This window comes from Manacus candei, unplaced genomic scaffold, assembly GCF_025592945.1.
Source record: "Manacus candei isolate 608988 ecotype Guabito, Panama unplaced genomic scaffold, ASM2559294v1 h1tg000109l, whole genome shotgun sequence".
NCBI classification, from domain to species: Eukaryota; Metazoa; Chordata; class Aves; order Passeriformes; family Pipridae; genus Manacus; species Manacus candei.
Genome location: NW_026138157.1, coordinates 1,138,598 through 1,263,392, shown reverse-complemented (window position 1 = coordinate 1,263,392; position 124,795 = coordinate 1,138,598). Strand labels below are relative to the sequence as shown.

General features: G+C 43.2%; 2 protein-coding genes and 1 non-coding gene across 15 annotated transcripts; all 3 read left to right on the top strand.

Annotated features, from left to right (window-relative positions):
- The first annotated feature begins 8,439 nt into the window (after positions 1-8,439).
- EIF5 (eukaryotic translation initiation factor 5) lies at positions 8,440-15,884 on the top strand. Of its 2 annotated transcripts, none has more exons than XM_051769529.1 (12): positions 8,440-8,636; positions 8,807-8,999; positions 11,030-11,309; positions 11,543-11,624; positions 11,851-12,023; positions 12,325-12,436; positions 13,093-13,232; positions 13,605-13,763; positions 13,948-14,109; positions 14,332-14,496; positions 14,706-14,840; positions 15,485-15,884. In XM_051769529.1, exons 3-12 carry the CDS (start codon positions 11,238-11,240, stop codon positions 15,575-15,577), a joined length of 1,293 nt encoding a protein of 430 aa, XP_051625489.1. In that variant the 5' UTR covers positions 8,440-8,636; positions 8,807-8,999; positions 11,030-11,237; the 3' UTR covers positions 15,578-15,884. The 2 variants fall into 2 exon arrangements, with proteins under 2 accessions (XP_051625489.1, XP_051625490.1); XM_051769530.1 differs by lacking the exon at positions 8,440-8,636 and adding an exon at positions 10,293-10,489 and having other exon boundaries at positions 8,651-8,999.
- On the top strand, positions 12,769-12,892 carry LOC127461629 (small nucleolar RNA SNORA28). Its single transcript, XR_007900189.1, has one exon. It is a non-coding gene; the product is annotated as a small nucleolar RNA SNORA28 (small nucleolar RNA).
- A 30,189-nt stretch (positions 15,885-46,073) lies between the features above and the next one.
- Positions 46,074-106,646, top strand: MARK3 (microtubule affinity regulating kinase 3). Of its 12 annotated transcripts, none has more exons than XM_051769488.1 (20): positions 46,075-46,726; positions 54,937-54,975; positions 59,418-59,609; positions 65,417-65,470; positions 72,020-72,068; positions 72,775-72,840; positions 74,880-74,950; positions 80,391-80,447; positions 81,334-81,570; positions 81,663-81,782; positions 82,484-82,583; positions 82,836-82,948; positions 83,691-83,844; positions 85,375-85,592; positions 90,860-90,963; positions 95,689-95,853; positions 96,669-96,842; positions 99,213-99,239; positions 103,520-103,564; positions 105,691-106,646. In XM_051769488.1, exons 1-20 carry the CDS (start codon positions 46,676-46,678, stop codon positions 106,034-106,036), a joined length of 2,382 nt encoding a protein of 793 aa, XP_051625448.1. In that variant the 5' UTR covers positions 46,075-46,675; the 3' UTR covers positions 106,037-106,646. The 12 variants fall into 12 exon arrangements, with proteins under 12 accessions (XP_051625446.1, XP_051625448.1, XP_051625444.1 ...); XM_051769483.1 differs by having other exon boundaries at positions 46,077-46,726; positions 96,585-96,842; XM_051769486.1 differs by lacking the exon at positions 103,520-103,564 and having other exon boundaries at positions 46,074-46,726; positions 96,585-96,842.
- Positions 106,647-124,795: the final 18,149 nt, after the last annotated feature.

Genomic DNA, 124,795 nt, shown 5'->3' with positions numbered 1-124,795 from the left:
CTCTGGCTGGGGATGAGATACACACTGTGGTCCAACACATTCAAGGTCTTTCTAAGCACAATAAAGCAATGCCAAAAAACCAGAAAAATGTCATCAAGGCCATACAGTTGGATTTCTTGCATTTGTTCTGCATCTCTCTCAAATCAGGCAGGCATAATGCAGGGAGACAAAGAGGCCTTTCTCAGCAAGCAGCGTGGCGTGCACTGCTGGGTCACCTCAGGCGGCTGTCTGTCTGCCCAGTCCCCTTTACCCTGTTTTGATTGTAGCTGCATCCTTTCTGTATCAAGATGTGGATACTTAATGCACGCTCACCTCTGCCCCCAGCTACACACTGTTTCTGCTTAGCTAATGCTTTTCTTGGCAGGCTCAGCCAGGCAAGTCAGAGTTCAGCTTGCACCCCGGTCAGCTGAAGCACAGATGACTGGCTCCGGGAAATGCTGCAGAGACATGGCCAAAATGAACTGAAGTCACTTACAAGGAACTGCAAATTGCCCTGTGTTGGTACTCAGCCAGTTTGATTCTGGCCCATGACCGGGCATCCAGCCACAGCCAAAGGACAAATCAACAGGAGTTTCTGCTGGGACATATTATGAGGAGATTTTTCAAAGCAAGATTTAAGAACAGAATACTGTCTGTTCATGCCTTAGCAGCATGGAAGCACAATGACAGGCCCTCCGAAAACCTTTGAATACAGTTCGTGTAAGTGAGAAACGGACAAGATAAAAGACACAGAACAAGGGCTAAGACATACGGCTTTTCACAGCTCTGGCACAGCTCTCCCATCAAGTGATGCATGCCAAGCTTTCAAAAGTGCTCAGAGCAAATGGCTGAAGCTTAGTTGGTCCTGAGTAAAGGCTTACAAATTTGACTTCATTTTATCTGATATTTTATTTATCTGTTGAGAAGCAGTCATTAATTATCGCCCTATGAAAGAGACCACTGTGGGAAACCCATGATTAGTAACTCTCCTTTGTTTCATGTGTTCTTATTAGCAGGTGTTTTGGAAGAATATATTGCACAGCCTCTTGTGCAACAGCCCTGTGCAGAGTTCAGAGATGCAGGGAGACAGACCTCCCCAACACCGATCACGTAGGTTGGAATCACTACAGCAAACACAGCACTATTTGCAGACCTGGAGCACAAACAGGCAAAAATCAGGCAAATCTGCCACAACATTTTTCAGTGTGCAGAATGCAGTGGCTCAGGACTCTCTGCAGAGGAAGCAGTGGGACTCCCTCGCATCTAGGAGAGGAGGAATTTCAGGCTTCATCTGTGTGACTCAGCTGTTTACTGTAAGTCTCCGTGGGAGCAGCGGTGGCACTGAGATTCACAATTCACTATCAATAAAATAAAAAGAAGTTTTTTCTAGCTTGTGCTAGTAAGCATCCTCCAGAGCACAAAGACTCACAGAGACTTACCCTCACAGTAGACAGAATAAACTATCAAAACCCCTTGTCGCAGCATTCCTTGTCTCAGTGCACCAGGAAAAAAAAAGGCAAGCAGGGAAAATAAGAGCTTTCTTTAGCCACAGTAGACGCAACTAATCAAAAGAATTGGATATCTGCAAATTAAAAATAACTATTTATAAGCTATCTTTGAAGACAGAACTATTATATCTATATGGCCATAATCAGGGATAAGTGCACAGAGCCACTACCAGGAAAGATGCCTCAGAAGTCTCTGAGTTAAACTGGCACATTATCCACTGGTATAAAATACTGCATCTCCATGGACTTTAATGAGCTCACAGACATTTGCATATGACCTTCTAGATCCCACCTGCACCCACACACCCTCCCTAACTTCGTCTAGAACAGAGAATTCATCCATCACCTGGTCATCCATTAATCTGTCAAATGTGCAAACAATCAGAAATGAGAGGAGCTGTGTATTTATTATGCATTTCTGAATAAGTCATGCCAAATATCTAGGACAAACAATACATTAAGCCCTAAAGAACCCTCTGAAAGCTTTTTGCCCGCTGAAGGTAACAATGAAAAAGTAACATGATAGAAAGGGAACAGTAAATCATTCATGAGAATGATTAAAAACAAACTGTGGGTGAGGTGCAGCAAAACACTAAAAACAGCCAGCATATTCTTTGAGTATCTCATCTTTTAGAGGATCAAGTGGTTGTGAGGAACTTTTAGAAGTACTACTTTGTGTTCTTTACTGCAAAGAAGACATACCAGATATAAAATCCATGGAGAACTGTACGACCACAACTTACAGCTTATTCAGATGCCCCATGACTACATGAGGCACTGAAGCAAAAATGCTACTCTATTTGAAATTACTTGTGCAAACAAGGCTTAAGAAAAAGGCATGTTAAGGACACTGGTGAAATAAGTATAAATTAGACTCCCAAGTGCTGAATAATGCTTTGTACCAGTGAATCTCACATGCACACAATCATTTTGGAATCCTAAAATCAAGTTCTGAAAGAATTACAGCACCAAAATATTTACAGCTACCACATAATGTAATTCAGTTGTTGGTGCCATAGTTTCCTATATGAGTGTAGTAGCCACAAATCATGTCATCATTAACATCTCTGACATCAACTCTATGAAAAGGCTTGTTTCAAGAAAGCTTGTTTCCTAAGACTATCTCAAGTAAAAAGTTCAAAAACAATTAATGTGGATAAGATTTTTTTTCTTCAAATAACACCCTTGAGCTTCAAGGGAAAATTCAGCCTACATTATGCCTTTGAGCCTTCATTGGCACAACTGGGTGTCTTAGAACTTTTGAAAAAATGTTCTGAAAATAGTTCAAGGCAGTAAAATCCTTGTCAGAAAGTTCTGCCTTCAGTGTCTCCTGGGTCGTTCTCAAAAACAGAAGTCTACATTAGGTCAATAAAATCATGCTAGACTTTACAGTCAACACCATGCTTGACCTGGATTCATATTCAAGGATATTTTTAGCCTCATTTCTTAAACAAGTAAGATTCGTGCAATGGTGGAGTGTGTGTTCATGTGTGTGCGTGCACCTGCCTGTCTCTTCAGCCCCATTTACCTGTTCCTGAACCCACTAGATAATTCCAAATACAGTGACATTCATGGGTAGAGTGAGACATTATTAGTGCTTCTAGTCAGCTTTTTTAGGCATCAAAGAATCCCCACGGGTCAAAACCATACTTAATTTATTACACCACCCTTGGAAACCATGTGTGTTATCTGCTATTTTAACGTTGCTACTAGTCTATGTAATTCCCTAAGCATACATAACACTTGGCATGTGCAAACCATAGGACAAAGTTTCTGCCTCTATTTTCATATTTTAAGTACCACTCCCCCTGCTTTGTTTTTCAGTTTGGCAAATAATTTACTTTAGTAATATAAATATTTGAGCTGCAAACCACCAGAGCATTCAAAGACTTTGGCACTGCATCCCAGTCATGTATTATTTGCTTCATTACAAAAGGTAATCCCTGTGTTTTTATTAGGAAGCTCACACCAGCTGTTCTCGGGCTGATGGCAAAATATACCAAACAAGCAGCAAATTCTCAACCATGATGTACAAATTCAACATTACCCACTACAAGACCTGTAGTTCCCTGAAAAATACCTTCAATGTTGCAAGAGAGGCAACTCTTTAGGGATTTAAAATCAGACTTTGGAGGGAAAAAAACTATCTTTTCTGTAATGTGCTGTCTGTTTCCAAAAGCACAGCTCTGCCCTTCCAGGCAAGCAGCACCTTCAAAGGTTTTGTTTTGGAGAATACGAAGATTTTCCTTTGCCTTCAAACCAGCCTTTTCTTTTGCTTTCAGCACAAGCATCAGGGATACCTTCTCCTCTTCTAGATCTGCCAGCAGAAGCACAAACATTATGCCTGAATGGGCCTCAGTACTGCCTCCAAACGCCAGCCCTCCCAGCAATGCCCTTGTATTGTTCTAAAGCAAAGAAACTCCTCCGTGCTCGAATGAGTAGAACAGATGAGCTAAATATGCTATAACCAACAGCGCAGATCCCCAAAAACAAGCTCAACAGCCACACTTATGCTCACAGGAGAAGGGCTTTAAGAGCACTTAAGATCTTCAAGGTCTCCCCAGACTGGGAGGAAGTTTGGAGATAGGGTCTCAGTACCAGGGGCTACCACACCTTCCTCTTAGAAAAAGTAGAAAGCCAACAGGTAACTCTAATACCTCATTACTGTTTGTTACTACTTAAGAGTTCACATCTGCTGGGAAATCAATACTGATAATCACAGCACTGGTTGCCAGACAATCAGAAGCCAAAGAAAGAGGATGAAAGAGGATTAATCTGTGAAGGTGTTGGCAAAGCACATGACAGCTGCAGAGGACCTGAGCAATTTCTGTAATGAAATGGAAATGAAAGTGTAAATTGCTAAAACGGTGCTGGAAGAGAGATTTAACTCAATGCACAGGCAGATTCTGAAAGCCTGTGCTATGACACAGGCTATTCTGAAGCCTGGCTATGACAAGTAGCAGGGAAATGTAAATGCAGTGGGTACTAATGGGCATAATGAACAGGCAGGTAGCTTTGACAGCATGTTCTCAGCTGGAAGCTATATTCCCAGGGACTCCTTATCTTCCACATCCACTTCTTTCAGCAACCATATAAATGTAGCAGGCAGATTTGCCAACCACAAGCATGCGAGTGCTGCATAATGCTACTGGCTGCCAGTTAGGCCCGTAGCCAAAGCTGCTGTCTGGACAAACTAAGAAACCTGGCTTCCCTGATTCCTATCGCCAGCACACCCACCTACTGCTGAGACACACAGAGAAAAGACAGGTCTCCAAGGCAGGGACTTCGCTGCTATCAAATACTAGTTTATATTCTGCAGAGAAGTTGTTTGCCTCCCCTTGCTGAGGTGACTCCCTTACATAGGCAGACATACAGGGAGGGCAGAGGGAACCTCACTGTGCCTATTGAGGACAACAAGAGATTTGGAGCAGAGCTTGCCTCGTGCTGTCAGCTGACGCTGAGCACATTCAGGGCACTCACACCCAAACACTAGCTGGGAGATTTTAGCATTTCTGCATAGTTAAAGAAGCAATAAAAACAACTATCTTAAATAATAGCTACATGTGTGTCTAACATCATACACTTGCTCTCTTCTTTTTCTCTGTTTACTAACTCCTGAACTACTACTAATAGCTAACAAGAATGATGGTGTTATAGAGCATGGAAAGGAGAGCATTTCACAAAGTGAGTCTCCCCAGGATGACCAGTGAGGTGCTGAACAGCAGTGACTGTGGAGCTCCTGAACAGTAAAATCAGAATTAACCTCTGCCCTTGTGACTGATCAATGTCTAGTGTAAATCCCGATGGATTTTGGACCCACCCTTCCCCAAACGTTGCATATTCCAACCTGGCATGTAAATAATTAAACTTTCTCTACACATTGCCAAGATAGGAAGAAGAAAGGCTATTGCTATTCCACTTAACTATAGATAATCTTGACCCTCCTTCCATCTCCTGAAATTACTGAAATTACAGCCAAAACTGTGAAGATGGCACAACAAGGAATCCCTTACTCAGATGCTCAGGGTTCCTGCCTGCACTGAGCAAAACAAGAGCTCTGAACCAGCCCCTGGGAGATAACACATACAGCTTATAGCAGAGACAAAACATTCTCTAAGGCCAAGGTTACTGAATGGGTACTGAATTAGCCAGCCACGTCACTGAGAGAGGACAAACTCACGGAGTAAACCACAGACAGGACAAAAAGTTGCCAATCAGAGATACAAAGACATGTGATTACAACACCAATTTTTTTGGATTTTAAATATATTAAGATCTTTGATAGAATTTTATTTCGCTTCATTACCACAGGCACTGATTTTTTGTTATTTCTAATAAAAACTGACTAAGGCAACATAGAACAAACTTAGATTATTCAAGGCTGAATGGAGCAATAACAAAACATTTCTGTGATAAGCAAATGCACCCTAAGGTCCACTGTGGAAAACTTTCTATTCTCAAACATTAAACCACTTGCAAAACCTGATTTACTAACGCCATTTCAAACATCATGATTACAAAAGTATATCTAAAACCTGCTTAGTTTCTACCAAAAAAATGCAAAACACACAAGTGGTCTGTATTTTGAAGATCACACAAGCAATGTAAACTATGAACTTCAGGATTCATAAAACCATGATATTTTAAAGTGGGAAGAGAGAAAAGATTTTTCTGTCTTGTCCAAGCTATTAAATATTCAAATGAGCAAACTGCAAATATTAAGATTCAGTAAAAAATATTTGAGATCTGATATTTAATACTAATGAATTTTCTATTGAGAAAAAAAATCAACAACTAGGCAACAAGAAGTCATTAATCCACAATTTTAGTCTCGTTTGTATAATCCAGGAGAATGTTATATGACTTCACTTGGATGGAGCCTGCTTTTTGCAGAAGAAATACCATCTTAAAAGGTACCTCTTTAACTAAATTATGTCAATTTATATACTATATATATATTAAAAAAATCTTTATTTATGCTACTAATTGTAACTGTTCAGTTATTCATTACGTAAAATAGCACCAAATCCAGGGTCTCTTTTCCCTTTAGTAGCTCACTAAAGTGGTGTTGGCAGCAATAGGCTTTAACACTTGTAATTTATTAACCCCCTAGGTGTTGTAAAATCGAGCTAAAGCCACAGACAGGAGGCATTTAGCAAGTTATATGTGCAGCATATTTTCACAGCAAAGGATTTCCTGCTGTGCTTTTCTTGCCTCCCACTTTTTTATGACTTTTTTCCCCTCAAGATATTTTTGGAGATGCTTCAATATTCTGCCCTAACGCTCTTGCTCACATTTCAGAAAGTGTTGTGTGTTTATCAAGGAGATAAATAACATATCCTGAAGAATTTTTTAACTTTTTCAAATGCAGACATTGAAGTCCAAGACAAACTCGCAAGATGGACTCTGCATCCCTGGAAGTTTTCAAGGCCAGGCTGGATGGGGCTTTGAGCAACTTGGTCTAGTGGAAGGTGTCTCTGCCCATAGAGGGGGGATGGAATGGGATGATCTTTAAGGTCCCTCCCAACCCAAACTATTCTATGATGCTTTACAGGAGAGTGTCCTGGCTACGAAGACCAGCTATTCTGAACGCTGCAGCTGCCATCACGTAAGAGGGTCTTGTTAGAAAGCACTGTAACGAGGGCAGCTGCCATCACGTAAGAGGGTCTTGTTAGAAAGCACTGAGATGAGCACATTTTTCTCTGTTGCTCCAGCTGAGAGAACAAGATCTTTTATTGTTGTGTGCCACCAGAAGTGTCCAGAACGATAGCCCAGCTTTTATGATTTCTGTTTATCAGTCACTTTCATATTTGAATGCAGTTCTTCTACATATCAGACCAAAAATGTTCCAAGATGAACTTGAACAGGAGGGGTGTTTCCTGTGACCACATCGATGTGATATCAAAGCCAGCCAGGAAACCTATGCTTCAAAACTAACTTCAGGCAGGAAGAGATTCAGAGTATATAACATTATCTAATGTCACTACTAGTTTTATTGTTGCTCCCTCTCTTTTCCTCTGTACACCCACAGAGCCATCAAAAAGCTTTACAACATTATTCAGTAAGACAGTGACAGGAACCGAGGAGCATTGTTCTGCTGGGGAGTGTTTAAAGGGGTAAGAGAGCTGCTTCACCAATCAATTCATAAAGTCAGGAAAAAGTTCTTTGCCACTTGAACATTACTGACAATCTAAAATAACCAAAATATGTAGTTCTTGTGATACTGCAAGAGTGCAGATGGAAGAAGATGGGAAAGGGTAACAGGGAAGAAAGGACCAAAGTTTCCTGCTTTTTCCGTGAATGTAAATCCAAACATGCATTTCACCCAGGGTCCCAATTCAGCTACATAGGGCTGGCAACACTTTATATAAAGAATATCGTATGTGCATACGACACTTGTGTCATCCTCTGTGAGGCAGCCCAGGCACTCAAAGCCACCCATCGCCGAGTCTTTATGACACTGAAGTTAAATAACAGGCTCTTCCCTGCACCCTGAAAGCCGGATGTACAGGAAAAACACAACTTATTCAGAAGTTTAATTGCTTTAAATCATTTGTGACATAGTTACAGTGATGTCAAGCATTCGGTCACTGCCCTCCAGGCAGCCGGTCGCCTCCCCGGCAGGGAGGGCAGCCCTGAGGGGCAGCCGAGGACGGCGAAGTCTCTCGGCACACGGGGCAGTGCGGTGGGGCTAGAGGGGGCTCGGGGCCGCCTAGGAGCCCCCTCAGTCCTTCAGAGTCCCCTCAGCCTCTCGGAGCCCCCTCACAACGTCCACAGCCCCTCGGAGGCCCCGCAGAAACCCCCACGCCGCCCTGACCCTTCAGCCGCGGCCCCTCCACACTGACTCAGCCTACGCAGCTCCCGCCCCCCCCACCCGTCCAGCGCTCTCTCGCGAGACTCGGTCGCTGTAGACGCGATGTCCTTTGGGGCACTGGCAGGGGGGAGGGCGAAGGGGGCGGGAGGTGAAGCCAGGGCTGCCTTGATTGATGGCAGTCTTCGCCAATAGACGGTGGGAGCGGCGAGGTCCCGGCCAATAGCTCCGCTCCGAGGAGAGCGGGGAGCCAATGGTGGCGTCGGTGGGCGGGGCGCGCCGCTGGCTGATTGATCCCAGCTCTGGCGTTGTTCAGTCGGAGCGAGAACATTCTAGAGGTGAGTACGGGGCAGCCATTGCCGGGTCCCGTCCGCCGCCCCCTCCTGCCTCGGCTGCGCGCCGCCGCCGCCTCTCCCTCCCCCCTTTCCCTCTTCTCCCCCCTCCTCCTCCTCCCTCTCCCTCACAGGTGCCGCCGCTAATGATGCCCCTGATTGTGTCTTGCCCGCAGATTGCCCGGCGCCGCTCTCCCTGCTGATACCGCCAGCCCCAGGACGCCGGGACCCGGAGGCTGCGGCGTCCGCCTCCGCTTCCCTCTCCGCCTGGATATAAGCGCCCCCTCGGCCCTGTTCTCCTTGCACAATCGGCTTCGTCGCAGCCCGGGGCGAGCAGCGTTGGGTTTATGTCTTTATTGGACGAAAACGGTTAGTGTTAGTACTGGGGCAGGGCGGGCGAGGGCAGCGGGGTGAGGCTATGGGGAGCGGTTTGGGCTAGGCTGGGGCTTCGGCTTGTCGGTAAACGGCGGATAATGGGGAGAGGCTTTTGTGTAACGAAGTGTCCGGGACCTTGAGGAGAGGGGGGAGAGAAGCGACGGCGGGAGGGGAACAATTGAAAAAACAGAAAAAAACAAACTAAAACCGCTAGAGCTTCACTTGCCGGGTTTTTTGTTCGTTTGTTGGTTGGTTGGTTTTTCTTTTTGGTGAGGCTTCTTTGGGGTTTGTTTGTTTGCTTTTTTTCCCCCCCTTAGTTATTTATTTATTTTCGTGCCGCCGCCATGCGACGAGACAAGATGGCGGCGGCGGGGCCGCGCCTCCCGCGCTGTGGGGAGGGGGGGGGCGGTGGCGCAGCTCCCGCGCGCCGCGGGGGGGGGCGCTCGGCCCCCGCCCCCGGGGGGACACTCGGGGGGCGGCCCGGGGGGGGGGGTGTCCGTGTGATGGGCGCATGCGCGGCTGGGGGTGCTCCCCCCCCGCAATCTCTCGCAGCGCTGACTCAGTGCTTTAATTGCTGCATTTATGACTCATCACGAGCGGGGCGGGGACGCGGCGCTGTGCGGCAGGGAGTGGGTCTCGCCTTCCCGCTCTTTCCTCTGTGCAAGGCGTATGGGGGGAGGTGGTGCTTGGGATGAGGTGTCCTAAGGACCAGGAGAGGGAGCTTCAGCCTGCGGCAGACAAAAGCGGTAATCTGGAAGGAGGGGAAGCGCCGCGCTCGTTCTGGGTGCTCGGTCACCGATATAGCCACTGCCGCAAACGCGTGGTCAGGCTGCGCGGTGGTTCTTTTTAGATATCCCTGGGGAAGGAAACCTCGTGTTCGAAACAGAGTCCGCGGTGTACTTTTTGCTGAGGAAGGGTAAAACTGCGTCTGTGCTAATGTAGAACACAAGGCTTATACAAGTCTTAACTGCTTCTGTGTAAAGAATTTGTAAACCTGACCAGAGGGACTCGGATCATGTTGCATCATAGATGTGCTCTTACGTGTAAATACTAAGAAGGTTACTTTAATGTGTCAGCGCTTCTGCCATTAATGATAACATGATGACGTGTCAGAGTGGCCATGCTCTGTAGTCAGGGTTGCCTGTGTAGTCAGCCAATTGTGGCTTAAGTACTCTTAGATCTGATTATAGAGGCACACGTTAATTTAAATATGTAAATACTGCTGAAGGCAACATTAATAATAGGATTCATCCTCCTTCCCCTTCCTCCCCCTCCCCTTCCCACAAGAAAAAAAATCATCTGGAAAAGCTGCTGCACTGCTCTGTACCTCTGCATTGCTAGGCTTTCTACAGTGAAGCAACTTCTGTCAGACTTTATCAGGCTTATTGTTAAGTCAGAACTCAACAGAAGCTGCTATGAGAATCCATAAGTGAGAGGGAGAATTACGTAATTTTCAACTCTTTTCCACTCCGATCCAAAAACTGGTAAGCCATGTAAAAACTACGTTGGGCTACAGATTGCTGCTGCTTCACCTTACTGATATTTCTCAACATTGTGATAGACTTCTGTTTTTGTGATGGGTTCATGCTATGCTGTGGAATTTGAGTCTGACTTCCAGATATTTCTCCTGATTTCCTGTGCCCTGCCACATGACCCTTACGGTGCAAGATTCATGGGTCTCCATAATAAAACAAGAAGTGTGCCCTTGCTTACTGATTCCAGAACTCCTGCAGGAGTTAATTGTACAGAAAATAGTCTTAAGCTGTTCATTAGTTTTTGGATAGTAAGAGAGGGTGGAAAGCTTCGTAGGTATAGTTAAGGATAAATTCCTTAGCAGTACAATCCAATGTTGCTATTTTCAGTTCCATAGGTTGAAGAAAATTATAGCACAAAGAACATACTTTTTTTTTTTTTTACCCTATATTTCACCCTAAATATAATCCCTTGCATAGCTTTGTAGCAAGAGCGGATTGATATGTTTTAAGCTAAAATGAATTTTTTGTTCTGTTTCTTAATACTTGCAGAGCTGTTGCGCAGCCACTGGTACCTGTATTGGGGAAACATAGCATACAAGCAAGAACCTTACAGCCTCAGTGGCGAAAATTTTTTCATGTCAGAGACCGAGAACTCTTGCAGTCGTTTATGTCATCCCGTCTTCTCCAGACAGAAGATACCAAAAAACTGCAATCAAAGATCTCTTCATCTTATTGATAAAGCTACTAATAAGGCAAAATGTCTGTCAACGTCAACCGCAGTGTTTCAGATCAGTTCTATCGCTACAAAATGCCCCGTCTGATTGCCAAGGTAACTTCCTAAGCAGTAGTGGGAAGCACTCCACTTGGTCTCCCAAGAGGAGAAAGAGGTGTGAGAATATGGTAATACTTGGCCACTCAAAAGGTGGGGACAGTGTCTGCTTATTTCTGTCCAGACTAAGGAGCTGCAGTTCTCAGCAGAATTCTGGTGTAGTTAAATGGGGAATACAGACCGGGTTTGACTGTTGCAGTCACTTGACTTGGAATACTATTTGTTTTCTTTAGGTGGAGGGCAAAGGAAATGGAATAAAGACGGTTATAGTCAACATGGTTGACGTTGCAAAGGCGCTTAATCGGCCTCCAACGTGTAAGTAGTGTGGAGTGACACAGCATTTTTAATGCTTTTGTGTTTGAAGTGGTAGTGTTAATAGCTAATAAAGCATTAATACCATTCTTTAAAGATTGGTAGGAAAGAAACGTGATTATCTCAGGATGAAATAATGAACAGAAAGAAGCAATAGCGTATTTACTGGCTGTTTAAAAATCACATTGAAGATACAAGGGAGGTGGTGTTTCCTGTGCTTTCTCTACAGATCCTACCAAATTTTTTGGTTGTGAGCTGGGAGCACAGACCCAGTTTGATGTTAAGAATGACCGTTACATTGTCAATGGATCTCATGAGGCGAATAAGCTGCAAGACATGTTGGATGGATTCATTAAAAAATTTGTTCTCTGTCCTGAGTGTGAGAATCCTGAAACTGATCTGGTGAGTGCTCTCTTGTCTGTATTAATGGTGACACTATGGAAACACTTCATTACATGTTTGTGCAAGTGGTGCAAAGTTTAAAGCTGACTTGAATATGAAAAGAAAACCCAGTACACATGCTTACACTCTTTGGGAAAGTTTTTTAAATCTATAACAGTTAAAAACTGCTGAGCTAAATTGCTATTACTTAACTTCCTCTGCGTTAATCCTGTGGAGATGATAATGTAAAAGTCAGGTTTAGGCTTTAATGCGTAATTGTTTTGTAAATGAAATGTTAACTGAAGATTGTTCTCTCTTGCAGCATGTCAATCCTAAGAAACAAACTATAGGTAACTCTTGCAAAGCCTGTGGCTATCGAGGCATGCTTGACACAAACCATAAACTCTGCACGTTCATTCTCAAAAACCCACCTGGTAAGTGCCTTTCCTTACTTGCTGAGAGTAAAGAGAACTTGTGTATGAATGCTGTTAATGAAAAAGAAAAATAATTAGCTCACAGCTAGTTGAAGTGTAAAAAGGCTCCAGCCTACTCCTAGAGTATGTTTGGGGGTCAGGATGGAGGAGCTGTGCTCTGTCTTTTTCCTCATCGTACTGTGTCCTCCCAGGTAGAACTATTTGTGAAGAGCTGGATTTACCCGTGCAGGACAGCTTAGGAGGAGGAAAGGTAGTTAGCAGTAGCTCCTGGCAGTTCCTTAAAATCAGTGTGAAGTAAAAGAGTAGGAAGTAAAAAGAGTAATGTTCTGTGCAAGCAACACTCTGTAGTAAGCATCTGGTTGCCTGCTGCAATTTAAGCTTGCAAGAATAGAAAAGTCTAACCTATTCCAGGGGTCTCTGCTTTGTGAGGTCACCTGTTATATAGACTTGGACAATGTTGGTGAGAAATAAGACCATGACTGGAACCAGGTTTTTCCCTGCCAGACGTACATCTGCCCTGAGTGTATTTGGGGATTGGTACTACACATAACTTGCTGCTAATGAAAGCATCCAGACCCACATAGGGATTTGGCAGAGGTGCAGGGATTTTGTAGCCTGCTCTAGTTCATAGAACAAACATTAAAATTCACTTGCAGAAAGTGGTGACACTGGTACAGGAAAGAAAGAAAAGGAGAAGAAGAACAGAAAAGGCAAGGACAAAGAGAATGGTTCTGTGTCCAGCAATGAGACACTTCCACCCCCACCACCAGAGGAGATTACTCCTCCACAGGTTGTGGTAAGTAGAAGGGAAAGTGGGGAGATAAGGGTGTGGTGTCTTGTTCTCATTTAAAACTTAAAAATCACTGGCATTCCCTGCTGGTCAACATTGCACCAAAAGCTCTTACTGTCTCCAAAACTTAAATGTTGGAATATATATAGAGAGAGGTAAAACTGCACTTGAAGTAACCTTACAGAGGGTTATAAACTAATGTCTAGCTTCTAGTTTCCATTACTTCTTTCCCTTTTTCTGTGGTCTTTGACTTGCAAATTGTACTGTAAACCTTTCTTTAGGTTTGTAAAAATGCTCTCAAGTTGGTATCATTTCTACCCTTGCCTATTACTAAACCTGCAGTAAAACTAAATCTCTTGTTTTGCTTTTGTGTTTTAGGAGGAGGAGGATGATGATGACTGGGGTGAGGACACAACAGAAGAAGCCCAGAGGCGTAGAATGGATGAAATCAGTGACCATGCAAAGAACCTCACGCTTAGTGAAGACTTGGAAAGAACCGTGGAGGAGAGAGTCAACATACTGTTTGATTTTGTGAAGGTAACTATTCTCTGGTTGTTTCCTTTAGTGGTGTAAAGTGTTTGTAAGGAAACTAAAAGCAACATCTCTAAGCTTCTGTCAAAACACTGTTTCTGCCAGCAGTGGGAAGGGAAGGGTGCAAAGAGTGTTGGCCCAGACCTCAAGTGGCATTAAAATGTTTCTCTCTGTATTCGTTTCCCTGTAGAAAAAGAAGGAAGAAGGTGTCATTGATACTTCAGACAAAGACATTGTAGCAGAAGCAGAGAGACTGGATGTGAAGGCCATGGGCCCGCTAGTTCTCACTGAAGTCCTTTTTGACGAAAAGATTCGTGAACAAATAAGAAAATACAGACGTCACTTCCTTCGTGTAAGCAATTCCTTCTTCTGCACTCACTGTTCTGAGTGTTTTATAGCAATAGCTTGGTACTGTGAGGAAGAAGACTTACTGTAGTGTTTTGCTTTTAAACTGCTCCTTACCTAGGGAGAACTGCTGGGAAGGGATAGTATGAATTGCTGTAAACCTTGTAATTCAAGGTTCAAAGAATTCAAAAAGCTAATTGAATCCCTTTTGCATTTATCACAACTCTAGTTCTGCCACAACAACAAGAAAGCCCAGAGGTACCTTCTCCATGGCTTTGAGTGTGTGGTAGCCATGCATCAGTCTCAGCTTATTTCGAAAATACCACATATTTTGAAGGAAATGTATGATGCAGATCTTCTGGAAGAAGAAGTCATCCTTAGCTGGGCAGAAAAGGTAAAGGGTAGTGTTTTATGTACCTGAATGTAGTCTATTGCATCTGGCTCCTGTGTTCTGGTGTGATAGCTTGTGCTGAGAGAAACCTTTCCAAAAACGGGCTGTTCAAGGCAGTGAGTCAGTTTGGAGGTCCAGGTTGGGTTCTTGCTGTGTTTGGGTGTGATCTGGTGTAAACTCTTCAGCGTTCAACCAAAGTCTGTGTCTTTCAGGCCTCAAAGAAATACGTTTCAAAGGAGCTTGCCAAAGAAATCCGTGTCAAAGCAGAACCATTTATTAAATGGCTAAAGGAAGCTGAAGAAGAATCTTCCGGTAATGAAGAAGAGGATGAAGATGAAAATATAGAGGTAGGAAAGGCTGGTTCATTGTCAGCTCCAAGGCTGCATTGTTTAAGTCTTGTAACCTTTTCCTGGTGCAATTTGAAATGGCTTCCTTGGTGTATTACTGTGCCCGTTGGGAACTGGAGGAACACTCCATTCCTAGGGCTTGGTCAGAGCGTTCTTGCTACGCTACACTAAGTGTAAGAGCATTTGGATAGCCCAAGACTGTCACTCTGGAATGGTACAGTCTCTGGCACAGTAGCAGCTCATGTAGTAGAAGGTTGACGGGGGGTATCATGCAAAAAACTGCATGTTCTGAATGAGTTAGTGGGGGGATGTTTGTTAAAGCAGCTGATGAAAGAATAACTGACCATTTTCCTCACAGTTTAGGCCTAGATAAAGTCTGTTAGTTACACTCCAGGTGGCTGTGGCTGGAACAAGTTTTGCATGTGGATGATTTGGTTATTTTCCTGCCAGTACTGTACACTTCTCTTCTTGGGTATGAGATCCTGCTTCCTGCAGATGCACATGCACAGCTCTGCCTTACAAAGCAGCTTGTTAAGTGGGTCATGGCCGTGGACAGGAGGGTGGTTGGTGGGTGGGTGTTACAGTTAGTCCAGTGCTTAGTGTCAGTCGGTGCTGTAGTAAAAGCAAGTGTCTTGTCTCCACAGGTGGTGTACTCTTCAACTGCCAGTGTACCTAAAGTTGAAACTGTGAAGCCTGCAAACAATAAAGATGACGATATTGATATTGATGCCATTTAAAGTGATGCAACATAGCTTCCAGCATAGTAATGCAAACTTCTCTGCGTTTTCTGCCAGAAGTGTGATTTGTATGTGCACAAACTGAAATGGCTTAACATCCTGCTACTCTTTGTACTCTAAAATGTATCTTTTTACTGTGACTGGTCTTGTGTAACTAAGCCTAATACCAAGGAGTCAGCACGTCAGTGAACTGATCTAGTTTGCAACTGGCATGTTCTATTTTGTTTTTCTAACTTGTGTTGGACACATACTTGGAGCACATTTATACAGTTGTGGAAATAAAGGATTTGGTTTTGGTCAATCTTCATTTGTGACTCAACCCCCTTATTGCTTTTCCAAGTAAGTATTTACACAGCTCATTGAAATCTGCGAAGTTGAAGACTCTTGAATGAGACAGGAAAAAAAGCCTTAGCCTGGAGGCTGTTCCAGCACTGGAGATTTGAAACCTAAGCAAGAAGCAGGTGTTGAGTAATCTACAGTGTGTGGCTGCCAGCTTCTTAAAACAGAAGTCAGCTGTCTGCATTCTGATCCTTGCCTGCTTTTTCCTTAAAAAATATTTCCACTGGTGTTCACTGCAGAAGTTGGGTTTTGGTTTGGTAGGGTTTTTTCCTTCCCTGGAGTTTTCAGCAGCTCCAACTACAGGACTAGAGCTGTGGAGCTGGTACTGCTGGGGTTGGTGTCAGGGTCACTGCGGCACAGACATGTCCTGCTCTAGCGTGATTTGGGGAGGGGGTGAGATCTGGTGCCTTGGGTGCAGGAGTCCCCAAAGCTGACCTGCTTATCTCTGGAAGTGAGTGTCCTGAAGGCCAATGTTGAGGAATCAGATTCTTCGAGAAACAGGACAGAGAGAAACCTGGTCCACTGAAATCAGGAAACAAGTGTGACATGGTTTGTGACAGGTTTGGGCCTAAGAGTAAATCGGGGCAAGGTTTGTGTTGCCATTCACAGCTGTCTGCTCTGGAAAATCAGGAGTGGCAAGAGAGTGACTGGGTTTACTTTTTGTGGTCTCTCATAAGATTCACTGAGCAGTTTTGAGAGGTCAAGGCTCCAGTGCACAGAGCTGCTTTTTCTAGTCAAATCATTTTAGCTGAACTTCAGATCGGACAAAGGTGAAGATTGTGTTTGGATGGTTACATCGGGGTGGCTTGAGCTGCAGGTTCTGTTCTGTGGTGAGGGGTGTGAGTCTAGGAACTTGTACGTGGCCCTGGCAGTGAGCTGTCACCTGGCACTAGCACATGTGGCAAACAGTACTAGAAAGATAGGGTGAAACCATTTGAAAGTGCCCTTTCATTTAAGGTGGAGGTTTATTGCAATAGTACAAAACCACAATTACAGGTTTTATTCTTGGCTTCTTCTGTCTAAAAGAAAATCTGTTCACCACTATGTTTAAACTGGGTTTGCATTTCCAGGGTGTCAATTCTCATGCCTGTTGGAAACATGGAAGACGTATTACTAATCCCTGTCTGCCCTCTGAGGAATACACGGCTTCCTCCTCGTGCAGGCACACACCTCCTCCATGTAACTGTTGCAAGCACATCATGGCAAGTGTTTGCCTGCCAGGCTGGAAGGTAGAGATCTGAAAAAATCCCGGCTGAACACAGCATGTCTGTTAGAAAGCTGATGATTTTGCCTGGTACTGCTATAGAAAAGTCTATGGGCTGGGTTTTAGTCACATGGTAGTAGGGTGGGTTGGTGATGTGGGTATAAAACATCTCGAATTGTGCCTCCCTGATACCTGCTGCAGTGGGAGGTGGATGCTTGTATATTAGGCTTGTTTTATAGGTAGGGGTTTGAGTTATCTTTGCCTTTCTGAGCAGAGTTCTTCCTTTTGAGGGAATAATGGGAAGCCTTGCTCTTTCCTGGGAGTGTGTCACAGCCACCATGCTGGGAAAGGCTGTGGCTGTTACCTGACTGCCCCAGGGAGCTCTGCAGCGTGGGCAGAACCTCTCCTGCTCTCTGAGCCTGGCTCTGAGCTAGTCTAGGTCAGCTCAGCTCACTGACAGCATCAGTTGCTCTGTGCCGATGGTCTGCAGGTTGGCTTTGTGGATCCGGGTTGGTGCTGTCTCTAGGATGTGACTGGAAGGTTTCTGTCTGTCTGAGGTACCTGTTGTGTGGTGGCTGCTCCCAGCTGTGACACAGTGAGGTACCATTTCAGAGTGGTCAGTCCCATTTTAGAGCAGACTTGATCATAATTGTGGGCTGCCACCAGTGGGGATAATCTCTGGGTTGTTTTTTTTTTTTTTCCCAAGATGTAGAGACTAGCAAGACAGACCTGTTCCTTCCAGTAGGGAAACTAGGAAATAAATCCACCCAAAAATGTTTTTCATAGGATCAGTGAACTGGTGATGCCATAGCAAAGCTATATGATGATAGATTTGGAGTAAACATGGTGGGAGCGTGCAGGGACTGAAAGCATTCTTGTGCGTAGTAGGCCACAGGTGGATCAGATTAAGTGCATTACAAAGTGGTGCCCTAATTTCAGACACAGTGGAGGCTTCTAAGGGCACCAAGGCCACCACTATGAAATTCCTAGTGCTGAGTTACGCTTCTCACCCTGTTTTCACATGCACATTGCTATTTCTGTCTCAGATCATTAACTGATGATGCCACCAGCAAATAAAAATTGAGTATTTGTCTTGTATTTCTTTAGAGAAGGAAGAAGCCTGACTTAGAAGTTTCATGATCTTTTAAATGTATTTGCCACTGCTATCTGATTAAAAGTAACAAGTGCATCTTCAAAAGGCAGCTTGGATTTTAGATGCACTCTGCTCCAGGCTTCAAAGAGACTCCTGGTACCCAGAAAGGAAACAGCATTGGGTGATTTCCCTCACTTCGTGTTGTACAGTCTGTTTGAGAAGCTCAGTGTGAGTGCTGCCATTTGGCAGGTGGAGGATCTAGTGGCAGGTCCATTATCCTTGGCTTTACAAACCCTCATCTCCCTGCAGGACCCTGCAGTTCAGCAGCAGCTCCTCACACTGTCATCCAGTGTGCCAGGAGCTGCTCAGCTGACGGCTTTGCTCAGGACAGCACCATGAGTGGATGAAAGGGGCTCAGAGGCTTCAAATGGAGTTTGAAATCCTGACTGTTGTGCACATAAGAAGTAAAGTTGGCTGGTTTTACTTTTATCAGTGAAAGCCTAAAAGTTGTCATTAGGCCAGTTCTTCCCCAGCTGGATGTGGTAGGACGTGTATTATATAAAAGTATGCTCTTTGCTCCTGAGAGTGCACAGCTCAAGCTTGGAGCGAGGCACTGAGTAAAGATAAGGAAAAGGGATTTGAAGGCATTGCAACACGAAGAACAAATGTGCTGAATGCTTTTTGTTTCCCTCACTGTGGTAGCAGCTTCCCCCACCAGCATAACCACAATGTGATGCTCCCAGAGATGGACTCTGCAGGATCGCTTGTGTGAGGCATTACCATGAGTCTGTCATTCCTCTCTGCTAAGATCTTCCCATTCCTTGGGTTAAGAGGGTTGCCAGAAGATCCAAATCTCCACCCAAATCAAACAGCTCGGTTGATTTGTTGCTGTCCAGATGTACCACAGAGTTAAAAGAATTGATTTATAACTAATAAATAATGCTTAGCATGTGGGTGCATTCAGTTGTGCAAGTTCTGAACCTTAGTGTCTGAAAAGAAGAGGTGCCGCTGAAAAGTACTTAAGGTAGCAATCTGTAACGAAGCTGTGCTTTCATTTGTGGGCTGCTGCAGGGTAGTAATGAAGGTCACAGGAACTCTGGGCTCCCAGTGAAAGCAGTGAAGGGAAATGGCAAGGAGAGATGGAACAAAAGTAGCTGACCCACCAATTAGTCTTCCAACTGTTTTCTTCTCAAACTAATAACTCCAAAAAGCCTCAGAGGGCTTTTGCTGAGGATTGGCTCCTTGGCATTCGGTCACACCACTGAACCGTGAAGATGTGGATCAGAAAACCCAGAAGTGAAGACAACAAAAAGCAGCTTGAAAACAATGCTCTTTTAAGCCTTGTATGTGAAACACTGTTTGCGTGCTTAAATTTCAGCTTAAGGTTTATGAAGCTGTTGAAGCCACTGAGATTGCTTACGTGCTCGACAGGCTGCTGACATTGTCTGTGTTTTTCACTTCAAAGACGATCATCTTGCTGCCACGGAGGTGTCGGAGTTCGTCTTCGGACCTGGAATTGGAGAGGAGCTGTTCTGGGGCCACTGAGCAGCTTTCCCAGGATGTCACTTCCTTACCTAGTGCAGACCAGCACCAAGGTATCTCCACAGCTTCCTTAGAGCTGTTGCAGCTGACATCCATCAAGGACATGGCTCCAGCACTCAGGTGATGCTGCTTTTAATTCAGTAAAATTCTAAAACTCCTCAATTTTTTTCAGAGCAAAAGAAAAAAACATGTTCAGTGTTTTGGGTTAGGAACGCAAGAAACAGGTTCACCTCATCATTGTAAGTGTAACAGAGGGAACTGTTCTTCCTATTGTAATTAGTATCTGGCAAATCCAATAAATGATAAGCCATCTTTTCCTAATGTCAGTTTTTCTACTTGCACGTGCCCCAAAGATGTTGCTTGCTCAATGGCTGAGGCTCTTCAGTATTTTAGCCACAGCAAAAAACAGAGTCCTGTATTTCTGTGAGTGGGATGCCATTAGCTTCCAGTGCTGGCCATGCAGCTCACTTGTGAAGGGACAGGTCTAGGGTGAAGCCAGGAAGTCATGTCAGTAAGGCAAGGCTGGGATCAGCAAGGCAAGGCTGGGGTCAGCAAGGCAAGGCTGGGATCAGCAAGGCCCATGGTTGGGTGGGGGTGCACAAGCTTTGTGAGGGCCCCCACGAAAGTGCTGAGGTGGGGAGGCCCCAGACGGCTTCTCTCAGGGCTTTCTCACGCTGCTCCTTCCACACTGCTCAGCTCCAAGGTCACTTGGCTGCACCATATCAGAGCTGACCTTGAACACAGGCAGCCCCACACCTGTGAGGAGGGGTAAGAGGTTGCAGAGCCTATTCCTGCTCCCCAGGATGCTGACATTTTCTGAGGCTGGAGCTGGAGAGTGCTGTTTTTTCTAGTGGTAATCTCACCCCATTACCGTGGTGGTAGAGCTGTTTTCTGCACAGTGTTTTCTTTCTCAAGGGGGAAAGAGGTGACTCAAAGGAGAGCTTTGGTCCAAGAACCATAGCCACTTCAGCCATACATTGCCAGTAAGTGAAGTACCACCACCAGGAACAACTCAGCAGGAGGTTTGTGTGGGTGTTTTATTATTCTCTGTGAATTTTTGCTTGATACTGTTTTTTATATTTATCCGATATTAATAAAACCCAGATAACTGCACTGACGTCAATGGAGTTTGCCTTTGTATCTGTGCAATTAAGGTAGACATCTGACATCTTTAAAAGAAACATGAGGAAAGTATATTTCCCCCAGAGAATCCCATCCCCGTGTTGTCAGGGAATTGTTAATAAATTATTTATTAATTAATAGTCACTCTTATGGACAAAATCACAGGCGTACAATTGCAAACAGAGTAGTTCGCATAGGAAAAGACTAAATAAAGAAGAAAAATACTAAATGAAGAGACTAAAGGATTTTTCATATGGTCTCTGAGGCTGGGAAGTTTGGATTTTAAGGCTTCCACCTCCTGCTTCCTTTGTTCCTTCAGCATGTGCTCATATTCTCTATTGCAAGGCAGAAAAGCTGGTAGTCCCAGCTGAATGTGCTGTGGGGCTTGGGGTGGTTGGGAGTGGTGGGCAGGCACACTCAGGGGGGAAATGGGAAGCAGGATCACAGCTGCAATGACAGGAAAATACTGCTCTGTGTGGGGGAAGTAATAGGATTTTAAACAATCTTTTTTAGGTTCTTATTTATCAGCTGACAGGAGTTTAATACACGAGTTTGCATTCTCCATGCCTTCTCCATGAACAGGATTGGCTAGATTTTGGTTTCTGTTTCTTCTGCTGAAAGACTCCTGTGTAAGATCCAGAATGCAGAAGGGACAATTTTAAGGAAAAAAAAGTCCTTGACTATTGGGTGGACTGTTACTAAAATACAAAGAACCAGTTTAGACAAGATGAATGGTGTGGTAACTGCATCCACTGAGGCTGCTGTCAGGAGCATACCACCTCCAGAAGAGCAAAACACCTGCTTAGGTGGAGCGGTATGGAAAAATGGAAGGGAAACCCCTTTGTAAGGAAAGCAGGCTGGATCCTATCCAAGGGAGGTCCCTATGAACACCTTCACCTTGCAGCCAAATGGAGGTGCCAAAGTTTTTAGCAAGTAGCAAAACTTGCTGAAGTTGTTTCTGGGGATGAAAAAAACACCATAAAAACAGTAAATATGTAGGCAGAACTAACCGACTGTGTGTTCCTCGTGCTGACTAAAAATAAAGGGGATGGAGGGGTGATGAGTCCTCCTAATCAGCTTCTGGTCAATACTGATGCCAGAAGATGGGAGCAATGAATTTGACTTTGGCAAAAAAAAAAAAATGCCATAGGAAGCAAGAGCTGCTCATTAAGCCCCTGGAGCTGTGCAGATGGGTAACCAGCCTCAGTGAACCCCCTCACTCGTGTGGACCTGGAGGTGCTCTCAGTTTTGCATGGCCAGGTTTGGGGGCTTGGGTGAAACATCTGCTCTGGACCCATCCCTTGGGGAGGGCAGGAGAGAGACACAAAGGAGGTCAGGCTCAGCACCACAGGCATGGCTGGCTGCATCCTGCTCCAGGTCAGGGAGAGGGAAGCCAGGAAGCGGAGGTGGCTGTGACATGTGGGTGGTGAGGAGTGAGAGGTGATCAGTGAGGCCTTCCTGTTTGGTAACACCAACAGGCTTGTCCTGGGCAAGGGGGTGGTTTTATCTGAATCATCGAAGAGGAACTGAGTGTTCCCGGTGGGAGGAAAAGTGGGAGAGCAGGTACCTGTCTGTTGTGAGAGCCTTTCTGGGGGCGTTCAGGGATGTGCACTGAGGAACTGTAGAGCTTCACAAGCAAAAGCAATAACTGCTGCAATTTCTTTTTTTTTTTTTTTTACAGTCTTTTATGATATTGTCGTTGCCTTTGTTCCTTTTTTTTTTTCAGCACTGTGGGGTGGGACTGGGAGAAAGAAGCAGCAGTATCACTAATACCAGAAAACCTGTTCTGCAGGAAAACCTGCAGATGTGTGCAGGATGGGGAAGGAGCGGCTGCACTCATGACCCAACCTGTCCTGCACACAGCAGGCCGGAGGGTGATGGGGGATGACAGGCTCCTTCCTCTGTCCTCCCCCTTTCCCATGCACCCATTCTCAGCCCTGGATCAGAGAGGCCGGCTGCTGTTCAGGGCTGACTTGGTGTAACCTGCAAGGAGCTGCTGGAGGGGGGGTCCCCTCCTGGACTGCTCTCCCTTTCCTGCTCCGCGGGACTTGCTCTTCTTCAGTGTTAAAAATCCTCTGCCTTGGTGCAGGGCTGTTCAGCGGTGGGGGTTTGGTGTCTGTCACAGAGACGCCTGCAAGCTGTCAGAGGGCTGACATCGTGGAGAGGTCCGTGCCCTGCGGACCTTCTCTGGGCGTCAGACAAGCCGCCAGTGCTGGGAATTTTCCATGACCCACTTTTCCTCCCTGAATTCTGTTTCTTGACAGCAGCAAATACTCATTTCCCATGACCGTCCCCAGGCTTCAGGAGACATCGCAGCCGGGACTGGCCCCGCTCCCTCCAACGGGAGAACACACGTGCACGGCCCCTGGGACACAGCCCAGGCGGGCGATGGGAAGGGCAGAGGGGCAGGTTGTGACCCGCCACAAAGCTTCGATGCCACCTGTGACCCCGAGAACCCGCCACCCCCAGCCGAGGGGCAAGAACGGCTGCGGGGTCCCGGTGGGGAACTGCGGGATCGGGCTGGGGGAGCTGGAGCTGGGCACTGGATGAGTGCGGGGACCCGTTCGGGAATGAGGGGATCCCGGCAATGAGGAGGTCCCGGGAATGCGGGGTCCCGGGAATGCGGGATCCCGGCGAGGAACCCCAAAGTGGCCGCCGGGAGGAGCCCGTGCGCCGGCGGAGCCCGCCCGGCCCGGCCCGGAGCGGTCCCGAGGCGGGGATGGAGACGAGGGGAACGGGCGGGAGAGAAAAGCGGGGGGGGGGAAGATAAAAAAAAAAAAGCATAAAACAAAACCCCCCCAAAAAATAAAAGCAAAGGAAAAAAAAAGAAAATAAAAACTGAGGGCGGGAGAGGGAAGAAAGAGTTAAAAAAAGAAATAGATAAAAAGGGAAAAGAAGGGGAAAGGGAAGGAAAGGGAAGGAAAGGGAAGGGAAGGGAAGGGAAGGGAAGGGAAGGGAAGGGAAGGAAAGGAAAGGAAAGGAAAGGAAAGGAAAGGAAAGGAAAGGAAAGGAAAGGAAAGGAAAGGAAAGGAAAGGAAAGGAAAGGAAAGGAAAGGAAAGGAAAGGAAAGGAAAGGAAAGGAAAGGAAAGGAAAGGAAAGGAAAGGAAAGGAAAGGAGACAAAAAAAGGAAAAACCACCAAAACCCCCTCCCCTTTCTCCAATTTTCACACTCCTGAATACTGTCTGATACTGTCTGGCTACAGACCTAGCAAGATTGGTCTTCTCTCTTCCAACACCCACTGAGTTTGCGTTGCCTTTTGCATATTTTTTCAGGAATAAGTGTAAGATTTTCTGTGTTGAATGGAAAGGGGATTCCCAGCCCCAGCCTCACACCTGCCCAGATGGCAGCTTCCATGGGAAACAGGATCACATCTGCCCCTGCAGTGGGACCCCTGTGGCTCCAAGAGACCTTGGGGAGCCTTGGGACGGGGAGGTGGCACAGTGGCCACCTTGTCACCCTCCAACCTAAGGTGGCCCAGTCATTGCAGTGGTGGAGATGTCTCTCTAAAGGGAAACAGCAGGGAGCCGTGTGATAGGGCAGGGAGGTGAGAGTGGTGGCAAAAATGCTGTTCTGAAACTACTGTCAAGAAAATATTTGAGAGAGAGATGGAGAGCTGCAGTTGCCTCTCCTTCACACACAGTCCATAGGTATGTAGTAAACCCATGTTACACCCAGGGAGGACTTGCTTTTTTATATCCTCCAACCTGTGTCATCAGGACGTTCTTAAAACCCTTATCCATGTAATCTCAGTGCACTTTCTTTGAGGGCAAAATGATGCCCTTGGTGGTAGAGGAAATATTGAGGCCATACATAGCCTGCTTACCCTCAGCAGCACTTTTACCTGCAGGAACAACTACCTCAGCTCCACACCTCTGTGTTACCCGACTCCGTTCTCAGGTAACACATCTTTTGAATGAGCCATTTCACCAGCTGCACTCACCCAAATGTCATGTGAGGAGATCCTGCACACTCAGCCAGGTGCTGCTTTGGCCACACGGGTGCCTGCCCTGTCCTGCTGATGATCTTGAGTGTTCACCCTTCCTCCTCCAGCACGGGATGTGTGCTGGGAGGAAGAAGGTCCCCTCTGATGCACCAGTGACTCAGCAGGCAGCACCCTGCTGCTCCACAGTCTCCCCTCCATCTGCATTCCTGGTACCTGGGATGCTGTAATTAAACACCTCCGAAGAGCTATGTTAGCTCCCAGAGCCACAGGGAGCCCCGGGGAAAATAAAACTAATGGCAACACCATCCAGCTCCCGCCAAGCAGAGTGACAGGATGAATCGGAGAGTCTGTTTTTTGGTTTTCTTCATTTTCCTGTGATGTTCTTTTTCTGTGATCATGTCGCTCACAGCAAAACTTAAATGAAAAGCACAATGGCAACAGCATCAACCCTGCAGGAAGAGAGAGCTCCCTACATCATCCTGCCTGAAACTGCTCCTGAGAAGCAGGGTTGAGCATCTTGGCTTTGCCTGGGCAGTGAGGGGGGTGGTGCAGGGTGGTGGGATGGACTGATGGAGGCTGAGTTGTCCAAAATCTTGCTGCTGGCATCTGGCTGCATCCATGTAGCTCTGCCAGGCACAGTGGAGGGGTTGACCAAGCTGCTACCCAAAAAGCAGCTACAAAACATCAGCGGATGCAAATCCACTTTTCCTGATAAATGAAGATACCAGAGGAGTTTGAGTGTTTTTATAAAAGACTTTTTTCCCCCCAGTCTTTCTAACTTCTTGAAAGACAAGCGTAGACTGCTTGTGGGAAAGCTTTAAGGCTGCCACACAAGGGAACTTATGGTCTTGCAGGTGTCAGAGAAGCAAAAACCTGATTGTCTCACTCAGATTTGGGAAATTTTAACGCATTTTGAGATCCTCTTGCTTGACACCTGTAAGATCAGGTGCCTGGGGAAAGGATGCTTGGGCCCAAGTCTCTCCATGGGACCAGCTGGACACCAAAGGCAAAAAGATAGGTGAATCATCATCCTGGACCAGTGCTCCAGGACTCTCTGTCACACTCTGTCACACCACCCCAGGAGAGGCCAGCCAGACCATACAAATCTCAAGGTGGCCCTCATGTTTCTAAGAAGTAGATCTTTTTTTTTTTGCCAAAGGGTGAGTATGATGAGAGCTGGGTCTCTGCCTCCCTATTTTCTTGTTTGTCTCTGAAACATTAAACCCAGGTCAGGGCATTAAACTACCCTTTGTTCAGGCTTTCCCAGGCAGGTATTTCTCTGTGTTGGGCTGCTGACGGAGATGGCAGATTCCCCCTCCCTGCTTTTTCCCCCACCTCCCCAGTCTTTGATCCCAGCAGCTCTGGAAACTAAGCTTTGAAAATATAGTCATTTCATGGATGTGTTGATTAGGAAATGAAATTCCAAGAAGCAAATGACAACGCAGCTGCACTGCCTGACTCTGCAAGGCTGGAGCTCCCCACCAGGAAATGTATTCTCATATTTTTTTGACACATCCAGGGTGTTGTATCATTAATAAAAAATGCGGAGAGAACTTCTTAAGAGAAAATTACTTCCAAAGAAACTGCTTTTTTTTTTTTCCTAGTTTTTCCTGTGAATCTGTAGGCTTCCTTGAAGACAGCTCTGTTGTTTCTGATTTTTGCAAAGCAAAATGAAGCATAGGTTTACCCTGGAACGGTGTCTTCTGGGCATACAGAAAGACTCCAGGGATTTGTCTCCCCTAGCAAGCAGGCTGTTAATCAAGGTTTCCAGTTTCATAGGAAAATGGTTTTTATGGGGGACAGATGGAGGGATGTGGGCCTTCATGTTTAATTCTACAGAAAAACAACCCCAGCCTTGCAGTCCTGTCAGGACTGGATTCTGCCTAGTCCATCCACCTGGGATGGGGAGGGGTCTAATGTGGCTGCCTCCACAGCAGCTGCAATGCCACACAGGGCAAGTAAGTCTTTCTTATTTAAACACCCCAAAATCCATCTCTGAAAAACAACCTTTTCCCCTTCTCTTTTGCATTAATAGCACTGTGCTTTTTTTGAGTGCTCCTTGCACTATTCAATGTATATCAGCCCAGGGTGGGAGGGTGTTTTGGGACTGATTCATCTCATTTTTGGTGCTGAGGAAGCAGAGATTGCCCTCAGCAGGGAATAAGCTTGGGCAGTCTTGTACTCCAAGCTTAGGACAAGTGGGATGCCGAATGCACCCTGCTTGGCTAGTTCCCACTGCAGCAGCTGGAACCTGCCAGCCCTCTCTGGACAATACTCCGGTCCACATCAGGGAGAACAAAATTTGGAGGTAAGTTCTCATTTCTGGAAACTGCCATTTCCTTGGAGGCTTGATGTCTCGGCATCAACCTGAAGACATCTGTGGGGTGGGTCAGAGTCCTCTGTGCATTGCTGTGGGTGCATTGCTCCCTTGGGAATCAGGGAGCCCCAGCATGGCCCCAGCAGACCTCCTCACAGCTCAGAGTCATCACACCCAGCAGAGCCCCAGGCTGCTGTGCAGGCACTCACCTGTGCAAGGAAACAAACCCAGAAATGTTTGGCTGGTGGATGCAGACAAGGCGAGCTCAGCAGCTTAGCAGAGCGCCTTGGGAAAGCCCAGGACAGCCAACAAGGGTGAGGGTAGAAACCCAGATGATTTGGTTTCAAAGGAGGTTCAAAGAGCTTCTTGGGGCTCCTCAAGGCTCACAGAACTGCTGCAGGAGGGGAAAACCTGAAAGGGGCTATACCTGTATGGAGCAGCCATGGATGGGGCCGAGGGAGGGTTCAGACCTGCTGGAGGGTCACAGCTGCAGCAGTGGGTGTGACTCCATGGGTACCTTAATTTGCTTAATGTTTAAAGTTGAGTAGGAAGGTTGTTAAAGAAGGCTTGAAGAGAAGATGAGATATTTGGAAGAACCTTTCTTCAAGGTAGAAATACCTCTGTAGGAGGAAGATTTGCTGGAAAACTAGGCAAGTCTCTACCAAAGGAGCAATCAGTCTCTGGTTGGCACTGCAATGAGAAAATGATGTAAAGAGCCTCCCCATAAAAGGCAGATCACTTTTTCCTGGATGCAAGGAGGAAAGAAGAGCCAGGGAAGTGATTCAAAGAAAACCTGTCAAAGCAACAAGCCAGGAAAAGAAGCTTTACAGAAAGTGCTTTGAATGGCTGCACATGCTATGACAGGGGGATGTATCAGAGCCAGAGAGGTTAGAGCATGCAAGATGAGAGATGATGCTGGCCTAGACATGAAGGATCTTATCCTACTCTTCTATAGCCTACATGCCTAGAAATACCCAAGCAGACAGGGTCTGACTTCCAACCACTAGGAACAGAGGTAGACACCAACGGCCTTTATCCCTGTAGATCTTCTTTCCCCCCAGCAAACCATTTCTCTCCCGATGAGTTGCCCCTCTTCCCTGGGTGCTGTTTAAAAGTCACTCAAAAAAGCATTAAAAACACATCAGACCCTACATCTGTAGCTGGTTCTGTACAAGACACCCCCTTGGGAAGGGAGTTTTCCTGGTGACCGCAGGAAACCCATTTTGTGCTCCCCAGCCCCTGTGCTGCAGCAGCCCCTCTCCCTCCTACTGCTCCCGGGTGTGGAGGCACTCCTGCAACACCAGGGGCTCACACCCCCTGCACTGGGGGAGGATACAGGCATAAGTGTGGTGGGAGGTGGGGATGCAGTGTGGGCATAGGGTGAAAGAAGGCTGAGCAGCCCCAGCCATGACTGCATTCCCCTGTGGTATGAGGCTGCTCTGATCCCTCCAGCTGGTTTCTCTCACCCATTCCCATCCCCATCCTATCCCCATCTCCACAAAGAGCAGCTTGCAGGTGACATCCTTGACACCTCCAGCTGTCTCTCTGCACATCGCGGCTTTTCATCTCTGGCAGCTAATAGCAGAGCGCTGGGGGAAGGGAACATATGCCAGAGCAGCTCATCTAAGGCACCTTTTTACTAATCACATTACCTGCCCCCCTAGCAAGAGAGAGGGTTTGACATGTGGCCAGAGTGGTGACCAGAATTATCTCCCCTCTCTCCACGTTCCAGGGATGCTTTTGCCTCTGTGGGGGTGGCAGGAGACAGCTCCACAACAGAACGGGGATGGAGCACCTCTGTTTCGAGGGATACCACAGAAGGCACAGGCTGGAGGAAGCCAGGAGCATGTGTTTCTGCCAGAAGTCCATACAGGAGTATGCAGGGTAGGCAGCTGCTGTGCAGCGTGATGGTGCTGGAACAAAGGTAGAGGCTGAATTGACCTGCAGAAAGAACCACCTTCCATCAGTGCTGCCTGCAGGGTGTTTGCTGCAAGTAACAACAGAATCACAACAGCCTGGAGCAATTAGAGGGTATGAAGCTCGGGCTCAGTTCAGCTGCAGGGAATCTCTGTCCCTTCCTTCCAAAGGACACTGCTTGTATCCCTGAGGAGCTCTGGTGCTGTCCTTGTTAATGATGTATCCTGTTAATGGCTGACCCTACATAGTGAATGCAGGTGTCAGTGATGTGTGATTCACACAGCAGCAGCAAGGTGATGGCTTTGCTCTTCAGAGCAGAGAAGGTGTCCTGGTACCCTAGTCCTCTTCCAGAGGAGGGGAGTAGCTCAAGGGAATGTTAGAATCTGAGCTGCCATCATCTTCAGGTCCTGTTTACTCCCCATTGCTTCCTCCAGGAGCTCAACTGCATCCTATCACAGCTGTGATTTCAAATGGAGCCTGCCGCATGTCTGGAGCTGGTGTCCAGAGCCTGGCTGCAGGGATGTAGCAGTGACAGGCCCTGAAGAGAAGTGATGGGAGTTGGCTTTTTATGTCTGGGATTTCTGAAACCCCTGCCAAAGTGAATGCTCTCACCTTTACATGCTTGGAGCTCTCTGGGGACTGTGTCCCAGCAGACCAGTTATTACAGAGGGTTTTCCAGGGGCTGTCCCCTTCCCTGCTCTCCTTGCCACTACCCCATTCATTGGCCAGAGAGGAGGCACAGGCATGCACATGTTTCAGTATGTGTCTCTTTTCAATGCACTTATTTTTAGCTTGTTTTTGTGGCCTGTAGAGGATTCCACAGGAAATCCTGCAGCCATGGGATCATGAAAAGCTCAGGTTCCCGATTGTGTTACATACGTTAACAGAGATGTGATCTATACAGGGTTTTTTAAAAAGCAGCTATAAATACTTCCTCCAGCTGCACCAATATCTCCTCGTCCCTCTTCCCTCCACGGCACCTGTTGACACTCATGTACCCAGTTAAGATTAGCTGCCTCACAGGGAAGGGGAGTCACCCTGCCCTGCTGCAGCAGCACCTGGCCAGCCCGTTTCGAGACACGCCTTGGGCTGTCAAAATTTGCGCAACTCCGAAAGGCCAGTTCCACTGACAGGTCTGCTTGGCCCAGTGCGGGGCAAGAGATCCAGGAACCAGCTCCACGTGATGTGGTGGCACTTTGCCATCTGAGCCTCAGGCAGATCCAGCCTCCTGGCCAGGCAACCCCACCACTGGCAGGAGGTTGTCAGTCCTCAGCCCTGCTTCCTTCCTAAGCCCAGGCTGGCCCAGGAAGGAGGGATGCTCAGGGCTGGTGTGCACAAGCACATTTCTTTTTGCAGCCGTGGGGTGCGCTGCCAAGCGCATCATTTCCCTCCAGCTGTGGAAGCAGATGGCTCTTTTGCAGGACCCCTTCAGGCTCATCAGAATGAGAAATGCCTGCAGGGTTGGCCTGTGTTTGTGGAATATGGAGATATGCATGTGTGGATCTGGGTTCACAGCATGGAAGTGTGGGGGAGATGTTTGGGTTCTTTTGGCTAGAAGAGGGATTTTTCACCTGTGAGAGGTGGTTCTCCGTCTCCTCACTATCTTTGAGCATTGTGGGGGAAAGATGCTGCTCGGGGTGCCCCAGCCTGAGCTTGCACACTCCTGGAGGAAGCACCCACTGGGAACATATCCCATGCATTATATGATGCATGCAGCCTCCAAGCTCAATCCTGAAAAGCTCTTCCATGGAGAGAACACCCCAGCAAGGTGAGAGGGAGCTGTGCCAGGGGCCGGTCCCTTCTTCCCTGCAAAGATGCCAGCCCCTGATGGTGTCCACAGTGGACACTGCTCAGCAATGTCCAACTCTGAGCCGTGCCCCAGCTCTTCCCAGCCCATGTGTTGTCACTCCTGGCTGCTGGAGTCAGTCCCTGGCAGTGCTGGTTGCCTCCACAGCAGCCGAGCTCGCTGCTCCGCAGGAAGCCTCAGCCAGCCCGGGGAGCCTGAGCTGTACTGTAACAGTTGCAGGCAGCGCTCCCCTTCTGCGCTGGGAGGGAGCCGAGACTTCCTTAGCAGTTTGTTTATGCAGAAATTATCTGAATCATAATGAGAGATTCCTTCATTTGCCCCTTTCTCCCCTACACAAGAAGTGCCCTGTCCTGCTCTCCTGCCCCTCTCCCAGCCTCTATGAGTGGTCTGTTCACCTCCACCGACACAACTCAACCTTGGCAGGGACAGAACTTGGACCCAGGCTTTCCGCTCCCTTGGAGAGCTGGAATCATGATGCAAAATGCTGCATTTCTGCTGGTGGAGAAGTGTGACCAGCCCAGCAAGAGCTGTTCAGATACCTTGCATCTGTTTAGCCTGCCAGTTTCGGATCTGGCTGCTGATGGGAGCTGGCATCCTGCTGGTCCGGGTGCATGCCATAACCCTTCACACTCCTCTGGTCCTGGATTTGCCTGAAAATTCCATCCTGGAGCCAGAAGAGCCATCTGATTAAACTTTAGCTGAACTTGAAACATGAAACATCGTCTGCACCATGTGAGAAGATGCAGGAAATAGAAGATGCATTCAGTTCAAAGTTAAAGCAATCAGAAATTTACCCCATCACTTGGAAACTTCTGATCCCTGCCTACACTCTCCTAAACTACACCTCTGAGTATGCCACACTCCCAGGCTGGAAGCTGGATTGTGTCACATCCCTCTTTGCCAGTGTGCAGGATGGACCATGAGCTAAGTGAAGCCTTCTGCCCAGGTAGACCCTCCTGACTTCCTGACATGGGTCCTGTACAAGGGGTTTTCAGATGCATGTTTTCAGCCCTGGTGTTGCTGTACTCCAGTAGACCCAGCAGTTTGTACAGATGGGATGGCAGAAATCCAAGGAAAGGCTCATGATACCAGCTCAGAGAAGAGCACAGAGGGAGAAGTGGGATTACGCAGGCTCAGCTGATGAAGGAGAAGACGAAGTCCTGGGTCAGAAGCAGCGGATAGGGGGTTTGAAGGTAAATTCACTCTGTTTCTGGAGATCTCAAGTTCAGACCCAAAACAGCACAGTGAAGCCCGTCCTGCAGGAGCTGTTGTCACACACCACAGGACATGTCAGAGCTGCCCTGGTCCTACAGCTGCCCAGGACCTTCTGGATCTGGACAAAGTCTTGGCAGAAGGATCGAATGTAAGGAGGGGAGGCAAAGGAACGGCAGTATTTTCTTTCTTCTGCCCTGCTCCTCCCAGGCTGTCACTTTTGTCAGGGCTCCTGACAACCCTTTCAGATGAAGTGCACTCCAAAAATGTATGCTGGGGTTATGTAAGACTCCGGTACCTTTGGTGACTCACACGTCCTGTCCTAACACGCCGTTCCCCGCAGCCATTGTGTAACCTCACTGGGAAAGCACAGGGTGGCCAGGCCTGGGGATGGGGGGTGACATGGGGATGGGGAGCCACAGCCCTGGGTGTCTTCCCAGTGAATCCACTGAAGGATCATCCCATACTTCTTGCACTGGGAGAGGAAGGAGTTCTGCTGCAGTGTTGGTCCTGCAGCTGGAGGGATGACCAGGGAAATGAAAAATACAAGATTCATCAAGACTAGAAAATTTGTGGTTGGAATCCAAACCTATGGTTTTCCCTGTTGTGTGCTTGTAATGAAAGGGCTCATTGGTAGGAGGGCAGGAAAGGCGGTATCTTCTTCCCTTGGCCAGAGAGCCATCCTCTCCCAGTGAAGGAGCCTGAGTTTTCTCTTGTTTAAACGTGGAAACAGAATTTGTAACCAGCAGTGGAAATACTGGCTGTCCCTTTGACACAAAAGGAGGATCAGGCCTTTGAGGAGCTCCTGGAGCTTGCAGTGGATGTGTAGGCAGTGCAAGAGGCAGTGAGGGGTGCAAGCACCCAGGGGCAGTAGCATTTGGAGTGGGGGCAACATTCCTGGCAGTGGGATGGGAACAGAACAGTCCAAGGGTGTCAGGATGGATAAGCCCATGAGAGCAAATGGCATGTGGCTCAGTCTCAGTGCAAGAGGCTGCGAAGGTGAAGGGGTGTGCCTGTGTACTGGCGAGTGGTCTGCCCTGGGCTTCTTGCAGACAGGTCCAATCTGCCATGTTTTGGGACAGCATCCCAGCGGCACAGAGCACAGCAAGGGCCAGCAGAGCAGAGGGACCTCGTGCAGGCCTCATCTTCCTTCCTATTCAGAGTCTGCAGCTGCTGGAAGGACACAAGTCTCATCTGGGCAGCTGTACCTCGGCATTTTGTGTGGATGTGGTTTGGTTTGGTTTTTCACCCTGCCCATATTCTGTGCTTCAATGTGTGTGCAATGAATCAGGCTCAAACATCTCAGCCCCTCATGGCAGTGGAGTTGCTGTAGATGTGGGCATGCTGGAGGAAGACAAAAAAATTACCAAGTCAGCAGCAAATCTCTGTTTCTCTGAACTCACACTGCTGAGGAGGTTTGGACCTCATCCTGCCTTGCACGCGTGTCTCAAAATCAGAGGCAATGAACAGCATACTGCAGGTTTGGGAGCTGCCTTGTGACTTCAGGGCCAGCTCATCAGTTGGGACAAGTCAGGGTAGCTGTACTGAGGCAGTCCAGATGAGTAGATATTTTCCTGACATCTTGCCAGTCCTTGATTTCTGTCCAGGACTCCACACCTACCCCAGCCTACCTTCTGGTGCAAAAGTGCTGGGTTTGAATCATGCAAAGGATTTCAAGCCTGGCTCATTAGCTGAACTGAAAAATAGAGTTAATGAAACTCTTCTTGTTCAGCCAAGGATCTAGTTCCCACTGTTTTGTAGCTCTGCAACGGAGCGATAACATATTGGGACTGAGTCTTGGCTTCAGGACTCCACTTTTAGACTTGTATAAAATCACAGTAACACAGGCATCAGACTCATTATTTATGATACAGTTATAAATTATACAATTTTGCCCCCTCAGTCCATAGCTAGAAATCACCACTTCCCACATGCAGCATATGCAATGCTTTATTTTTAAAAAATAACTTCCATCTTTCTAAAGAGTAAAGGCAGAGCAAAAAGACAAATTAATGTGACCTATCATTAAGTTACAAAATGCTCACAAAATCATGCATGGATTCAACTTCCTCGGGAAAGAGGGCAACGGTAAGGAATTTCAGAGCCAGCACCTTGCCTGGTGGAAAGCAGAAGCTCCTGACTTCAGCAGGAATGTCTGTTCCCAAATGCAGAGCTGCTTCCCAGAACCGGCTCACCATGAACCCAGCACTGGTGGTGCTGAAGGACACTCATGAGAAGCAAGCCAACTATTTTCCCAGATTAATAAGGCAGAATGATCCACAAGTTGTGTTCTAATAGCCACCAGGAATCAAGCCTGCAGGAACATGCCCTGCCTTTGCCAGCCAGCCTTGCAGGCTGCTCGGGCACAGGATGTCTCTGCCGACTGGCAGCGCTTCCTGCTGTCACTATGGCCTGGCAGTTCTTACTGTAAAACCTGTTCCAGACTTATTTTGCCAGGCTCTAATCCCCCGGGCAGGCCTCGGATGTGCCAGCTGCCTGCCACGCCAGGAGATCTCGGTCAAGGTAGTTTGGCAAGGGGGAGGCTGTGAGATGACAAGGTTTGTCCCTGACCTTTCGAGAAAGCTCTGGGGTGAAGAGGTAAAGAGAAGAGATGTCGGTATCCTGGGGACAGAGGGGGAGAGTCTGAGATGGGGTGGGATGGAGGGGCAAGTTGGGATAAGGAGCTGGGGGAAAGGAAGGGATGGACCTCAGAGGACATGGGACAGAAGGAAAGGAGTCCCTCCTCCCCTTTAGGATGTGTACCCTGGATTGTGTCAGATGAACAACATATTCCCATCTGTGTTTCTCCTCCATCATCAGTTAAAACCTTCTGGTCCTATGTCTCACATCATTTGCCACATTGTGGATGGCAGCCTTCCACTGGGACAAATGCTTTGTTAGATCCCGTCACACTTCTACCTGGTGGCCTCTGCACTCGGGCTCTGCTGCTGTCCCCGTCACCAAGGCATGGTGGGCCTGCTGGGGACCTCCAGGGTGAGGTTTGCTGTAACCTGGGCGTGCCCCTGCAGAACTGAGTGTGTGTGCAAGTGACCTTCCGAGAGCTGAAGTTACGCAGCTCCAGGGTCAGGAGATGCCGAGCAAAGGCTGCCTCTGCAGGTTTCCCATTTCGCTGTTTCCTCAAGGCTCCCCACCCAGGCTTTTCTCCATGCACAACATGGACGGTTCCCACTGGCAGAACAACGCCTAAGCAACAATCCTGCTTGGAGAGATACCTGAGGCAGCCCTGCACAAGCCCTAAAGCAGCTTAGCTGCTGAGCTTAGGGGAAACCAGCCCGCCCTGCTGTGCTAATATTGCTCTTGGTAGAGGTACCTGCTCTAACCCAGCTAACCCAGCAAAGGGGATTCCTCTCCCACGCACAGCTCTGCTCCCGGGGCAGGTCCTCTACAAAGGGGCCTCTGGAAAGGCAGCATGCAGTGCTGTAATTAAAGCCTGGATCCTAATGTGCAAGTACAGGGAGGCCACATGCTGGCTGATCTTCTTTGTAGCTTGAATAGCGTTTCTTTAATGTAGGTGGGTTGTTTTTTTGGTTGGAGGTTTTTTTTCTGTGCGTGTGAGAAACATAAATAGGCCTTCATCTTTTATGCATTTTCTTGTGCCTTCCAGACCCAGAGCTCCTCTCCATCATTTGACATCGTTCCTTGTTTTGAAAGACGCACTTACTAGAAAAAGATATAAGGGTGTTTTCATTGCAGTACATCACATTCACATGCATAAAATATTAAAATCAATATAGCTGAACCCAAAAACAATGCAGCACTTTAGAAAATAGTATTAGTCTTTTCCCTAGGTGTTAGAGAATGCAATAAAGACATCCCAGAGCCCCATGGATTCCCAAGGGGAGCGTGTCACACTTAGAGACACTGGGAGGGTCTGTTATGAGGGGAGCAGAAGGATTCCTGCTATATGTATGCACACACAGAGGGATATAAATATATGTATGTGTGTGTGTGTCTGCTTACATACCATTTGTCAGCGTTGCCAAGGTGCATTGGCTGTGCCTACCCCACTCCACTGTCTCCAGAGGACAATGCATTTCCCAAGTCCTCTCCCAGTCTGTGTTGGGTCTTTTCAGAGAAGCCCTGAGATCCTGAAGTCCAAGGGCACAGTGTCGTGGAGGAGGCTATGGGACATGGCAGCAAATGGCAAAATGTAGCTCAGTGGAAACAACATGTTTTCCTCTAACAGGCAGGCCCATTAAAGGAGCCCTGTAATGTCCTCCAAGCATCCTTGCTCAGCTCACTGTGGTCAGACTTTGGCCCAGGTGAGCCCAGGCTGCAGGTGATGTCGCAGACCTTCAGCAGTGTCCCCTGGGAACTAGTGCCCTAGCAGGTCATCTGTCTTATATAAGAAGGCAGAATGAGTTTTCTTCTCTTAAAGGGCGTCCTAGAGGCTCAACTCCACAATAACTAAGCGCAATATTCACTGAAGCCAGGTAGTATCATGAAAAAACAACTCAGACCATTCAGGATCACAACCAGCATGGGACCTAATGTATCCTCTCAGTTCGCTCCTCCTTGTGAGAGGAGCAGATTTACTCAAAAGAAGAATTCTCCCAGATTTAGTGTCTGCATGTTTTTCCATCCGCTAGCTCTTTCCCCATCCCCATCCATGTGCTTTTCCAGTCTGTCAATTCTTCTTTCATGTCCACATACATGTTCCCTTTCTCCTCTCTCCCTGAGAAGACTCACACAGCCCACTCAGTCCCTCTTTCACTTCCCCTCCTGGGGCAAGGCATCAGGAACCAGCACTGCTCCCATCTCCCTGCTTCCTGGGATTGAAACCATATCATCTGCTAATGTAGACACACAGACACGCTTTCAGCAAAAGCCGTTTGAAAAACAGGAGCAAGCATTTACTGAACCTTTAAAAATCTGCAAAGTCCTCTCCATTCTGTTACCTTCCAGAGGGAGAAATCTTCCCTTTTTTCAATCTGCCCTTTTTTCTTTTTCTTTTTTCCCTTTCAAGTAATAGAAAAGTTTTATATTAATAATTATTGGTGGCTCCTTTTTGTGGGTATTTGATTCCATATTGCTGCTGGAAAAAAAAAGCATAAATTTAAAAGGTTCCCAAAGCATTCAACGTCATACACCCACATTCCTCGCCAATATTATCCTGCTTTTCAAAATGAGACAGAAAAATCTATAATCATTGTGAAAGTTTTAAAACAAATTTAAAGGGCCCACTCCTTGAAGTTCAGGTTGTTCAAGCTTCAGTAGCCACCAAAGAAAGTAAAACCAGAACCAACAGAAAATATGAAAATCCTTTCAAGGGCAGAAAATGTTAATGGGAGAAATGCTAAAGGTGTTAATAGTACCAATGCCATATTCAGCATCTCCTATAAATGGAGAAGGGAATGTTACTGTTGGCAACCCTAGGCAATGACAGGAAGTATTTATTAGCTCAACGGGATCCTATATTTGCAAGGGTAGATCCTGCCAGCAAGAATTATCACTCTGTTGACAGACTAGCTAAGGGGCCAGGGAGAAGGTAGGTGGCAAAGTGGGCATTCACTGAGGGCAGGGGATTGGTGCAGCGCCCCCGAAAAGCAGCATTCCCCAGGCCAGAGGGCTCCTCGGAGCCTCCACCGCTCCGAGCAGCTCTGTTCAAATGGCATTTTTATGAATGGTGAAAGGAGACTTTGGTTCAACAAGTCCCAGGAGAAGTAGCAGGCTAAAAGAGAGAAGGGCAAAAGGGAATAAAAGCAATGAATGGTGATTAGTGTCATATAGTTGCAGCTAGATGTTTGCCTGTAAATCATGTGATGCTGCATTACGTGTGAAAAGAAAACCAACCCAAGCTATTCAAAGGGAAACTCTGTGACACATGGAGAAAACTCTTCAGCTGTAGGCTGCAGGCTCAGTTTTCTCCACAGAGAATACCTGCAGCATGCATGGACTTCACTGCCAATGGGGACTGCTCATTTATTACGTTTATACAGCGCCAGGCACTTGAAGCAGGTCCTACAGAGCTCTGTGGTTCACACAGACCGCAGACCTAATCCCGAAAAGTTCATTGTCATCGGTGAGGAAGAGGCTAAGCTGTGACTGGCACTCTTGGCCAGGAAGAAGCAGAGTTGGTGCCCTGACTATTTTGGGACAAAGACATCCTGTTCCTCCAACGCCTGATCTGGGAGTACATCTTTCCCACCAGGAAGCGCCAGCCAGGCTGGCTGCAGGGGTAAGTCAGGGGGAACCTGACCCTCACCAGCAACTTCAGATACCTGCTCAGATAAATACAAATGCAGATGAATAAAGGACTTGAGTTTATTATTTGTGTGTGTTTGAAATTATGGAAGTCCTAATTGCTGCTTTTTTGATAATATTAAAACATTCCTTCTAAATAATTTTGCTCTTCTATGCATCTTGAAAAACTGTCCTTTGCTTAGATGATAAAATATGCCCTCTCTCTCCAAATGTGTTTTTATCTTCTTATGCGAGGTGAATCATAATCAGGATTGGGGCAACAGCATTAATCTGATATTTTTCCAGTTCAATTTGAAGCTATTGACCTTCTACCCTTTGTAGCCAAAATACTAAGCTGTGATATAAAAACTCAGGACAAACATGCAAACGAAATATTTCTTCACATGCTTTTGCAAATGTGGCTTATGACTGTAGAATTCTTTGTTCAATCCCCCCTTGTTTCAGTAGCACATATAATGTGGCTGACTTTGTCTGGGTAATTATCAAGGATGCCTTCAACACATAAGCATAACACTACAGCTGCGTGAGATATCCAGTAACTTTTTGGACAGTGGGAAGCTCCAAAGGAAAGCAGATGTTGGGAAAGGTTTTGGAAAAGGTAGAGAGAAGGATCTAAGTATTTATAGGCCTGTCTCCTGACACGAGTCCCAGCAGAATAATGGGATGACTCATGTGGATGTAGATTAACAAAGAATTAAGGGAAGAAAATATAATTAATGCCAATCGACAGGAGTTTATTGGAAGAAACCCTTTCAAACTGACTTGTTATCTTTCACCAAGGAGATTGTAAGGTTGAGTGATAAATGTAACAGAGTTGATGTAAAACAGACTTCTTTGAGGCCTTCAACTTGTTGCAGCAGGACATGCTGATTAAGAAACTGGAACAATACAAATCCAATGTGACACATATAAATTAGGTTGTCTACCTAATCATCCCTTAGACACCACTGTGGGGTTCCTGGAAGGGTGCTTGGGGCACTGTGAGCAGCAGGCACTGCTCCCTGGGTGCCACCCTGGGACCTTTGGCTCAGTGTCCCACTCCAACCATTTATTCAGCCCTCAGTCCTCTCACCCCTTCCCTTTCCTTGCTGGCAGACCTCAGCAATCAGTTGGTTTTGTTCTCAGAGTTCTTTTTTTCTCAGAGTTGGTCTTTTTCCCTCTAGCCCTTTCCCATCCTCAGATGGCTGATAGGTTGTGTGAATTTTCAAGGTGGTAATTACTCATCAACAATTTTCTAACATCAGAAAAACGCAATATGGTCCTGTAACCCTGCACAATCAGTTCTTCATCTTTACCAATTGATATTTTATCAAGAACTATAAAGACACTAAAGGATTACTGACAAAATTTTCAGGTGACACCAAGACGGAAGGAAAAGGTAGAAATTGAAAGGAGGTGTCACCAGTGCAGAGAAAACCAGTTTGCAAAATCGTGTTCAGGTGAACCGTACACATTTGAGTATGACCAAAGTTAAAAATCATACTTGTAGGAACAATAATAAATGGTAGTTTCGAGATAGGAGATATGCATGTACAGGGGAAGGGGCAGAGACACTGAAAAGGGCACACGAGACACAGCTGAACATGAGTTTCCAGAGTTCAGAGTTATAGTATCTGAGAGGGCTAAACAGATTCTTAGGCTGTGGCATCGGCAAAATAAGCTACGTCATGTCTGTATTTGGGTTTCATGTTATTACAGCTGGAAAACCATGTTCACATCTGGTATCCACAGCAGAAACCAATAGATAAGGCAGAGATGAATCACAGAAAACATGCACACTAGTGCTCTACAAATTGGAGTAGGATGCCTTTTGATGACAGATCCCAAGATTTCAGTCTCTTCAGTCTCTTAAAGAGATGGATGTGGGCTGAGTGAGTCCTGGCTGAGAGTAAAAGTCTGATCATCCAAGACACAAAAGCAGGAAAGATCCCATAGCTGGAAGATGTCATTAGCAGGCATATCCAGAGCAGAAGCAAACGTTTCCATAAGTGTGGGGAAACGATCACATGGACAGTCTTCTTGGATTGCTCACAGATCCTTGCCTCTGGCAATGTTTAAATGAAAGATACAATCTAAATCGAAGACAAGTTACTTCAGGGAAATCCACACACAGGGACTTAAGGGCTTGGTTTTGCCAAAGTTTTGGAGACCATATGAGCAACAACGTCGGTCTTCACCAAAAGTGCCTTCAGAGATTACTGAGGCTCAGCCCAAGTTTGGACCTTAACACACACTCTTGTATTAATTAAATGGATTTACACATGGATTTGGGTGTACACCGAGCTGCCTGTGCAGACACACTTGGAGGTCTCTGGAGAATACAGGACTCTTTTCAGAGAAGCTCAGGGAAGGTTATAACCAACAGGAATGGCACAAGGTGCAAATGGCTGTTAAAGGCAGGAGCTGACAGTTGCATGCCAGATGCTCTGGGGCTGGAGACAGAGAAGGAAGCTCTCTCTAACAACTCCTTGGCAAATGTTTCCAAGCAAAATCTAGCTTTCAGGGCTTATCATGGGCCCTGGGAGTTTCAACCAAGCTGTGTACTTTTCATTAATTAGCCTGTTGACAATTTTAGATGTTCCTTTTTTGAAAAAGTGTGGGCTACACTATCTTTAGATAACCTGTGCCCAAAATACCTGGAATTTATCTCACTGCTACGAAACAATTACTTCCCACTAACACTTGGGCACACCAATTATTAATTTGTACTTGAAAACACTGTGTGTGCTAGTCATCTATTCTTTTCTCATCATTGTGAATGGAGTCTTTGATTCAGTACCAACCACACAGGAAATGGTGTAGGAGCCACAGTAACATGCCTGACTTAAGATGGCAAAGACACTGCTTTGTTGGGGTCATGCACTAGTAGGAATGGAAGAGGCTTGCTATAAAACACCTATTTTAGCGTCCAACATAGGGAGTCAAATTCAGAGCTAGGAATACCACAACTGGCTCCTTGACCTTTGCACTGCCTTTGTAACCCACGTGGCATCAGGGTTATGGAAAGCTAAGGAGGTATTTTCAATTCTCTCACCTCTCTAAACAGTGACCTTGTGCCAACCCATGAGAGCAATGGTCTCACCCGGCTCTCCGGAGCGCTGTGATTCTGTCCCGGAGCTATGATCCATATAGGCATTTGCGTCAAATGGTGGTGGAATTAGTGCAGTTCAGGCACTTGATAGCGATCCCATCATGAAGGTTCACGTGTCATGCACCACACCATATGGCTCTGCAGGCAAAGCACAGCGTGCTTTGGCCTTACAGGCAAGGAATTAAATGAGGCGTGCAGCTCAGGAACCACCACTGCTCCCTCCTGTTTGCTCACGCCCCAGCCCAGAGCCTGAACCTCTCCCACACCTGAGCACTGCAGAACAGCTGCACTGCCACGGCCACTCTGCTGCCCCCGGGGACTTGCCCTTCTCCTGTGTGGATCATAGGAAGAAGTCAACATATCCAGAATCTTCTTCCACCTTTCAGATCTGGACATGAAGCTGAGGAGGAAGATCTTTTTTACTTTCCATTGTTTTCTCTGCCACCAACACTGCATTTCGCCCTGGCCTTGCAGCAAGTTGCACTTGGGGCTCATTATAATTGAGCATGGACTATTGATTCAGGTTGCAGACAGTAATCATTCCTTTTCTATCAATAGCTTTGTCACTGGCATTTTAAAAATCACAGACTTCTTCCTACCATAAAACACTGTTAAGATTAGGTATTCTCTGGAAGCTAAGATTTTTAAACCAAATACAAGTAATTATTTCAAACACAAGGAATTACTTCAGTTTTAAAGACAACACTGATGATGAAACAGTCCTGGAAATCTTTCACTGCACGGGATTACCTTAGAATAAGAAAAAAACCAAGGCATTGGAAGAAGAATGAATAATACTGGTTACTTCCCTGTGGATGTAACATATTTTAGGATGTCTTTTGCTTAAGGAAAAAAAGCAAAAATTCCATCAGGGCTAACAATTATCAGTCTAAACTGGAATTTTTGTGTAAACTAAAATGGTTTAATATCTGGGCAGAGTCTTAGATGGTAATTACTGTCATAGCTACAGTGTACAACAGGGCAGCTATAACAATTACATTAGCTGATTCTCTACTTGCCTCTACCAACTCATTTCTTTCAGTCCCCAGCCTTTAAGGTGAGATGAGAGGAATACAAATTCCTCAGTCAGTTCTGCATTTGTAATCCTTCTTCCAGAATTAAGACTCAAAACCCGTGCATATGAATACATTAAAATTAATCCTCAAGTTTTGTCCAGCAATTATAATCAATTCCAACGTGTTTTGCTCTGATCACAAATGTTGTTAAAGTTAGGGTCTACTCTGTCTGTGTAGTGCAGTGTTAAGAGGTTCTTTGTGGGGGTTTTAATGTCTGGAAGAAAAAAAATTCTAAACTCTTCACCATGATGATGTCGTTCTGTATCATATTGTTTTCTGTGTGTGGTGACAGCCAAAAGAGTGACACAAAAAAGGCACCTTAACCAGCAGATCTGCTTCCTGTATGTCTTTGAGTCATACTCTCCAACTTTACTGGCAAAAACAAGTTTTTTCTACTGTTAGCACTGTAGCCAGAAAAGCTCAAAGCGCAAATTGCAGCCTACTCCAGATAACATACAAACATTGTCATTTAAGTCCCCCTTATGAAATCACTGTCACTATCACAAGAACCAGAAAGCATAATATGATTATCAGACTGCTTTCTGAGTTTTCAGAACATTTAGATAGGGAAAAAGAAAATCACCTTCTGATTTGTGAATGCTGCTTAAGTAGTATCTGATAATATGCAGAATATTTATGGGCAACAAAGAAATAGGAAACCCATGCAATCAGCTTTTTTATTATGGCCCAATGAATACACTTTGAAATTAACTCATCTGTTTAAATGGGAGAAACAGAATATAACAACAAAGAAATATAGAAGAAAGCACCTGCTATGCTGTTTGTCATTCCCTGTGCAAGTTTTGCAACAGAAAAAACCCCAGAAAAAACAGCCTTAATCAATGTTTCCAGTTAATGGCAATAAAATAGCAAAATCAGCTACTGTTGTTTCTGTGGTCTCAAGCATTTATTCAAAAGTTCTTATTTCAAAATGACTTTGCCAATCAGAAACATGACTCTGAAAGACACACAGTCCTTCCCTACAACTCCCCTTCCTCTTGCACCCTTTCCCCAGCCCCTTTTAATTTGGACTGCAAGTATTAAATGCTGGCTTTATCAAGGGTGATAGCAGAACTCCTGCTGTACCAACAGGCCCAGCATTTTCACCTGACTATCCACCACTATACATTTCAGGTTTCACTGGAGTGACTACTGCTTCCATGGGGCAGCAATGCAAGTACGTAAAACACAATGCTCAGCTAAGTTTAACACCTCTTCATGCCTGTGCACAGAACTTCCACAGATCTGTTTTGCCAAGGCTCAGGACAGGCACACTCATAGGTGCAAACAACATTACAGAGCTCACATGCTGTGAATCACCCCCTGGCCCCAACACAGGCAGTTCAGCCTTCTCGTGCTGGCTGGAGTGCCCACGAGTGCAGGGTGAAAGCGCTGGGTAACAACCCAAGTAAACATCTACCTATTTTTTGCCGTTTTTCTGACTCCGCTGTATGTCAGTTACAATGTTTTACAAACACGTTGTAAAGAACACATTCTACTGGCAACAGAAAACGATGAAGCAGCAGCCCCACGGCAACACGGCAAAGGCAGAATCAGGAGATCTAGATATGGACAAATCCCACTCCCCACTGGGTCTTGCCTGCTTCCCAGGGAGAGCAACTCTACTACAAGTATGTATCATCTGAGCAAACAGGCACATGGATGTGCATGTACACACAGAAATACTGATCATTTGCACAAGAGGTGAGTCCTCAAATCCAAAATTCCAGTCATTAACACAGACCAAGGCATTAGCTCAACGTGAGAGCAAGGAAGGAAGACCTGCAGGTCAGGTGTTATGGAGAATTTTGTAGTCCTGACAATGAAGTAACAGACGTGCAACTTATTTCTTGGGTAGTGTTCAAAGGCTATCTTTCCATGCTTGTGTCTCTAAAAGCAAGGAAAATATTACCTACATCATAGGATGGATTTCAGGGCTAGGCTAGTAAATATTTATGAGAGCCATAAAGTTTATCAGATAAACTACGCTTTAGAAAGACAAAATGTTACTGCTAGGCTGCCAGATCCACAGAGATGCCAAGTTTCTACAAATCCCACCAGATCCAGCATTTTTTTTTCTACAGAGGTTCATATTTTCTCTGAAAAAAAAATCAGAAATAGATTTGCTTTTAAACCACCTACACACTGAATATACAGAAGTTATTTCTCTTTCTTATTTTTCATTCATAATTAGATCTACTCATGACTATAACAAGATCTTCCTTGTACACTTAAAAATGATTGTCCAAAGTAACTACTGGATATACAAAGGATGTTTTGACAGCCTAGGCTCCTCTACCAAGCAAGACAAGCATCACACTGGTACGAAAACACAGTGCTGGAACACTGCATAGGTACCTGATTGCACCAAGTGAGATCTGCCAACACCAGCCTCAGACCCCTGCCAGGTGTGGGCTCCCTTCTGTACCACACACCATCCTACGGGCTGGGAAACCCAAGAAAAGGGAGGACACTCTTTGGCAGATGACCTGAGGACTGAACCCTGCACACAGCTGTACAGCAGACACATTTCTGGAGTACCCATGTCATTGTCCCTGTCCCTGGCCATGAGCGGGCAGTGGGATCTGCCCCTTTCCCTGACTGGACTTCCACAGGGAGGGAGATGCTGCCATTTCTTCTGCCACTGCAGTTTCACCCCACTGTGCTTCCCAACACCTGAGCTCTCTGTCCTGCCTCACACTGTGCCTCCTCTCACATGGGGGTTCTGCAGCTCCCTGAGGGCCTGTTTATAGAATCATAGAATATTAAGGGGTTGGAACAGATATTAAAGTTCATCTAGTCCCAACCCTCGGCCATGGACAGGGACACCTTCCACTAGACCAGGTTGCTCAAGGCCTTATCCAGCCTGGCCTTGAACACTTCCAGCGATGGGGCATTCGCAACTTCCCTGGACAACCTGTTTCAGTGTCTCGCCACCCTCATGGTAAAGAACTTCTATTATCTAACCTAGGTTTCCCCTCTTTCAATTTGTACCCATTATTCTTTGTCCTATCACTACAGTTCCTGACAGAGTCCCTCTCAAGCTTCCCTGTGGGCTCCCTTCAGATACTGGAAGGTTGCTACGAGGTCCCCACACAACCTTCTCTTCTCCAGGCTGAACAGCCCCAGCTTCCTCAGCCTGTCTTCGTGGAGACGTGCTCCAGTCCTCTTATCAACTTCGTGGCCCCCTCTGGACTTGCTCCAACAGTTCCATGGCCTCCTTATGTTGGGGACACCAGAACCGTACGCAGCGGTCCGGGTGGGGTCTCACAAAGGCTAGGAGCGCTCTAAGCCGCGGGGGCTGCTCCGATCCCAGGAGGACGGCGGGGTCGGCACGGGGGATCAGGGGCCGCTCCCCGGGGAGGGCAGGGCCGATCCCCAGTGGGATCAGGGGCCGCTCCCCGGAGGGCGGCCGGCTCGGCACAGGCGGCAGGGGCCGATCGCCGGGAGGGCAGGGCCGGCCCCGGCCCCGCGGCCCCCGCACACGCCGGGCGGGGGGCGGGACCTTCCGGTTCATGTCGGCGCTGGGCTGGCGCGGAGGAGCCGCGCGGCCATCTTGGCTCGTCCGGGAGCGGCGGCGGCGGGGCGGGCGGGGGGCAGGCAGGGAAGGAGGGAGCGGCGGGCGGGCACCGACCCACCCGGCACCCACCCAGCGTCCGCAGCCCGCGGGGCGCCGGCCTTCTTGGAGCCTGGGGCGGGCGGCGATGCGAGCGGCGGCGCGGTGAAGCGGGGCCGCGGCGGGGGAAGGAGAGGGCAGCCCCCCGGGCGGCGGGCCTGCGCTAGCCGTGCCCCGGCGGCGGCGGCGGAGAGAAGCCGGGCTGTGCGGCGCCCCCGCTGCCGCCTCCTCCCCGCCCGCCCTGCGCTCACCCCCTCCCCCTCGGAGCCGCTCCCTCGCCGCCTCCCTTCCCTCGGCTCCATCCCTTTCCCCGGCTGCATCTCCTCCCCGCTGGATGAGGCACCCCCCTTCCCGCTGCTGACCCCCGCGGACCCCGGCTGTAGGATGAGCCCGCAGGACTCGGAGGGGGCGAGGCCGCTCCGCTCCCCGAGGAGGATCTAGTGGGGGGGCACCGACGCGACGCCGCCCCCCCGCCAGGCACCTTGTCCTTCATGGTGGCTCCCTGCGACCACCATCTCGGAGCAGACGCGCAGCCCGGGCCCCGTGTGTGTGTCTGTGCGCGCCGCCGCCGCGGCCGCCCGAGTGAGGGAAAATGTCCACTCGGACTCCATTGCCCACGGTGAACGAGCGCGACACCGAGAACGTGAGTACCGCGGCCGCGGGGGACCCTCTGCACCGCACCGCACCCCGCCCGGCCCCGCACCGCGCCCGCCCGCCCGCCCGGGGGGCATCGCCCCGCGGGGCGCTGTCACGAACCTCCCGCCGCCTGTGCGCTGCCCAGATCAACGATTTATTCGGAATCGATTATTTTTTAACCCTTTCCGCAGCGCGGTTCGCCTGTTCCGTGGCATTTGCGGGCATCCCTCCCCCCCCTCCCGCCTCAACCCCAGTGTCCCCTCTTTAATTCACTCTCCGCTATTCGAGTGTCTCCGGGTGGCGGGGATCGGGTTGGTTATGTCGGTAACGGGGATCGGCGGTGGGGAGCGGGGTCCTGGGGGGCTGCTGCCTTCTCCTCATGTGCAAACTTGCTGCTAAAGCAGCCGAATAAACCTCTGGTAAACAGATGGGAATAATTCAGCTCGGGTAGGGGTGGGCTAGGTGACCTAGATAATAGGCCTCTTCCCTGCTTAATTTGCAGGGTTCTCGGTGGTAATGACGCTGTTAGGCTAGTCACCTGTTCAGATGACATTAAAAGGTTTTCTTTATTGGAATTACCCTCCGCACAAGGGAGCCTTTTCCTTCCCTTCCCCCTCACCCCCTTTTTTTTTTTATTTTTTTACCTTGACAAAGCCAAGGTTTAGGACTTGACGCTTTATTTACAAGATTAAATCAGGCAATATATTAACGATCACAGAGGTCCTATGCTAAAGGAAGAATAAAAAAAAAAGTAGTCCTACCACATAAGCATATAGCCACAAACGAAGCTCAGTAAGGAGACTCCCTTTCTGCAGATAGGAACTGTATTTCTTCCAAGTTAAGACTTACTTGATCCTGGTGTATCCTGTCTAACCATTTTTTCTGCATAGGCTCTGACATGTCCCCAAATGATAAACAGAAGGGAGTTGTCACTCACTGTAGTCTAAAATGAGTAGATTGGTGAACTTTGTGTTCAGCTTTCTGTAAAGGCTATGTGATATTCTTTACAAGGCAGATGCTAAGCTTGACAGAGGAGGCTTTTTTTTTTTTTTTGGACAGGCTTTTATGTTTTGGACTGGCATAAAAGGTGGAAACTTTGGTTAAAGATCAGGAAAAACTGTTGGATTGTTCCAGACCATAAATAGTCCGAGAAAAGTGATGGTAGCCCCATTGTTTAAAACAAGACCAGACAAAGCATTAGAAAACATGCTGCATGGAACAATTACTGCATTACTAGGGATTTAGATTTTATTGACATAATAGGCACTTCTAACTTCTGTGATCTTTATTTGTTTTAGCATTACATGCAACCTGCAGGCTAAGGGCTGTATTGAGCAAAAAGCCAACTAAGCATATTTGGCTGTAAAATCTCAATGAGCTTCCTGTCTTGTGGAAGAAAATAATTAAAATATTATGTGGCCCTTCCTATGCCATGGGGAGAGTTGAAGTTGAAACATACTCTACAAAATACTATACAGAGTTTATTTAGATAATTGTTTTAGTCTGTAAGCAGACCTGACTGAGGTTTTCAAGCTCTGTGTGTGTGTGTGTGTGTGTGTGTAGGCCACACAGTAAATCATTTTAGAGAGCGTTCAGATGAGATTCCCCAGTTAATTCAAACTCTAGTGTGGATAATCTAATGGTGGAAAGACTTAATATGTGCTCGAGGAAACATAATTATTCACAAGCTGTGTGTTCTAGCACTTGAAGTTAGATTTTTACATGTCTTCCACTTAAGGCACCTTGTTCTCACTTCAAAATATTGGTCTAACACTTCTCTTTAGTAATCTTCATAATTTAACATCCATGGATTGTCTTGTTTGCAGATGAACTGCCTTAGGTTTAGGTTAAGGCATATTTTTCAAGTGCTGTAATCTGTGCTGGTGACCACAGAAATACCTGTAGGTAGTGATATTGACAGGGAGTGATTAATCCCAGTACTCACCAAATCCACTGAACCAAGGCCCCTAATACAATAGCATATCCCTCAGGAAGCTCTCTCAGATTATCGTGGGCATCAGCTATCTAGAAATTTTCTAAACCGTATGCTGTTCAGCCTTGCTTAAAACTAAGTTTAAATCTGACATTTAGTCTGTCTGAATTACCCCTACAGCTGGGAACAGGCCAGGTCTTTTTTGATATCAAATGCGATGATTTTGGTACTTAGCTAACTGTTCATCCACCCGAAATCCGAGCATGTTGTGTTGGCAGGTAAATTGAGCCCTTGGTTCTCTTTCACATAAGAGAAGTCTAATTGGTTAATATTCAGAGGACTCTTTGAAGAGGCTTAAGAGGTGCCAAGGTATTCAGCTAGCCTTTGGGCTATGGTTGTGGACCCCATTCTCTCTGCTTGGAAGGCTACCACTGCTGACAAAGGCTTGGCTGGTGTTGGATATGATTGAAGCATGCTGATCATAGCTTATCCGTGCCTATACTTGCAATTTTGAAAATGAAGTTAGCCTCCAGAATGACAGTGAGTGTAAATTATCATTGTCTGTGCTTGCAGTTAACCACGTTCAGCAGTTGGCAACTTCTGTTGAATAAGAAAGGTCTAATTGTCAGTACTTGATTTTTTTTTTTTTCTTTCTAAGGCTTTTTATCAAGACATGTACTGCTGAAGTGGAAATATTGTCACAGTGACTTTCCCCAAAAGCTACTCAGAGCTATCAAGCCTTTAGTGCCTTTGAGATTAAAGAATTTGGCTCCAAGTCACCTGGTTTTGAGAGGAAAGGCATCCCAGATGATCTGTGATCATAGGAACTTCACACTTGGACAGTTGGAAGCTGGCTGTTGGCCTGCGATGAGCTGGCTTCTCACCGCAGAGATAGAGCAGCTCCTCTGGAGCCATGTCTTGTGCAGCAGTGGCTGCCAGCTGCTTAGGGGCAGAAGTGCATGAGAGGATCAGATCTTTTCTGTCTTCCTCAGAAATATGTCCTGCATGTGAGAGGAAAAGCACGAGAGAGAGCAGAGACCTTCTTCATCCAAATCTGGGAGACAGGGTACATGCAGAAGAAGGACTTTAAATGACAGAAGAATGAGTAAACCTGTGCTACTAGTGATGAGAAGGAAGGGAGAGAAGATGGAGGAGAAGTGTGGAAACACAATGGGAAAGGAAAATAGATGGTGGAAAACAAAAGATAAGAAGAGACACAGAGGAATGTGCATGTGGCAGGATGGAGGACAACCAGTGACAAAGAAATAGGAGCAGAAGGAGCAAGATTGTGAGGAGTAGGACAACTATTCATTAAAAAAAATATTCAGAGAGTGGGAAGATGATAGCAAACTATAGATAGAAACAAGGAACTACAGGTTCTATGGAGGTTGGAAGATTTTTTTTTTTTTTTTTTAGGAGTGTGAAATAGAAAAGAAAAATCTTGGACTAAACATTTTAATTAAAACCTTCATGTTCATTGCACAGCTGTGTTTTTTGGGGGAAGAAAAGGTAACTACTTTGAATGTGTTAATTCTGCAGGCCAATCTGAATTAAAAATTTAGGTAATTTAAGGAAAAGCAAGACTAAAATATACTCTTATCTCCATGACTGTGCCTAATGTGAAAAATTTGCTATTGAAAAATGCCAGCATGATGGCAACTGTGCTTGCACAAGACTATACAAAAGGATTCTGTGTAGCAGAAGTATCATCTTTTTTTTTTTTTTAAATTTGAAAAGGTTTAGTAAAGGTGGCGTTAGGTACAAAAATGTAATTTTAAGATACTGTGAAGGTTAGTGCAGTATGTCTTGGTTTATTACCAATTAACTATGAAGTGCATTAGAGCATTTGCAGACAATATGCAAGCTTGCATTGTTCTATATATTATTTATCAGTCTTCTCCTATTACAAATAGATCTGTAATCGGAATGCTTTCTTCCATAGCATGAAATCCTGTGGGGTTTTTTAAAGAAGGGGCTGAGGAGGGAAGTGTCTCTGTGGCCAAAAGTTCTGATAGATTTTCTTCTGCAGGACCATCTGCATTCTTCCATATTTTTCACCAGTTGTAACAAATGTTCTGGTTTGAATTAAATCAAGTGAAGGTGGCAAAATAACTAGAAACAAAAAATATTTTAGGAATTCACCTGGGATGTGTTTTTTTTAGTTCCAACCTTTCACAGACCAGAAAAATGCTCTTTTTTTTTTTTTTTTTTTGTGTGCATTTCTTAGTGCCTAGTAGGCCTGGTACTGTGTTTGTACTCAAAAAATACCTAGTGGGGTTGTGTGACGTTTCGAGTCACTGGCTGCTAGTGTTTTCACATTTTAAAGTGGGCAGTTTCATTCTTTGGCTGCGCTAAACAGCCCGTGCTGAGGTGCTGAGGTGTTTAATGGCTTGGTTTCAGTCAGCTCGAGCTGATGGGAGGCTGATGGGGGCATCAGTCTCAGCTGCCTCTTCCCACCCGTTTGTGCCGGCACTAATTACTGTGGGGCTGCGTGACGGGTCTGGTCAGCTCTGATCTGACTGAAATAAACCCTTTAGAAAAGTGGGTTTATCCCCATTCTGTGTGGCTGCAAATAACTGACAGAGAGGAGGATGGGAGTGTCCAGTTCAGGTGGGGAGGGTTAGAAATGCTTCTTGCTATTTTTGTTTTGGTTTAAATTAAAGCAGTTGTGGCACAACTCGAGTTACCTTAGCCCTAGGGTGCTGTTCTACAACTACAGGCAGGTATACAAGTACAGTGATACATCTTTCACAAATTGTGGTATTTTGCTCCTGGAAAAATCTTTTTTTTTCCCTTCCCTTTTTCCCATTATTTCAGTAACTCAGAATAGCTAGGCTACAAGAGGTTGTTAAAAGTCAGACTTAGTTCATTAGCACCACTGAATGTGACTTTAATGGTGGCCTTAGAAGTAGCAATCTGAAAAACAGAACACAACTACAGAAATTATTGAAAGAAGATACACAAAAAGAAACACGGTATTTCCTAGCCCTTCTTACCCACTCACCTGGTATGCTTACCTGCTCAGTTCTCCATTTTAGTTCTAGTCAAAAGACATATTCATGTTGATGTAAGCGGACAGTTCCTGTTGACAACATGTCTCAGGTGACTCAAGTCAGAGGAATTCTAAGAGTGGAGGCATTTGTCTGCCCAGATCTCCATTTCATATGATATATAAGTAGCATGTGTCTGCAACTTCCTCTTCTTCTCAGTCAAGTAATGCTGCCTCATGGAAGTCAGCCAGATCAAAAAGGGAGGTCACCTTTTTTTTTTTTAGGCTCATGGCTTATCAAGGTTGGCTCTTCTTAGTGTGGAGATCATCTGCCACTAAAAATCTTTAGAAAATATGATAAATAGATGCTTACTACTCTTGAAATATAAACCTGAAAGATAGTGAGTGTACCTGTGTAGTGCTCCAGTCAGTCTCTTGGATGAAACCCTTAGGTTGAGACAAATTTTTGGCCCATAAAGAGCAGGTTGTTGAGTTCTCTGTGTGTGTATATATACACATATAAACAGAAATTGACTTTCAAATAAAATTCGTTCCTGCAGGGTTAAAGCCTGAACAAAGTTTTCTATCTTCAAGCTCAATGTAGTCTTTGAAAACCAACTGTGAGGGTTTGGGTTTGGTTTTTTGTTGGGTTTTGGTTGGTTTTTTTTGGGAGGGGGGTTGGGTTTTTTGTTGTTGTTTTTTTGTTTTGTTTAGGATGTAATTACTGACAGTGATGATTCTGGAAACAACTTAGTTGGCAGTATTATTGATGAAGAACAGAATATGGTTGGCTCTTCAGCTATTATTCCCCAGGCTGATGTCAATAAATATCCATTTTAATCAGCAGTAAAGAAACTTTTGGCTGGAAAGATATGATGAATGTCAGATCTTGATGTGAAGCAACAAAAGAGCTTTTAAAGAGCTTTTCTAACCAGCACCAGACTTATCTTTTTGATTATATAAGCAGGATTTCTTCACTGTTGTGTTGTTCAGTGCTAATCATGGAATTACAGATTCACTCTCTTTCATATGCTGTATAGAGTATGAACCAAATGATGTCGAACATGTCTCAGAGTCTGTAGTGGTTGTACATGGAAAGGGCCCTCTATGTCTGCAAAGGGGAACATCCTTCCTTCGCTGAAGGCTTAGTGCTTGGCTGTTGGCACTGTCCCACTCTGATCTTTGGGGCAGTGGGGCACTTGTCACTAGCAATTCCTGCTGCAGTTCCACCACTGGTCAGTGGCTGGAATTGTGAGTGTGGAAGTGTTGCTTTGGGTAGCAGTGCTCCCTCTGCCAGGTGGAAGTGTCCTGTGTCCATCCTGTCCATCTTCATCAGGCTGCTCGGTACGAGCTGGAGCTGTTGTGTCCTGAGTGCTACTCCTGGTTTTCTCCTTTATTTCGCCTTTCTCGCTGAAGTTTGGAAGAAGTAGGGATGTGTGTCAAAGAGGTATAGTTTATGTGTGCTAAAGACTATTTACTCTTCAGGTTCTCCCTTTAAACTGGTTGTTTGATAATATGACCTAATTAAACCAAACACTTGTTTTCACGAAGTGTCATACCAGTTACATTAATTAATACTATGATGGGCATGATAAAACCTTCCCCTTTGACAATGGAACATCTAAATTATTGTTTTCTTTCCCTTAACATCTATGTTATATTTCTGTTGTCTCCCTTGCTGAATTCTGACCCTTTCAGTTGTTCCACTCAATCATAGCATCCATAATGGTAGGGCTGTTGCCCACTTCAGTGATTAAGCCTGCCCTCATGGATTGGTAACTTTAGTGCCATGTCAGGTAGCACTTTTCTTTGTGGGAGAACATTTAAAATTTTGTGAGATGGAAGCCATGACTGTTTACCCTTAAGATTGATTATGTAGCAAGCTAGTCTAAAAACTGCCTTTTAATTATATGTGCTGGAACCAAATAATTGGTTATGCAGACATCATATGCATACTGGGTCTGACAAAATCCACCTTGCTCCATGTCCTGATTCGTGCCCCGGTCAGTGGTAGGAGGGAAGTAAAATCAGGACAAGTACAAGCCATCTTTTCCTTTTATGGGTTCCTGTTTTATCATCTAGGAAAATAATGCAGTATTTTATAGTATAGGTTGACTTAGGGATTCCCAGAGCAGTAACTGGTATATAAACAATTGTGGTTGAGTGTTTGCTGTGACACCTCTTGGTGGTTGCCAGAAATGTAAGTCTCTGTTTTGACTTTCCAGTAGAATTCCTTCATCAGCAGTCGCAGGATGCCCTGCTGTTCTGTTTCAGGGATATCTCTGCTCAAAAAGATGCTACCTCTGTGAATATCCTTAAGGCTACCTTTTTTCTCTTACAATGAGTAGTACTCAGCAATCTATGTGTTCTTAAAGACTTTAATGATAAATGGGAAGTAAAATTCAACATGTTGTTAGGAAGGGCTGTAGTGAAATTTTGTCTTTGCATCTTTAATTTAAAATATTTTTTAATTTTTAAAGAACTATGGTATGTTTTCCTGGTAAGATTTTCTAGAAATAAGAGTGTTGTTGGGGAGTGCACAGCCAGAAATTACCATGTATTTATATACTGTGTGCCCAGGCTAAGGTAATGAAGCAATTTAGTGTCTCAAATTTTCATCATGTCCTGGGATGCTAATATTATTAACACTGTAAAGTATAGGTTTTAAGTACAGTTTTTTCTTACTATAATTAAAAATGCTGAATTGAATGAGACTGTCGTGATTGTTACTAGTCTGACAGCTTTCCAAGAAATTTTATAATATCACTTTGTAGTATTTCATACAGAGGTGAGGTAACAGCTAAGGTAATAAGCATTCCTAGAGATTTTTTTAAGACTAAATTTTATTAGTTCATTTTGGCTGATGAGAAGGTAATTTCCACTATCGTATTAAAAATGCTTTAAAAAAAATAGTTGGTGCCATTTGTCTCCCCTGTTTTAGAAAGTGTTCCCTACTTTCTGTAAATAAACATGGATTTTTGCAGGTCTTGGATACTCTGATTTCTTACTGTTTTTCAGCTCTTCAAATGGATATCAGATTCTGTCTCTTTCAGGTTTTTCTCAACTGTTGGCATCTTCTTACGCAGTTCAAGAACTTTGATACTAGTCATCCTCTGCCCTGTGTGTTTCTAGTGCTCTGAACATTAAGATACCTGAAATCATGCAGATACTGGATAAACTTAACATCTACCGAAAAGATTTCGGTTGTCGACACCTTCATACGTCATTTGCTTTTTTACTTTTTTTCCTTTTCTTTTTCTTTCTCTTCATGCTAATCATTTTCTGGCTATGAAAGGATGTCGGCTCATCATTGGGGGAAGGCTTTTGCGAAAAGGTGGGTTCTGTGTTGTGTTCCAAATGTAGTTGGTCTTAGGTTCAATCCCTCCCTTGCAGTAAGGGCTCCCACAAATGCAGATGTTTTACTCCCGTTTCCTTCTGGCTTGAGTAATAACAGGGTGGAGTTGGGAGGCGGGGAGGAGAATGTTTTGTTTTTATGAGAAAGGTTGTCTTGTTGGCTTGAAAATGGATAGTGCAAGAAAAAAAAACACAAACCTTTAAAGTATTTCAAAGACCTTGAAATGAAACCTGATGCACTCCAAGATGTGGAAGAAAGTGCGGTCTTGTCGTAAGTGGATTTCAGGGGACTTTTCTCTTAAAAGAGGCGGTGACTGGGTAGCCTGAAGTTGCACAAAGTACCCAGTCTCCTTGATTTAGTCCTCCATCTACAGCATAATGGTCTTGCTTTATGTAAAGACAGATATTTTGGGAATCACTCAGCTGTGGTGAGTGTCATCAGCGAGTGTTATTCTTATGCAGAACACACCTCCGGGAGATACAGCTCACCTACCACAATCTATGGAAACTTATTACAAATAAACACATGCTTGTTTTAAATGTTATGTTTTTAAGACAAACCCCACGTCTTCTTGAAGCCATATAAATGTGAACTTGGGAAAGAAGCTGAAATTGAACAGAGTTTTTGGGAGTCAGTGTGGTGAGGGAGGCAAAATCGGCAGAGTTGAGAGTCTACCTGGGAAAAGACAAATGACCTGCATCTCAGCTTGGAGAGCAGAGGATGCTGTTACTATTTCTCCAGGCCGAGAGTGCCGCTGTTAATCTGTTTGCTGAGGAAACCACCTGGGGAAGTACCCGAGTACAGCCACATGCTAAACAAGCCAATGTGTGATTTGAAGTTTTCCTGGACCCACCTGTATTTTGCTTTGTGCCTACACCATTTAGCTTCCCATCTACCTGTCACAGCTTCTTGAAAATTATTTCGTTGGGAGAAACACACACATTCAGTTTTGAGTTTATGTTCTTCCTTCATTTCCATATGCAAAAGAAAAGCCATGTTGAAATGGAGAATCTGTTTTCTGTGGTTTTTAGAAAGCTTGGGTTCTGTTCAATATAGTAATATATCTGAAAGAAGTAGGACTTGCTGATAGATTTATTTATGTGAAGTGAAATAAAGTCCAAATTAGATACGGTTGCAAATGGCTGGATTTCTACAGGGTGAAACACAGCTATGAACAAGTCAGTTGGAGAGAACTGAACTGCTTGGGAACGCACAGCTTGATACTCAAAAACCACAGCTCAAAAAGGTCATATTCTTGAAAAGAAATAATCTGGGTTAGGGTGGAAATGCAAACCTCCATACAAGGAGACTGTGTTCAGTTTATCAGAGCTAGTCCAAATGAGTTCACAGCTGTTAATTCCACCCTTTGAGTGCAAAGCTAGGAAGCATGGAAAAGAAAAATGATAGGTCACAAGAAGTCATTTCTCAACAGAGGACAGTGAAGCTCTCAAGATGTATTAACTGGGTGGTTTACTATGTGGAATAGCCTTTGTTAGTATAACAATCTTTCTTTGACTTGATATTGTTTATATTAAGTAGGATATGAGTAAGATCAGTTCTGAATAACTTGCACACAGGTTCTCTGGGTTGGGAATATGTGCTACCTGATGCCCACATCTCAACTGCCTCGTGGGCTAGCTCGGGACTATTCAAGCACAAGACAGTGTAGATGTAGATACTCTGTTTCGAGAGTCAATTGTGTGGTTCAAAAGCAACCTATTTGTTGAATCTGTCTGCTGGAGAGCCTAAGCTAACAAGCCCTGCTGGGAGGCAGGCTGGCTCCTGCTGAAGTCAGCTCCTGCACCTGTGCCAAGTGCCCGGGTGTGGAAGGGCTTTAGTCTGAATAATTCTGATACACTCCTTTTTCTGACGAGTTATCAACTCAGTGTAGTGCAGTGTAAGTAGTACAGTTGTATTCCTGGGATGCTGTACTTGAACTGAAACGAGCCTTCCTCTAATATATCCAAGAAATACCCTCGTGGCCCCGTACGGAACATCACAGTCCGTGAGCAACACAGGCAACAATGCAGGAGGATGTTGGCATCTAGCATCAGCAGTTGCTGCTTTTTTCTAGCTGGTCTGAATAATTTGATACTAGAAGGTACGAAAGGAGCTGACAGGGAAGTTCTCTGCAATATGTGTTGCAAGGTTTGTTAGAAGTCAAAGTTTAGGGGAGTGTAGCGGATCGGCATGGCATTGCTAGTACACACAGGAGTGACTAAGATGGCCTGAACAACCAGCACCAGCCTGACATTAAGGACGTGCAAAATACTGAAATTGTTGATACAGGATTTCACTGGCTTTAGTAGTTCCTTCAGCTGGTGACTGCTCTTGTTCTTCCTCTCCTTGAGAATTACTGATTGATAAACACCCAATTGTTGTAGGTCTCAAAATATTATTGAGAACATTGAATTGTTATCAAGACTTGGAATTTTTACTGGATATTGTTACAGGTGTGCTTCTTGTTCTTGTGCCAGTTATTAGTGGTTGAGAAGGAATGTTTACTCTTGCTCCTGAAAACTAGGATACAGATTGCTAGAATATGAAATAGAGCAGGATGGGCAAATCATCAGGAGCATTTAATATCCTACATGAAAGGAAACTCTGTGTTTCACTTCAGGTAAATGTGCAGTCATGCATGTAAGGATCCAGGAATGAAAGTCATGTTGTGGTAAGGGAATAGGAAGCAAATAACTCCTAAAAAGAGTTAGGGTCAGTGTTGGGTGGTCAGTTACAGCTGGTTTTCTGCCAAGAGGGTTGGTTCTGTCCGTGTAAAATCAGTGGGGTGTTGAACAAAAAGTGCAGTCTCTGTGTTTAGTCCTAGTGCACCTACTGTAGGTATGGCATGTCCATCTCTAGCATAAGCTCCACAAAAATATATTTGAAAAACAGAGAGTTCTGAATGCAATTACAGGAAAAATTTCCTTGTCTTTAATCATTTTTACAGCAGCATGTTTAGGGAGCTCAATATACCTATCACTTATTAAAGTGAAGGGGTATTGTGGTCATAGAAAATAAGTACCTATATGGGAAGTACAAATCTGGTGGCAATGTAGCAGCCAGGGCAGTAAGGAAGCTAAAGCCAGATTGATACTAAAACTTTATATGCACCACAGTGTGTGTGTTTTTTAAAACAGTAACTGTTTAAACAGTTTTCCAAGAGTTGCTGTAGACTTCTATCAGTAGTACTTCTTGGATGAAATGAATGTGTTTTTAAAAGTAATTTGATCACAGCTGTTGCACTCAAGTTAACAAACCAAGGAACCTAAGATGCCAGAGTATATGGTCACAAGGTTACATCAGGTTATTAAATAGAGTGTGAACTTGCCAAGTGTCATGCAAGCATGGATTTGTTCATTTGTGCCTGTACCATGGTTGTTAGCTCTTGAGGTATGATCTCATCTTCGTGCTACAATGATTTTCAGACTAAATGTTTCTGTATGCCAGTTCCTTGGTTGTCCCCATTGGGTTTCAGCAAGAGGAGGAGTAGTAGAAGAGCAAGATCTGGGGTTTCTGGGTTGACTGTAAATTTATTGCATCATCTGCGGTGGAGGCAGGTATTTGCTCCACATTTGCAGGATGCTGAGCATTTCTAATACTTTAATTAGTGAGGTTGGTGTATAGGCCTCAACCATGATTTAAGAACATAAGGGGACCTGCTCTTTCATAAACAGGCTGTCAGGAAATGAAAAAATACTTTAATTTTAACCATGTGATTTAATGAATAAAGATTATTATAGGTATTATATATACCCATTTATTTCTGCAATTAATAGCTGTTCTGGGAAACTGAATGAAAGGCAGACAGTGTCTCAGATCACTGTAACTGGTTCTCAGCCTGTCAGTGTCTGAGATTTCTGTACATTAGGTCATATTTCTTTCCTTGTTCTACAGGCTATCCTGGGTATTTTCAGTCATGTGGTTTTGTAGGAACAAAAGTATAGTGCAAGAGGGGAAAAACCCCCCTTTTGTTATATTTTCAGTACTATTAAGTTACCCAATAAGGGTTAACATTTTGTGCTCTTCTTGGTTAAGCTTTTTTTGTGTTTCCTCTCCAAAGGCTTTCCTACACTAGTCAGAACAGTAGTGCAAATGGGAAATAATATCAAACACCTTCATGTTTCATAACTGATTTGGCCATCCATGTAAGTTCCTAAAAGTGCTCAACTGCTGCTGCAGTTTGGGTGATGCTCCACTTGGTCTTTACCAGGTGATGAAATGGATATTGTGTTATGAACTAGGAACCTCTTTATTGCCCCCATCAGAGCAAAGTTCAGCGTGAATCTGAAGTTTGAGCTGGATCATTTGAAGGTTCCTCCAGAGGCGTTGCTAATGCTTTTGAATGCTGTGTGCTTCTCATCGTTGGTGTGGTTTTTGTCTGTATTTCTCAGCCTTATTACCTGCGTATGTTCTTGTTGCAGCACACGTCCCATGGAGACGGACGGCAGGAAGTTTCCTCCCGAACTGGGCGCTCTGGAGCTCGCTGCAGGAACTCCATAGCCTCCTGCGCGGACGAGCAGCCGCACATTGGAAATTACAGACTCCTTAAAACCATTGGAAAGGGGAACTTTGCAAAAGTGAAACTGGCAAGGCACATCCTAACTGGCAGAGAGGTAAAGTGTTACGGGTGTAAACAGCAGTGAATTGCTGTAGGTGTGCAGGTTCTCTTAGAATTAAAATCATATTAAGTCTGTGAACATAGAGCACATTTTACTAGAGATAGTGCTGCTGATATAGAAAAAAAGTAGAAATTGAGAACTGTAATTTTTAGTAATGATTGCAAAACCATTTCTCTTGAAAATGGTGTCTTATATTTCTATTTTTCATAAGTCCCTGTTCAGCTGAATTGTGTTAAAGTTTGCTACTACTATTCTTGGCTACATCCTCCGTTTTCAAAAAAGAGATCGGTATACAGCAACTAAAAAAGCTTGCTGGAAAGACTGCCTCTTGGTGTCTCTGTACTGCACAGTGAAGGGCTATATTGAAGGGGAAGTCAGAAATGAGAACTAAATATCATCCTGATTACGGTGCAAGTAGCCCAAATGCAGTATTTTCTTGCCAAAGCAATGTGTCTCCCAGGGTTCTGCTGGTGTCTGTAGTGCTGGGCAGCTTTGGGAAGATGCTCCAGTTTGTTCAGAGACAGTTTGTGTCTCACTCAGTGTGTGTGGTACAGACAAGCTTTCTCTGGTATCTCCTCATAGTGTCTAACTCAGCTCCATAATTAGTTTCTGCATGTCATTGCAGTGTAATTAACCACTTGCACTTAATGGTGCTTCAGATTTGGTGAGCTATAGTCCTGTTTGCTTGTTACAAGAAGGTGTTTCTAGGTGCTGTTTTAATAATAGCAACTCTTAAGTACTAAAAGAGGGAGAAACACCTTGCTGACCTTTTCTTGCGAAACCTGTCTCGTGAAGTAAACGTTTACTGGTACCAGCAAGGACTTTTACAGAAAGCTGTGTGGCTGACTGCAGTGCTTTAAGGGAATTTCTCTCTTCTGAGCTAATATGGAGTTCAGTAGCACTAGGAAGAAAAGAGGGGCATGGTTTTGAAAGAGCTGTTGAGAGGGATTTTTTAATTTTTTTTTTGTAAGCTGACAGTTCCAATTGTCTTCTGATGTTAAAGTCAGTGTTCATTTGTAGAGAAAGCTTTTGGTTAATTGCTTTCCTTTTAAGTTCCCTCCTATTTCTACTGATACTTAAAATGGGACATGCTAGTACTTGGTTAGTATTTCTTTGCTGTTATTATAGGTATAGAACTTGGAGATAAGGTGTCATGTGACACACTTTGCAAAAACTGAAGTACATTTTCCTTTATATGCACGTAACTGTTGAATGAACTCTGGTTCGTTATTTTTGTTTGAAATTTCAGCATATAAATGTGACAGTGTAAAATTTTTGTCTGAATTTGGAAAGATTTGAGTACTAGTTTTCTTTAACTCTCATAGAATTGATGTCATTCAGTCAATTCAGAGCATAAATACTTTCCAGGATGTGGCCGTTGGTCCTGGTTACCTAGAATGAGTGTCATTCCTGAGAAGGGAACAATTAAGCTAGTTTTATAGGAATATCTTCAAGGTATTTTAAACTTTTTTTTTTTTCTTAAAAGGGAAATGAGTAAAGTTTGTCTTCTTGCTAGATGAACTGCACAATGTAGATAATAAATACATGTTTTAGATGTCTATGACCAGAATTGTTCACAATGTTCTGGATAGCAATTTCCCCAATGTCATTACTTCACCCTTGCCCTTACAGAAGTCTTTATCTGATCAATCCTTAGGTTGTGGTAACCTTTTTTATGGCTGTTAAATTGATGGGTTTTGCTTGTGATTAACACCACCTTGTACTTTGTTGAATCTCGCTTTCATTGCTAACTCATCTCCAAGGTTGTTTAAATCAGTTTTCCATTGTATTTGATGGTGCCTCTTAACTCCTTCAGCAGACTTAATCATTATGGTTTGACATCCTGTGCCAAGGCCACTGATACAGATATTAAACAAGATTGGTCCCAAGTCTTGCCCTTGAAAAACTCTTACTCATTTATTTCCAACCTGATATCTCTTTAGCCATCTTTTTAGGAAAAAAAAAGCTCTGTGCCCTTTTCAGCTTATCTAGTTCAAAAATTTCCATGCATGCTCCTAGATGAGGCTTTACAATAGTCCAGGTAGTCATATCTTGTGGTTTTCCATAGGGCACAATTAACTATAGGAAAATATGTTGCATTTAACCCTTCTGTCTGTTTCCCTGGTTTTTTCCTGGTAAATTTGAGCTCAAGAATTTTTACAGGAAATTGGAGAAAAAAAAGTTGTCTGATCATTTCTAAATATTGCTCTGCCATTTTCTTGGTAGATGGTAGAAATCTGTGCTGCAAGAATGCGTGGTTTGTTTTTTTTTCCTTAGACTTTCTACTCTTAAGAATTCCAGTGTGGCCTTAGCCAGAGGACACTCATCTTCCTGAATTTGTGATTTCCTGCTTTACACACTCATTCCTGCTGCCTGTCCTGTCTTTGTTCCTTTTCTTTTTTCCATCTTACATACCAAAATCTACAGAGTGATTAGTTTTGGGAGTCACACTTTAATGATTTTTCATCTCTGCTGTCTCCTTGCTGTATTCGAACCCCACTTATCTTCTCCTTGTTATTTGTGTGGCTTTGTTCTTAATGTTCTTTTAAGTGTCCAACTCAGTTTCACTTTATGGCAATTCCTTCTTTATATCTTTGCATTGATTAACTTCCAAGTCTTGAAGCAGATCAGCACTTTTCTGTCACTCCTCGGAGGAGGAGATGTTTGTTCAAGCATTCTTCTAGGGTAGTTGCTCATCTCCTTGCATCTGGAGTCCTTCCCTGTGAATTTTCCTGTTGCTTGAGGTGCAGATTTCATGTTTCCAGCTGGAGTAGGTTCCAGGACTCTTTTCCATTTCCATCTTCAGTGTGTCTGCAGGATGCATGATGAGAGCTCAGCCTCAAATTACAGAAAGGGAGAAATGTTGAGCCCTTCAGGGGATGATCAGAACATCAGCCTAACTTGAGGGGGTTGAATTGTCCTGCAAGGAGTGTGTGGCCTTCAGCTCAGTACAGAGCTTCACTGCACTAGAACTGGTGTTTGGAAACACTCTCCTTTGAGATCCTCTGCCTGGGATAGTGTTATTTGTAGTCTGTCTGCCCTTTCCAAACCACGAATCTTCGTTGTCAATCTGCTTTTGTTCACTCTTTGACTGTAATCCATGTATTTTCTGTTGTAGTTTTATCAAAGGGTGTTTCCTCTGACAAGTTTCCCATACTTGCCAAAATTAATCTAAAAGATAAAACTACCTTTTGCTGTTACTGAGTGGCCAAAATTATTATGGATCCTTCTGTTCATTAAAGACATGTGTTCAGTTAATAGCCAGGGAGTTGAAGTTTCCCAGTGAGGCAGAATTCTTTCAGGATCCAAGTCTGACTCCAAGGAATCTATTGTCATCTTCTTTCCGTTCTTCTCTTGGAAAAAGTGAAATTTGAGAGGGGGAAAACATTCTGAATGGTAGCAGTGTTCCCAACTTCTGATTGCTTTAACTCCCTCATTCAAATCATGTAGGAGGAATTTTTTTAGTTGTGTTATTGTGAATGGTGAAAGCAAAGTTAATTTTAATTCTACTAACAATTTCACGCAGAATATCATGGCTAATGCAGCAGTGTAATAGTGTAGGTGGACTTGCATTCCTCCAGTGTTGGCCATAGCACACAGTATTTGAAACTGTTCCAGATTCACGTCATGTAAAGAGAGAAAAGTTTCTACTTTGGAAGGCACTTTGATGTTTTATTAACTGTGCTTAGTACAATGGAGGATTTTCTTCCTCTGGCTCATCAGAGCTATTCTTGAGGGCACGCTCCCATTGCCTGTGGTTTGGAGACCTTATCAAGGCACCTGAAGTTGCTCCCTGTTCTGATGATGGATTCAAGCTCTCAGAGTCCATGTTAACACATTGTACTCTTAGTGTTCATATGGATAGGAATTCTCTAAACTCACCCTGCCTTTAAGGCTATAATTAGTGCAGTGAACAGGCCTGAGAATCTGTCTTTTGGAAAACTGAGGTGTGTACCTTCCCTATATCTCCAGGGCTGAATTTGTTTGACAGTGTCAGAGACCTCTTCTGATCGTCTGGCACCAGTGCAGAACGAGGGAGGTGAGATGGTTATGCAGAAACCCACTACCTTAAGACTTCGTGGGTTGAAATTCAGAGTTTATATCTTTTAAGATTGACCAGAATGGTACAGCCCAGAACACAAATGAACTTTTTCTGAGTGGAATGCACTTAACAAGTGAACAGCTATCTTCTGTGACATGGGTAGTCTTGGGACACAAGGTCACTTTCAGATAACATTATCTGCTGTTGACAAAAGTAGGGGTCACTCAACATCCAGCATGGATTTATAAGAGATTGCAGGAAGTTAATAACTTTGAACTATTGTCAGAAAGTTAACAACAGGCATAAAAGTAGAGATAAAAATCTTTCATGGTTTCATACACAACTACTAATATAAAAATACCTATTGCTTAATGTGTTTCTCTCCTGTGTTTGTATTTTTGAAGTGATTTCTCAAGGTTTGCAATGGAATTTTGCCTCAGGAAACAGTGATCTTTAATATCAGTAGCCTGCCTTAGAAGAAAATACTCCCCAAAGTAAAAGTATTCTGAGGTGGCTACTTGGCTATGTCTCTTCATATGTTACATCTAGAAGGACCCAAAATAAGTCTTGAATATCAGTTTCAGAAAACATCATATGCATTATATAATTCCATGATGCACCCAAGAGTTGAACACTGTTCCCCTCTTACCCTCTCCATCATGATGATCCATCCCTGTGTTTTTGCACTTGAATGTAGGGATATGGATTTGCTTTGATGTAAGATATTCTTTATTCCATATGGTGCTGATCCCAAGTTAATGAGGAGCAAAGATAGCATGAAGCAACTCAGGGAAATGGGAGCTGTGGCTTGGGAAGGAGCAGCATGTACTGTTTGAGCCAAAAATTGAAGGGGAGTTGGAAGCCCTTGCTTTGCACCAGTGAGGTATTATAATCAGCTGAGTTGCAGCATCTTGCTTCTTTGAGAGGCACCATCTCCTTGGCTTCTGTGGAGCTTCTTCTGGAATGTGTAGTCTTTAATTTAGAAAGGAAAAATACCAATTGGCATGTAATTCTAGAAAGATTCCCATTTCCTGTTCTAACTCATCCAGTATCCAAATTGCATTGCACTGAAATTTCTGTTGCCTATTCATTACTTCAAATCTTCAGGTTCTGACTAGTTACCATGGTACTGAATTTCTATTTTGCTTATTTTGTGACATTTTTATTTTGTTCTTTAATATTTCTATGCAGTATTTACTGAAAAAGATGAGAACCAGTAAAGGAAAGAACTTGCCCAAATTGTTGTACTACAGCCAGTGGGTTTTTTTATTTTTTTTCATATCCATCAGGAAGCAAATTGACACAAATATTTAGTGAATTTCCAAAGATGAGCTTAGTTCCTGCCAAATTTGTGTGGAATTGCTTTAAATTTGCTCAGAAATCTCTTGTTTTTGGAAACTGCCAGTGCCCAGTCACTACTGTGTAATCTGTTGTGTAATTATACTGTGTAAATATTATCTGTAGGCACACTGCTCTCTATAGGGGCACTATCTGGTGTTGGAGCTTCCACTGTCATAACTGTGATGGACTTAATGTCAAGTGAAAGACTCAGTGAACTTCTCTTCTTAATATGCTTAAAATACCAGGGTTTTTCCTCTCTCCTGTTTTTAGTTTAAATACAAGTAGATAATTTGCCGAAGGAACTTAAATGTTTTCTATGTAATTTTCATGTTTTACATTTCTGTTACTGGATTTGAGCATGTTGTAATAGTGTGTTGTTGTTCCTATGGAAAATACTGATAACAAACTCTTCTTTTAGGTTGCCATAAAAATAATTGACAAAACGCAGCTGAACCCAACTAGTCTACAAAAGGTATGTTTTTGCATTTTATCTTTCAACTGTATTTTAACTTGTTTCTCCTCACCACCTCCTTCCATTAACCCTGAATGCCTGTACTGGAGAATCTGAAGCATTGCATACCTTGCACACATCTGAACTACTGTATTTAATAACTAGTTTTGTAACAGATATTTTTGACAGCCCTGCAGTTGTTCAAGCTGAACTTGTACAGAGCTGTAAACTGAGAAAACAGTGGTATTAGCCACTTCCTTTGTCTCCCAAGCTTAGCTGACTCTGTAGAGAGGATGTTTTTGGTTTGGTGTCGTGCCCCCATGTCTCCTTCATGCCGGTCACTTTGTTAAACTTAGAAAGGCAAAGCTTATGTTCTGTCCTCTTAAGCTGGCCTTGAAAATACTGCCTGTGGACTGAAGGCCAGGCTTCAGTCTGTGCTTTTCACGTGATTTGCTGCAGGAGAGGTGATGCAGTTTTATGAAACAAATTGGGGCATGACTATTTGGTTTCTTCCCTCCAGCTTTGAATGTTTAATGTGCTGTTACAGTTGTGTTGCCTTATCTGTTTTAGTACAGAGCGATAAACCCTGCTCTTTCATCAAGCAAGCCAGTCTGGTTTGGAGTGTGTGCAGGAAGTAGATTTAAATGTTACTTTTACGTGGGACTTTTCTAACTTTGTCCTTTTAAGTACTGCAGTCAAAGGCTTTTTGTTTACTTTTGAGTAGTTTGATAAAAAAACTCCTTGCAATATTTCTGTTTGAACAAGAGAATACCCATAACTGAAGTAGTGTAACTAGAGTAAATTGGAGAATATACCCATTTGTATTTTATGCAAATACTAAAAAGATCAGGTGACTAGATATTTTTATCAAGATTAATGGTGCAGAAGTAAATTGGAAAAACAAACAAGTTCTTTTATGGTTTAGTTGAGAGGCAAACAATAACCTATAGAAGAAAGGGTCCGTGTTCCAAGCAGGTAGCAACTTCCTACTGACTCTGTAGGCTGAATAAAAGTGGATAATGTGGTTCCAGTTTTCTTAGAATTTTTCTCTGTTTAACACCTGAGGTTGTTGGTGGTTTTTGGGTAAGCAGGGTGGAAATAAAATGCAAATTAGGTAATATGATGGATTAGATAAAGTTGATCTGTGTGTCGGATCTGCACAACTTGGAATACCTGAAAAAGTTGTTAAATGCTTGAAGCACTTGAAAGATAAAAAAAAGCTGTGTGATACCAAGGGGAGGTGTCAGCACGTGGGAAGAAGGGTCAGAGAGAAGTAGAGAGGCCTTGTTTACAGGCAAAGATGTAAAATCATAATTGTTCAAATGCCGTTATTTGAGGTTGGGTTGTAACGTGAGTTTGATCTCATATCAGGGTACAATGCAAACCTTTTTACAAATCAGAGGTGTTCAGCTGGTAAAGCTACAGGCTGGAAGTGTGCATGATGGTCCTTTGATTCCTGGGTTTCAGCTAGCTCTATCCACTCATGTCTCTCTAATGTTGTAATTTAATTTTTACTTACAACTTATAAAATTATGATTATAAAATGTGATTTGTAATTTGATCTTGTCAACCACTGGGTTTCTTAACTGGGAGTCTGGAAGAACAGTACAAAATAGCAGGGTAGAAGTCCGGTCAGATCTGTGGAGTGAGGTTCGTAACATGTTCTCTCTAAGTTCATTTATTACACGAGCACAGAAAAAGCTTCAGATATGTCAGAGTTCTCAGTTCAGTGCCACAGCCTGGGCGCGTTTGGAGCCAACTGCACACGCGACCTGTGGATGCAGGGGAGGCTGAGAGGGAAGTGCTTCTGACCTTGCACTTCTGGAGGGAGCGATAAAATATTTGAGGTATGGTGGGGAGGGAAGGGCTGTGCCGACAGGAGGGTGTGGTGTGCAGTGTCTCAGCTGCGGTGTAGCTGCATACCCAAGTCATCCTTAGGTGGGGAGACAAATGGTGATTAAGGCTGCCAGTTCTGATTGCTTTGTGTTACATCTTCCACATCGATACTTCAGCTGCCAGGAAGAAGTTAACCTTGTTAAGGACTTGCTTTGCTTTCCGGAGCAGTAATTCCTGGTATGCCCTCGCTGCAGCCCTGACAGCTCGATACTCAGTAGCAGCTCTTCAGAAGGGTCGGGTTTCTGTCTGCTGCTGAGGAAGTCTGTGGCAGCCACATGCAGCCACTCTTTACTGTTGTTTTAGGACCTAATTGCTGCTCTGCTACTCTTGCTTAGTGAAGAGGAAACTGTAACCGGTACTTCCCTGCTTTGAAAGAAAAGGGAATTCTTAGAGCTTTTTTCCCATGCTGGGGGTGTTAGTCATAACCACTGTTCTCCACAAATGCACTTGTGTACCCAGTTGCAGTGAATATCGGTCTCACTGGAAACAAATGCTGATGATACAGTAGTTCACTTCCTCCTAGCCAAAAAAATTGTTTGGTTTTTTCTCTTTTGAATTAGCAATGCCATTATATGCAAGGGGTTTTTTTACCAAGCCCGTATAGTAGCACTAAATCACTTCCCATGTTCCTCTTTTAGAACTTGGCTCCTCAGCCAAATATTTTTGTTCATTATGTGCAGATGTTTTGCCACTTGTTTGGGCCATATTTTTTGTTGAAGCATTTTAGAGTTCTTATACGTCAATTTTAACGTGGACCGTGCCCTTTCTGACTCTCGGTCAGTCAGTGTTTTAAAAACTGCAAGAAAAGGATGAGAATTTAAAATGCTCAGGCTTTTCTGTTTATAACGAGTATCCTTTTCTGTTTTCAATGAGTATCCTTTTCTGTTTTCAAGTTATGGTTAGTTGGGGCAAACAAATTTTGTAAATTTTGTGATTTTGTATTGTCTAAAGGCTTTTTGCTTGAGGCTTTTCATTATATGTAGGGCATATTTCAGTGAAGCAGTTACCAGGAGAAGCCTAATACACAGATCAAACTTGGGCTAGCTTGGGACAACATCTTGTGAAAAGCCTTTCCTCTGGGGAGAAGGCAGCCAGGGGAGTTTGGTGCTCTGCAGCTGACAACTGTACTGAGTTGCTTTTTAGCAAACTTTTTCCACATTTTTAAAATATTTTGCTACTGAAAGCCTTGCAGTAGCTGTTGCAGGAACACTTCTGATCTGTCTTTTGCTGTGTTCAAAGAAAGTTGGCCTAAGAGAACCAGCTTCCATTGCTGGCTTGTTGGGCTTTTTTTATTCAGTTTGTTGGCAGCAGCATTAATTAAATGCGATTCTTTCCCTGTATCTGACATGGCTTACAGTCAAAGGACCGGACCACAACAAAGCTGAAAGCCATTTGTTTGGCAGACAAGGATGTTTGTCTTTGCCTGGAAACATTTGTAGAGCTCCTGTTGACGGAAAATGAGCTGTTCAGCAAGCTGGGAGTAGTTTTTAATCTCTGTATTAGAAATTAAACTGATGAGAACTGGTTTCTGGTTTTTGTCTGCCTTTATAGTCTCATTAGGACAAGTAAGTTCTTAAAACTAAGAAAATAATTTTCTGTATTGAGAACCTTCATGTTACATCTTCTGATATTATACCTTGTTCTGTGTTCCTGTGGCAGGGAACCCCAGAGATGTGAGGTTTTATCATACCTGGCTTCTGCAGTGGATTTTACTGTGTGGTGATAGTTACTACTTCATTTGCTATAAGTTGATTCATATAGTATTTGGGGGGAGTGAAATCTATGAAATCTCTATTCAGCACACTGTGTGAAAGTTGTATGATGTTTTACATCATATTCCTCTATCAGAAGTAGACTATAATACATAACAGAATGTCAGGCATTTGCAGATGTCCCTGTGGAAGTTGCTATCTGTGTCAAAATGCTACATATAACAGTTAAACTGACAAACAGTGCGCAATCTGAAGTGCATTTATCTAACTAAAATTATAAAAATAAAAATACTTCAGAATAGGATACAACCGCCACCGTATTCTTTTATTAATTTCCTCTGAGACAAAAATAGTCTTTTATTAAGAGAGCTTATTTCTAGTCACCCACTTCAACAAATGGCTCATAATGTAGAATGTGGTTTTTAACACGCTGCATTTCGGTTAGTAATGCAGAGTAGTTGTCTTGTGGACCAATGTTTTGATGAGTCTGATCCATAGCCTTTATCTTGAGTATTGGGGGTGGGAGGTATCAGATATCAATTTAGAATGAATTAAACAAAGTGTCTTCAAAACTGCAAAAACTCATCACAGGCTTTCAGTTATATAAGCTGTGATTAAAAGTGTTAATGGAGAATTCAGAATACATTATACACCAGTTCAGCTGAACTGAATGAAAAACAAGAAAAAAATAGCTATAGATTAAACTGCTTTTAAGTTTCTGATGATCAGTAGAAAGATGATGTAGTCTGCCTTCTTTGATTACATATGAAAAAGCCCCAGAAATAACATAGTTCAAAAAAAGAAAAGAAGGCAATTTTACCTCTCTGGAGGATAAAGAAAACATGCATGTGTAGGTTTTGAAACTATTTTGTATGGCCAATAATTTACTTGATCAGTCAACCTCGGTTGCATTTAAGCAGCTTGATTTATTTGAAACCTTGCATTTTCTTTTGATAAAAGTCCCAAAGGCACAAGGATTTTGTTTTGTTCACTCTTGGGTTGGTTTTTGTTTGTTTCCAATGTTTTACTTCTTTTTTTATTTTGCTTTTATTGAGTAAATACACTTACAGATTTGAGTTGCTGGTAATCCATGTAGACATATTAAATGTCTTCACTTTATCTGAAATCTGACCTGAGGCATATCTTGCAGCAGCACTTTTTCTTCCTTACTGTTAATGACAATGCCACTATCCTTTATTTACAAAACTCCTGGGTTTTTTCCCACGTCTGCATTCCACTGGAGGTGTGGACTTATGTTCTGCTTCAGTCTCTTTACATTAAGTTCAAAATGATCTTTTAGCTTACTAGTATTCCTGTAGAAATTAGTGTTGGATTTCTTGTAAAACCTCTTGATTACTCCTACTTTTTGAAGCATGCTGTTAGAAAATAACTGATGCTTAAGAACATCAACCCTCTGGAGCCTTGGGCTGGCATGGAGGGAGCTGTAGAGGGAGAACAGCTACACGCTCGACTGCCATATAGTGTGCTGCATAAAAAGAGAATTCTTTGGCTTTCTGAATACTGTAGTATTTGTGCTTCAAGTTTTTTGTAATAATATTTTATCTTGGAACTACTTTTAATTCATCTGCTATTAACTAGCTTCAGTAAAAACCATGCTTTACATTGCAATAACAACACCTGCAGCATTTTTAGTATTACAGTTGCAAGTTTATGTGTATCTTAAAATAGTCTTTTGCAGAAGAGTTTTAAGAGGTGCAAATAATTAACAACTGATCAGTAATAGACTTTGCCTTCATTTGTAGTTTTAAGTCTCATTCCCCTATTATCATTCAGTTGCAGGAGGACAGAGTTTACTCTGTGACAGGCAAAGTTGAAATCTTCAGAAATAATTAATTACTCAAGCAAAACCCTCTAAACATGGCCATTGGCATGGTGGGGAGGGACAGACACAGGGCATAGGACATGACAAGATCCTTACAATCAGTGTGCTGTCTCTGGATTCAGGACAGTGGGTGTAATGTCATGCTGCAGCTTGAAATGGGCAGCTGTCCCTCACCACCCATCCTGCCAAAATAGATATGCTGGGGTGGGCTAGAGAGTGCTTTTATGTGGGGGAGTTGTGTGTCTTATGAGATTTTTCTGTTAAATTAATTCCTAGACCTTGTGAGTCAGTCTGGGTTAACACCAGTGCTTGCATAAAGGGAAGAAGCACGATGGGGTCAGGAAAACACCGTTTGTGTTCTGCCCTATTAATTTTGGCAAGTACGTTCATCGCGTTGCACTGGCCAGGCGGGCTCGGAGACTGGATGTCTGGCAGTGAGTCAGAGGAGCTGTGCTGGCAGACCCAGGACTAGATGCTGCTGGCCCTCAGTCGCCTTGCAGGAATGCTTCTGAAGGGCTGAGGGGTGGCCTTGTCTTCCCATCTCTCCTTAAAACTTGCTCCTTGCTGGTGTACTCAGATAACACACTTTTTGTGTGATATAAGCAGCTGGTGTTGCACCGGTGAGCTGCTGTGGCAGCACAGCAGTTCTTTGGCTTTAATGAAGTATTGAAGAATGCTGAATTTATACTAGTAGTGTACTGCAGTGGTCTTGTAAAGATGTTCAGGTGGGAGTTCACAAAACTTTGGAACCTGTTTCCAAGTGAAGGATCTGTGAGATGTACTGGTCAGCAAGCAACTCAACTGCATGGGCTCACAATGGTCTTGTGGCCCCAAAAGTCCACAAACCACAGAGCTAAGGTCACTTCTTTCCTGAGCTGTCTGGACCCCTTTGTGGGTATTTTCAAGTTTTTGAGGGCTGATTTGTTTAGGAGGGGTGTTAAAAGAAGCATACACTTAACTCTTCCCTCCAGTAAGAGCTTCTTTCATGGACTTCATTGAAATGCTAATAACGTTTGCCCTTTGTGTTTAAATAACTGTATCAAAATCATCAGTCTTCAGGAAAAATGGCTGTTTGTTACCGATTTCACTAACTTACTTCATGTTTTATGTTTATTTCAGCTCTTTAGAGAAGTAAGAATAATGAAGATCTTAAATCATCCAAATATAGGTACCTTGTTTCTTTCACGTAATTTCCAATTGGAGAAATTTTTGCTTTTTCATTGTTAAAATCGTTGTGGTATGAGTTTAAAAGATTATTTTGCGTTAGGGTATCTGTAAAATAGCAGTAATAAATACTGTTCCAGAACTGTGTGTTTACAAAAAAAACCCCAACAAACATTTTGGTCCCTTTGCACAAAACTGTTGCATAGCTAACTGATAATTTTGCTCCTTTTGAGTATAATACTGACTTCTACTGAATTCAGGCTCTCATTAAAAATAAGTACATACACCAAAATCAAGAAGTGGTCAAGAATTTGCTCGAGATTGTACATTTAAATGATGTAGTGTTGTTATAGGACTGTCAGCAAACTGACTGATAACTGATTTGTCACCATGTATGCCAGTTCAGTGCATAGAAGTGGCTATTGTTGATGCTCAAATATGTGGAAGTTCTGCTTACTTTAGTTGCTTTCCCATGTAGCAGAAGCAAAGTATTGTTTCTTGAGAATATGTTGTTCTGTATGAGTTGACAAAATGTTTTATAGTACTTTCTGTCTAGGAATGTTTGACAGAAATAGCTTCTTTAAAGAGTCTGATATTGTCCAGTAGCAAGCAAATAGTTTGGGGTATTTTTCTGTGACAGAATTATCTGTGGGGCTAACATAATATTTATGCAGCTAGTTAACTGGTAAATAAATGTCTTTCTTTTCTAGTGAAGCTATTTGAAGTCATTGAAACTGAAAAAACTCTCTATTTAATAATGGAATATGCAAGTGGGGGTAAGTACCTCTGCTGTGGTGACACATGTAAGCAAATTGCCAAGTAAGGGAAGTACTTGTTTTCTTTAAAGTTTTGCTTGCTTTTTCAGCATATCTTATCAAAGCAGTGTAAGATATTAAGGAAAATATTTAATATTCTTTGGGACTTCTTTGGTCAATATAAATATAACTTATAAAACCAACTTCTAAACTTATTACTACTTAGTAACAATTTCTTTTTTTTTCACAACTCAAATTTAATGGGAGTCTTTTTTTTTCGGACGTCAGTTGTTTTCAGGGAAAATCAGCATTGAATTCAGATTCTGACATTGGATTACATGAAGTTTAATGAATTACTACAAATAAAACCAGATTCTCTACCTGCCTATGTTTTCTTCTGGTAGTTCCCTAACTGGTCAGCCAAGATTAGCCTAAACAGGAGCAGAGTGGGTATAATACCATTAAAATATTGTCTAGTACAGGTGTTTGGGGAAGCATCTCTGTGCTGTTTGGTGGTTCTAGACTTAGAAGTGAAGTCCTATTGCCATCTAGTGATTATCTTCTAGGAGGTAGAAAGGCCAGTGGTTCTCTAAAGCAGTGAAGATCTTTCTTGGGATGATAAGGGAGAGATACATACTGTGCTGGTCTAAAAGGCCAAGAGCAGTACCTTTTGATGTACCAGGCTATGCAAGACAGAAATGGCTGGTAATCTCAATGGCAGGCTTCAGTTCCCCATATTTTCTCTTTATCAAGGTACAGGTCATCATGATGCACATGAACTCTGCCTGCAGGATGAGAGAAACTATTGCTACAGCTGCAACACTTCACATAAATTGGGGATAATTCTTTCTCTGCTGTGTTTTTCCCTGAATTATGAAGAAGTGTTCAGGTTTGCTGCTTCAAGGTTTTTTAAGAAACAGCTGTGATATACAACTGAGAGTTATCTGAGTTGAGTATTAAATAAACACCACAGGGAAGTAAGGCTATTTTGTAGGAAATCCTGACATTCCCTCAGATGGCTCAGTTGTTGCTTTTCTTTCTGCATGACTGCAGTTTTTTTTATTGCAATTTGGTGGAGTTGCTTCTTGTAAAAAATAAATGTGAAGTTACTCATCTCTTCCCGTGTGAGGTGGCTGTCTACAAAATAATGTTTTCTTGCTTAGTAGAGAATATTTAAATATTTGATCCACTTCTAAAATTCTTACGATTTTTGCATATTAGTGAGGAATTTTTAAAACTGCCTATTAGTCTGTGTTTGTAGATCTTATGTACAAGAGCGTTGGCTTTTGGTGATGAAAATCTCCCATGCTTTCACAAAGAGTCAGTACTTCATGGGCCAGTTGTCCTCAGCTAAAGCTCAAACACTGTAGTCTATATTGGTGTGCTGAAAAATGACTGCATGGATTAAAGGGGGGAAAAAAACCAAAACACAGCAGATCTTTAGTAAACTTTAGTTATCCACAGCCATACAACAGTGGGTTTGTTCCAGAGTAGTCCTTCTCAGTGTATTTTACAGGTCTGATGGTTGTGTGATGGATTATGTCAGTGTGTCCTGGTATGCTCATTATTGTGACCTTCCTTGTGAGTATCTCTTCCAAGCCTAGGTTAAAGCTGAGATTTCTGATTTTTTTTAGAACAATTTTATATGTAAGCACAAATTAAAATTCTAGTGTTGGTATGATGGTATTTACAAATATCGTCAGATGTTCTAATATTTGAAGCTTTTTTTTTCCTGTGGGTCAAAAGAAACCCTTGTGAGAAAGTCTGTGAAGGAGTACATGTCATCTTTGTTTACAAAACAGAAGTATGCTGCTCAGTTTCTGTCCTAAGTAATTGGAAGGAAATGGTTTCCTTTGTCTATATCCAGTCACTCATTACTTTCTTGTAAAAGAGATGATGGTGTAGTAAATTGCACAGCAGTTGTGCCTTGTTCTCTTAAGCTATCCTGTAATCATAAACTTGAAGTATAATCGTTCCAGTGAAGCTGCTGTGGGGAACTGCTGGAGAGGAATTTCTGCATTCTGAAATTGGCATTAATGTATCTCATTATTGAATTGTAGGGGAAGTGTTTGACTATCTGGTTGCACATGGAAGAATGAAGGAAAAGGAGGCTAGAGCTAAATTTAGACAGGTATGTATAACATTCCTATATGTCAGCTTTCCCCCCGCCCCTGTTTTTGCTGAAATGAGTAAAACAGCTGTCCTTCGTGTTTGACTTACAGCAGTGTGCAGCATGTTGGGGACTTGTAGCTCTGAGGGAGAAAAAACTTAGGTGTCAGTAGTACTTTGAAGGAGTTAGTAGTCCATTTAGTGGTGCTGGTTTCCTTAGTGCTGGGTGCCAGGGTGTCCAGGAGTGCCAGAACACAGAGACTGCTTGATCTGGAAGCGTATTCCATTCCAAAATGCATTTCCTCTGGGTTGATTTTGTATGTCCTTAACCCAGCAGGTTTGTAGCATTTTGGAAGTTATTCAAATGTAACAGGCTACAAACAGGCCAGTTTCAAAACACAGACGGTGCAAGTAACAGGGGTCTGGTCACATCCATCTGCTAGCATGAGAAGATGCTGTTGAGTAGTTGTTCTGAAAAGTCATGGAGAAGTAATTTTCTAGGCTTGTTAGTTAAGTTTTCTTTATGATGGATAAACTAGCCCTGCCAAGATGTTGGAATTTCATTGATCTGTAAAAAGCATTTCCATTCCACAGGAAAGCAGTACTGAACATAACCAGATATTTTTGCATAACTACTTAAAATCCAAATGTTTGCTCTCGTAGCATCTAGAGTTTCATTTGCAGATCTGACAGGTCTGGTACACTTGTTTTCTGCTCGTGTGCAGAATTTGTCTGTTATTTCCATCCCTTTGGTCACTTGGATAACCTAGGTAATAATGTGAAAAGCAGAAAGTATCAAAATTATGCTCCAACTTAATGGCACATTAAAATAATAAGTAGAGACAAAAGTGTTATTGAACTCTAGGAGTTTTGAACTGGTGAATTGTGTCAACCAGTTTCCCTGTTGGAAGGGGAGGCTTGGATGGCTTCACTTCCTAAGTGTAACCATACATAGAAGAAATTTGATATGAGACTTCCAGGAAATTAATTAATGACTTTCACAAAAATGCTTTGTAAAGAAAATTTCTACACTTCTCTAACGTGGTTAGTGTGACTGAAAAGAACAAACTAGGAACTAGGAAACTGTGCCACAACTGTTTTGCTCCCTCTGTCTCACATAGTAAGAGTTGTGTGAAAGCAATATAAGCAATAAGCTTAAAAGTAGCAATGCAAGTAAAAAAACCCAAATGTATTAACCCAACGTAAGGAGGCATTTCTATGAAATCCATGTTCCTTTGTTTTCTCTCCTCTCCTTATATCTTGTATTTACCCTTTTTAATCTTTTGGGGGAAAAAGCCCCACCAAAATCACCACCACCAAACAAACAAAACAACCCAAAAGCAGCTGTAGACTTCATATCCCCAGAAGTAATTTTTGATTACTGGAGTTACAGAGCTTGATAGTAAGGAAAACTTTTCTTCCTCTTTAACAAAGTCTTGCATGTCTTTTTAAAGCTGCTTCCTTCCCTTTTGCATTCTGGCAGATAGAGAACTTTCCTTTGAGATGGAGGGCTTCTGGTATGTGTTTCTGTGCTGTGTTGGAGTAGATGCTATAGGATGTGGAGCAGTCGTTCCCACTTCAACCATCTCTTCTAAATCCCAGACTGTTGCCTTTCTCTTTGTAGTGACTTGAAGAGCTTCAGAGTAACATGAGAGGATTGACTGTTCTCTCTGACATGTGAATATTGAAAATTTCTACTGATACAGTTCTCTGCTCTTGGTCCTCAGTTTCTTTTATCAGGAGCTGTGTGGAAAAAGATCTTGCAGTAATTACATTGAAATTGCATGTTTGTTCACCGAATACCTATTTTTTTCTAATAATTTGACTCCCCTTTAAATGAAAACTTACAGAAACAGGTCAAACATGTTTTACAGGTACGCTTAGTGCTTAATTTTATGGGATAATGTGAGTAGTACAGGATATATGTAGCTTCATTTTTCAAAAAGAAATGTGAAGGGAAAGAATTTAAAAGGGAGTTACCTACTGAGCTAGGTATTTGTCCCATCAAGAGTTGATTTTTTTTTTTTTTGTATTTCAGATACTCAGCTTGATTTTTATTTTTTTTTTGTGGTGTGTTTTTTTTACTTCAGTAGAATAAATGCTGTTTGTAAAGATATATAGATGCCTTCACTTGTATGCACTGAAATACACAGAAGTATGTTTCCAGTTTTTTCTTATAAGTCTCCTGGCACAGGCAGCTGTGCTCTGTCGTCCCTCAGCAGCTGACTTTCTGGCTGCTGAGCTCAAGCAGTTTTAGAGGACCTTGATCTCAAAGATGGGAGGTTCTTGAGAGCTTCAAAAGCCTCAGTTCCTGGGAAAAGAAGAGAGAACCCTAGAAATGAGCTGAGGAGAGAAATTGTAGCACGAGCTGATTATGCTTTGCTAGAGGGAAGAGCATTCGTGTAGGATGAAAGTCAGGTAACTTTGATCAGAGCTTGGCATTTATTAGATGCTGAAACTCAGGCTGAGGGACAGTGTCAAAGGAAACTAGATCTTACTGGGTTCACGGGTCATAAAACTATTCATTTCACCTTACTGTAGTCCTGGAATAGCTTCCTATCGCTTTTAGCCATTGTTGGAGGAAGAATGCACTCTGCAGACCTTTTATCTGATGCAGTGCAGCTGTTCTCTGTTAGATAGAGACTTATGACATAATAGGCATTTATTTTTTTTTGAATTTGTTAACTGGTTTAACAGACGGTGGCTCTTTTCAAACTGAAGAAACAGTTGTGCCCTGGTTTTGAGTTTAGTTCTTACAATAGGTTGTATTATATCTTGTTTTCAGATCAGGTTTCTTCTTTCAGTAGATGTGATTTCTGGATCAAACACTTGTGTTTTGTCTGAAAAGACACTTCCTCTCTAGCAGGCAAAGAGCAGAATTCAGCAATTCTCTTTTCTTTGCTTGTTAAAAAAATATAATTTTTAGTCATTTTGTTAAATATAGTAAGGTTTTTAGCAGGAAAAAGAATGATGTAAAAGACGGTAATCACATTATTCCAGTCGCACTTGACAAGGAACACAGGAGAAATTACAGCTCTAAAAATACAACTATGCTGTATAGTTCTCCATTTCAAACTCCTTCTGTGTAACCATGTGTGAGAAATTCAAATCCAGAATGTTTTGCATTCTTAATGTTACCTTGTTCTTCCCCCTTACAGGCTTTCAAGCAGTTCTGGTTCAATCTAATCCTTTTTCCAGAAAAGTCTGATGCAGGGCAGGGGATCTCCTTAAATTCATGTGTATTAATTCCCTCTCTTTTCTACAACCAATTAGATCTGGCCTTCTACAGTCTTCCCACTGTTTTCCTGCAGAAGTAGTTTAGAATTCTTAATGCTGGTAGATGTTAGGACAGATCTTGGAAAATAAAATATCCACAAAATACATCTTATATGTTCCAGTAAAGAAACAGAATACTCCTGGCAGTGTGGAAGGGACCTTGAGAGGTCATTTATCTATCCTTTTGTCATTTAATCCTTAAAAAAGATGGTTTCTCTGCCTAGAGGTAACTTGTTCTAACTTGTTCTTTAAAACCTATGTTTATACAGATTTTTGAAATGCCTCCTAAGAAATGTATTTCAGTGCTCCAGTTGTTACCTCTAGCAAAAACCTCAGATGTTTCTTCTCCTCTTCTCACCTGCCAACTGTCAGAAAATTCCTCACACTCAAGTGGGTGGGAAGTGAGGGACTGTCAATGGAAACAGTGATGGAAGGTGGAAGAAAAGAGAGTCAGTCTGATGGCAGCCATGCTTTGTGCTGTTTTTCATTCAGTTATGACTGCTGTTCTTCAATTATTAATGTCATACACATTGCCTTATTTCGCTTCCATGTGGATTGGACTCCCTTCTGCAGTCTCTGTGCCATCCTGTTGCAGTGCAGGGTAGTTCAAAAGCCTCTCCAAAGGAGGCTACTGATTGATCATCTGCTCAACCTTCCGCTCTTAGGCAGTCACAATGAAAGCAGTTCAGGAGTAAGTGGTATAGTGCTGTGTCTCTGCAGTCCTGAATAAAGCTTGAGGTGTTTGTCATGCTGTCAGCCTCGGGAGCCTCTGCAGAGTGAGCTTGTGACTGGTGCTGAGGTAACGGTAGCAGAGAGGAAAGGAAAGGAAAGGAAACCAAAAGGATGGTACAAGCTGTGACGTGGGAGCACTTTGGCAATTTCAGTATCGGTAAAAAGCTGAACTTGGGGTCTGAAAGAGGGAACCAGTACATAAAGAAACAAGCAAAACCAGAATGAAAGCATAGGGAATGGAAATAGTACTTCAGCTTTTCATAGACTGCTTGGTTTCTAAGGTGGCATTGTGCACACGTGTGATGCAGTAATACAGGGCACAAACATCCTACTGGTGGTTATGTTTCAAATACAAAATATACTGGCACATCAGTTCTTTGGCTTACCAAGAACCTTATTTTCATCTACTCTGAATACTGAGGGAAGAGAACCTTTGTTCCTTAGCAGTACAGGAGGATCCTTACACTAAGCTGGGTGATGTGATCATGAGTTAGTTTTTTAACAGTAGTGCTATGTCATCTTTCTGTATTGAAAATCTTCTTAATCTTGTATGGAGGCTGAAGATACTTTTTTTTTTGAACATAGTTATTATTTTTGTGTGCAGTTCCACTTATTTTAAGAAATCATAACATCTGCCTCAATTCTGACCATGTATACACAGCAAATAAAATGCATTTGACTGCATTTGTGATAATGTAAGAATAATACTTTATCCAAGTTTTCCATACGTGCAGAGTTCTGCAGCAATGCTTATGACTGAAGAAGCAATGTACTATGACACTGCACTGTGTAAAAAGCTTATATAGTTTGGTATATAAAGCAGGAAAAACTTAATGATATTCAGAAATTATGCTGGAAGAAATGATCCCATTACACTTGAGAGACATAGAGAGTTTTTTCCATTGGACTTGCTACTCTTTTGTAATATACAAAATGCAATAAACCATATGCACTTAGACAGCAGATCTCTGTCAGATGTGTGGTTGCTTCTCACTGCTTAAGTTTTGACAAACAGGCTGTTTCCCAGTAGTTTTTCCAGTAGCTAAAGCCCACTTCTTACCTTTTTCTCTCTGTGTTGTGGCATGAAAAATCACCTTCGGAGAAGGTCTGGAAAACATCAGTCTAGGGGGAAAGCTTTTATAGCTGTATACAGTATTGGAATGGAAATACTTCAGTAACCTTTCTGAAAGTCATTGCTTCTACTGGTCTATAATTAGCCACACAGGAAAAACAAAATCCTCGTTCAAGTATAGGAGAAAACAAATAGATCAAATAACAAACACCCAAGTTATTTAGCAGCTTTTCCCCAAATATGCTGGCCACTGTAGTAGTTGGTTACACAGCTCTGAGTGAATAAGTGTATGTCAACTTCAGTAGTCAATGTTGAAATCTTTTATTATATGTCATGTTTCTTTGAGATGACACTTACATAATTTGACTTGTTTTCTATCCAGATAGTATCTGCAGTGCAGTATTGCCATCAAAAGCATATTGTTCATAGAGATCTCAAGGTGAGTAAGAAAAAGTGTGTGCAGTGTATGTGTGTCAGCTTCTGTATCTGTGTGTGTGGTCTTTATTGTGCCAATAAAATGTAGTGTATACTAAGCTTTCTGATTTATTAATTTATTTGTTTGCACGTGTTTAGCAAGTTTTGAGAACTATTTACAGTTTAGAACCATTTCAAATGAAGAGGATTTATAAGGCTTTTAAATACAGAAATTTAATGGCTGCTGAAAGATAACCTGTCACCTTGTGGTCACATTCAGATCTGATCCAGGTCAGTGTTAGCTCAGAAATCTTTTTTTTTTTTTTAAAAAAGTAGTTTGATAGAAATATGACAAGTTTTAGTCTCAAACAGAATGAATTACCAGTAGTGATGATGAAACTGAAGTAGGGCTTCTTTGTAGCTTGGTACAAAATGTCATATGTCTTCTTTAAACTGTGCCTTTTTACTTGTTACAAGCTTTGTAACTTAAAAAAAAAAAGAAAAAAGACCAGAAACCAACACCAAAAAAAAAGAACACTTTAAAAAAGTTTAAAGGTTATGTTTATTACCAAACTATTGCAGGATTGCCACATGCCATAAAGCACAGATAGTGAGACTATATTTTGGTTTCATCTGAATAGACCAAAATGTAAGATGCATTTCTGTGGAGAAAACAAATAAATGGTAATAAGTTTTCAGGTAGCATAACAACTCCTATAGTTTGAAGCCATTTTACAGAGATTTTTAAAATAGGGGATATGCAAATGATAGACTGAAGCATATCTAAACACCTTGCAAGGAAGGGAATGTTAATAGATATTTCAGCTTCTTGCCTTTTAAGAATAAGAAAAAACAATAGCATTCTGAATCAAGTATTTTATTCGTCTTACAAAGCATTCTTTCTCTTCCAGGCTGAAAATCTATTGCTAGATGCAGATATGAACATTAAAATAGCTGACTTTGGTTTTAGCAATGAGTTTACAGTCGGAAATAAACTGGACACCTTTTGTGGCAGCCCACCATATGCTGCTCCAGAGCTCTTTCAAGGGAAGAAATATGATGGACCTGAAGTAGATGTTTGGAGTTTAGGTGTTATTCTTTATACTCTCGTGAGTGGATCTCTTCCCTTCGATGGACAGAACTTAAAGGTGCTTTTTTTGTAGAATATGCTGGGCATGATTATCTAATAGTTTAAGTGATTTGCTGCTTACAACTTACTGTTTGTTCTTCTGTTACTAAGGAACTTAGAGAAAGAGTGCTAAGGGGGAAATACAGGATTCCTTTCTACATGTCCACAGACTGTGAAAACCTCCTCAAACGTTTCCTGGTGCTAAACCCAACAAAAAGAGGCACTCTAGAGGTAATGGCACAAATAAGGTACATCAGAAAGCTAGACATCCTATTTTGCAAACTGTATTTTTGAGCTGCAGCTTATTGCCTTACTGTTCCGAATAGTGTGTTTGGAGTGGGTGCTGGAGGTGTGATGGTTGACTAAGGCACATGACTCCCTTTAAAGGCGTTGTTTACTGGGGTTATAAGACACCTGACACCACAGTTACTTTAAAAATGAACGTGTCGCTACACTTCCTATGTTATATATTTCCTGATGATTACCTTGTGGATTCCTGCATTAATGGATGATCCACCAGGACATTTTCCTTGTTTTTCCACATTTTCAAATGCAAACTGGAGGTATTGGCTGCTGTGGTTGCCTTTTCCCTGCCTTTTGTACCATCATGGAGGAGAAAACGAGTCTCGTTTTGGCCTTCCATGGACCTGTTAGACTTGTCAAAGTTGTCACACTGCTCCTGGTCTGTGCTACAGGCTTTTGGCTTTCAACTGTGGGCTAAAATACATCTAACTGGGAAGCAGCTTGGCTTGATGTGTGTCGTTGATTCTCCTCACTGGAGCCAAGCAAAACTGAGTAGGTGCTGGGAATGTTCTGGAAAAGAAAAACTAGAAAAGACCTTAGTCTTTGGTAGATGGGGGAGTTATTCTTCCCACAGCTTATTTTCTTTGCTGGTAAGTGTATTGTGCTAACAAAATCTTTTTCTTTCATAGCAAATCATGAAGGACAGGTGGATCAATGCAGGGCATGAGGAGGATGAACTTAAACCTTTTGTTGAACCAGAACTAGACATCTCGGACCAGAAAAGAATAGGTAACCAAGTACTTTCCAGAGTCTGATATTGTTTGCCTCATGCAGGAGGGGACTTTTTCTCCTCCATCACTCTATTTGTTTGCCACTTGGAAAAAGTAACTAGTCTTTTAATACTATTATTTCATCAGGTTTATTTTCTCAAACTGAATAATTTTGTTTTAATTCTTTAAATGTTCCATGCTTTCTCTTGAACACTCAGCCAGCCTGAATGCCAGAGTTTCTGTTACTTAGAGAATGTGTATTTGTTTTTAGATATTATGGTAGGAATGGGATATTCTCAAGAAGAAATTCAAGAATCCCTTAGTAAAATGAAGTATGATGAAATAACAGCTACATACTTACTGCTAGGAAGGAAGTCGTCAGAGGTAAGTACCAGTCTAAAAATTGCAAAGAAACAAATTGAAGGTGTCCTTAGCAAAGTCAGAAGCAAAAATTAAGTCGGTAACTATAGGCATTGCGTTCCTGCATAAAAGTCCATTACACTTTAAGTCACATTATTCTAATCATCAGCAGTCCAAATGATGCTGTGTTTGTTCTCACCCTGATCTTGAGTCAGTAAACTCTTGCCTTTAGGCTCCCCAAAACTGCCCTGTTTGCTCAGCAGTTACTCCTCTGAAGGATTTTGTTGCAGGTACTGTTCTGTCTAGTCTAGGAGCTTAAGTGTGAACATGCCAGCTCTAACTGTTTTAAGAGAGCCAAGGAGCAGGATGATCAACCTGAAAAAGTTCTTACACTGTAGTTTACCTTTCCATATGATGCTGAGAGGGCTTGGCACCAGTAAGTTGCTCTTGGTTCCTCTGTTGGAGGAGTTGGTGTGTATCCTCTTTTTGTGTTAAAATCTTGGAGAACTCTGACGAAAGAGTACTGAAAATGCAGATGGATTTTCTTTATCTGGTATCCTTTGAGGAGCTGCAAATGCCACTGAATTTTACCTAAGACAGTTGCATAACAACCTAAGAGAAGGTGGAGCCTCTAAGTAACTATCTGTGCCCCCTGAGTTTTCCATGTAACAGGGCTATCCTCCCTGTTCCTGCTCCCATAATGTGATAGATGTTTTTATTCGTTTCATTTGAACTCCTTGTTTCAATATTCTCATTTTTATTGTAGTTGGATGCAAGTGATTCAAGCTCCAGCAGCAATCTTTCACTTGCCAAAGTTAGGCCAAGTAGTGATCTTAATAATAGCACTGGACAATCTCCTCATCACAAAGTTCAGAGAAGCATATCTTCTACCCAGAAGCAGCGGCGGTACAGTGATCACGGTGAGCATTTCTCATTTTCAGTGTAGCAGAATACTGTGACTTCCAGCTCTGCTGGGTTTCTGGATTTGTCTCCATCCCCCAAGTGTAAGGAGGATGACTACAGTGTAGTTCACAGCGTGGTGGTTAAATAGTTCACTAAATAACTAATTTTTTTCTAACTGGTTTTGTTATATAGCCTTCAGAAGCAGCTTCTAGAGGAATGCTGAATACACCAACTTAATTCCCTTATTCTGCCTTGTGTTGTCCCTTACATTCCTGACCGTGCTGGGAAAGTCTTGTTACACAAATTGAAGAGAATGTTGCAACCCCCTTTTTCATGAAAAGCACAGCACTCCTCCCCCATGCTCTTGTATGTCTGTTCAGCTTTTGTTTTCTTTTGACACTAGTAGGTCAGCTTGTGTCTAAAACTTGAAGAAATGTCAGTTTGCCAATATTTCTTGTTTCCTGTTTCCTGAGGGTAGTGTCACTTGATTGTCCTGCAGGAATTAAATTTGTTAAGAACAATGACTCAGACAAACTTACAGTTCTTCTGCTTAATGAGAGTGTAGTCTAGTAGAATAGGGTTTTCTAAATATCTTAAACATCTTCCTGCTCAGATACTTAACTCATAAAAGGAGTCTCAGTTTAGGTCTGTTTTGAAATACCTTGTGTGCATTCAGAGGTTACTTTCCTTGGGGAGTCTTCTGGGATGACAGTTACTGTGGGTTTTGATGCTTTTAAAGCAAGTTTTAGTTACATATATTTAAATATGTATTTATATGTATTTTTTATGTCTGTGTATATACATACACTTTTTGATTAACTCTTGTTAAAACCCTAATTACAAAGTTGATGTAACTTGATGTATCCTCTTCAGAGGTGTAATTGAGGTGTCAGAAAACACAATCCTGACAGCCCCACAGGCTTTTCCCCTTGTCCAGGAATCTATTAAAGCAAGAGGGAGCTTGGGACTATTGAAAGGGCTGCCTCATTCCATTCTCAGGTGTGCTGGAGCAGTTTTCTGTTCCTGGCAAAGCCAAGGAGGCTGGTTGGGAACTGCTGCCACTTCTGGGACATTCCGAGAGCACAGTTCAACAGCCATTAGTGGTGGTCCAGGGTGATGTCACCAGGTACCTGTCTCAGGAACCCTGTTTTATCAGAAATTGGCTTGAACAGCATGTACCAGCTTTGTGCTAATGAAGGATAGTGTGGTTTGAATGAGTCAGTTACTTGTTAAGTGTCTTTAAGATGACTCTAAAGGGTTTTTCCTAGAAAGCCAAACCATGAAATTGGTAATTCTGTCATGAAATTCATAATTCTTTCATGGAAATCAAGTAGTATCTTCATCTGGAAAGGTTTTTATTTTTCACTATTTTACTGTCTCCTGAAATACATTTATTTCAGTAATTTAAATAATTACCTTCTTGCAACTCTGATTCCCAGTGTTAACTATGTTGATTCTCATGTGTGAATACATTTCCACTGCGGTGAAAAATACTGGAGTTCTGAGGAGAAAAATCCTTTTCCTGTTTCTTTTGTTTGTTTTTTAAGCTGGACCATCCATCCCCTCAGTAGTGGCATATCCCAAAAGAAGCCAGACTAGTACTACAGACAGTGACCTCAAAGAGGAAGGAATTCAGTCAAGAAAATCCAGCAGTAGTGCAGTTGCAGGAAGAGGAATTGCACCAGCTAGTCCAATGCTTGGAAATGCCAGCAATCCCAATAAAGCTGATATTCCTGAACGTAAGAAAAGTTCGGCTGTTCCTAGTGTAAGTAGAAACGTTTATTTATCAAAACCATGCATTTTTTGAGGGGTAAAAAACCTGTGATTTATCAGTGGTGCAGATCTTACTTTCCATTCACCAAGAGTAAACATAGGTACTCATACTGTTGCATTTTTTCTCCCCTGCGGTTAGTCAGCTACTCAAGCTACCTCATAGTAGTCTTGAAGTAGTCAATATTCATAATTAGCACTAGTAGCTCTTAGTGACAGACATCATTTGGGTATTGAAAAGAAAAGTAGTTACATTACTCCTGATATCACCAGCTACTCTTTTGTGGCCTCTCTACAGAAGAGTGAAATCTTCTGTACAGAGATTTTCTTACCCTGTTTTATAGTTTCAGGTGTATAAGGAGCCACCTAATCTTTGTAAGCAAGGAAGTCATAGTTATGTATATTAAGATTATCAAAGAAATGTAGTTCTAAAAACTGTTCAGAGGTGCATTTCAGCCTGTATTCAAAAGCAGTATACTTGGGTTTTGTCCTTGTGGGCTTCCCCTGCCTGCCTCTAAACCACAAGAAGAAAGACACACTAAGGTGCAAAACTAATGAATGTACATGGTCGAGCAGTAGGCAGAGTGCCAAAAGAAAGAAGATCCTTTGTTCAGCTTGGCTTTAGATTGTGTACTTTCTGGTCTCTCCATCTGAGGCAAGGTTAGAAATCTGTTTTCACATAATAAAACTTGAATCTTGTAACATTTAATTTCTAAAAATTTAGGATTTTGTACTGAAAAACTTCCTTCTTTTCAGAAGAAAAGCTTCCCAGTCCTTTATTCAGGTTTTGGTGATTTTTTTTTTTTAAACTTATCCCACAAAACTCTCATGTTTGGTCATAATACTCATCACCAATACTTAGAACAGATGAGAGCAGAACCTCCTGAGCTCACAGCTTTTTGACAGTCTGAAGCAAAAGAAATAAAATAAGACTTGTTTCACTTTATTGGCTCTGTATTGTCAGTTGGCTCAGTGGCTAACAGTGACTTGGCTCGAGACTTTCAGCCCAAGAGATTCTTTGGAAAAACACATCTACTGTAGCAGCTGTTATTCATAAATGTGAAAAAGAACTTGGGATTTTGGGGGACCCTTTTCTGATTGTTGTGGTCCCCTGCACTTTTCCTTCATTCTTGATCAGTCCAGAAACCATTCAGATTTGGTTTTTTTCTTACATGATAGTTCTTAGCTACTGAATCTCAAAATTGTGGGATAATCAAATCACTTTTGTCCTACCACTTCGTGCAATGTGGTGCCTTTTTCAGAAGCTTTGTGTCCCGGTTATGACTTATTTTACATTCAGTATCTTTTCATCTGCTATTCTATGATGCTCCCAAATCCTGGAGATTTATTCCAGTAGTCTTATTCCAAATTTCTTAACTACTCTACCTGAAATAATTTTTGAGCTCATAACCATAGGATACTTCTCTGACTTGGTGTGCAGCTGATCCAACTGATCTTTTACAAGCAGTGATACAAGATGGTGAACATGGAATGAGACTTATGATGTCACTTAATAATTAGTGTTTAAAATTGTCTCTGTTTATAGCTCTTCATGTCAGACAGTGCAAACTCTTTTTTTTTTTTTTCCCCCTGCTGGAGATGAGTCTTTGGCTTTCTGCTGTGAGGGATGAAGGGAGGCACTGACTTTTTACACAGTTCCTGCAACTGATTAGGAAGTTTTACTTCTTACAGCACTGGCATGCATCTAGACGGAAAAAAAGGTTATTGGAGTTACCATATTGTCCTGAAGTTGAAAAATGTTTGAGGTGAAGAGAGTTTGTATTCTTACTGAGCACTGAAGTCCTAAAATCTGCAATATGGTGGAAAAACACTGAAAAGACACAAAAAGACTTTATAAAAACAATTATTACTTCAAGAGAACAGCAGAAGCAGCAGAACCAGTCCTTGCTGGAGACCCTTAGTCAGTTTTGTGCTGCTCTTGTTAAATAACAAAGCTTATAAGTATGCACTTAAGGTTAAGAACTGTGCTTGTAGAACAGATAGTTAAGTCTGGGGTTGAAGTAAGGGGCTCCAGGCTGTACTTCTAAAGTTGACAGAGCATTTAAACTCTTGTAAACTAAGTAGTTCTGCAAGCTGAACAAGTGCACACCAAAAATCTTCAAGCTTATTGGGCAAATACGAAATTAAAAACAAAAACCTGCTACAAAGGTTGCATAATTAGCAGCAAGTAGTAACTCCTTGTTAAAATAACTCCTTGTTTATTACTCACAGCTTTGGATTTTTCCTCAGTGTTGTAATATGGCTGCCACAGAACCCTTAGTACAGGTTTAAGAAAACTGGAAGAGGAGAATAGGTGGTACATTTGGAAAATGATTTAGGACCAAATACGATACTGATGCTCTTAAGTAAATGGAGTGGGTCACTGTTGTAAGTCAGAAGCTGGGTTTTTTTGAAAGTTTTTCATCAGTCCTCGCCTTGGTGTCTCTTAATGGGAAAACAGCCTGCCTAAGCAGTGCACACAAGACTCTCTCTAGGAAAAGAGGAGGACTCTGTACCACAAACTCATCCTTTGTGCTGTGATTGGGCCTTGTGCATATGCTCACAAGTCTCAACATGTGCTTTTGCAGTGTCAGCACCTCCTGCAAAGAAGGCAGACAGTGCCATGAGGATGAACTTAGGCAGCTAACCCTGACCCTAGGGGTTGTCATTCCATCAGGGAGCAGGGTGCTGTTGATACCAGTTTCCTGTGCTGTGCAGCTGTGCCATTTAGTCATGTCCAGAGATTAGCAGTCTGAAGATTGGCTGAACAAAAAAAGTCGCAGCTGAAGGGCTTCCTTGATGAATCATGAAAGGTCATATGCTGAAAACTGTAAAGGCCCTGATACCAAGACTGTTCTTGCTAAAACTGAAATTCGAAACCTAGGAAGGCTTCAATCTCCCAACCTCTGAAATCTGAGCCAAACAGGAAAAAAATGTATACTGATCCTTCCATCTTCGCCTTTTAGAATGAGCAGAAGTTCGTCCTTACAGTCCTCCAATTTCAAATATGAAAACCAAACCTTGTCCACTCACAGACCTGGAAAAGCATAGTCTTTAAGGTTTGGTCCAGCACAGAGATTACTGTCTTGTCTTTCCAGATGTGCAACATCACAGTGCATTGTAATGTTATGTGGTGTCAAGGGAAACAAATACTTAATGTTCAAAGGGAGCTAGTGGAAAGAAGGAAACCACCCTTTATTGTGTGTTTCTCCCACCAGAAAACCACTGTTGGATATTCCAGGTGCTCAATTCTCTGATATGTTAAGGAACACAAAACAAAATGATCTGCAAATCCTAATATGCAATACTTCACTGTACCATTGGTTTGCAAGGCCTCCACTAAGTATCTTGCACAGCATGACCTCCCAAGATCATATAAACAAAACTTCACCTTAGGTGCACAACTTTCATTGCTACCAAGTTTGGTAAAGAGAGGAGAGTTTGCAAAGTGACAAATGTCAGAAGGAAGCAGAAGAATCAATGGTGGTTTTTAAAAAATTAATAAACATATATGAAGACAAGGGAATAGACAAGGAATAAAGTACAAGGAAAGGGCCAGGAGGACTTATGATGCTTGGCACATGCCTTTCCCTAAGGAACATCCAGTGAAGAATACTTGAGAACCCTTCAGATAGCTACATCCATCTTATGATTTAATTAATAGTTCTGCTAATCTAAAGTACTGTTGATATTCTTTGTACTTTTTAACACCAGGAGGCTGCACACTTCTCTGTTGCATTTTAATTTGTACATTTACATAAAAAGATGTATAACAAACAGGTCAGCAGTCTCTTAGACAAGATGGCTTCATTGTTAAATCTGCAGCTCAGAGATTCTGTTGCTTGAGACTCCTTGGATAGCGAATATTTTGCCTTAAGGCACTGGAGGAACTTATACTGGTTATTGAGAATACTCCACTTTAACAGTTCTGTTTCAGGTTCGGAAACAAAAAAGGTTTGGCTACTCCCCTTTTGTGCTTGAACTAGTTTTTCCTTTCTTTTTTTTTTTTCAATCCTTCTTCCCATGACTCTCTCCTGTGACCATTTATGCGAAACCTTTTCTTAATGCTATTTTTAAAATCCGCTGAATTTCCCTTGTCTGTCAATAGCATAATTCTTCAATGAACTCCAAAAGGTTAGTTGAGCATGAAGTCCCCTGCCTGACTCTTGGTGGCCATCCTTACTCAACATGTGCTTATCCAGGTGCTGACCAGTCATTCCCTTAAGCTGGCCTCCTCCAAGACTTTCCCCAGCAGTGATGTTTAAAGTTAATAGCCTATTTTGCTTCCTGCTTTGCCCCGTGATCCTTTTCTTTAAGGAAAACTTTTAAAGGTTTTTTTCCACTTTCCAACCATATGCAGTTTCCTCTGTTTTGTTCTTGGGGTGGGGAGAAAAAAATACAAGGCTTGCCAGCTTTTACTTCCTCTACAACCCGGGGGTGCATGTTTGTCTGGACCACCATGCTTTTCCTACAGTAATTGCATCTAACTCTTTATAATTCTGTTATCTGTGAATTGCCTATAGCTTCTCAGTCGTTCCTGGAAAATTGACCGCCAACTTGGGCATATCTCCACCCTCTTTCTCTGTAAAGACAGAGGCAAAGTAATTCTATTTCTTTTCTCCCCTCTTAAGTAAGGTCTGTAGTTTAAGTTCCCCTGGTTCTCTTGTCCTCAGTGTATTATGCTTGTATTTAAATGTATATTTTTAAAAATGTCTTACTGAAATTCTCTGCAACTTGTCTCTTACTCTTCCCTGTTTTTAAAACTTGTCTAGTGTTTTATAGTATCTTAATAATTAAAAGTCCGTGTTTACCTTCCCACTGAATTTTACCACATTTGTTTGTTAAGTCTTTGCTTTTCCTATCTTGTTTAAGGGTTATGATTTTAACTTAATGGAAAATTCTGCAAGCTACAAGCGGTAAAGTATTTCAAAAATAGGCTATAAAGATACAGGCTATCCAGATGTAGATGAATGCTGTATATGTTGAGAATTTGTAATTCAAAACATTGGTACTTAAAAAACCTTAAGCAGTATTAATTTTGAGCCATCAATATGAAATACAAGAACAACTTGTTTTGAGTTATTTTTTCTGATTGCATTATTCCTTAAAAATAGTAGATGGTGTTTGTATATTAATTTATTTAGTCATTGTCATTTTTATAACTGTATAGAACTAGCATTAAGTAAAAACAGCCTTTGATTATATGTAGACTTAACCCCAGAATTTTGTAGGGAATAACAAACCTGTGTTTTTTAATTGTAGAATAATACTGCCCCTGGAGCAATGACACGGCGCAACACATATGTTTGTAGTGAAAGAACCACTGCTGATAGGCATTCAGTGATACAAAATGGCAAGGAGAACAGGTATATGAAATGTCTTCCTCTGGTGTATGTCCCTTGTCTTCACATTTCCAAAAAAATTGTAATGCTAATTTAGAAATCAGTAATATTCTAATGTAATTCTTAATGAAAGGTGAGTACAGATCTTTGGTTATGGAGCACCTGTAAGTATGTTGGGGTTTGGGATTTTTTCCTATACTTGATTTGTATACTCTTTTTAATTAGAATGTAAGAGGAAATTTCTATTTTCTGGTTAAATACATGAAATATTTGTAACAGCCTTCATCTTAAAGCTGTTGTGAACTCTGGTGGCCAAACAACATAGGCTTGCAGAATAAGCTTGTTTAGTGTCAGACCACAAAGTCCTTCTCTCTTGAGCCGTTCTTTTTTTACATTTCACTCTAAACTGTGTTTCATTAGGATTATTGTGAATACCATTTTTGCTATAAAGTCTCAGAGGGAAGGTACATTTTTTCTGAGCAAAGATGAAACAGTGATAGGCAATTTATCTTGGACCGATAGCATTCCTTACTCATACTCTGATAGTCTAATTGCTTCCCAGTATTTATAGAACTCATCTTGAGGAGGGAAGCAACTATCTCTGTATTCTGAGTGAAAACATTAGAGAAATAATGAGTTTCTTCATATTTTCCTGAATGAAAACCTGATTAGAGCACGCAATGGAATTGGAGTTAACCACTTCGTGTGTTGGCACCATAGTCACATCTCATGCCATCCTGTGAAGACTGAGAAGACCTGTCAGAAATAATATAATAGTGAATGTAGATATTAGGTATAGGGTGACAGTTGGGAAGAATACCACCAAATTTCCTGGCTGGCAGAGGTATTTTAAGTTCTAACCCTTCTTCTCAGGATTTTGCTGTCGTCAAATGCTGGTAACAGTTAAGGAGTTGACCATTGCCAGGAGAGTGTCCGGATAGCTGATACTTAATAAAAATGCTTAAGCTTGGAGGAATGTGTACCCCTCTCCTACTCTTCCCAATTTTCTCCACCCCTTCCTAATTTTATGATATATTGCAAAGAGTGGAAGGAAAATACCTATTTTCTAGCTTGTGTTGAAGTTGAAAGATCAGCCGTTTTCTGCACAAAATTTTTCCCCCTCCTTTTGGCAGTTTATAAGGTAGAGTGGTGAAGTTGTGATGTTGAGTGGAAAGTCTGTCTGTCCCCTGTTTGATTCCTGGAGCCTAGGGATAAAGAACATGATTTTGACCCTGTCTCTTCCTCCTAGCTTTCTGCAAATGGAAAGTGATTAAGAAAAAAGTCAAGTATAAGTTTGAAGACTGCCAAAAGTCTAGTTGGCCAGCTGGGCCTGCAGTCAACTGTATTGTGAAGTGCAGCACAGCTATTTGGTACTGTCTCTTAGTGTGTCTGTCCCAGCCTTCATTGGTTACTCCTTGTTAATGTTACCAAGTTTGCTTAGATTAAAGTTCACTATCCTTTCTTTGGTTTGATATGATAATAGCTTTTTTTCTTTACAAATGCTCTTTGAAAAATGAATCTTTCTGTCCAAAAGAGTTTTGATCATTTTTTATTACCTGATTTCTTGGTTTAATATAATATTTGTTCATCCTTAAACTAATATCTTTTCAATATCTTGTCCACAATTTCTTTATTACATTTTTTAAAGTTACTAGGTACTGTTTACTAGGAATGCTTGAGATTCAGATGTTCCCCTAATTAAGGAGTAACTTCATACTCATAAGGAGCTGTCTTTTGAATTTTTTTTCCCCAACTTTGAGTTTCTCAGCAAACTGATGTCTTTCTGGTCTGTCACAGGTGGACATTAATCTCAAAGTTAACACTGAGTAGCACTTGGCAATTATATCAGTAGTATTTTATATCCATAATTGGTTATCCTTGTGTAACTTACCTTTTATTGTCAATATATTTAAAGATCATTTGCTTTTCCTACAAACTATAGCCTTATTTGGGTCATTTGAAATGTCTGAGAATTTATACATATATGTATTTTTATATATTCGTTGTCAGGTAAAAAGTAATTTATAGCTTTTATCATGTATGTTTGATTACTACATTCAGTACTCTTCATAAAGGGTTAAAAAGAGAAAAGGTAATGGTAATACATTGCTAATTGTATTACAGTTGGAGACTTGTCGTCTGAAATGCTTTAGTACTAAACTGCATGTTCCTTTTGGCACAGTTTCAGAATTACTGTGATTTGGCACAGAATTCACAACTTATGTCTGAATATGTTTTGTTGCTGTAACTGGGTAAAGCATTGACTGGTCACATGAAATGCAGAGGCCTTTAATGCAGGCTAAATCAACATGGCTATTGATGGGACTGGCTCTTCAGAATGAACCTGTAATGTTATTGTACTCTCAGCTTGACAGAAACTAACTTTAGAAACTTGTTCTTTTTTTCTTTTGTGAAGCAAGATCTGAAGTAGAACCTGGCCTTTGTAAAAATCCAAGGTGTCGTTAAAAATAATATCTGTGCTTTTGAAATGTCTATTGGTGGCAAATGTTGCAGGCAGGAGTAATTCCTATAAATGATTTCTTACAGATTGGATTTTAGATTTTCCATAGCCAGATACTGACTGTGACCCAGTCAAAACTTGGAGACTTACCCTAAAAGGCAAGATACACATGCTTAAAGTCTCTATTTTTTCTATAGAGAAAGTATTAAAATGCTGCTTGTTCTGTTTTTATTTTGCACATTGTATTCTGAGAAGGCACTATTTCTGAAAGTATGGAAACTCTGAAGAATCAATAGTCAGCTGGTACATTTGATGTTGGAGAAAGTAGTCTTGAAGACACCATGCCAGACTGGGAGAAGCAACGAGTTTTTAAGTCTCACATCTCTCCTTTAACACATTGTGTGGCTGACACAGTCATTCTGCTGGAGATGATTCTTTTGGCTTTCCTCCAAAGCCTGAGCATTAATTAACGCACTTGGGGACTCATGAAACACTCTTCATAATGATAGGCAATTGCTTTAAATCATTTGTAACACAAATGATTTACAACAGCTTCAGATTTTTAATAAGCCTTGGCACTAATTGGTGATTGTTAGCTTACTGTTCCTGTGTTCCCAGGCCAGTAATCCAAGGAAGCTGATTTCTAGAAAAGCATCAGAGGAAAAGATAGAAATGTTTTAATATGTGCTCTGGTCCCTTATTGATACCTTTAGATGTCACATCTTTGGAGGCAGGTGCCTAAATAAAACTTGGGTCTAATGTGTTGTAAAACTAGAATCTTTCTTTTCTATCTTTTGCAGCAAATAGAGAGGAAAGGAGTTAGGAGTTCTTGAGAGGCTAATGACCAATTATTTGGGGATTACTTGACTTCAGTGTATTAGTTTTGAGACAAATGTTCATTTTCTTACCATTTCTTAATACCCTGAGGTAATTTAAATGCTGGGCTGTGTCGAAGGCTTCATTGTAAGCAGTGCTTGTAGTTGGCATCCTGATGGATTTAGCATTGCAAAAAGATGCATGCATGACTCACATGAAGTTTTCTAGATCCTGAGAAGTTAAAAACAAACCAAAACCAAGTATATTTTGCTAACCATCGTAGTCAGCCGTTCAGAAGTCTGAGCTGTGTGGTGTTTTGTACTAGTGCTTTGGGAGCTAAGCCTGAGAAGTGGGTCAGCTGACACTTGTAGCTGGACTAGCATTTGCCTCTGCAAAGTCTGCCATACCACAGTTAGATAAGGGGACTCGAGTTTCAGTGCGTGTAACCATGAAGTAACTTGGAAGTGAACATGCAGTGTCATGAAACTGTCACTGACAATTACTGACTTCTTAACCTTGAGCAATATTTCTGAATTACAGTTGCCTTACTTTTAAAGCAAACTTCAGATGAATTACATATGGTGGTGTAGTCTGAAAGGCCCAAAACATCTTGTGGCCTCTCACTTTTCTCCTATCCTTACCATTGCTTGACAATGTGAAGGCTGCAAAGATTATTTTGGGCCGAAGAAAGAAAAATATTTCATGCTCCTATTTTATCATATTGTACAGTTGGCAGCTTACTGGCCATTCTGCTAAGACAGTGCTGTATATATCTTCCCTCAAAGCCTGAATGGTAATTTGGAAATTTACTGTTTGTGGCCAAGCAATATGAGGTGCTTTTCAACAGTCATATCTCTTTCTTCAGGGAACAACAGGTGTATTCATTGCCTACTGCGTGTACAGGTTGATGATTACTAGTAGCCTTTTCCATTTGGCCTCTCTGGAGTTGTTAAAGATCATTATATTTTTGGTTTCAGTTGTGCCTGTGAAGTCCCTCAGTTATCAGATGTTGATTTGACAGCTTGCCCAACTTACACTAATTTCTTTTTAACACGGATACATTCTGAAAACAAAGGATTTCACTGCAGTAATGGAGCTAACATCAGTCTTTTGGAAAGTGCATTTGGTGGGGGTTTTAATGCATTGTTTACTGTTAAGACCAATACAAGTCACATCAGTGCTCTGGCACAGAATTCTGAGTTACTCAGGTTCTGTACATCAAGGAGGGAGGGTATCACTGCAAACTAATGCTAATGGTAAGAGCATGGTCACTTCATAGATGTCAAGTGCTTTTTAAGGGAAGTGTAGGGTAGTTACTGCTGTTTACGTAGAAGAGGGCTGTTAGAGTTCGTGTTCTTTGATAAACCAGTTAATAGAAGGAAAAGTTTGCTTTTTTTTTTCTATGCAGTAGTTTGTTGTTGGTCCATCATGCTCTTCTTTCTGCCTCTGCCTGAACCCAAACCCCCTCGCAGCCTGACAGAAATGTTCGCTTACGCAGCTAGCCCTGCTTCAGTTTGTACCACATCCTTCTCCAGTGTTCGGCTGCGACATCAGAAGTCGATGTCCATGTCAGCCTCTGTGCACACGAAGATGATGTTGCCTCCAATAGACAATGGCGCAGATAACTTCAGGCCTATGTAAGAACCTGAAATCGTTGTGAAACTAACTTATACCCACTGCTTCTTAACTTTGTGCTGTGGAATTTTAGTCCTAGATTGTTCTAGTATATATCGCCCACAAGATGTGTGTTTCCTCATTTTTTTAGTCTTGTTTACATTTGTCTTGTGGTGTGTCAGGCTGTCTGTGACATAATCCTGCAATAGTGAACCTTAATTTTTTTCCTATTGTTAGGAGTATTGGACATTCCCTATTGTCAAAGTTTGTGGGAGACTTTAACTGTGTATCCTGAAGGACTTCGCTACTTGGAGCGGTTTGCTTGTAGAGAATTTTGTGTAGGATACTTTCAAATTAGCAAGACTTTCAAAGATGTATGTATATATAGAATGTGGAGGGAGAGACATTAAAGTTACCTATTGCTTCTCTTTCCTGGGAGGAAACTTTTCTGGTCTATTCTTTTATCAGTCTTCTCAGTGAAACATTGTATGCCTGGTTGATCTGGTCTTTTCCAGGATACTCCTGTTGCACTTTTCTGCCTATGTGGGTTTCTGTTTCGGCAGCCTTTTAATCCTAACTTCTTACAAGTTTTGATTCCATACAGTGCTGTAATAATGTTGGTATTTCCAACCCTGGCCTATATAAAAGTGTCTGCTTATGCTTTACTGTAGAACGTAGTGTTTTGTGTCTCCTGCTGAACCCGTAGTGCTTCCGTAAAGACGTTCTAGCATTGTTTTTTTGTTTTCTGCTCTAGCACTATTCCTGATCAAAGAACTCCCGTTGCTTCAACTCACAGCATTAGCAGTGCAACCACACCTGATCGTATTCGTTTCCCCAGAGGAACGGCCAGTCGGAGCACATTCCATGGCCAGCTCCGAGAGCGACGCACCGCGACCTACAACGGGCCACCTGCCTCCCCCAGTCTGTCCCATGAGGCAACACCACTCTCACAGACTCGGACCAGGGGCTCCACTAATCTATTTAGTAAACTAACTTCAAAACTAACAAGAAGGTAAGCCTCTTAAAACAGCAGTGCAACATTTCCTTTTTTTTTCCCCCTCTTTGTTTTTATAGTAGAAATACATAGTAGCTCATTGCTTAGGTGGTTTTGTCCACATTCTCTGATTAGTGGCTTAATTTCTGCAACTTAAAATGCACTTGCTTATGATTTTTTTGTAGTTCTTTTTTGGTTACAGAAGCCATTTGTTTTTAGCAGTTGAATCAAATGGGATTAAAACAGTTTGATCTACACTGTTTCTTCTGTGCTCTTCAACCTCATGTCATGAATGCTGCAGAGATGAAACATTTCAGCTCAGTTGAAAAGCTGCTCACTGACTGTGTGGTCCATCAGTAGATGGCATAAACTAGGATCCCAGTCTCAGTGTTTAAATGTAGTGTTGGAAGCTCAGACTGTGTTTCCCAGTCGCTCTGTCAGTGTTTCCAGAATAACCTTGCCAGCAGCACACAAACAGAAATATTACAGGTGAAAGGGTAGGAGCAGGGGACAAAAGCTTCTACTGGCAGTAGTGCTATCATAGACCATCTTAAAATTGGCAGTACTAGGATTTCAGTCTAGGCAGGAGTCTGGTCAAACCTTGAAAACCTATTCCTATTTTGACCTTTAGTTCATGTGCAGATTCTGGGGTTGGTGTAAAGGTGTTTTGGTCTAGCCAAAGCCTAGCTTAAGCAGGTGTTGCCCCTACACTAACAGTTTTTATTCTAATTGGACTTCTAATTTCAAATCCATGTATGATTTAAATTGATTCCTACAAACCCAAAATTGAAACCCACCTTTTTTCCTTCTGTATTTAAAACCCACCAGTTCACATACTTCAGACCACTCTGATATCTAGAACTTGTGTTTGTAGAATTGAGGGCTTGTTTGTCTTTGCTTTAAGATAATCACCAAGATTTTGTACCCTCCTCATCATATGAAGTTTTTTGGACAATATTATTCTGATCTTGGCCTACTAGCTTTTGTTTTAGGCTTATACCACATCACCACCAAACCATTTTCTTCCTGTGTGTTTTATGACTGTAGTTGACTCCCTCTCAGTACTCTTTTTGTAGTCTCCCTATTTGTAGTCTACTATTTGTAGTAATGCTAAGCCAAACTCCAGTTTTTCAGAATTGGCTGATTTCAATTTAGAGAGTAAATTTCTTTAAAAATTTAGAAATTGTTTCTGTGAAGAACAAAAACATGACAGTCTAGTAAATGTTTTAATCTGTTCAGTTCTCTGCCAGGTATCACTTCCCTGTGAAATACTATGCTGTAGAAGTTGGGTTTGGGTTTTTTCCCCTTCTTTTTCTGCTGAGAGAGAGAAATAGAAGCTTAATTTGAATATCTTTAATAGTTAAGTCATCTGCTTTATATCAAGTGAAGTCTTAATCAGACACATCCTTTTGGCACTTCTTTCCTTCTGTAGTTTTGTTTGTAATATCCTTACTTAATTTTCCATTTGACATTCCAAATGTGGACGCTCAAACTGTGAACATGCAAACTTTTCACTCAGTTGTTTAGTCAGCATTCAAACTTCTATCATTACCTCTGAGTTTCAGCTTTTGCAGTGCAGTGTGGTTTCCTTGAAGAAGTTTTTCCACACGACTTTTGACAGTAGTTTAAATTCCATCTGCACTTGATTAAATAACATGCAGTTTTAACACAATAGCACTGTTAGGGATGGTTAGTTTGCACTTGGAGGACCTCCTGCAGCTGGGGCTCTGTTATACTTGGTGCTGTACAAACTACTAAGGAGGTGGATAGTGCCATCAAAGGACAGGGTTATGTTTCTTCTCTTTAAATAATTTTTTAAGCATTAAAACTTGTTAGTTTACTCTAGCGTTCTCTATGGGAAATCAAAATTCTTTTGATTATGAACTACTTATGTACTGGTGTAGGCAGTTGTTACAGCTTGTGCCACTAAATTAGCTAAATATTTAAAGCAGTTTTGGGCACAACATGGCTGACCTGATGTTATAAAGGAAGGAAGAAACCTAACTCTGAGGATGATCAAGATATAATTATTTAGAGTTACTGATTTTTGTTTCTATGGGAAATATATGAAGAAAATCCAAACATATTTTTATGTGACCTTGCAGATTTTGAGTTTTAAAGTGTTTTGACACTAGTACGTACTTTCATAATACATAAATTCATAATAAGTACTGGTGACATATTTCCCTGAAAAATTTGAAAGTAGCAGTGCCAGGAGTTTGACTCTTCAGACCCTAAATCATCTGCCTAATCTGAGAATGTATTGAAATGTAATTTAATTGTGCATTTAAAATGAGATCTTTTTGCATGCTTCACTCTAAATGCCTTTTTCAATTTATTTTGTACAACATTTTTTGTTAATCATTATTTTGGCTTAATTTCTTTTAGAAACATGTCATTCAGGTTTATCAAAAGGTAGGATTTATTTATATTTAAAAAAAAGTGGCTCCTGCAATTAACAACAGATTTGGCTTTTCTAGCCTTGGTTTTCTGAAAACTAAATTTCCTGCTGAGAACTAAATACTTTCTTTCTTCAGAGGAAAGCATAGAATAAATCCATTAACTCATGATGATACTTAAGAATCTGTGGCACCTGTATAACAAGATGCTAAGCATGCCTTGTGAATTCTTCTTTCTTTGATAGAGTTGGTAGTGCCAAAGTAATTCTGTTCTCTGTACTAATACACTTAGCATGCTTATGTTTGAAGAATGAGGTGTTTGATAACAATGATGAAAGTATAAACAAAACATAAGGTTACAACCAAATAAAGGTAAGTGATGTTAAATTTACATTATGTCTTTGTTTTATGATATTTAAGAAGAAAAAGATTTGTTGTCTGCAGCTGATACAATAGAAAGCAAACTGAGCACAGTTGTGAATTGTGTGTGGAAGACTGAATGAAGATGCAATGGCTGTGTATTTGTTTTAAAATGAGATGCATTTGCTGAAGTGAATTGCAGCTGAAGTGCAAAGAGAGCACTTCAGTTCTAAACAAAAAATGCGTTTATGCAGATTTATTAAAAGTGAAAAGCCCAAAAGCCTGAATCACATTTCAAGCCCAAAGGATTTAATTTAGTTTTGCAATTTGGGAATGAATCAGGCTGCTATATATCTTGTTAATCCATTATGATTCATGAAAGTCAGTTACACAATTTTGCTGTTCAGGTAAATTTTCCAGTGGAAGTTTGTGATAACCTGTTTAGTTGTATCATATTTTGGAGCTTCTTAAAGGGTGGTACTTCCAATTTCCTAGTACTGAGGGAGATGGGGCCAAAAACCAAACATCTGTTTTAACTTTCAAAATACAGAGCTATGCATGTGACTGTAATTTGAAGTTTGTCAAGGAAATCCTTAGATTAGAGTGAGGCCTGAGAGGTGTAAATTACTGCCTAAATTTGGATTTTTAATGTACAGTCCAAGGCTAAAGGTACCCTATTTGATTAAATGAGTAAATTCCATACCATGGTAAATAATCAGTGCTCTTCCAAACATGACTGTGTTTAAAGTTGGTTGGGTTGGTTGGCATTGTCACAGCTGACTTGAGAAAAACAACTGTTAGTTAAGGAAAGGAACCATCCAACACAGCACACAGATGAAACTGAGCAGTGGCAATGGTTTTAAGTCATCGTGCATCATGAGCTGTGGGGTGCAGACCACTTTGTTAGAGGGAGCTTTTGTCTCTCTCTGTAGTCACATTGCTTTTAAAATAAAGGATTGTGATCTGTGCAACTCTCCACAACTGGATGCATCTAAGTTTGTTACAGTACTGCTCCGAAGAAAAGTGGGAAATGCTAATATGAGTACAGTTTTGAACTAGAAGGTTACTGTTCAAATTTGAGACTTAATTTTTCGATAACTTAAAAAAAATTTCCTTTGACTGGAGGCCAGGAGTCTTAGACCGGTGCAGAAATAGCTGCTACAGCTTCCACGAATATGTCTTTGAATAAGAGATTTGCCAAGTCTTACACCACCTACACAGGACCAGACTGTGCTTTTTAAATTCTGTTTTAAGTGGGCATGGTGTCCCTCCATACCTGATCTGTATGTAGGTACAAAAACTGAAAATTTGGGGGGGGTTGCCAATTTTTTTCTTGCTGTATGTGCTATGAATCTTACCTAAGATCACTGCATTTGATAGTGAAAGAACTACTGTAACCAAGTAGCACATAATACCACAACATCAGTTCCAGGAAACTGAATAAAAGTAGATAATCAGTCACTTGTTGTTAAACTGAGTTTTATTATTGTACTCAGTACACAGATACATATATATATATATGTATGTATATGTATGTATGTATATCTTGTACTATGCACTGTCATTGCCAATCTGCATATTGTGGAAGTCTAACTTTTTTTCTAACAGCAAAAGTGACTCAGTGTTCTGGATTTTATTGCACCATCATTTCTCCGTTTCCATGAACTGATCTTATTTTATCATCTTGCACTTTTTGTTGGTTTTCCATAGACAGTTTTCTTTGTATTTATTTGGATTTTTAAAACTGAGTATACAAAGATGTAAAGAACAGGAAACACAGCATAACTCAGGACAGATGTGTGGAACCAGTCTGATTTGTGAAAGCCTTTCAAAACCATAAGGGAGATAATGTGTAGGTATTGCGTGACAAATGAGAACATAACTTGCTCGTGTATTTGTTCCATTCTTGAGACCAAAAGAGCATCTTGGTCCATAAAATCAATTTATGTAAAAACACAAGCAAAAGCAGAAAATTTACAACACAAACTAACACAGATGTGAAGGCTGTATTAGCAGTGAGGAGGCCTCAGGGCTGCATCTCGCAGACGCACAGAAACAATAGTGGCAGCACAGTAAGTGTCTGTTCCCAAAGCACCAGTGCTGGGCAGTACAACTGGACTGTAACTGTGTCCATGGTGAAGGAAGGAGAGGCTGGCACAGCTCTCCAAAGCTTGGCATCATCCAGAGCTCATACTTGAGGATGCATGTCACTGAATGCAGTTGCTCGTGCTCAGTGAATGGAACACTGATGCATGGAAAAACTGAACAAAGTCAGGATTTTCTGAGAGGCTTCCATGAAAGGGTGTTTATTATTTCAAAGTGGCAGGTATATTATAAATAATGACCTTTCTTAGGTTTAGAGTACAGTGGTTCACAAACCACAAAGTTTGACTTAATTTCAACCTGAAAAGGGTGTCAGAACATCATTAGGGAATTTTCCTTACAGACTTCTCTGGACAGATTCCAGTAACAGCAAGACTATTCATTGTTGGGGAAACTGGTTGTGCTCCCATTTTCTACAGCCTTCAGCAAGTTTCAAAACAAAACCCAAAAAGCCCACAAAAATCCATAAATGTTTGCACCTCTTATAGGAACAGAGGAGGCTCTTTAAAGATCAAGTACTCTCCGTTTTCCAGTTGAGCAGTGTTTTTTAACTTGATTGCTTTGCCCAGTAAAACAATCATTTGAAAGGTGTGGGTCTGTTCAGTTGGTATATGTCATGGTTCTTTCCTACCTACCCCTTTTCCTGTCCTGTAGAGTTGTTGTAGAGGGTGACTTCTTGGGTAAACAGACAAGAAAAATCTTTTTTCACCTTCCCATGAAAATAGCTACAATAGCTGCCCACGTGGAAGCTCTAGAATTAGCCAAGGACTTACCAGTTGTCAGTCATCTTACAAGGGTGATCCCTCACTGCAGCCCTCAAAAGGAAGGAAAGGAAGAAATTAAGCCTTGTAACACCCCACACACCCTGATAAAAATACCACTGTGCATCAAAAAATAAGTTTACTGTCTTAGATTCCTATCCCTAGACACCTGTCAGCCAAACTGCTGTAATAATTTGCATTATTCAGGGAAGCCAAGTATTACCTTAGATAGTCTTGATAAGAGCATTGTACAGGCAGCATCCTTCTGAGCAGAATTGACACTGATATGTCAAACTATGCGACTGCAATAATGGGAAGGTAGAGGGAGGCAATTTTCCCCTCAATTCTTTTTAATCCTGGGCATTTAAATTATGGTAGCTTTAAGCAATGCAAGAAGACAGAAAGCTTAAGCTTGCTCTTGGGTGTGGAAGATGCATCAGTGTGGGAATTAATAAGATGGAGTTACCACAACTTGAGAAATCTTGGATTTATGTCTTAAATTTTTGTTAAAATATATATGCATCTTCTTTTCAATTAAGTTATTTTGGTATTGTTTAAACACCTCAGATCTGATGTGCATGCAAATACAAACGATGATCAGACTTGTCTGTAAATAGGGGGTTTTTTTCAAATAGATATTTTATTCCCAGATAAAACTTTTAAATATCATTAGCCTGAAAATAATTGGGAGTTATTTCTTTTTAGGAGTTACTTACGGAGTAATACAATCACTTCAGTATGCTTTGTAACTTTAGTTTCACATTTTCTGCTTTTAGAACCTCAACTTTATTCAGTGAGTTCTGCAGATTTAATATATAAACATACACTGTTAAAATTAGTAATAGTAGTTTTAAAAACTGTAGTTTATAGACTCCCATTTGGTTTGACAAGATGTTATATTCTGAGTTTGACCTAACCTACAAAGTTCTTTACATCTTTGTTGATTTGTATTTTAACACACCTTTTGTATGATTGCAGTATCTTTTAGCAACTACTCAGCTATTGTATACTGTAGTGTAAGATTTGTCTTCTCTTTCCCACTTCCTTTTGCTTCTGCATTCTTTTCAATGAGGCTCCCGACTGAATATGAGAGGAACGGGAGATTTGAGGGCTCAAGGTGAGGGTAAAATTTTTGTTTAAAATGTTACTTAGGTGAGTTTGAACCTTTCTCCCCTTGATTATGTGGCATAGTGGCTTCAGGCAGCAGCTTGTGTTTCGTGTAAGTCATTGAAACTAAACAAAGCATTTCTGTCTGCAAAACAGCTATTAAAGCACAGACCGACTTGGTTCTGAACTTTCATCTTTCCTGTTTCCTTTTCCCATGTGTGGGTTGTTTGGGTTTTTTTGCGTTTTAGTCATTGTGATTTGCTGTTGTCGTGTAGATGTCTAGATAAGTGGTCTCTAGTGAGGCTGCAAATGTGTGGAATAACCACTGAAAGGTGGCAAGATATTTCTCATCTCCAAAATCACAGATAGTTACATATTTTTCATGTTATACTCTTTGTCCAAAATCAGCATATCAAAAAATACTAGAAATTATTGAACTTGTGCTGGTTTTGCCAACTGTTTTCAAGTAGAAAAAGCTTTCAAAAATAAAAGTAGCATTGAATAAAAGTTGGGTTTTCCCCTGGCCCCTTACAACCTTATTAAGTTAAAACCTTAAAACAAAATACTCTTTAATTTGCTTGATGAATTTTATAATATCTGGCAAATCACATAGCTGGATTTGACAGCATAGTCCTATGACTCTCAGAGTCACTGGAAGTCTTTCAATAGAAGAAAAAATACGAAAGAGGTTATCTTTAAGAAATATATGTATTTAGTTGTGGCCTTGCTATCACTTTTTAACTTTTTCATAATTGCCTGCTTAATGGTATTAAAAGAAAAACATTGTGTAACCAGAAATTCATTGCCAACTGTTTTAAAGAGCAGCTTGCCTTAATATTGTAAATTGAACTCGGAGGCTCAACATGAGATTTCAACTGCATGGTTTGGGGTCAATTAGGTTAACTATTTTCAGGAAATAGTTAAGTATGACAGTGTATTTAAATTTAAAGAGGCAACTGACAGTGTACAAATATTCACAGAGCAAATCTGTTTTTTCCCTGGAGGTCTAGATGTAGTTCCTTATTCTTTAGCTGCGTGACCACTGATTTTAATTAAAGTAGAAGAATGATTGCAAACTAGAAATTTCTGGAACGTTTCTTTCCTTTGTCCTGTATAACTTTACTTATCCTTACCAAAGGAAAAGCTTTTTTATTTAAAAAAAAAAAAAAGTTGCAGACTTGGGAAGCACAGGCTCAATATTTTGTACTTCATCGTAAAACTGTCACCATCTTTACAAACAACATCGAGGAGGTGACTTCCAACTCTTCTTCCTGCACTTCAGCCTCAGAGGCACTTCACTGCAGAGCTTGTAGCCACAAAAGATTTCATCACTTTACCTCTGTCAGTCGTTGGTATTTAACAAATTACTGACCAACTTCAGATAAAGCATCTCCTTGCTGTTGAAGGCAACCCCAGTATCCTGCAGTGCCTGGATCTCTGGGGATCATCTCAAATACACCACCACAGGAAGGCCACAGTGTAACTGAACCAGTCCAAATCTGGGGGTGCATAGTGACCCTGGGGCAGCAGGTGGGTGCCTCTGGTCCTGCTGTCCTTCTTCCTGCTTCCAGCCAACTACTGTGGGACTCTGGGCCTTTGCAGCGCTTGGTCTCCAAGCTGCTGCACAGGAGGAGGTGCAGAGGAACCCCCATCACTTTTCTGCATGGGGTCATCCTGGTGTGTATAAGTGGGCACCTCCCATGGACTGGCACTCCCTGAGCACCCTTTTGTCACAAGTAGCTGCTGTTTGAATGTTCCAGAAACTTCTAGCACAGAGCTGGTGTTTCAGCTGTCCACGTGGCCCGAGAATAGGGGTTTGAGCAGAACCTGCCTTAAAATCAAGTCATGGGTGACGCATGTAGTTCTGCCTCCAGAAGGTCATTTCCCTCATGCTCCTGAATCCAGTGACTTCCAGTTGTCACACGTTGTGCCATACCTTTGTTTCAGCCCCAACAGCTGATGCTTTACCCTGACTGTGTGTGGACAGCAGCTGGGAAAGCGGGGCTTGGCTCGGAGCTGGAGCCTCCAGATGCTGCTCTAATACCAGTAGTGTGTGCTGAGTGTTAGTTTGCTTCACTAATGTGACCCGTGGGGAAGGTGGCTGGCGCTGCTCACTCATAAATTCCTGTCTTTCAGCCGCAATGTAGCTGTGGATCAGAAGGATGAGAACAAGGAAGCCAAGCCTCGGTCGCTGCGTTTTACCTGGAGCATGAAAACCACCAGCTCCATGGATCCCAATGACATGATGAGGGAAATACGAAAGGTCCTGGATGCCAATAATTGTGACTATGAACAAAGAGAGCGTTTCTTGCTTTTCTGTGTCCATGGAGATGGGCATGCGGAAAACCTTGTACAGTGGGAGATGGAGGTGTGTAAACTGCCAAGACTGTCCCTGAACGGAGTTCGCTTTAAGCGGATATCGGGAACATCCATAGCTTTCAAAAACATTGCTTCCAAAATTGCCAATGAATTAAAGCTGTAACAAGAAAAATAGTTAAGTTGTAAATTAGTTAGCAATTCCAAGTGTTTTTGAGAATTCCGATGGAAATGTATAGAATAACATTTAGGCAATAACTTCTGCATCCTTCTGAATAGTGATATTAAAAAAAAAAGCTGCTGAGCTGGGAGGGAGAGTTGGACTTTTTTATAAGTGCACTACAGCATTAAAGTTGCCTACTATGTAAAATATTACCCCTTCTGCTTTATTTCCATTGCTCTTTGACAACAAATTGAAACACAGAATATATTCATTTAAATATGCCTCCTGTTTGTGTGGATGTGTGAATGTACAGTATGTGTGTAATATATAAAGTATTCTATGTAAACAATTCATTTACAACATCGAGCTGTACCAGTACCTCTTTTTGGGCTAATTTTGGTGCTAAAAATTGAAATGGCCAAGGAGGAAACACTTGAGTTAATATTTAAAATGACTGAAGCGATAACCAGTAAATGCAGGTTTACAGTTCACTGCTGTGTTAAGAAAAAAAAAAAAGTGTGTGAAGGGTTTGGATTTACGGTTGTGAACATGATTAGTCCTGTTTTCTAAGTAGATCTCATGAGATTATTAAAAATTCACTTTTACTGAGTAAGTCTTGCATTATATTTTGCCCACCTATTTATTATTTAAGTCTGAATCAAATTTTAATAATGTAGTTAATTTGTGCATTAATATTTGGGTAAACACTTCCATTCTTCTGCTTCTGCTAAACTACTAAAATTGTACTTTTGTCCTTTTGGCTTATGGGTATTGATCGCAGCTAAGAACACTTCTCTGTTGTTCCACCGTTCCCTTAGGGAATGGGGCAGTCTAAAAGGAGGTGCTAATTGCTGACTAGTTACTTTCTTTCAGAGCGAGTTTTCCACGTTAGACTAGGTCAGACTGATACAAAGCACAAAGGGACTCTCATACTAAGGCCGTACTTCACTGCAAGCTGCCACATCCCAGTCGGTGCCACTCTGAGGTCTCGCTGCAGGTAGGGCAGTGCTGTCCCTTCGTCCTGGGCACACACGGCATTGAAACCCAAAAGTGGGAATCAAATTGGTTACTGATCTCCTGTGTTGTAATGTCCCAACTTGCTGAACTACAGCCATAGGCAGTAGCAGTTAAAACTTCTCCTTGCAGCTCCCTTCCAGCGTGCTTCCCCTTGGCTCCGGTTGTATTGCTTTTGATGGCTCTGTGCCAGTTGTGTCTCTGGCTCCTGCTGCCGAGAGAATCCTCTGTCCTCTGTTAACTAACGTGCAGTGTGGAGACCCGCCCTTGATGAACCCTCTGATGGCCAACTAGCTTTCGGTAGGACGTGAAGCTGCTCTGGGATAGTCCCCACTATTTAACCATCTCTGCAGTGAGCCGGATCTGAGTTTGCTGACTAGAATGAAGAGATTTCTTCATGCACTGATTCCTACTGATACTCAGTTTATTTCATCGAGGACTTGTGTAGATAATATCCTGCATTATCTACTTGACTTTTTGTATTAATGTTTTGTGGTTATATTTCAGTGAAGCACTTAAGCATGTACTTAACATGTGCTTTAAACTGGAGCCTAAATTTGCATTTTAAATTTGCAGTGAGCTAATAGTTACTCATAGTACACAGTTCAGATTTGACCCCAGGTGAAAATGCAAAGTCCTTAATATTTTGCAAGTTAGTTCTTGTGATCTGTAGTCTGTGAAGGCAGCAGACTTCCCCTCTCTTTCCCCCTAAGCATTGATATTGATTATGCTAGTTTAAAGGGTAATCATAGTTGTTAAATGTAGTAAATATTCCTGAATTTACATTTTATTCTCTGTATATTCTGTATCATGCCATGGCTTGAGAACTCCAGGTGCTACCGGAGTTCAGTTGGCTTTCAGTGCTCTGCCCATGCCTGTGCTGCTCAGTATGGTTTTTTCCATGAAAACTCCATTTTGTAATAGCAATAAGACATTTCAGGGCAGTCATTGTACTTTCTCAGGTGAATGGTCACCTATCCTTTCACTTCCTACATTTTAAGCACTCCTCCAAATGTATTTTTTTTCACCCGGCAGTGCACTTTGTTGTCTGAACTGAAAAAGTGTTCTGATAAATGATGTAAATCTGTATTCGATGGAAGTTCCAAAAGGTTTCATATTAAATGTTTTCTGAAATACTCTCTTCCTACTTCACCTGTTAAGTATGTAAGTGTTTCTAAAAAAAGTGCACCACTATCATTCTTTGGATATTTAAAGTTTGTACTTTGGGGTTTTTTTTTTTTTCTTGAAGTGTTCTCAAAAGGTTCTTTCAGGGTAAATCTTTATTTGATGTATTAAAAAAAATCACTGATTATAATTAGAAACAGATTTTTAACAGCTTCCTTCCCAAATGCCTTGTAAAACTACTGAGTTGCAAGCATATACCCTTGTTTCTTTAGCACACTGCATATTTGGTGTTCAAGCCTCTGGAAGTTACCTGGGAAGGAAAAGTGCTTTCTTCAGCTCTCCAAACCAAAGACAAGCTGCTTCCCAAACACAGGCCTTTTACCTGTTCATATTCCCTGGCAATCTGTGTAGGTTTGCAGGCACTGCTACTGATAGGACTGCAGAACCACAGCTGGCTTTTTTCTCCTTAAGAGGCAAGTTTTAAAAATAATCAGAGGTCATTGTGTGGTGGGGAGGTAGCAGGAGACCTGGATGTTTTGGGACACGTGAAGAGCAACCAAGAAGTGTTTTTATGTAATGACATGACTGGTGCCCTGGAATGTGTGGTCCAGGTGCTGTTGGGGGGTCTTTGTTGGGGTTCCTGACTAAAGGTTTCCATTGCTGAAACCCATGTCATCCAGCTCTGAGAGTGTCTCTTGATTGCTGGGTCTGGCAGAGAAAAATGTCATACAGTTCAGGTTGCAGGAGTTTACTGCATTAAATAAAAGTGTTTAAAGATACATACATAAAATAAATACCTGAACACTGAGCACGAACAAACAAGTCGAGATACCCTTTTTCTCATGCAAACCTTCCCTGTACTTAGGATTTCTAAAAGACTTCAGTCTGTTTGACCTCTTCAAACACAGGTCCTTGACCATGTTAAGAAGTAGAGAGAGGTAGGCTAGAGGAACAGCTAGTCCTGCTGGTCTAAGTGTTTTGCACACTACTTCTATTCAAGATACAGCATCTGGTCCCATCTTTGTGAGTTCAAAGATTTTTAGTACAAATTTGGGCACGGTTAACCTTTTTCTTGTATTACAGTGAGGTTTCAAGATAACATATAGTGAGATACTGTATCCTAATTTTTTTCATTACAGCATTATCATGTCAAGGTAAATTAGATTATTTTTTTAAATATCTGAAATTAGTATCCATATATATGTTGCAGAAATGAAATGAGAGGTTCAGGAGTCCTTCTAGTCATATGGAAAGATCATAGCAGATCTGGAATTTAAATGGAGATCTCTCCAGTTCAGTTAAAAGCTGAGCTATACATGGGCCCGTTGGGATAACGTGTAGAGGCTTTTAATCAGTATTTCCCACAGCTGCTGTGTCATAGACCATGTTGTGGATTGCAATTTAATTAGGACTGCAGCCAACCCAGAGCCATTTTTCCTGCAAGCCCTGGTCTGGAGCAGCAGTTTGTACACGGCTGCTTTGAGTTAAAACCTGCTTGGTCGGGGTGGTCTCTGTGCCTGAAGGGCTCGGGTACCTCCCTGGGTATGGGCAGAGGCCTCTGTGAACTGGTGTCACTCTGTGTTTCAGGATGGCCTGGTTGGGTGTTTCTTGCTGTACAGTCTGTTATCAGCTATCCAAGACCACGGCTTTTCTTAGTAACCTGAAGAGTTAAATATGTAGAGAATCTTGTAGTAGATGGTATTTCTGCTATGGGGGGGTGTCATACTAATGTGAATTTTGTTTTCTAATTTACATTGCAAATCTTTGAGAATAAATGCGGTTTTGGAAAGCTGATACCACTGTAAATTAACATTTAATATTAAACGTGTAGACTTGCAACTGTCCATACAACCTCATTTCTGTACATTTTCTTAGAAAAGCCCTGGAGCTTTCCAGTAAAGATGGGCTCATGTTATTACAGATCACTAGTGCTGCCAGTTAAACCCCTGATCTGACAATCTGATCAAGTGTGGTTGTGAAAATTCCACCTTTGACTGGAGTTTCTCCCTCCAGTAGCAGTGAGTTGTTTCACTGATTTCATCACTGACCATTACTCCATCGCTTCAGAGAATAAACTATTATCCAGCAGGAAGGGGCATGAGCTTTGGATAAAGCTCAACCTAGTGCAATTAATAAGAATTTTTAGAAGTTAATCAGTGTCCTACATTACAACAGCAGTAAATGCTTAGAGAAAACGAAAAAAAAGGTGGATAGAGTAATTGCTCTTTGTGTGTGTGCTCCTTACTTCTGGCAAAATTAAGAGCAGAAAAAGGCAAACCAGTACACTTACTCAGAGAAGTTCATGGTCTTCATGCTCCTGTTTCTGCCTTTCTCTTCTTAGTGCACTACCAGGTACTGCCTCCAAGCAGAGGGGCTGGATAAAATGAGGAAAACCATGGAGGAACAGTGTCTTCACCACTCAGTGCTTCTGATGTTGAAACAGTTCGGTATTTGAAGCAAGACAATTTGAAAGACCCTTAACTATTAGCCTTCTAAGAATGTTTTAACCTTTGGTACAAACAGTGGGCTCTTGTTCCAGCAATAACTGAAAACAGAAGGGTGTCAATACCAAGACTATGAATCCTGTAAGTATCTGTGCATAGAAGGCAAGTTCAGGCATTAATTGTCAGTTGTTGGGGAGTTCACCTTCACCTACAAGTGCCATTGACACCTTGTAGTAGTTGTGACTTGGCAGGTAAGAAGTTTATTGCAAGGGAGAAAAATGCTTTTGCTTGGCTCTTGCTTACCTGTGTTGAGCACTTGGAACCAGGTATTCCAACTTGGATGTAAAATCCATGCAGAGTGGCCATGGTTATGGTTGCTGTGGGAACCACAGCATGGAATTTCAAGGCAAAGAAATGTTGCAGTTCTCATTCCATTAATACCCTTATGTTACCATTTAACATCCTTACAAAAATTCAGGGCATAAAACCAAAATATTCACACAGTTTGTGTTTCCTTGTAATCGCTGATCACACTGAATGTATTGGGCAAATAAAATCAGATAACAAAGTACCTCACCATGAAAAGAGTTCTGTTGAAACGCCTGGGGATGCAAAATCAGAAAGAAAAATGCTACTGGTGTTACAATCAAACAGTTTTCAATCTTTTGCCTGTCTTGAGGTAAAGTCCTGTTTGCCTGGAGATGTCTCTTACCAAGATCTCAGCTCAGTGTGAGCACTGTAACCAGCAACAAACAGCAAAGTTTCTAAGCATGGAATTATTTCCTCCCCCTGGCTTACCCAGCCAAAAGGCATGAAATGAAGTGCTTTCACACGTGTTTCCACATAGATGGGAAAAACACCACCTGACAGGAGCTTGGAGGCGTTGTTACAATTGTCCTGTGGTGCCCAGAGGAGCAGGGGCTGGTGGGGTGTGGGATACCCGCTGGAACGCTGGAACCCGGCAGGATCAGGGGGTGGAGGGGTGGATAGTCCCTTCTGTAAGGCAAGGCGAGCTGCAGAGGGACGCTGCAGTGTCTGCAATGGCCACAGGATGTCTCTCAAATGCAGAAACAGCTCTGGTTGGGGCTCAGTTGGAGCGTTTTTAGAGAAGAGCTCCCAGGATCACTCCATGCGATTTCTTCTTGGTTATCGGTGCTACCATCCCCTCGGACAACTTGGACTTGAAAGCATTAGGGAGGAAAATGGACCACAAGATACTGATGGGAGTTGTGTATTTTTCTCCTTGAAGTATACTCTAATGCTGCATTTAATTTTCCATTATTTTTTATTGCTTTTGGAGCTGAGGTGTAGTTTCAATGGGCTTTACCTTTGCCGTGGAAAACCTGTAGGGTTGCAAAACCCTTTTCCACTTCTTTGTTCAAGCTTGTTCAGTCTCCTTTCCTAAAAAATGACCATGTCAGGCAGTATGCTCTTCTGTTGAGAAGGGCAAAGGTCATATTGAATATTTAAATTAATTTTCAGCTCATTTTACGAGTAAGAATCTTTGTTTACCGTCTTGGAAATTTAATTACTGAAGCTATTTTGCTGTTCATCCTTTAGTAACTGGTCTAATCAAGGCTGTAATTTGCAGCCAGCCTTTTCTGAAATAATCTGGGATCACTTGCCATTTATATTCCACTGTATTAGTAGCTCTCTAAAGCTTTATGCCTGGCATTTTCCATGCCTGCAGTGTGTTTTATTCTTCCAACAAATCGTGTCGCTTGTGCTTCAAGTAGGCAAGAAGTGAAACTTCCTTATTTGCTCAGGGTCTTTTTTTCAAATCACATGTTTTGCTTCAACTTTCACTGGCATTGTAATCGAAGTTTTGCTGTTGGGGTATTAATAGTGGCTGGTACTAATATTTATCGCTGGGATGTTTGGATTTGGCGCGTGGAAGTGGAGGAGCTGTTTATTTCAGTTGGTCTCAGGCTGCTCCGTGCTTTTTCTGTGAAGGAGCCCTGTGTCTCATCCCCTCCTGCTGCTGCTGAGCCCTTTTCTGAGCCTCCCAAGGCAATGCCTGGAGCGTTGGTTGTGGTGGGAGTCACGGAGTGCACAGCACTCGCCTCTCCATGTGTGACTGGGGTGGGAGCAGCAAAAGCTGAGCTTTGCTGTTGGGAAGTTCTATTCCTCATCGTCGGTCTGGGAACAGCCACCAGAGCAAATTCATTGGGTCAAATATATTTTAGTGGTTTTATCTAACTGACCTCTTGACGAACCTCTTTATTCCTGGCTTCTAAAACTTGTTGCTTTTTCCTTATCTCCAGAGACAAGGCTTGGCTGAACCCTTCTGGCTGAACACTTGGAGCTAAGTCTCTCTTCAAGGGACAGTCCCTTTTTGAGGTCTCCTGTGGTGTCAGAGCTCCATGAGCCTCTCCAGACCAGATCTGTGAGTGCCCTTTAGCTTGGGAAAGAGTACAAGTGCTCCAGGGCCCCTGAAGCATCTCCGTGCTGGTCTGTGGTACAGAACGTGGCAAGTGCAATGGGATCTGTTTGGTGTTCAGCTGCTGAAGTGAATCTTCAGACCTGGAGAACAGCTTAGCTCACTTAAGGTCAAGGCTGTAATGAATGGTTGAATTTAGAGCAGTCCCTAGAATAGGAGGAAGAGAGTCATCAGTTCTGAATTACTTCAGTTCCTGGGTGTTTTCCAGGCCTCTCCTTAGGGAATCAAACACCTCACCAGAATGCTCTGCACACATGAGGGCCTGCACAGTGGTGGGCAACGTGTACATCAACAGAACAGCCCAGCAAGGGGCTCTGTGGGCTCTGCTAATGAGCAGGGGCAGGGCTGTCCCGTCACCGTGGCTCTTCAGGGACCGGCCTTGCCCTCAGTGTGAGGCCACCGTAAGCAGGAGGAAAAGCTTGTCCTGGCTCTGTTGCTGTAGGAAACCACTCCTGTTTTTCACCCCTGTGGCCCTTTGGCTCTCCTTAGGAGAGACATCAAAAGCAGTATTGCAGGGTGGGAGAGATGGTGGGAGTTACCAGTGGCAGAAGAGGAGCTGGGTGAGCAGCACCCTGGCTTGTGTGGATTTGAGTCTGGGGCTCAGAGCACCATTTCCCATATCATCTAGAGCTCTGTTGGAGTGAAGCTGCAGCCCCCTGGGCCTGCAGGAAGAGGCCTCTTCCTCCTCTGAGCTCTGTGTTCAGGGGACAGGCAGGGACGTTTATCTCCAGCCTGACCGGTCTGCCTTGCTCGCTTGCAGGTTCCACAGCTACAGGGCCCAAGTGCTCACACACAGTGTGTGCCTGTGTAAGGCTTGTTCCACTGAGAAACCAGCCCAAAAACTGTGACAGTTCACAGCAGGGGCCTGAGCTGCCCATCAAGAGGCAGCTCTTCTTAAAAGGTCACTTTCCAGGTCAGAGCTGCACTCGGAGTAAATTGTGATGGAATAGGGATGAATTCTGCTGTGCACAAAGGGGAGCTGAGCTCTGGTTTGTGCATCTAATAGCTGGGCTAACTTAAAATACCAAAGACTCTTCTCCAGTTTTCTTTCTGCCTCTGGCACGATGAGCTTGGTGTGCCAGGGTGGGCGTTTCAGGGTGTAAAATAGTGAGGAAAAAAATTGTCTTGTGTCTGGTTAATTCTGCTGAAGAAGCAAGGAAATGTGGAACCACCTTTGCAAAGCAGTAAAAGTAAAGGCAGTGACAAAAGCATTTGTCAAGGATAAAAATAAAGCAGAGGGATAAGAGCCAAGGTTTATGGGGACACACGCTGTTTATTTAACCAGCATCCAGCATTTCTCATTAACTTGCTGTTACCTCTATCTTACCCTCCCCTTCTGTCCTCTGACAACATGTGAGAATAAAGAATGTTTCATCCTTGCCTTTTTTTGTCACTCAGATGATGCCTTTTCCCAGTTTTCTGTCTTGGAAGCAGTAGCATTCCACATTGCATTGCAAAGCTGAGTTTCATTGATCTAGCAGCAGAGTACAGGGAAAGCAGGGGATGAAAACAAGTTCCTAAATTTGGACCAAACCAAAGATAGACATGCTACTAAATGAAAAACCAAAAACCTGGAAGTAAAGCTTTGGATCAGCACGGCCTTGCATTGAAATTTGTGGTTATGCAGATTGCACCTGTTACACTGGCTATGCTACAGGATTTTCTGGACGCCTCACAGCCAGGCTCTGGGGTGTGGAAGTGCAGCACAGAAAAGGAGGTACCCCCAGTCCCAGTGGCGACTACCTAGGCTGGTATGACATTCAAGCTGAGAACTAAGCCTCAGTCTCTTCTTAAAGGGGTGCCTGACACCCACCCTGGCTGCAGAGCACCCTCCAGCCTGGCTCCTGGTGCAAGAGCAAAGGGCTGAGGCAGAAAAGCAGGTTTCCCTAACAACCTGTGGATGCCCTGTCTCAAACTGTTCAAGGCCATGTTGGCTGGGGCTTAGAGCAGCCTGGTCTACTGGAAGATGTTCCTGCCTGTGGCAGGGAGGTTGGACCTGGATGATCTGTAAGGTCCCTTCCAACCCAAACTGTTAAACTATTCTGTGATTCTGTGAGCAGTTTCTTCAGCTCATAGACCCTCTCTGTGCAGATTTGGAGGACCTCCCCCTGCTCTCTTGCTCTGATGAGCAGTTCGGGCCCATTTAGAAATCTGTGTATGTGCAAAGAGTCTGTGGCCACCAGCAAATCTGGGCTCCCAAACCAGTTCCTCTGTCTGTAGCTGCCAGAGCTTGTGTGGTGCTGCACAATTTGCTGTTGAGCCTGAAGGGCAGGCAGCCTCCTCTCCTCCTGTTTCTGGGGCGGACAGCAAAGGAAATGAGGTGTTAAACCCCGTAGGAGCTAGAACACAGCCCTGCTCAGCCTTGATGCCATTGGAGACAAAAAGGCCTGCCAGCAATCCCACTCACCAGCTGCCATGTGGAAAATCCTGGAGTGTGCTGAGATTCGGGAAAAGGTACTAAAACCTGCCTTTGTGAGTGATGGGGGTCCCTAACTAGGCCATGTCCTAGAGCAGGAGACTGAGCAAAAGTGGGGGCGAGTCTAGAGGAGGAAAGGCTGGAGTGATCTGATCTCAAGCTTTTATTTTCAAGCAGGTGGAATAGATCAGTGGGTTTGAAAAGGGAATAGCAGCAGTTCCTTCCCTTGGCACACTTCTCCCAGGATTGGGCAAGTTTTTAGGACAGTCACTTGTTCCTCCTCCCAGTGCTTATAACAGGGACACCAGTGCATGGCCCCAGTGGTCACCACTGCTGCCTGCCCACAGCAAGGGTCTGGCCTGCCAGGCATGGGGGAGAACCCACAAGGAATAAAATCACCCACTGGCACCTCCTTCTCTAGATGTGCTTTTCCACCGAAGAGCACCCTGGTCTGCTGCTGTCTTACCCTGTGTCACAGAGCCCTGGCTGGCAAGGGTGGGTGCTACCCTGGGGCAGGAGCGAGCTGGGGAGTGAAGGACAAAACTTTGCCTAATCATAGCAAAAAGTCTCTTCCTATCTCAGCTGGTTTCATTTCTCTGTTCTGGTCTGAATCCAGGCTGGGTTGGGGCCAAGATGCTTCTTAGCCCTCGTTTCTTGTTTAGTTGCTAGACCAACTTCTCCTTTGGCTGGCTGGGTGCTCTTCTGCTGCCCTTCCATGTGGCTGAGACTGGCCCCTGTGCGAAAGAGGAAGGAAAGGTCCTGATCTCACACAGGGGGAGTGGTGCAGCTTCTGCAAGTGTCTGTCACAAGGCAGGAAGAGTAGGAGTCAGACTTTCCCAAGCCTGGAGTTAGATCTCTTTCTGGCCGCTGCGATGAGTGTGGGTAGGCTGAAGTGTAGGACAACAAAAGCACTCTGTTGGTAGATGTAAGTGGAGTAGTTTGAGAACATCCCAAATTTTCTTCTTGGCTAAGTGAAGCAATAATTTTTCACAATGCTGTGAGAACTTCCCTGAGATTTTCTGCCATGGAGAAGGGAAGAGAAAGGGATTTGCAGTATGCAAAGAGGACCTTCAAGCTTGTTTTATAGTCATGAGGCTCAACAAAGAACTAGGAGGAGACACAATACCACAGCCCCGTGGCTATTTGTCCTGTGTACAAGCTGCTGCTGACCTTCCTGGAGGTCCTAAATATTCAGTCAACTCAGATGGTCAGCCAGTGATGTCCCTGGAGAGCCAGAAAGTCTGTTGGATCCTCACTGTAAGGAGCTGGTGTCTGTCTGAAGGTGCTGAAAAGGGCTGTGTGTCTCCTTTACAGCCCTGGCCACAGCCAAAGTGTGCCCACCTGCATCAGCTGGACCCGAGATATTCCATGCATGTGCCAGGGAGGGAGCTGGGGGATGTGTGCTGAAGTCTCCCCGTTTGGATGACTGTGACCATCTCACTGCCACCACTGAAGGAAGCAGCAAGCTGCTTTGTGACTCCCTTAGTCTGCAGCAATCCGTAAAAATCTCAAGTGTTGGCTCTTGCTTAAACTGTCATATGCTTGAATTCAATAAAAGTTCTCTCCCTTGGCAAAGAAGTGAAGCCACCTCTGATTCAGTGCTAACCAGGGGCATCACCCCTTCCCCTCCTGCCCCAGCCCAAGCTGTTCCTGGGCTGGCTGCCAGGACTCCATGCCTCCTGCCATGGCCATGGTCCTGCTCTCTTGGGCAGCTCCGCCCTACCTGTGACGTGCTGCTGACATTGTCCCTGGGGAATCCAAAGGAAGGAGCACTTGTCACCAGGAAGGACAGGTCTGTCAGGCGCCTTTTGAAGCCTCAGAGCCCTGGGAGTGGGCAGGGCTGAAGTAATGTGTTCTCAGAGCAAGAACACGCCAGAAGTCTGGAGGAAAAACAGTTATGGAAATAATAACAACAGTGGCAATCAGAATAGGTGGGATCAAACTCAACACAAAGACAACACGTCAGCTGAAGCAGGCATCTGTTTCCGTGGAAAAAGTCATCTGCTCCTGTGATGAGCCTGCACCCTCCTTGCCCTTGGGGAGCTGGAAGGAGGAGAACACAGAAGGAGGGGTGGGGGTGGCTCAGTGCACTGGTGGCCAGACCTGGCAGTGCCTGAGCTAAAGACAAAGCTCAATGCCTTGGTTGTGCACGTAGGAAAAAGCAAGGGAGCTCCTGTCCCCTCTTCCTGCTCCTGGACAACATCACCTGCAGCTTTTGTGAACCTCTGGGCCAAGCTGAACCTCAGCGGGGTGAACACATCAGCAAAAACCCTAATGCTTAGGGGAAACATCATGTCAGGTTTGGCCCCGTTCAGCTTGGTCAACTCTGAGGTGACAATAGGGACCATTGGTGGCTTAAAACAGGTCAGTCCCAAATTGCAGTAACTTGTTGTGGCCCTGAGTCTGTGGACTGCAGATGGATGGTCTGGAAATATGCTCCAAAAGTGAGTGGAGTCCCATCCACAGCCTGCTGCTGCGGGGTCAGGCTGAGTTTGGAGAGCAATGCGGTTGGAACTCACCAAGTCCTGGTCAGTGAAGGGCTGTGCCCTGCCTGCTGGCACTGTTCAGTGGTGGCAGCCTTCACTGCCTGCCAGGTGTCCTTGAGCTTGGCCCAGACCCAGCTGGGTGCTGGGGGTCCCAGTGGTGAGTGCACTGGTGTGCTGTGACCCCGCCACTGTACACAGGGCAGTCCCTGGTGCCAGATCCTCAGGTCTGGTGGGTGCTCACCTGGCCTGGCACCCCCGTTGTGGGGGTTGTCCTGCAGGACCCCAAGGGGCTGGTGCCACATCCCTCTCTCCTGGCCAGTGTTCTTGTCACCTGCAGAGTGACATTCAGGCTCACAGAGCATCGCTCAGGCCTGTGGGTTTTGCAAGCCCAGACTGGTGTGGGTCTGTCCCAGGGCAGGGTAGGGGATGCAGCCCCGTGGAAGCACCACATGTGCAGTGGGATGGGGGCTCAGCTCCCAGGACTCATCAGCTCTGCCACAAGCACCCCTGCTGTAACAGCAGCACCCAGTTCTGCACTCTTCACAAAAACATGGGCATCCCCAAAAAGAGGCCTGATGTCCTAATGAGACTTGCCAAGGATTTCTGCTGGGCTGCAGCTTCCAGCCTGCATAAGCATCAGCCCAGCTGGAGATTAAACAATATCCTTTAATAGGAACAGACAGGCACCCGTTTCCAGCGCTGGGGGAAGAGAGCACTCCCCATTCAGCGCTCGCACGCAGGCAGCGGGGCCGCAGCGGGACGGGGATGCCCTGATTTGGAAGTCTCTTGCTCGACCCAGCGACTCGAAAGGCGGCTGTTTCCTGCGCATGGGCCAAGGGAGGCTTTTTATTTAGAAGATTCTTCGCCTGCTCAGTGTAGAGGGGAAATCAAAAGATACCAGCTCGTGCTCCAGGCCTGCACCGACTGTGACTTTGACCTACAGCAGACACAGGAGCTCTCACCGGTTTGCCAGAGCCACGCGGGCTGGGGCCTGCTGGCACTGCCATTTATGGGGCTCCAGCCCTCGCCCTGATTAGATAGTGCTCACCCAGCACAGGGGCACCTCTCCCTCCTCTGCCCACAGCACTGCCCTGCTCCTCCCTGGGAAGGGGCTGCCGGAACGCTCGTCTGCGTAAACAGGAGCTGCCTTTAAAAATAAACTGAGAAAACAGCCAGGCTGGAGGGCATCGCTCCCGTTTCCATGAGAACAAGGGAACACAGCCTGCCAGGGCAGCTCAGCTCTGGCCTTGGCTTTCTGACCCTGCTTTCACCCTGCAGGAAGGTTTCTCCCCAGCTTTTCCCTGCTTGTACCCCTTTTCCTTACTGGGGCTCCTTTGGATCCTTGCTGTGGTCCCTGCTCTGTGCAACTACTCCTGCTGCCCCCCAAGCCCTCTGAGCCTTCCTGGGGCAGCAAAGCTCCATCCTGCCACTACCAACACCCCAGGGTGCAGTGGACAAGGGGTCCCACACCCAAAAATGGCCAAAACTTGGAGGACAAAGCCCAGCACCTGAAAAAATGAGTCTGGGGACTGCAGACCAGGATTTGGCCACATCTGTTGCAGGGTGTTATTGCTGTCAGCACTTGGCTTGGCACAAGAGTCTGTCCCAAGCTGGGTTGGAAGGTGATGTCCCCTTTAGTGCCCTCCCCATGCTGGTGGGACATGACTTGTGGGACACACCAGGGTCTCCAGCTGCATGTGGACCAGAAGGCTCTTCACCTCCAATAATGTGCTTTTTACAGTCTTTTCCATTCCCAAGAGAAATTCTGCAGGAATTTTCTATTTCTGCAGGAAAGGCAGCAGGGAGAGGAAAGGTTGAGCTCTCTTGAGACCTTTGTACTTTATTTTTACTTTTGTTGTTGGGTTTTTTTTAATCTTGAGGAAGGAACAGACTAAAAGGGGCATAAATAAAATCCAGCTTGTTGGGACGAAAATACTTGGTTGAAATCCTTGCCCAGTGTTGTGAGTTTGTACATAAGAGAGACACTCGAGTAGGGGAGGATTCTGCATCTCAAACCAGGATCTTTTACCTTTTCTTCTACATTCCATCTGAAGAAGGAGAAGAGTGACCAGGTTAACCCTCAGCTCTGAAGAGGGTGAGTGGCACAGGAGAGGATGGTGTCCAAGAGCCCCTTCGGCCACCCTGTCCCCAGCCTCAGCCAAGAAGCTGTAAAATGAGGCTGATGATACTCTCCAAGGGCCAGTTAAAAGCCTGAATGATGCTTTTCTAAATGCAACATCATAGAAGCACAAAGTATAGTTAGCATCAGGCCTGGCATAAGCTGAAGGAGTGATCCTGTGTTCTTTTCCAATCCAGACTTTGGGGTTTTCACTGTTGCTGATGCCCCCAAAGCCCAGCCTTGGAGGTTTCCTTCACCTGGGTCAGCATCATGTTCCTTCACCTGAGGGTGTGGCAGAAGGCTGTTCTATCTTGGAAAGGAGAGAAAATGCTGTCAAGCTTTCATCTGCTCGTAAAACATACTTTAGCTGCATGCTTCATGCAGAGTGTGAGTGCCATGGCTTAAAATAAATAGATTCATATCAGTTTTCTTGTGTTATAAGGGTCCTAGTCCTAGTGTGGCTTGGCAGTAGTTTCTCACCACAGGTTACCCTTTCTGAGAGGATCATTTCCAAGTCCCACAATATCTTCCACAACAGCTCATTTGGACACTGCAGCCCCTCAGCCACCCCCTGTGTCCTGGGTGCCAGTGTGAGCTGTGGCCAGATCGCTGCCGACGTCCAGTTCCCTCTGCCAGCTCCTCAGGGATTTCTCAGTGGGGTGGAAGGACAAGACAGAACATGTTGGGAAATAGCAAAGAGAGAATTATGCCAAGTTCAAAGATTAGTGGTTGGCTTATTAGGTTTTCCCCTAAGCTCAGTATTAAGTAATGTTAAATGACCCACACAGAAATCAGAAGGGAGGATTAATAAAGTTTAATGGTGGAGGTTTGTGTTTGGAAGTGTCATGGGACTAAGCACTGGCTTAGTGGTTTTTTCCCTCCTCGCTGGTACCCATTGGAAGATGTTTCTTAGTATCTTAAAATTTTTTTAAAAAAAGGATTTTACCTCACTTCCTAGATTTACGAGTCTTTTAATAAGTGTTCCCATGCCCATTCAGCCTCAAATATCTCTTGGATTTATAACTGTATTTCACTGTTTCTCCATATCTTTTTGATGTATTTATTCCAAATCTCTTCTAGGTAATCTAATCTGTGTTTTTGGTGGTCCCTGCTCAGGGCTGGCTTTAACTGGAAGGGAATAAACTGAGCTGAAAGGCACATTAGGTGGGCACTTAAACAACTCCTGTATGAAATGATGGCTCTCCAGACGAGTTGTTCTTGGTGGAGGCTTCACTCTTGAGCTAAGTTGTATGAAAAAAATCTCAGTGTACACATATCAATGACAATGGAAACTACCTCAAAAGAGGATGAGGGTGTACAGGTATCCCAGGAAAGGCTGAATGAGTACACAGACTATCCACAAAGACATGTCATTGCTGGCTTTGGCACTGATTATACAAAAGTATTTGGATAAGATAACCATGGCCATCTGCATCTTCGGCTGACCCACTGCTTGGTGTCATTTCTCATAAATACTGCTCCAGGGCCAATCCTTATTCCTTGTAAGGAAAAACAAAACACAACTTCAGTCTGCTTTTAAAGCTGCATTTTATACCACATGCAAGGGTTTTCCCAGCCACCCGAGTCAATTCAAAGGCATTTCCAGGGGAAGAAGTAGGAGGCTGCAAGGAGGGGTGCTCGGCCCCTGGAGACTTCCTGGTCCCCCCAGGAGAGGAGAGGGACATGGCACCTTTCCAACAGTGGGGTAGCAGCCCAGGGCTGCAACCCAAAACATGCAATCCTGTTGTCTGTGTGAGGACACAAGTGACCACCAGCAACAAAATGGTGCTGAGCATCTGCGACTGCCAGCAGGGAGACAGGCTGGATGCTCTAGGGGTGGCTCATGGGGCAAAACTGATAATTCCCAATGGGTCTGGGGCCTGATTTTGTCCAAAATTTAGGTTACTGCAAGGAAGTGAGGCACATGAGCCAGGGCAGAGCACCGTACTTCCACAGGGGCCCTTCCTCTCTGATATTCTCAGGAAACCGGCCCCCCGTGCCAACAGAACACAGAAAACACACTGTGTTTCTGGGCTGGTCAGTCCCTGCTTGCTGGCTCAGCCTCGTGCCCAGGTGAGCCCTTGGCCCTGCTCCACCTCACATCACCCCACGGAATGAGTGGGAGCAGTGGGATGGCCAGAGGGCACTTCAGCCATTCACAGCAGCTGCTGCATTCAGTGCCTCTCACACAACCCTGCCCAGAGCTGGCTGGTGCAGCCCCTGCTGCCTCCCCTCCCACAGCTGATCATCTACCTGACTTGCTTCCACTCAGTGCTGTCAGGAGGTGCTTTGCAGTGAGAAATGGTATATGTGGTCACCAGTGGCCAGGGACACTGGCCAGGACACAGCCCTTTGGGACAGTGGGGAGGTGCAGCCATCTCCAGCAGTTACCTCCTGCTGCTGGGATAGGGCTTCATAAAGAAGTGGGAAGGATGGACATTCTGGGATGTTGTGAGAGCTAGTGCGGGCTGGAGATCAGCCTCTGGAGGGCCACAGGCAGAATGGGGAGGTGCCCAAGTACCTGGTGGACACAGAAGCTGAGCACAGAGGCAGCTGGACACACTGCAGCCCCTGCACATGTCCATGCATACCCAGCCTTGCATTCCCCCCTCAGCTCTCCTCTGGCCTCCCGGACAGCTGTAAGAAACCCTCAAGCCTCTTCCAAAGCTCTCAGCAGTGGGAAACCACTGAGCTGTTGCTTCCCACCCTCTAGAAAGTGCAAGGTTTGGGTCACTGCTGTGGCAGAGCCCCTTCCCAGGCTGGAGCCACCCCTCAGTGGGAGCAGAGAGCACCCTGTGCCACCTACCAGACCAAGGAGGGGAAGGGGTGCTGGCAGCAGCCTGTCCCCTTGGCTGAGCAGGGGGAAAGGAAGGACATCCCAGAGTCCGAGGGAAGGAGGTAAGGCGCTCATTCCAGCTCTGGGGAAAAGAGCATCCTCAAGAGCTCAACAATGTTTCCCCTTAAAACAATGACTTACTTTAAAAAAAAAAAGAAAAAAAGAAAAAAAGAAAAAAAAGAAGCCAGTCATCGCTGTCCCATGGTGAGGAGCTGACACTCTGGGGCCATGAGTGCTCCTGTTCATCACAATCCTCTTCTCATGCACATTCCCACAAGTATTTTTGGAGCCATCTCTCTCCAGACAAGTCCCAACTCGGAGGCTGTTACAGCAACAATTCGAGATGATGGTATCCCGATGCCCTTTGCTCAATACAGCCCACTTACGGAGCAACAGAGTTCCACAGCTCTCCTGGTGTTCATTCCCACCAGAGACCTCTCCTCTCCTGCCTGTCTGGACATCATCCGTCCCTCGCTCCCAACACATCCTCTGGATTGGCACCAGCACCAGGACAGCTCTGCCAGCTTCCTGGTAGTGGCAGCTGTGCTGTGCCCAGCAGCCTGGGAACAATGTCATCCCGAGCAGTGATTAGTGATGATTCAGGGGATTTCACCACAGCGTGGAGGGAGACCGGCCAGTTTCTGTGGGCAAACCGCAAGGACTTAGTGAAACACCAGCTTTCCTGCCCGAAATGACTTCACCACTTGTGCCCCAAAGCCATCTCGTTTGCATCTTGCTGCCTCCAGCCTGTCTCTGGCCAGCTGGGTCAGCGTAGCAGACAAATCACCCTTGTGCCAAAGCCAGTGCCCAGGCTCCATCAGCTCCCATGGGCAGAGCTGGCACTAGAGCTGAACCTGCTACTGGTTTTCCCTCCAGCTTTGCTGCAGTTTGGACGTGCAGCAGCACCTGAACTGCAGACAGACACTATTTACACCCCATCAAACCTGTCCTCAGAGTATGTGCTCACTGCCCTGCCAAGCCAGGCTAAAGAACATGGGTTTTCAGGTGAGTTTGTTTTCCAGGTCGTCCATTCCCAAGTAATCCAGGAAAGCCGCCACATGCTTGAGTACCACCATCAAACACCATCACAGTAAGTCACTGCAAAAATATAAGCTGACACTTCCAAGGTCTCCTCAGGACAGGTTATTCTCAGTTTCACTCTCTGGTCATCAATAATGGATGTGGAAAAAGCAACCAGACTGCAGCCAAACCTCACACCCACCGGCACTAAACACAGGGAGAAGCCGAGGTCCTTCTGTCAAACTGAACTTCAGTTCTGGTTTTATTCTGAGATTGTGCCACAGAAAGCTCAGGGTTGCCCATTCTGTATTTTTAGCTGAACTTTTCACATTCATTAAAAAACTTCAATGTTCACATTTTTGTACTCATTTTCCTGGGTGTTGAGCATGAGGCATTTTGCCCTTTGAAAGTTTAATTCACACAGATATATATACACATGCATATATATATATAAATATACATATATATATATAAATGGTTTTTCACAGTCTTACTCACTGGCTGGAGGAGAAAAACAGAGATGTTTGGTAGGTTTGGATGCATCTCTCTGTTTATTTTTACCCTGTCTGATACTGCAGATTTTCCCTGTTAATTGTTGATCACAGGCTGAGCCTACACCGCCAATTTAATCACTAGGCCCGCTCTGTGGGTGTAGCAAGGTAGGACTTCTCACCTGGTGCACTCAGCCTGGCTCTATGCAGCATTTGGACAAAAATAAAAACCCAGATGGTCTTTCAAAAGGCAGGGGAAGCACAGTAGTTCATGTACCAACACCTCAGGCAGCCCTCACCGCTGGCAGCCAGGGAGATGCTGGTGGGCTGGGAGTCCAGGGTAAGTGGCCTGTGCCTTGAACTGGAGTTGG

Excerpts from the sequence above, each read along its gene's own strand:
- EIF5 (XM_051769529.1), top strand. The coding sequence starts at position 11,238 with ATGTCTGTCAACGTCAACCGCAGTGTTTCAGATCAGTTCTATCGCTAC. Across the intron at positions 13,233-13,604 it reads TTACTCCTCCACAGGTTGTG|GAGGAGGAGGATGATGATGA; the intron begins GTAAGTAGAAGG and ends TTTGTGTTTTAG. Across the intron at positions 14,497-14,705 it reads TCCTTAGCTGGGCAGAAAAG|GCCTCAAAGAAATACGTTTC; the intron begins GTAAAGGGTAGT and ends TGTGTCTTTCAG.
- MARK3 (XM_051769483.1), top strand. The coding sequence starts at position 46,676 with ATGTCCACTCGGACTCCATTGCCCACGGTGAACGAGCGCGACACCGAG. Across the intron at positions 59,610-65,416 it reads ACATCCTAACTGGCAGAGAG|GTTGCCATAAAAATAATTGA; the intron begins GTAAAGTGTTAC and ends CTCTTCTTTTAG. Across the intron at positions 90,964-95,688 it reads CAAAATGGCAAGGAGAACAG|CCTGACAGAAATGTTCGCTT; the intron begins GTATATGAAATG and ends ACCCCCTCGCAG.